This window comes from Podarcis cretensis (genome assembly GCF_951804945.1).
Source record: "Podarcis cretensis genome assembly, chromosome: 8".
In the NCBI taxonomy this organism is placed as follows: domain Eukaryota; kingdom Metazoa; phylum Chordata; class Lepidosauria; order Squamata; family Lacertidae; genus Podarcis; species Podarcis cretensis.
This window is the reverse complement of record NC_137177.1, coordinates 91,082,295-91,203,964: the sequence shown is the minus strand read 5'-3', so window position 1 is coordinate 91,203,964 and position 121,670 is coordinate 91,082,295. Positions and strand designations below refer to the sequence as shown.

Genomic DNA, 121,670 nt, shown 5'->3' with positions numbered 1-121,670 from the left:
ACAGTTGAAAGCATCCCCTTGGGAGACCAAAATATTCTGGGCTTTACAATGATGAACTTTTAAAATCACTAGCAGAACCAGCTTGCTTGAGAAAGAAGGGAGATCAATTTACGTTTTTGTGTAAGAATGCAGCCAGATCAATCAGATATATGTGCTGAGCTTAGTCTTTTATCCCCATGATGCCCTCCATATGTTTTGCTCTACAACTCCAACAGCGATGGCAGCTGGGGCTGATGGGAGCCATGGTCCATCTGGAGAGCACCAGGTTGGCAATGCTTGTGGCAGCTGGTTAGGGGGTATGGCTGGCAAGGAAAGATTTAGTGGCTGGCTAAGATCACCAGTTCCTGGTTGCCACTCCTTGCCATGACATAAACTCAGAGAGAACTTTCGCGTCTCTTTCAAAGCAAAATAAATTTTCAGCTGAGCCACTTCATAGATTTGTTGTACGGAGAGATTATTTGCACGTCGGGAAGTACACACAAACAACAATCACATGTTTTCTTCAGCCTCAAAAAGGCACATATTGTGAGGTTTTAGTAACATGGAAATATGTAAATCAATTTACAGATAGTGAATAGCAAGCAGCAGACAGCTGATCACCTGAACATTCTTTAACCAGTTGACAGCACCACTTGCTACCTTTCCACTGCCATACAGAAGGTTGGCAACAAGCATGGAGGGATAACAACAACAACAACAACAACAACAACAACAACAACAACAACAACAACAATTTATGCCATGCCCATCTGGGTGGGTTTCCCATCTGGCTGGGACAGTATGGTGTAGTGATTGGAATAAGAATTACTGGGCAACCTTGGGTCAGTCAGTCTCCCAGCCTAGCCTATTTCACAGGGTTGTGGTGAGGATAAAATGGGATGGGAAGAACCATGTGCACCACCTCGAACTCCTTGAAGGAAGGGTAGAATATACATATATTTAAACAAATTGCAGGCGGGGGGAGAAAGAGAAAGACCTTGGTGCTAAAACATCCACTTTGCATGCGAAAGGTCCAGGTTCAATCCCAGGCAGCTCCAAATAGAGCTGGAAAGACATAATTTCAAACACTGAAGAGCTGCTACCAATAATTGTGCAGGCAATTCTTACTGAGCTAAATAGTCCCATAATTTTGGCTTTGTCTTGTTCCCATTAAGGCCCGCCTTTTCCCTTGTATTACAAATGGAAGAAACACAAAATAACTGTCAACCTCTCTCAGTCTGGGGCTCCATGCAAGATCTCATCTTGTGGAATTGCACTGATCAGGAGAATGGTGATGAAGCAGCCCAGAACTACACAGGGGGAACTTGTCAATGATCTCAGGGCAGCTGGGACCATAGTCACCATGAAAACAGTTGGTAACACACTACGCCGTGAAGGACTGAGATCTTGCAGAGCCCGCAAGGTCCCCTTGCTGAAGACAGCACATGTACAGGCCCGTCTACAGTTTGCCAATGTGCATCTGAATGACCCAGAGGAGAACCGGGTGAAAGTGTTGTGGTCAGATGAGACCAAAATTGAGCTCTTTGGCATCAACTCAATTCGTGGTGTTTGGAGGAGGAGGAATGCTGCCTACGACCCCAAGAACACCATCTCCACCGTCAAACATGGAGGGGGACATATTATGCTTTGGGGGTGTCCCCTTGTAATTCAGTCACTGCTGCCATGCTGGTGTCTTCCCTTGACAGAACTGTAGTCCACTGTAACTTACAGACTCACTGTTAAGACCGAGCAGAGGGTGCACCAATGCAGCTAACAATAAACAACTAAATCCCATGCTGATCTTCTGGTGTTTTGTCATTGCAATGCCACAAATACACAATAACATTGGACTGAAAGGAACCTGATTTTTTATATATATGCAAGGGATAAAGTTGTGTCTTTTGCAGGACAGTTGCCCAGGACCATCTATGTGCAAATTGTGTGCCTCAGGCCTGAGCGACATCTATATTGGTTGACTTTCTTCCTTTCCAAGAACCACCTTTCTGAATGACCTTTTGACAAGAAAAGTGCCCAAGGGTTGTAAAGAAATAGGAAGTCCACTTCTTAGAAACACTCTGCTGCCTTATCAGCAGGGATGGCACTGTCCAGCCATACCAGTTTCTGCATCGCTTTTGACCACCAGCTTTTTCTGCCCTTTGGCTTTCCTGCCTCAGGAATCTCTGCCTTGAATGCAAACAGAACTACGTCTCCCAGAATGCAATGCCACATCACAGGGAGGGTTGAGGCTTTGAAAAACACATGAGCGTAAATTTCTCGGATTAAAAAAACAAAAAAGCAACAACCCAAAGAGGCGGGAGAGGAATCAAAGCCTCGAGCGTCATGTCTAGGAATAGAAACGGGAGTGCTGCCAAGTTATTACAGAAGATGAGTAATCCACTTAAGTCATTCCTCTAAACACCATTCCTTGTAAGAGAATTAAAATATCAGCTTACATCACCAAATGCAGCTCAGAGGCTGGACGAAATCTGTGCAGGCATTACACTTGGATTGCAAGCATGAGTAAGATCTGGAGGGCAAATGAACAGACTGTTCAGGACTCAGATTCCAGAGAAGGAGGAGGAGGAAAGTGAGGCGGGCAAGATTTTAGTCCTTTCCAAGCAAGAAGCGGTCATAAAAACGCTGTCAGGAGATCTCAGTCAGAAATTAGAAGTAGAATTATAAGGAGACCAGGAAGGAGAAAAGACCACTGTATATTTTCAGCACTGTCCCATCAACATCTCTAGAGCAGAGCATCTCAAACGTCTGACAGCAAGGCACCTTTAAAGAACCCCCACAAAAGCCTGGCTGCAAACAGGCGGCTCATTGAATTGATAAAGCCTGAAAATGTTTACTTTTAGAGGTGAAACTATAACGTCACTTGGGAGATTAGAGGATGTTATATCGCAACGTTTTTCTTAAAACTTTAAAGAAACGGTGTATATTCCCTGATCTAAATTGCCCTCCAGATATTGCTCTTATCACCCTCCAGGGTGTAGCGGAAGAGACAGCTACAGTATGGGAACCTGGCTTTTCTCCAGCAGGTTCAATAGAACGTAGGAGAGGGCAATACTGGTCAGGGAGATTGTGTGAGTAGGGGAAATAGCTCCTCCCCTTTCCCCAGTGCTCTAAAGTAAATAAAAAGCCAGGAGATTTGTGTGTCTTTTCACCGTTAGGGGCCACAATCTATTTATTTACGGTAGTTAGTTTATTTAACATAATTGATATGCCTCTTAATCATGGGGGTGGGGTGGGGTGGAACACGTTACACAATCTATGCAAAGTGATGCAATTTTTTATCATCATTGTCGTCGTCGTTGTTGCTGTTAAATTTATCTCTCTACTGCTCTTCCTCCCAAGCAGCAGCCCACAATCGAGTGCAGCACCATTAAAATTCAGTGAGGCTAGAAGATGAAACCAATAAAAACAAATTCCTGACAGCAGAGCCAAACTTAAACATGCTGGTGCACACGACATCTGCTAGGACCCCGAGGCATTTACCTTCCAAAAGACCAGTTGAACATGTATATCTTCAGGTTGATGCCTGAAGACCACAAGCAGATTTCCACAGAGAGAGAATTCTGTGATTGGGGGGCTGCTACCAGGAAGGCCCTGCCCCATGGAATCACACGCATGCACTGGGCCAACCCCACTGGTAAGAAGAGAAGCAGGTCTTCCTCATCAGGATGCTGCTGCTCGGCTCCTTCCTGGGGCTGCTGCTGCTCTGGTTGTTGCTCTTGCCCCGCGCTGAAGAGCCCAGCCCGGGGGACAGAATCTGGGTGAGTCGCTGCTTCCCAGCAGAGGGAAGGCAGTGGAGGAGTGGGGTCTCTGGGCTCGGATGGACAGTGGACCTCCTCCCCATCCCCGGCAGTGGCCTTTCTCCCTTTGCTGCCTGCCGCCCACCCGCTTTGGAGGCGCTGGGCCAAAGCCCTCTTTCTCTCTGCCTGGGCGCCTTCCTCTTCAGCCTGGGCCAGCGGGCCAGGAGGGGGCGTCTTCTGTGGCAGCTGCTGTCCCTGCCCAGGCTGAGGCCTGAGGAAGGGGGAGGAAGCAGCGAGGGGGCCAGCAGGGAGTTGTAGCTGACGAGGTGGCGGGGCTTAGGCCCTCCTACCGCAGCGGGGACTGTGGCTGCGGGGGCTCCCAACTCCACCTCTTTCTTCTAACTCTCCCCCCTCCCATTTTTTCCCCAAAATATAATCTGGCCCCCCACAAGATCTGAGAGACAGTGAATCGGCCCCCTGCTGAAAAAGTCTGAGGACCCCTGCATAACTCCTTGCCCTAGAAATGCCCAAAGATCCCTGAACAATTGGTCTGACCCTGAGACATGACCATTCTGCTTATGAATGGGAGGAAGTCATCTTGGAGCAAAAACGTATGTGAGAGACTCCCCTGCAGGTGGGCAGTTGTACTGAGTCCATGCAGCCCTGAGGAAATGATCCAATCAGGATAATTTGGAATTGTTGCATGGAAAGAGGCAGTGCCAATGAGGCAGACCTTGCTGAGATGCAGTGGACAACAATTTCTGTTATTTAGTTAATAATGAGTATACTGTAGTTCTGAACACAAACGAGCTGTTTTCTCATGGACACAGGGCTGGCACCAGACTTCAAGGGCCCACCACCAAATGATCATGACGGTCCACTATCTCTTCATCTGACACTGCACCACCACCACTTGCCACCCCCACCCCCGCCAGCCCCCAAGTGGCATCATTTTAGCAGTGAATGCTAAATTGGCTTCCATTTGTGATAGCTGCCCGCCATTTTAATTTACCCAAAATGCAACACTTCAGCATTGACCTATAGCATTGACCCATGCTACTGGTCTGTTGGGCTTTATGAATTTTACAGATCTACGGACCAGGACATTGCAATTTGGTGGGTAAATTAAGGTGATGGGTGACCAATGTGGTCCAATGTCAATTCAAAGGAAAGACCGCCACTAGAACAGCCATCTATAGACCCTTCTGAGCTGACCAATTACCAACTTGGTATCAAGCCAAAATGGCACCCTAAGGAGCTCTGATGCACACTTTTAGGATTCCTCTTCTACTCTGCTCATCTATAAACCAACATCCATCCATAAGTCATCAAAATGGTTGCCGTTTTGTTTTCTACTCCTGTGCCTTTGACACAGAGGTGTTAAGCTGCCCCATCCCTATTAACCCTGGGACAGGCAAAAGTTCACCTACAGGATTTCTGTAGGCTTCTGTTACCAGCTCAGGCACTGGCTTATGTTATTTTAAAAAGTTGGCAACTTTCGACTGCTGACTGTTACTCTGAAACTTCCCTTCCCTGGGGGCTCTAAGACCAAGCCTGAGCATCTTCTGTTGAGTATTCTGCACTTAGGGTGGGGGGGGGATCCAAATTCCTTTTCTGAATATCGGTTAGACTTCATCTCAGTTGTTCAGATGTTTCTGTCTGTTATAGTGAAATGGGACAGGTTGCTATTTCAGCCACAAAACCATCTGTTAGACACCCACCACGCTGGTCTCTGCATCTCTCCCCAATCCCCGCCCTCCAGGTGTGCTGCTGGCCAACTGTTCAAATTCTTTCCCCCCCTCCCTGCTAATTAACATGGGCACGTGCAAACCAATTGGCCAGATGTACTGGGGACAGCCCCAATTTTCTGTTCTCTCCTTTGGCCAACCACCAGTTCCTCTTTTGCCTTTGAGGGAAATTTGCAGGGACTATGCCTTTGTCTTACTGTGAGAGTGTGCACAAATTTCAGCTCCATCTCTGGGGCCTCTCACCAAGCAAGGAAACAGAGTCATCATCTTGACTCCTATGTGGGCCAATTTATCACCCCCACCTGCCCAGAAAGTAAGGGTTGTCACCAATGACCTTCTCAAAGTAGACCCATTGAAACTAATGGACCCAAATAAGTTGTGCCTATTGATTTCAATGGGTCTACTCCAAATAGAACTAGCGATGGCTGCAGTCCCATTGCACGCTTCATAATGTGCTTGCACATGGGGCTACCTTTGAAGGTGACTTAGAAACTATAACTATTCCAGAACGCAGCTGCCAGACCAGTGACTGGGAGTGGCCTCCAGGACCAAATAACAACGGTCCTAAAGGATCCATACCCTCCAACATTTCTCCAATGAAAATAGGGGTCCCTTTACCCTTTACCTTTATTCCATCTTACTGGGTTGCCCCAGTCACTCTGGGCAGCTTCCAACATATATGAAAACATAATAAAACTATACAGGGCTGCTTTCAGGTGTCTTCTAAAGACTGCATAGTTACTTATCTCCTTGGCTCAGGGGTCGCATGACTCCATACCTTCCAACATTTCTCCAATGAAAATAGGGGTGTCCTAAGGAAAAGTCGGACACTCCAGGATCAAATCGGAAACTGGGACAGCTTCTGTAAATCTGGGACTGTCCCTGGAAAATAGGGACACTTGGAGGGTCTGAAGGATCTTCACTGGCTCCCAGGACGTTTCCAAGCACAATTCAAAGCCCCACAGACATAGAAAATGCTTGTGTTATTTTTCTCCATAACCACTCAGGTTAAAAGGCAGGGTTACCAACTGACCAAGGAATTTTGCTCTGGGCTGCTCCTGTTCTTCGACAGCAGATGATCTAACAAAAAATTCAGCAGCTGAGGCTTCTCCAGGGATGGAGATAGGCTTCCTTGCACACTAATATCTGCATATCAGGCTCCTGTTGAAAGCACTGAAGGAGCAGGGGCCAGTTGGTGACCCTATGAAAATGGTGTTCCTTTAAAGAGGCTGTGATCAGTGCAAATTAAAGCTGCCCAAACTGTAATGAGATATCCTGAAGGGCTGGGCCAGTTTAACAGTTAAGGTCTAAAAATTTCAGTAGAAGCAACCTGTGGTTTGGTTGCATTCTTTCTAACCAGGGTCAAAGGAGTTGGGATATGACTCATTTTAAATTTTTTTACTTGTTCGTTTTCAGAACGGCTTGGGCTTTCCGGAGTTGTATTAATTGCGGTTTTGAGGTGTCTGACCAAATGAGTGAGTCTACAGGGACTTTCCAATATCAGAATGAAAGGCCCAGCTTTGCAAGCAGCAGCAGAGCTCACTCGCAAGAATATCAGGGCTGCTCCATGAGAGCAGGAGTCAAAGAGCCATTTGCACAAGGGCACCTGAACATGTAAGGTTGCCATGTTTTTCACCATTCTGGCTCCTGTGCCTTTAACAGCAACCTGGTGTGGCCAAAATTAAGCTCCCTCCTCCACCACCTTCATCACTTTAACGCCAAACTGGGAAAAGCTTTGGTTTGTTGAATTTCTGCATGGAAGGCACAGAAGCAGGGCTAGACCCATTTTGATCAAAATGGGGGGAAATAGTGGGGAGGCTGGGGTTTAACAGCCTCAAACATCTCACAGATGAAAATCAGGAAGTTATTGTGTGTTTCTAGCATGCACACGCTTGTGCGCGTGCACACACACACACACACAGTGCCCTTGTCAGCACCAGCACAACCACAATTCTTCCATATTGTTGCACTTCCTTTTTGTGTTGTTGGGTTCTGTTTTGCAACAGTCTGCCCTTCCTTGATTTAAAGCCAAGAGAGTGTTTGTTCTTTCGACTCAATATATCCTATCCTATTCTGTCCAAAAATATTACTCACACAGTAGGGCAAGACTCTGGAGAGTCTCTGCCAGTTAGTGCAGACAACAATGATCAAATTAGAGCGAGAGTTTGACTCGGTACAAGAGATTTTTGTAGTGTCACCTAATAGTGAGCAGTCTTTCAAGTTCGCCAGAACTCTTCATCATGCTGCATGTTAAGCCAAAGATAGCGGGGGGAGAAAAAGTTGCCTTGAAGACACAACATCTTCAGATTGAAACAGTTGTAAGAGCATCTAGTCCAGCATCCTGTTCTCCCACTGATGAATAAGATGCCTATGGGAAGCCTCAGAGCAGGATCTGAGCACCACTGCGCCCTCCCCTGGGGACAGTGGAGGCAGAACACAGCCATCACGGCTGGTAGCCACGGACAGCCTTCTCCTCCAAAGGATGGCTTCCAGGAGCCATAATGCAGAGCAGACTGATTTTTTCAGATAACAGCAAGGCTTGTTTCAGGTTGCACCTCTCTCATCTAAGTCCATGCTAAGACCTATGAAGCTTCGTGGACCAGCTTTCCCCATATATGAAGCTACACGGACTCTGAGATCAGCATCTTGTTGGTGGCAAGGAAGAGAGAGAGAGAGAGAGAATTCCTCGGATGACAAGATCAAGATTTGGGACAAGTACTATTTGGTAAAAGAACCCCAGCAGAGATTTAAAATTACAAAATATGCAGCAAAGCAAAGCGTGGAAATATAAGATGTTAGACCTTTAATATATGCCCTTCTAAGTTAATTTCAAAGATTTTTGTTTTCTTTTTTACAAAAACACAATGGTTGCATTTATTGGTTGGTCCATGTGCTTTCTCACAAAATGGAATGGAACACCCATTGCCCCCCAGCCCTCGAAACCACTTGGATGACCAGTGGCTGGTGGAATGAGTTGTGACAAGAATGGAGCCCCAGCATCCTGAAGAGTGTGGCTGGGGGAAGAGTGGGCAGAAAGGGAGCAGCAGTGGGGGCAGTCCATCTGCTGTGGGGGGGAAGGACGATGCAAGGCCTCTGTGTGTAGCCCCCTCGCAGCCCTTTGCTAGCCAGAGTCTGGCCCTCCAGCAGCCACCCAGTTCTTCTTTGGCAATGGCAAATGGCTTCGCCACTTTGCAGTCAGCAATGGTGACGTCCTTCAGGGGTTTGTCTCGACTGTCTTTGTATTCTCCACTTTTCTCACTACATCCATCCTTTCCAGGACTTTGCCGAAGACAACATGCTTGCCATCCAGCCATGACATCTTGACATTGGTGGTGAAGAACTGAGAGCCACTGGTGTCCTGACCGGCATTGGCCATGCTCACCCAGCCAGGCCCATAGTGCTTCAGCTCGAAGTTCTCATCAGGGAAATGGTCCCCGTCGATGCTTTTACCTCCTGTTCCATCTCCCCAGGTGAAGTCTTCCCCCTGGATCATGAAGTCCTGGATCACACGGTGAAACTTGCTGCCTTTGTAGCCAAAGCCTTTCTCTCCTGTGGACAAGGCAACAAAATTCTCAACCGTCCTCAGAACTGTCTTTCCAAAAAAGCCGATGACAACTCACCCCACATCTTCATCCCCAATCTGCAGATCAGAATACACCTTGGCCATGACCTTGGGCCCCTTCTTGCGCTCCTCCACATGAGCAGCTGGGAAAAGCAGCAGCAGCAGAGAGCCGCCCAGGCCCAGCAAGGCTGTGACTGCCAGCAGCTTCCTCTTCCTACCCCCGCAGCCCCAGCAGCGCCAACCCGGCCACAGTGCCCGCCAGGCAGCCAGCATCTGCCCCCTTGCCTTCTCTCTTTAAGTTCATTCCAAATTTCCCCTCTTCCACTAACACAGAAAAAGATCATGTATTTGGTTAAGCTAAAAATTGGTTTACTTACAAACCAAATGTCAGGTCCATGTGTTCATACATCAGTCAGAAAACACAGGCAGTAAAGCTTGGCTTAGTTACAGTGGTGAAAGTTCCTAAATTATTGGTATATGGGCACAAGAAAGGCTTGTTAAAGCCATGGAATCTGAGCTTGGAGCTCAGGCCTCTCTACACGCTGAGCTTCTCAGGGGAACAATAGGCTTGGTTACTTTCCTCTCAAGGAGCAGGTGATGTGGCAGGTCAGTTTATGGCATTAATCTGTCTATGCATTAATTAGACGTAAGCATTTTGGTTATATGAGGCTGGTTATGAGGCCCTTCTCTTTGTGTCGCATCTAGAGATATTCAGAGGTTGGCAACATTTTCTGCAGTTCTCTCCCATTTAAAGAAGATTCCTGTGGAATGCTTTCCCCACGAAGGCCTGCCGTTGACATCTTTCCAGCACCAGGCAAAGAAGTTTTAGTTCTCATGGACATTTGGACAGCATTGATTGTCAAGCATTTGGTGATTACTGGTGTTCATCCTGTGTGGAATTCTACTATTTTAAATTATTTTTCTTCGAATGAACACTTCTAGTAGTCTGCATTGATATTTTATTACAGTTTTACCTTGGTTTTCAAACGCCTTGGTTCCCAAATGCCGAAAACCTGGAAGTAAGTATTCCAGTTTTCAAACATTTTTCGGAAGCCGAACATCCGAAGTGGCTGTCAACTATTGTTTCCAGGGCACCTGCACCCATCAGAAGCTGCACCTTGGTTTTCGGAAGTCAAACAGACTTCCGGAACCGATTAAGTTTGGTGCTTTGGTTTTTGCTATTTATTTTCCTTTTTTTTTAAGGCTTCTTTGGTTAATTTGTTTTTGCGACTGTGTGGAACCCAGCTACTGATTGTGTGACTGCAGAAGTGATTAAAAGCTGCCCCATTGACTATCATCAGTGCAGGTAAGGAAAATTTTTATTTTTATTTTTATCATCTACAATACTGACATATTTATTTTATAGTACAGTACATTGATTATTGCTTTCATTTTATGGATCAGTGGTCTTGTTAAATAGTAACATTCATGTTAAATTGCTGTTTTAGGAGTTGCTTTTAAAAGTCTGGAACGGATTAATGCGTTTTGCATTTCTTTCTATGGGAAAGTGCGCCTTGGTTTTGGAATGCTTTGGTTTTGGAACAGACTTCCGGAGCGGATTAAGTCTGAGAACCAAGGCACCACTGTGCTGTAAATCACTTTAGGATACCTCTGGATGCATGACATTATATGTAAATATAATAAACTCTCTGTGGTGCAAGGGGTTAGTGCATCTGGCTGTTAACCAGAAAGCTGATGGTTTGAACCCACTCGGGGACGGCTGTGGGCAGGATTCCTGCATTCCTGGGGGTTGGATTGGGTGACCTTCGGGGTCCCTTCCAACTCTATGATTCTACAATTCTGATTCTAACTAAACCATTGGGGGAAAGAAACAAAAATTGCAGGAATTTTTTTTAAAATCCAGCCATAATTGGATTTCTCAGGTCCCTTGAGAGGCAGAGAGAAGAAGTGAAGAGAAACATGGCAGCCGTTAAGAGGAGCAAAGTTTTTTAAGAAGTATTTTAAGAAGCCAAGAGGGATGAATGAATCTGTCAGTTTCTGTTTCTCTTCTCATTTTTTCCAATCTCACCTAATTCATCAGCATTAAATGCAAATTTCTCCTAAAGTACCTATTTATGTATGCATTTCCCCATCTTGCAAGAAATTTCCTGTAATATTATGCATTAGTGTATGTTGTTTTTACTAACATATGCATTATGTACACACATTTTCCCAATGTAGACATTTTTGTACATTTGCAATTTTGCGCTACAAAATGTGAATAAGTGCGAATTTTAAAGGCCAACTGCTCTTCAGTTTGTACATGGTTTTGGGAAGTGTGAATTAGGTGAGGCTTGCCAGTGTTGAATTCCTCCTTCATTCCGTAGGCAACAGCAGTGAGTTCTCCTTCTCCTCCTCCCTCTCTTCCACCCAGAGGTCCTTCTTCAGAGCCAGGCATTTGGGCCACAAGAGTGTCTGTGCTGCTCCGCCACCTCCACTCTGCCCCAGCATTTTACCAGCTTCTTTACAAGAATATCATGGGCCACCTTGTCAAATGCCTTGCTGAAATCAAGGTAGGCTAAATCCACTGCGTTCCCTTCATCCAACAGGCTTGTAATTCTGTCAAAAAACGAGATCAGGTTAGTCTGACATGACTTATTTTTCAGAAATCCATGCTGACTATTGGTGATCACAGCATTCCTTTCTAGGTGCTCACAGACTGTTTGCTTAATGATCTGCTCCAGAATCTTCCCTGGTATTGATGTCAGACTGACTGGGCGGTAATTATTTGGGTCCTCTCTTTTCCCCTTTTTGAAAATAGGGACAACATTTGCCCTCCTCCAGTCTGCCGGGACTTCGCCTGTTCTCCAGGAATTCTCAAAGATGACTGCCAGTGGTTCTGAGATCACATCTGCCAGTTCTTTTAATACTCTTGGATTCGAACCGCTGACCTTCTGATCGGCAAGTCCTAGGCTCTGTCGTTTAACCCACAGCGCCACCCACATCCCTTTTGATGGCCGCTTATGCATTGCCAAAAGGGAGGGCAAAAAAGGACACTGATTTGCATACATTCAGTTAGAAATAAATTACTATTATTTAACTAGAAACCCAATTCACCTTGGGGTGGCTCTGGCCAGTTGACTGCCATGCCCGCCTGCTCAGTCGGGTGTCCGGGTGCTGCTAAGTGTGGAAGGACAATGCCAAGCCCTCCCTCACCTCCCTGTTCTTCCATCTGATGGAAGAGGACTTGGAACGGGCAGCCCTTCAACCAAAGGACAGGCCTCTGTTAAGCAGGGTGCACAGCCACCCTCACGAGGAGACTGGTGGGAATCCCAGGCAAGCCACTCAGCTTCCTAAGCAAAAAACAGGACAGAAGTGTGAGAGGCTGTTATATGTTGTATATATTATATGTTAACCAACCAAAGCATGAGGCCAGTTTTCATTTCTGTATTCTGAAACCCGTTCCATTTAGCTGATCTGGTGGGAACCATGCTATTATATCGAGAGAACACTATTCTCTTTATACTAAGAATCCCCTTTATAATCTAACCACGTTTAAAACGGTTTTTAAAAATCCCCACTTTGTGACTCAAACAAAGCCAGCAAAAACATCAAATGGACTTGTTAAAAAACAGTTTTATGAAAGGCAGCATAAACAGGTAAGAAATGACTGATCAAAGCTGCCAGATTCTGAGCTGCAGCAAAGGAAGCAAAATGGGGTGCGGAAGAACCTGGGTTAATGCTAGGTCACACGACTCCATCTGACATTCTTCCAAGTGCTACAGGCTGCTGATTCCCATCATGCAAAGACAGAGTTTAATGTCCATGGGAGAATTTCACATCTCACAAATCCCAGTCTTTATTCTGCCCAGGGCACATGCCAGATTTAAGGCTGCCAATACACCAGGAAAAAATACCCCACTGGTTCTGTTTCTGTGCTTTTAATAACAGATTAACCTCCAGAATCATCAGGTGATATGTTTAGCCTGGAAAAGAGGAGACTGAGAGGAGATATGCTAGCCTTCTTCAATTCTCTCTGTCACATGGAAGATGGAGCAAGCTTGTTTTCTCCTGCTCTGGAGGGTAGGACTCGAACCAATGGCTTCAAGTGACAAGAAAGGAGATTCTGGCTAAACATCAGGAAGAACTTTCTGATGGTAAGAGCTGTTTGACCGTGGTCTCCCTTGAGAGGTTGTGGACTCTCCTTCCTTGGAGGTTTTTAAGCAGAGACTGGATGGCCATCTGCCATGGATGCTTCAGCTGAGTTTCCTGCACTGCAGGGGGTTGGACTAGATGACCCTTGGGGTACCTTCCAACACTAAAGTTCTATGATTCCATGTTTCTAAGAGCCTGGTTGCTGGTTCAGGCCAATGGTCCTTGCAGCTCGGTGTTATGTACTAAAGTTCTCACCCTGGGCCAGCAGGGGGATACTGTAGATAGTTATGCAAATGAAGGATCGAAAGTGACGTTCAGTGATTGGATAGTTTTGTATGCAAATGAAGGATCGAAAAGTGACGTTCAGTGATTGGATAGTTTTAGAAAATGGCAACAGTTACATTGTTCTGGAGCTCTATATAAGCAGGCTGACTGAGCTCCTCAGTCAGTTCTGTTCCAGCTTACAAATAAAGAGCTGCTTTGGAAGAATCGCTGTGTCGTCTGCTATGTCTACCCACAACTTAACACTCAGCATCCTCTTCTCACAGTGACCACCCAGATGCCTTTGAGAAGCCTACAAGTCACACCTAAGTGTAACAGCAGCACTCTCCCCACTTGGGACCCCCACAACTGGGATTCAGAGGCACCCTGTGGGCAGCCGGGACGAGGAGGGGGCAGTCCATTCTTGCTGAATTTTGGGGGGAGACTGATCCTGAAGCTGGCGGGTACCATCCAGCGGGCAGATGTGTAAATATTAATCAATTGGATTACTTTTCCTGGTATGGAAATTAAGTTATTGGGCGAGAGCCCAGCTGCAGCTGCTTAATGTTGTCATTTCTGGTGGCAGTTAACGGCCAGGATGTGTCCCAAATAAGAAAAGGTGGCAAGGTCAGATTTATCTTCACAAGCGGAGGCACACATGGGGACGTTCTCCAGCACAAGCCTGACTGAAATGAACAAGAACTACACAGGAGCCTTCCCTGATTTTAATTTGCTTCCCTAAATTGCTATTAAAAATGAATACATCTACGAAAAGATTGCCAACTGGTCAGGAAAAAAGGTCTGAGTCGCTTCTGTGCCTTGAGCTGCAGAAATCAGTGAGTGAAGCTTTCTCCAGAATGAAGATAAGTATTACTGCCTGTTAAGTGAATGCAGCTTAAATTACTGTTAAAGTAACAGAAGCAGGGGGCTTGTAAAAAAAGAAGAGGAGAAAGTTGGTAACCCTGTCTGGATTTGCACCAAGAGTTGTGGCCTTTTTTATTGACTCCAGTCATCTTCTACTTCTGACACCCAGAAATTTAAGAGGTGAAACTTTCCGTTTTCTCATGATCTCCTAGCAAATTAAAGCTTACCAAACTACGGTATGAAAGGGATCATAGAATTGTCGTGTTGGAAGGGACCACGAGGGTCATCTAGCCCAGCCCCCAGAGTGCTGGGGCAATCCAGTCAGATGGGTGGCATATAAATACATTATTATTATTATTATTATTATTATTATTATTATTATTGGAATCTTTTGTCCAATGTGGGGCTCAAACCTACAACCTTGAGATTGAGAGTCTCATACTGTACTCTACCAGCTGAGCAGAAGCCGTAAAAAAGGCTGGCAACCCAATATGAGCGGGTTTTAAAGTAAGCAAGGGCAAATTTGCACCACCTCCACCCCCAGGCCCCTCCCAGTCTTGCCTTGGGCCTTTCGGGCCCATAACTGAAAGGAGAGCATCCATTTGACTCATCAGGAGTTTCAGAGGGGAACTTGCCCCCTTTGATACCAAAAACATGCCTTCTTCACACACTGTGGGGTTTGACTCAAATCAGAGTGCCTAGTCAGAGTGAAAGAGAAATTTCATTTGCAAATAACCACAGATTTCAACCCTGCTCAAAATTAGAGGAAGGAAGACCAAATATTTACGGAGGGTTTCTGTGTGGCTGTCAAGTGGCTGTCGAGGCTGCCAACTTTTGCAGGCAGGGCTTGTGTGTGTGTTTAACAGCTGCCCATTAGGATGAAAATAAGTATCTCCCTGCTCCCCCCTCTGCACTGCAGCGTAAAGATGTAACGATGGACAGGAATTTATTCCAAGCAGCTGTTAATGGCACAGGAGCACGGCCTGAAGAAAATGTTGGTAACAGTTGAAGGCCTGATTTCTCGGTGCAGACACACGCCCTGCACCTCTCCATGGATTTTTGAGTTGTCCAGTTTTCAAACAGCCCTTGTTTTTGCATCTTTAGCAGGGCCTTGATTTGTAGACAATAGCAATAGAGAGTATTTATCTCAGTGGGTCCCAAAATGGGCGATATTTCCCCCTGAGGAGTTATGGGATTACTTGGGGGGCACTGAGGCAAGGGGGCAGCAGAGGGGGGGTGCTGTAATTTGCCATGCTTTGAAAAGCTGGCATCAGTATATCAAGTTCATCAATTTTGTTGAGTTTGAATAAATGCAATTAATTGTTGCTGTTCTGAATTTTACAGTGGTACCTCAGGTTACAGACGCTTCAGGTTACAGACTCCGCTAACCCAGAAATATTACCTCAGGTTAAGAACAGAAATCGTGTGGCGGCAGCGGGAGGCCCCATTAGCTAAAGTGGTACGTCAGGTTAAGAACAGTTTCAGGTTAAGAACGGACCTCCAGAACAAATTAAGTTCTTAACCTGAGGTACCACTGTATTGTGTTATTATCTTCCTTAGTGGGTCATGCAAACTGCTATTCTGAATGCTTTTTATAGGGTAGGGGACATAGGGGATGAGTTTATAGAACCAAGGGGGCGATGGACCAAAAAGGTTTGGGAACCACTGATTTATCAGAATGCTGTGAGAAGCTTGCCTGGCTAGTTTTGACATATCAAGCTGCAGCTAAAGGCACAAGAGCAGAGTGGTGAAGGTTTCTGGTCAGCTGGCAACCTGGCCTACTCCTCCAACACCGATGCCTCACTGTTGCAATGCTGCTATTTGCTTTGGTTTGAAAAGTGCCTTAGTCGTCTACTTCAAAAACAACGAATAAAAAATCAATAAAAATTTTTTAAAGTACATTAACGGCTTGCTGTTTTATCTACATATCTCACTGATTCATGAATCACTTTTCTGTTAAATAACATTCTGAAAGCACACCATCACCCACACATTTTGCAGATGGAAAGACTGAGGCTGAGAGAAAGCAGTTTGCCTAAAGTTGTTCAGCAAATTCAGAGCAGAAGTGAAATTTGAACCCAGGACTCCCTGGTTCCCACAGCTGAGTCTGCCAGATTTTGAAGTCAGCCCTGAAGCTGCACCTTTAGCAGCCAGTGGGCCAGCCGTAACAAGCGGTGATCAAACATGGGGAAATTATTCACCAGCTATCTCTGTGAAATTTGGCTTTCATGACGTATTTTCTGCTTCCAACCCCTACATTATCGGCTCTCTTTTTATTTGGAAAATACAACCTCTGTACTGCTCCTATGTTTTGCAACTGTGATTATGTTTTTGTTTGTTTGTATTTTTGATTTTACATTAATTTTAAAAACAAACTTCAAATGAAATTAATAGGGAAATGTGTAAACATCTTGCAAGTGAATCAGGATGAATGCTCATGATTATATAACCACACCACAAAGAAATCACAACAATAAAGGCTGGATTACGGCATTTATAGGCTGTTACTATTTTGGGGTGGGATTTGAGCACATCCCAGCAAATTCAGGTTGTGTAATTATAGCTCTTGAGCAGCAAACCCACTTCCCCAAAAGACCAGAGTTTTTGCAATAAGGAAAAGGAGATGAAAATGCATTTTGCATTCATGCATTCGCAATGTGCGGCAGATTTCACACTCAAAGAAACAGCCACCAATGATCACTATAAGACAAGCAGGAGTGCTCATAAATTTGAATCCATCTCACGCTGGGGAGTTTCCTGCTAGATTGTGCTCCAGGTTAATTAGCATGTGGGGGGGGGTTGTGTGTCCCGTTTGGATTTTCAGACCCTGAAACATTCCAGAGCTGACTCTTCTCCTATAAGCGGTTATGTTTCATTTTGAGCTTAGACAACTATAGCTGTTTCCCTCAGAGGAAGTGGTCACACGAACTGTGTTTTAAACCTGAAACTATTAATGACAACCGAAAAGCACATTTTGGTCTCTCACTGTACTGGCCAAGACCACAAACATGAAACTTAAACTAATAATAATATCACAATAATATGCAATGCTAGAGAGAGAGAGAGAGAGAGAGAGAGCAGAACAGCCCTGCTATTGAGTTTTTCTTGTACTATTTTCAACCCTTGTTTCTATAAAGATAGCAAAGGGGAAGTTCCAGAGCCCAGAATAAGTAGGATATTAAGCATCAACACCACCAAGCTCCAAAATCTTGGGCCCGGCTACACTGCTCGCTTCCTCCAATGCAGATTACATTTCCCCATAACGTGCTCCTGGAAAGCTGGGCTGAATTCCTCTGACAACTGCTTTGCTTGTGGACTCTGCCTCCCTCTGGTGGCAAAGAGCTCAATAACTTGGCTGACAGAAATTGAACTGACACACACAGGTGGCTGCGGGCAAAAAATAGCAGCTGAAGGTGAAGAAGATCAACGTAGCATTTTTTACATATCGGTGTGTGTATTGGTGCTTCTGGTGAAAGTCTGGAAGCGTCTTTGCTGTTCTGGAATATTACACCGATATTTTAATATCCTGGAGTAAGCAACAAAATAAAGACACAGTTCTGCATGCCAGGGGAAAGTCCACTGTTATCAGTGGCTATTGCTTAGTGCCAGTGTCGTTAGAAATACCGTATTTTTCACCCTATAGGACGCACTTTTTCCCCTCCAAAAATGAAGGGGAAATCTGTGTGCGTCCTATGGGGTGAATACAGGCTTTCGCTGAAGCTTGGAGAGCAAGAGGGGTCTTCACAAAAAGAAATGCCCCCTCCATCATAGGCATAGCCAGTATTTGTGTTGGGGGGTTAGCTTTATGTTAAGGGGAGCAAAACTGAGCTATCTGCAATGCAGTTGGTCAGTTAGTTAAGTATTTGAATTATTTACTTGATTTAGGGAGGGCAGCTGCCTTTCCCTGCCCCTCCCCAGCTATGCCCATGCCCTCCACGTCAGCCTGGGTATCGGGAATAATCAAAGAACAATGTTTTGCCAACACCAGAAAAAACTATTTATGTATGCAACCATGGCTGCTTGAATGATATATGACCAAAACTGGAAAGAGGAATTGGCTCCAAAAAGAGACAACTGGCAACTAAAACTGATGGAATACGCAGAGCTGGCAAAACTCACTGGAAGATTAAGAGATCAAGACAGGAGACTTTTTTTTTAACAGAATGGGGGGAATTTATTGAATACAGTCGTACCTCAGGTTAAATATGCTTCAGGGTGAGCATTTTCAGGTTACACTCCGTGGCGACCTGGAAGTAACGGAACACATTACTTCCGGGTTTCACCACTCGCGCATGCACAGATGCTCAAAATGACATCACACACATGCGTGGAAGCGGCAAAACGCCACCCGCGCATGCGCAGTTGTGTGTTACGTTCTACTCAGGATGCGAACGGGGCTCCAGAACGGATCCCGTTCGCATCCAGAGGTACCACTGTATATGAAAACAAATTGTAAACCATTTAAAACGTCAGCAGGATTGTCATAAACATGAGCCTGGGCCTGGCACGCTCCGTATCATTTTCAACCACAGCTATTCCTAAGTTCAGGGAGCCCAGCCATTCTGCCATACATTTGAGGGGGGGGGGTCTCCCCTCTTCTTTTACTGGGAACCCATGTATATGAATGTTCCTTCAGCTCTATATATTGGATTTCTCCTCTGCTCTTTGCTCTAGATTTCCCACTTCCAATTTCAATAGATCTATTTCTTCCAGATTGGCTAGAACCAGCATCAGAGTTTCATTCAAGGTGTTGGCCACATTGTTAAGTTGTGAATCAACTTTCTCAAACTTGGCTTATGAAGTGTCCCCCTGCAGCCAGTCAGTTTTGTGCCTTTTGTAATGTGGCCCTTTACCTCACCCAATATCCATCTTAGGTTCTCCACCTGACAGCTCAGTCGCACTCCCATTGGTTGCTTTGTCTCCTGATAGTCTAGGGCAGGCATGGGTAGTCCCAAAACAGCTGGAGGGCCAAGTTTGGCCATGCCTGGTCTAGGGCTTTCAGCTGCACTTCCCTGTGTCTGGGCTGTATCCCCAACTCAAAAATATAATTTTACAGTAAATCCTTTTAAATCTTGCTCCCTATTTACACGCAGAGACTTAGGACTAACCTGCCAATAAGACTAGTAGCAGGCAAACCCCTGAATGTCTTAGAACTCTATGACTCTTGCTTGCCTTAATGTATTTTTAATCTCCTGCTGGAAGCCACTCAGAGTGGCTGGGGAAACCCAGCCAGGTGGGCGGGGTATAAGTAATAAATTATGATGATGATGATGATGATGATGATGATGATGATGGCAATGGATGAAGAATAAAGTAGGGCTGCCATACACCCAGATTTTCCACAACATGTCCTGGAATTCACCTTTGAAAATGACATCCTGAATTTTTGAAGCAGCAACCAAGGTTAAATTGTGCCGAAAATGCCTCTAAAAGCTCCAAAACTAAAAAATTATTGTAGCTTTTACTATAAAAAACTTAATAACTTTGGTTCCCTCCATAAAAGCTCAACAACTCTGTCCTGATTTTCACTTTTGGAGATAGAATCCCCAGAATAGAGAGGGATGATTGCATTGTCTAAGGCTGCATCTGGCTCTACTCACCACTGACGTGTGGCCCCCCAAAAGTTGCTCAGAAAGGAATGTGGCCCTTGGGCTGGAAAGGGCTCCTCACTGCTGTTCTAAATCAAGCTCTTTGGCATTTTGACATCCTGGATTTGTAGCATGAGGAAAAGGGCACATCAGCTGCTGTAGCTGCAATCAGTCAAAACCAGGGGGAGATGTAGCTGCTTTTATTTGTGCAAGACATGGAGAACCAGAATCCATCTTCCTGGATTCTCTCAAGAGAAAGGCAGTTTATTTTGGGATGCTGCTGGGGGAGAGAACAGTCACGTTCAGACCTAAATGATGTGCCACCAACTGCATTCCTGCAGTTTTGGGGTGAAATCCAAAAGGCATCAGTTGCCTTGTATGGGGGGGGGGTGAACCATAATCACACTAATCTAATAATGTGCTGCTCTTCAAAGGTATTTCTAATGTCTGGTGCATCAGGGAGGCCCCTCTGAATCCAATGTTGATGACCGCCCCCCCCCAAGGGCTCTGGGTTGACACCTGATGAAGAATCCCTGGAACTGTCAGAGGAGGAAGTGGACGCAACAGCAATTTTAGTTGCAATCTGTGAAAATGGGGGGGGGGGGGATCAGTGGGGCTGCCTTTCTCAAAAGCCATTTATTTCTGCTAAGTGCAGGTTCAGTTTCCAGTTTCCAATGAGAACTCTGGTCACTGAGAGCAAATGACTATTATCAGTTTCATTTTCTAACTAAAGAATGCTGACTGATTCACTCAGGAGAAACCAGCTGTATTCCTGGAAATGCAGTTAGAGGTGGAGGGATCCAATCCAACAGATATGGCATGAGCAGCACAAGTCAGGTCAGTTTCCAAAACAAAACTTCAAAATGGCATCACTGCCTGGGGGGTGAAATATATTACTAACCAGAATCACTGGCAATATATTGGCCAAATCTTGTGCTGTACCTGCTGCAATCATGCCTGTTTTCCAGGGAGGTTTTCAAGCTCTAAATCTAACAGCAGTTGGGAGAAAGAAAATCTATTTAGGCTGTAATCCTAATCCCACTAGCAAAGCCCATGGAAGAAGACTTATTTGAGAGCAGAGGCGTTCCGAGTGGTTGGTGAAACCAGCCCCTTTCCTTCTCGCACGTGGCATTTTTTTTCAGGGGAGGGGACACCAACAGAGTTCCTTGCCAAGGGCGCAAAGGGACCTATGTGTGTATGAGCTATAAAAAAGCACATGTGTGCACCTGCTTTTGTCAAGCTGGTTTTGGACAACAACTCCTGACAACCCCAGCTATATATCCAATGGTCAGGGATGATGCGAGTCATAGACCAAACCACCCAGAAGGCAACAGCTTGGGGGAAAGCTGATTTAGCCCTGGTAACAACAACAACAACAACAACAACAACAACAACAACAACAACAACAACAACAACTTTATTATTTATACCCTGCCCATCTGGCTGGGTTTTCCCAGCCACTCTGGGCAGCTCCCAGGAGAATAGTAAAAACACGATAAAATATCAAACATCAAAAACTTCCCTAAACAGGGCTGCCTTCAGATGTCTTCTAAAAGTCAGATAGTTGTTGGTATTCTAACTGTGATTGTTTATCATAGGAGATACAAGGTTTATTTACACAGATGTACAGGCTGAGAATAAGATGGAAGGCTCACAGTATCCAACAGATCCATCTCCCCATCAGATTTATTGCAGGGTCTCCAAAGACTCGGGTTAGGATTCTGCACAGAAAGCAGGTCAGGACTCTCTCTTTCAAAACCAGTTTCAGGTCTGCCAGTCTTTTTATTTTCTTCCATGCACAGACACATGGATGATATCAGCCACGAGAGGGAAGAAAGACTCCCTCCAAAAGACGCTCTGGCCCTTGGCTCCTCAGGCAACAAATCCCCTGTATTTGGCCAACTCTTTAGTTATGTAAAGGTTCTTCCTCCCAACAAATGAGCCAGGCTAATCTTGTTCAACCAATTTGACTTCATCAGCGGTTTTGTTTTACAACCATAATCACAGGGTTGAGGGAGCTCCCCTCCCCCCCAAGAAAACCCCCACACTTATGTAGTCCAACACCCGATCACATTACATTTCTATGTAATCCACTTTGTGAGGTTCACCTAAAAACCAGAATATAAATATTTTAATAAATAACCTACACTCAACAAGTCATAAAGAGACAGTGTTCAATTCCTAAAATGTGAACAGCTTGGATTACTGTAACACGCCCTACATGGAGCTGCCTTTTAAAAGAGCTCAGAAACTTCAACTGGCTCAAAGCTGCCGCCAGACTGCCGATTGGGGCTGGTTATAGAGAGCAGATGACTCCCTTGCTACAACCGTTCTGCTGGCTACCAGCTGGTTTCCAGGCACAATTCAAACTGTGCTGGTTATGACCTATAAAGCCCTGCACTGCTTATGTCTAGGCTACCTGACCAACCAGATCCCCTCATACAATCCTGCCTGGGTTTTGAGGTCCTTCTCTCAGTCTCACCCACCTCACAGGCATGCCTGGTGGGGATGCGGGAGAGGGCCTTCTCAGTGGCTGCTCCCAGACCCTGGAAATCCCTCCTGGGAAAGGCTAAATTGGCTCCCTCTTTGTTATCCATCCACCTGCAGGTCCTTCTCATTCCAACAGGCTATTGGGAACTGATTGCTTTTAATGAAAGGGCTGGTGCCAAGCTGTTTTCACTGTAATTATAGGTATGTTTTAAACTCTGTGTGTGTGTGTGTGTGTGTGTGTGTGTGTGTATTATAAAATTTACACATGCAAGCAAACACACATACTACTAGTAATAGCACCACCACTACTACAAACAATAGGTGTATGGGTGTTAGGGGAGGGGTAGTACCTTTGAATGGGGAGACATCATGCTCTTTCTCAGGCAGTTTGTCCATCTTTGGTCCCCACCCTCCACTCAGCTCTCGCCTGTGGCTCCTAGAAGCTGTCAGCATGCGAGAGCAGCCACACCCCGGGAACAAGTGAGGGGAGCTGATGGGTCTCAAATCCTCAGTGAGTTAGAGGCTTCCCCTGCGTGTGAAGAGAGGCTCTGGCAGATTGAGCAGACAAGACCAATACAAGGCCAAGAGTGGGTCCAACAGTCAAGAAGGCGGTTTCTACATGTGCTGTAGAGGTAACTGAGGGGCAGATGGGGCTCGTCCACCTGGGAAGGCAGCCCATCTAGGAGAAGGAAGAATCTGACCCCCCCAAACTCCACTGCCTTGCAGTATATCTTTGGGAGAATAAAAGTCTAAGGAATAAACTACACAAATCCAGAGTGGAGTCCCCAAGGCGGTTGGATGATGTCTTGTATGCCTCCTTCCAGCAACAACTGCACCAAACTGGTGCTAAATGTATTGCTCTGCTTTCCGTTGTACCAAGGCTGAGAGGGGGGCTTGGCATCTGGGCAGCCCAGGGCCACAACACACACTGCCCAGTATTGTGCATTGAGGAATGTCACTTCAGTGCTGCTATTGTAGCAGTTTGGCTTCACCCCCGGAGGAGCACTCCATTGTCCCTTAAGAGAGAGAGATGCGAAGAACAACAACAGACCACTTGCATTCCTGGAAATAGCATCACCTGCACTGGGCAGGTAGACTAGAGATAAGCATCTCATTGCCATATATTCTGCAATTTGCAGTGTGTAAGAGATGCTTTTAAATAAGTTGTTAGAGAGCCAGTGACTGTACTGCAGGTGGCCAGGTGAAGATGCAGTTTCACTTTACAGAGCATGCATCTACCGTGTGCATGACTATCTTTTTGAACTCTCCCGTAACTATAATTACAGACTGTGTTACTGCATGTCTCTGAGATGTTGCTATTTCACATAAAGAGCAGCAACCCGACTCATTGGGACATTGTACAACAGATGTAAAGAAACAGAAACTGTTATAGTTGACTAGTGAGCACACATGAATCTAATGTATAGCCAACAAGAGGCACCACTAGATTCTAAAAGGACTTGGGGCACAGTGTGCATTTGCTAACATATGTATCTTTAAATTACAAGTATTTATCTGTCGGCCAATTAATGTGATAGGTGGCTAGGGACTCAGCACTCTGTATGCACTTTGTAAGCAAAGTGTGTGAAGAAGCTTTGGCCCTTCAGTGGTTGTTGGACCATGTTTCCCAGCATCCTCAGCCATTAGTCATGGAACCCAATAACATCTGGAGGATCAAAGGTTAGCCACCTCTGGCCTAAAGCAACATGTAGGAATAGGGATGGGGGGGGCAGAGTCAACTCAATTCACATTTCAAGGTGAACCTACCAAATTCACAGTTTCCAAAACAGTCTTCCTTCACGCAGCACAGAGTTGAACTGTGGAACTCCCTCCCACAGGAGGCAGTAATGCCACCAACTCAAATGGCTTTAAAAGAGGATTAGGCAAATTTATGGAGAGAGGGCTATTAATGGCTACTAGCCACCAATGGCTGCACTCTGCCTCCATTGTGGGAAGCAGTAGGCCTCTGAATTCCAGTTGCTGGACACCACAGGGGCTCCTGTGCTCAGGTTCTGCTTGCAGGTTCCCATGGGCATCTGGTTGGCCACTGCAAGAATAGAATGCTGGACAAATATAATACAATGCAATGCAATGCAATGCAATGCAATGCAATGCAATGCAATGCAATGCAATGCAATGCAATGCAATACAATACAATACAATACAATACAATACAATACAATACAATACAATACAATACAATATAGTGGTACCTCAGTTTACGAACTTAATTTGTTCCGGAAGTCCATTCTTAAACCAAAGCATTCTTAAACCAAGGCGTGCTTTCCCATAGAAAGTAATGGAAAATGGATTAATCCGTTCCAGACGATGAAAAACAACCCCTAAAACGGTAATTTTATATGAATTTTACCATCTAATGAGACCATTGATCCAGAAAATGAAGGCAATAATCAATGTACTGTACTATAAAATAAAAAAGACAGCATTGTAGATGACACAAATTAAAATTATTTTTTTTTCTTACATGCACTGATGATAGTCATTGTTTGGATGGGGGGCTTTTATCCATTTCTGCAGTCACACAATCAGTCAACCAGTAGCTGAACTGGGTCCATGGGGTCACGAAGAGTCGAACACGACTAAATGACTAAACAACAACAACAAGTGTTGCGTGAGTGCTCAGGACTCAACAGCCGACAGACTCAACAGGAAGCCTCTGATTAGCAGCGAGGGACTCAATTTACAAATGGAACACACTTAACAGGAAGCTTCCAAGGCAAAGTTCACAAACCAAAACACCTACTTCCGGGTTTGCAGCGTTCTTATTCCCAGTTGTTCATAAACTAAGCTGTTCTTCAACCAAGGTACTAATGTATGATATAATAATTTATTTATACCCCATCCATCCGGCTGGGTTACTCCAGCCACTCTGGGTGGCTTCCAACACAGATAAAAACATAATAAAACATAAAACATTAATAGCAAGAATCTGATCCAATATAAAAAAGTCACAATAACTTTAAAATAAACAACTTAAAGGAATATTCAATAATCCATTAGAATCTAAGAGTAAAGAGTAAAATGAAACATCATAATAATGAAACAGTTTACACTTATCAATTACAATAACGAATTACTAATCCATAAACAATAAAAATAAAAGCAAATCACAATGCATAAAATACAAAAAAAATCTGCAAAACCATATAAAAGGATGAAATTGAGAAACTAGGACACGCAAATTATAAAATTATTTATTTTGTATATCCCTAGAGGGGTCGCTGTCCTGATCCAGAGGGTTCTTCTAATGTTCTTATGCCTCTAGTACATGAGCCCAGCCAGAGCTGTGCAGGGAGAGCAGCCAGAGACACTTGCCCCAGGAGGCCCCAGGGACTGGCCAGAATTGGCTGTCCTGCCCCAGGACTCCCAGCTGACCAGGGACTCCTGACCAGGCAAGCTCTGCCTGGGCCAACATGTATCAAAACAAAGCTATCTTTTCAAAATCACGTATCTTCAATTTTTTCAATGCAGTTCTGCAACCAAGTAATGTGTACACAAATGCAAATATAATGGTAAAGAGAACATAAAAACACCTGTATTAAGAAGAGATAACATGCATAAGTGCATTTTATATGGGGAAATTGCTTTCAAAAATGTGTGTATTTGTGAAAATTGCATAGAAACATGTTCTGCACAGAAGCATATTTAGAGAAATTTGCACTAAAATGCTGATGAATTGTCATAAAGACTTTTTTAAAAATATCTTTTGTAGAAATGTGGAGAACTGAATTTAATACTGGAAAAATGAGAAACTAAGAGAAACCTAAATTGTCATATTTGCCCACAGCTTTATACGAATGCTAAGTAATATTAAGATATGACAATGAAAGCTAGCAAGTACAGTACACTGAAACAGTGCAAAGTAAATGGACTGGGTCAACAGGAAAGAGGAAAGGGTGGAGTCTTGCTAGCTTGGGCTGGAAGCCAGGACTCTGAAGTCAGGGAAGTGGTCCTGGGGGTGTGGCCCTGGCTCAAGTTACGTCCGCACACACAATATACTGGAAATCCCCCTAGCACAAAGCAAAGTGCATCTTGTGATAATGTGAAGGGAAACCGCACACAAGCCCCACACTTCCATGATTAATGTTTAACTCCCGGGAGGCAACTCAGTAAGAACAGCTTGCGTCCCTGGCATGGCAACATAAACTCCAGCCTATCCCCCAGCGAGCAGCACCAAAGTCTTCAGCCTGAGGAACAGCAGCCTCCGGGCAGTGATGGGTGCCTGCCTTCGCCCCTTGGAGGGTAAGAACTGCCTGGGGGTTTTGAGGACGGGCCCTGGGTGAAAATGCAAAGGTGCTTCTGGTGGCCAAGGTCCCCTGCGCTGCAGAGTCAGGTGATGGAGGACCCATCAGGTCTGGGACTGGTTTCACAGGGAGCATAACTGAAGAACTCTCCCGCAGCCCTTGCTGCTCATTATGCTCAAAGGCTATGGCTGAGGTCAGGATCTGTGTCAGGGAAGAGCTCTGGAAAATGTTCTCCTTTCTAGGGTGCAGTTCCGAAGGAAAATGTTCAAAAGAACAAGTGTGCCTCTGAATATACGCATCACTGTGTGCATCTCCCTCAGCACTGAGAAACAACTGTCAGCCTCGGCACAAGGAATTAATGCATGGAATTCACTGCCACAAGATGTGGTGGCAGCCACTGAACTACAGTGCTTTTTAAAAAAATGATATTGGTTTATATATATTAGCAACTATGCCTTAATGTAACATTTTAATACAGTATATAACTGGGTTTTTGTAATATTTTGTTTAAATTGTCTGTCGTTGTTTCAGTTTTCTGTATACTGCGTAGAGATCATTTAAATATATTAAGTGGTAAAGGAATTAAATAATCAATCAATCATGTGTACTCCATTATATAAAGACATCTGAGCTGGCTGCTTCAAGCTCAGACTGCATGCCCTTTTTGCAAATTTTCACCACTTTGAAACTAACCTAAGTTTTGCTGCCTGTGATTTCTGGATGCTGTATGGAAAAGCACATGAAACTGACTTTTGAAGAGTTTGTAAATAAGCCATTTTAAACTTACCAAATGTCTGGTCTTTCTCTATGTTAAGTCGAAGAGGGAACTTGGGAAGGAATATTTTAAAGCTATTTTAAAGCTTATATTTCCACGCTTTACTTTGCTGCAGGTTTTGTGTCTACTGGGGTTCTCTCACCCTGAAACCTGAATCTTGGCATCCAGTGAAATCTTTTATACATCATTTTTCCTCTCTCAATCAACATATATTAAATGTTTATGGGGATGGTGTGTGGGTGGTTTTGGAGGTTGTTGTATGATAAAAATTCTCCAAAAGTCATCAGTGAACAAAGTATGCCATTCATTGCTCCTCTGCCAAAATTTCTGCTTTGAATGGTCTCCAAGACCACATTTATTTTTTCACTGAAACTTGCGATAAGAACTTAATCATGAATGTTCTTTGAGTCTAGTGTAGCAGAGTGTTCTTCTAATGGAGAGCAGGGGCTTTGAGCTGGCAATCCTCTTCTTTGGACCTTACTTTAGGCTCAAGTGGGTTCTTGGTGCCCCAGCAGGATGCTCCCCAGCAAGACCCCCAACTGGGCACCAGCACTGCAGCCTTTTCCCAGGCATTTTATGGCACGTGATTGGCTGTTTCTTATTCACCACCAATTTATGGTTCGTTTTGGTTAACTAATTATAGTGTTGACTTTGCTAATTTTTATGGGGCACAGTGATTTAAGGAAAAGATGAGTAAATTTGGGGCTTTAAAAACCTCCTGGTAGTGTGCTATATAGGAGATTTTATGCATGAGTTGGATACAGAATGAGCTGTTGTTTAAGATTGTTGGTAAAGGGATATTTTGTACATGAAGAGGATACTGATATCTACTTTGGCCTTTTATATGTGCTTGCTGTCAATTTCTGAAGTTGCAAGAGACACCATAGCTGACAGCAGCCTCTAAGAAGCTTTAACCTCTGGCCAAAGTCGCTAAGCGTCCACCTCAGCCAAATTCACTCACAACCCAGCCCAACTACTGGGTGTAATCTGCCTCTGCCTCCCAAAGCTCCTCGGGTTATACTTCTGGCTGCTTGGACAGTTTAGTTGATTTTAGAAACCTGCTTGCATAGGCTGTTCTGGTAAGCCCTCCTTAGATAGGGAGCCACTGGCTCCCTTCTGATCTTCACCAGCAAAACGTTAACCCACTAAGGATGAATTTGCTTAATACTCAGGTCTCATCTATCCATTTTCACCCCAGTTTTCTGTGGTCTCCCAACAGTTAACTCCCAACTGACATTTCCAACTGGCAGCCAAACAGAGTCCATTGTTTCACAGACCAATAAAGATGAATTTTCTTAAACCAGTCTCCTATAGATATTAAAAAAGCAAGAATTTCCTTTCCCCACCTGTGAAACAGGCCTGCAACCCAGCAAATAGCACAAGGTCTCAAACTTTTACATTTTCTTTCTTTTTCTTTTTTTAATAATATTTATTAGAAATTTTCCAGAATAAAAAGGAAAGATAGCAAGAAAGAAAGAAAAAACAAATATGATTTACACTTGGTTTCAGTGGCATCTTTCCCGGACTCCCCCCCCTCCCCCTCTTGTATTCCATTTCCCTTAAATTGATTCCACAGATTCTTACCCCAAATTTTAAAACCTTATTTGTAATTTTAAATAACCCATTTATTCCAAATTAATTTATCTTATTTATCTTAATGAACCATTTCTCCTTATATTTTATATAATTCCCTAAGATCGACCCCATTTCCCTTCCACGAATTCCCCTATTTTCAAACAACAAACATGAAAAAAGAAAAGAAAGAAATAATATATAATTTTACAGCCTTTGGATTCCAAATCTCCCCCCCCCCCCCATTCCCCGGTTCCAATCCCCAAAGTTCATCCATTGTCTACTGCCAGCCTGGTGTATCCACGTCTATATCTCAACTCCACTTTGCCGTCTTTTGATAGCTTTTAATTTCAGAAAGTCCAATCTCGAAAAAACTCTCAGAAAAAGTCATTGTTCTTCCATCCAGACCTCTATGTTTAAGAGTCTAACTTAAATTCTATTTCTTGGTCCTTTTAAAGTCTGGATGTTCCAAATACTCCGGCTTCAAATTTGGTCCAGCTCTTATTCCTCAGGTTGCTTTTTCCTGTTCTGCTGCAGAAACCTTCTAATTCAGAAACTTCTTGTTCTCCACAGAGGCTTTTGTTATTCAGGAACATAACTTGTGTCAAGTCCCTTCCTTTCTTCAATAGATAAATCCATTGTCTCCTTTAGTATAGAAACCTCTGTAGACAAAATAATGCTTCGTTTTTGCAGCTTTCCCAAGAGATAACAGATCCTGCTCAAATTCATAGTATTTTTCCACTTGCTGCTACTGTTGCAATGTCCCAGCCTCCCTCTAGAGGGAATATGGTAACTTAATTTCTTTCAGAATCAGACCCAAAAGTCAAATAACTTGTTGCCTTTATTTCCAATAATTTATGTCCAAATTGTAACAAATCTAACCAGCAAAGTCATTGTAACAAAGTTCTCTTTTATTTTCCTGCTTTGACAGCTACTTTGACAGCTGTCAAAGTTTCTGTGTCTCTTCACCAGTCTCTCATAGCGGATCGTTCCCGGTTCCCGGGGGGGTTGCATTTTAGTTCCCACAAATCAGTCTTCTCCTCCAGCACAATTATTGTAATTTCCCTTCGTGAAGTTAAAAATTTTTCTCAGGTAAACAAGTTCATCTCTCGATCTTAGTTGTCAAATCCTTGCGTTGAGCCATCTACAACAGGGGGGGGGCGGACTTCCTTTTTGCACTCCCCCCGCTCGCTCCAAATTCAAAGATCAAATTTCCCTTTTAAGTCCAATCAATTTACTCACGGGTTGTTCCTTTTAGTCCAAATCCGAAATTTTCAAAGAAGAAGTCGTTGCTCTCCGCCGAATGGCATGCGGCTTCGCTGGGCAGGGGAAGCATTGGACTCACAGCACCACACACACACACCCCCCCGTCACCCACTCCGCAGCCTTTAAAAAGGCTCCTTCGCGGGTCGGGGGGGCGCAAACGGTGCCCGCCGAGTCACCAAGTCCATGGGCATCTCCGCCCATGGTTTTTGAGGGTCCCCGCGTCGCCGGCACAGCAGGACCCGACCCCTACCCAGCCGACTCCCTCCGGAGCTCGGAGGGAGTCCGCCATTCGGCGATGGCGCCGACCCTCAAACTTTTACATTTTCACCCAGACAAAGTAACGCCCCAGAAATCTTTTCCAAATCACAAAGCATAGACATACACACCGCATTTCCTCAGAGAGCACAAGGTTGCTCACTCTCGCCCTCTCCATTTCCCCCTCCGAACGCTCCTATGAGGTGGGTTGGCCCGAGAGATAGTGCCTGAGCCAAATTCATCCAGTTTGCTTCATGATTAAGCGGGAATTTGAGCCCTGCTCAACTTTTAGTTTTCTTTTAAAGAAATATTTTTACCAGATCCACTCTGGCTCTCCAAGATGATAACAAGTGAATTTACCGCACATGTCAATAAAACATAACTGTGTTAATTTATTCACAGACCACTGGCCACATATAACAATCTACTGAATGTCAAACACCTAAGATCATTTGAAGAGAAAGAGTCAGAAAACAATTATAGATTGTCTAAGGAAAAGGCAATATGCAGAAATATTTTTCTTCAAGGTTCAGGATTTCTCCTTCTGTCCCTCTTCAGGGCACCCAGTGACCCTTCCCCTGTCAGAACAATAAAGGATTGTGGCCATGATGTTCTGATAACAGTAACCGCCAACTGCTCAAATGACATCCAGGATCAGGGAATGAAAGAGAAGCTGTTTTCTTCATAAACTATAGCCCATTTTCACATACAGTTTAGCTCTCACACACACAAACACACAGACACACAAAGGCAAACCACCCTCATGAAGGTGGTTAGGCAGAGCAATGGTGGCAGGATCAATTAAACTTCACTCTAAACTGGTTGAATGGAGGTTATGTGTGAGGAGGCAAGCACAGGCTCATCAGATGAGGCCAGGTGATCATGAAATGGACTTTATGCCTACATGATTTTAGGGGTATACAAAGTTCAGGGCCTTTTTTCAGCCGGAACGTGCCAGAGACTCAGTTTCAGCACCTCTCAGGTGGGCGCCATTGCCATTATAATGGAACAAGGAAGGTGTTCATAGTGAGTTCCAGCACCTCTTTTTCTTAAAAAAAATAGCACTGACAAAGTTGCTATCTAAGCTTGGAGCTTATTTATCTATACAAAATATTTCTGTACCACGATAGGCGGCAGGAGTTCAGCTGGGAGCCAGTTGTGGGGGTGCCTGGTTATGCCCCTCTCAGGATTTTGCACCCAGGGCCACCGCCCCCCAGCTACGTCACTGCACAATGCCTGTGAATTAAATGCATTAACATTAACCTGAGACATTTGGAGTCCAGTTGTCCTATAGTAACATATAATTGATCAACTTTTTGTACTTGATATATTTTGGCATAGCTGAATCCAGTTTAATAAACTGGAGTATTTATGTTCTATATATACCTGATGTAAAACTTCAGCGTCTATAGGGAAGTTATTTTTGCAAATGATATTTCTAGTTGCTTAAACAAAAAACCACAAACCTGCCTATGGTTCAGTCATTAGAAGAACTGTTGCCTCTTGTAGCCTGAGGGGTTTCAGTTTCCTATGCAGGAGATGTTACTACACCATGATAAATGGAAAGCAAACCCAACCAGGATCTGTTTGTGGCCTCAGCACATCTTGTGCTGCCGGTAGTGACACCTAGTGGTGGTCTCATATTTTGCGGGATCTTGAGCCACATGCTAAGCCTGCTTCTTTGCGGTAGAGAAAGTCAGAGCAGAACATGGATGTCATCATTAAAAGCACAGTGTGTATGTAGCATTGGGCACAGAATTCCGCTTCCTGAGAATCCTGCCATGATGACTGTGGAGATGAGCGGCGCTTCTCAGAATTCCTGTTAATGACACCATGAGACCTTTTGCAAGGAAAGTGCATGCTAAACTGTAGCATGCACCCTTATAATTTTATTAATCATGGTGTCTCTTATTGTTAAGTTGTGAGGGAACATATCAGACGACACAGAGATTCTTCAAACAGCTCTTGTTTATTCACAGGCCAGAACAGAACTGAACTGAAGGGTTCAGCCAACCTGCTTATATAGAGCTCCACTAGAACGCAACAGTAACCATTTTCTGTAACTATCCAATCACTGAACGTCACTTTCAATCCCTTATTTGCATATGTGGACCTGAACTATACAGTATCCCCCTGCTGGCCCAGGGTGAGAACTTCAGTACATAACACTTATGTCTCCCACAGGTCCAGATGTCGCAAGCCAGCCTCCCAGTGATCCCCTCTTTTTCCACCCTTACCTCAAAGGCTCCCAGGTCATCATGGACGAGTCCCACTGCATAGCGAGCAGAGCAGCCACATTCTGCAACGGCATTGTCTTCTCCAGCCGGCCAATTGAACTTTATGAGAAGGTGACTTTGAAAATCTTAAAGGAAGAGAGCAGGTGGTGTGGAGGCCTAAGGGTGGGCTTCACTTGGGAGGATCCGTCCCTCGTTGAGCCCAGTGTGCTGCCTCCGTATTCTTGCCCAGACCTGGTAAAGCAAGGGAAGTGTCGTGCTGCCGTCTTACCGGAAGAATATGGAGCAGAAGGCACCATTGTCAGCTTCTGGGTGGACAACCAAGGTTCTGTTTTCTGCAGCACCAATGAGAAGTCAGAAGGTTTCCTGGTGGTAGATGGCGTCTTGGTCAAAAGGCCTCTCTGGGCTGTTGTGGACATCTATGGAAGGACCAAGGCAGTCCAGCTTTTGGGTAAGCAGCTGAAGCATCTAAACTCAGGGGTGGGGGAATCTTGTTCAGCATGAGGGCCACATTCCCTCACAGGCAGCCTTCTGGGGACCACAGGCTGGTAATGAGTTGGACCAGCAGCAAAGAGTGGGTGGGGTAATAGTTGTGACTGTTTCCATGCAGCAGCCTACATCTCAGCCATACAAAAGGTCAAGATTTCTCTACCCACCCTTCTCTCCACCCAGGTACATTATCACTGTTCAAATATGTTTTCCAGCTGGGAAAAGCCCTTGAGCATGGTGTGTGGTGTGGCCTGGCAAGAAGGCATGGGCTGTTGATGGGTAACGGCTGCACTTGAGATGCAGCAGCCTAAAGTTTCTCTCGTTCCCTTTCAGGTCCCTCCAGCCTACCAACAAATGCTGATGGGCTCAGCCTTCTTCAACAGAGTGGTGAGTATCTGGAAAAGCTGTGAGTTGCCCTCAATTTCCTCTCATTATTTTCTTTTAGCCCAAGAAACCATCCCAGGGCACTTCACTGCCCAGTGCAAATTTCACTTTTATTGTTTTGTTTTTTGTTTTGAAAAAATTGGCTTCAGTGGAGCTGTAATTTTGTATTTTATACTTTGTATTTTGTCTTATTGGTCCATTGACCATAATAAATATCTAACTGACTAAATAGATACTACAAAAACACACTCTACATTTTTGTTTTTCTCTCACAAGAGCACAGACCCTGCCGAGGCCACCTTTGGAACTCCCTGTCACAGTGGTTTTCAACCTTTTTGAGTCCACAGCTCCCTTAACCAACCACATTCTTTCTGCGGCTCCGCTGTGGAAGCCACTTAGCCTGGGGTTCCATTACAGGGTGTGCATAAGTGGGAATGTGCCCATTCCGCCCTGCCCCTTGTCAGCGCTCTCTTTGTCGCCTTGTAAGTGGGAGCGCACTGCTCTGTAGGGCCGAGCTGACGCACTCCATGTGGCAGCCACAGCCTACCTTCCCCCAAATCAGTGTGCACATGGTGGGGGGGGGAGTGGAGAGGGAAAATGAGATTAAAATCCAAAGTAGAAATACTATGTTATTGCAGGGAAGGAATAGCACACATGCAGAAATGGTCCTTCCCTGACACATTCTCTCTGTCCCCATAAAGCTGGGCGACTGTTAAAGAGCAGGGGGGTTGGCTGGGGGGAGAGGTGGAGAAGAAGAGGGGGGCGGGATGTTGGGGGTAGCAGGACAGGGAAACACAGAAGGCACTCCTCACTTTCAGGGTTATTTTTGAATCCCTCCTTACAGAGCACACATGTGTCCAGGAACACAAACCATCAAGCTACTTTGCTATTTTCTTGCATTTTTCAAGCCCTCTGTGTAAAACCAAGGAACTGTTAGTTATTAAGCTTGCAAGGGTTTTTGTTTGTGGGGGTGGGGGGAGAGAGAGATATTAAAAAGATATACAGTCATGAAAAAGTGTTTCCCCACTTTCTTACTGCTGTTTTATTTTGGGAAGAAAATGGGCTGCAAGTTAAAGGTGTCTGCTCCTCTGAATGTTCCTCAGAGAAAGGCAGAGAGATATGGACTGCAAGCTAATGACTGGGTGGTCCCCCAGGCTCCCCTCAACATTCCTCAAGTCACCCTCGGGTATCACAGCACACAGGTTAAGAACCAGTGCTCAGTCATATAAAGACATTGGGATGCGCCAACTACGGGTGGAGGATAAATTCTGTTCAGTTCACATTTTATTGTAAATCTACCCAATTCACACTTCCTGAAACAACAGGGGAGTCAGTGCACAGCTACCCTTCAAAATTTGTGCAGTTCTCCAACCTCCAAAAAAGTGTTTTAAATGCACAGGCCACTCACCAAACCCCACCAGCTCCCCCTGGACTCACTCACTCTAGTCCAGTAGCTGAATCAGGAACAGATTAATTCTTATTAATAAATGCAGCTGAAAACAAGATAGCAGTGTGGACAGCAAGGCAAAGTACTGTCAAAACTTTGTCTCTCTAGCAGCATTCCCTCCATCATCAGAGAACACAAACAGCATGTGAGAAGTCCAAAGGCTACTGCTGCTTCCCCACTTGGCTAGGCTAGGCTCCTTGTGCACAAAAAGAGGCTCCCATGGACATGTGCAGAGTGCCATTCTCTCCCCCATTGGGTAAAGGGTAGTCAGTGGCGAGAGAGCCAGGCAGGCAGAGCAGAGGCTCAGGCAGAGCTTCTTCTTCTGCTCATTTCTGGCTGCTGTCATTCTGATCACCCCCTACTGGTGCTCATCTAGTACAGAGAGAAACGTTTGTGAGTTCTCAGGACTCATTATTATTTTTAAAAAATTGCAAACTGATGTGGAAACATGACAAACTGAAGCTAAGCTTGCGAAACCAAAATTGACCGACTTGTCCATATTAAAGCCTGCTCATCCCCCCCCCTTGTGGTTAAATAGCATAAGTAGGAAGAAGAGTGTGCTGAAGAAGTATTTCTATGTTTCTTATTCTGTGTCTTTTGTATGAAATACAGAGTCCAACTGTGGGGATTTCCATGCCTTTCCTGAGGAATGTGCTGTATGCTTCGGGCAAAAAGCCAACACAATGATGCTTCCTTGCTCTCATGCCAACTTCTGCTCCCACTGCTCCCTGAAAATTTTCCATACCACCAGTCGCTGCCCATTGTGCCGGCAGGAAGTGAAGAAAATTATTCCCATCTCTGTTTTGGCAGAAGGAGAGAGCCCAGAAGTCTGGCCGGAATAAGCAAAGAATAGGGAGCTCCTGTGGTGACAAAAGTATGTACTATTCAAAATTCCTGAAATATTTCAAATCTTGATGGGAACCTGCCAAGGTGGAGAAGACTGGTGGTGGCTGACTTTAAAAGAGAGATGCACAATGAAGAGATCACTGTGGCAGAAAAGATGGGCTGCTGAGATCTTTCTCACTCTCTCCATGGCCTGAGAGGGAGGTGTATAAAAAGGACTCTCCATAATAAGACACTTTTGCCTTTAAAAAGCAGAGAACCATGGTGCTAGATTTAGAACAGTGACATCTAAATTCAACAGTAGGACTGAAACATGTTAAGGAGAAAGTGAGGGATCAAGCAGATGTTGAAAATATCCAAGGGAGGAGTGAAGACTGCGCTGGGAGCAAAGTGAAGAATACTCTTTATTAACCACACATTTCAGCTGTAATTTTCTCTCCCAAGCAGTATCAGTGTTACAGTTTAACCAAAGTCATTGTAAACTGCTTTTCATGCACACCTTAATCTTATCTCACAGCCATGCAAAAAGTGTTTGTCTTTTAGGCTGTTAGATAGGAACAAGCAGATGGCAGCTAAGCCAAGGCAGGTGCAAAGTTTATGTCCATTGAGAGAGAGACTCTCCAAACAGGGCAAAATGAATGGAGTCTTCAAGGAGCAGGAGAAACACAACTCTTCTCATGAACTGAACAAATGATAGGAGTCAAAAGTGTTGGGAAGCTGGTTAGGAGATTCCAAAAGGGGCAGGGTCCCATGGGCAGTAGGAGGAGCATAAAGCAGCCTTCTGCCCTCCAGATGTTTTGTAGTGCCATGCCCATCAAGCCAAGGGGTGGCTGGGGCTGGTGAGGGCTGTAGAGTTGTCTAGAGGGCACCAGGTTGGAGAAGCCTTGCAGAATCCATTATATCAGCAGAGGAACAGGAAGCCTTGAATTCCCCAGGAGGCATGAGAAGCCTGCTGTCTTGTGGAATGGGAAATTCCCTTTCCAGAAAGAGGCCCAAGACCTCATCATTCAAGGAGGAAACACAGGGGTGGTTCTGTTGTGCTTTATTCATTTGAGATCAGTCTACCCATTTTGCCCCAGGAGAGACCATGAAAATAGCAATGATAATTCACCTTGTTGAGAGGAAGGGGGGGTGGGAGCAGGGATGAAAGAACCACATGGACAATGACTGTGGCTACAGGTTTCCAGGTTTTTTCTGGCCCTGCTCTTGTGCCTTTAACAATGCAGAAAACCAGCAGGTTAAGCTTTTTCTTATTGATAAAAGAAATGATGGGCCAAACGTCATTTGCTAAATTTTTGTCAGCCTACTTTTAAAGATCACGGGACGCGGGTGGCGCTGTGGGTAAAAGCCTCAGCGCCTAGGGCTTGCCGATCGAAAGGTCGGCGGTTCGAATCCCTGCGGCGGGGTGCGCTCCCGCTGCTCGGTCCCAGCGCCTGCCAACCTAGCAGTTCGAAAGCACCTCCGGGTGCAAGTAGATAAATAGGGACCGCTTACCAGCGGGAAGGTAAACGGCGTTTCCGTGTGCGGCTCTGGCTCGCCAGAGCAGCGATGTCACGCTGGCCACGTGACCCGGAAGTGTCTCCGGACAGCGCTGGCCCCTGGCCTCTTAAGTGAGATGGGCGCACAACCCCAGAGTCTGTCAAGACTGGCCCGTACGGGCAGGGGTACCTTTACCTTTACCTTTACTTTTAAAGATAGGTATAGAACAAAGTCACCTCTCCACCTTTTGTTTCTTGTTGTTTTAAGCCTTAGGTTCAGTGACAAGCCTAGGTGCCATCTTTTTAAACTATTAGTTTTGTCATCCAACTCTGTCCTTCAGACAATACATTAGGCCAACCAAAAAAGGTCACTAAATCCTGAAAACCCAGAAGCTTGCACATGAACTCTTCATCAGGCCAGATGGGAGTGGTGGAGGGGAGAGTCCCGAGAGGGTGAAGAGAGAAAACTTTGTTGGCCAACGGTGCGGCTGTGAAGCCTGCAAAGCAGGGAAAGGTAACATGTACCAGTGAGGCAGCTTGAGTGATCAGGCAGGTATTAGACAATAACTAACAATGCTTGATTACCTATCTGAAAATACAAAAACTGCTTCACATCCAGGGCTATCTGCATCCCTTAGCTGCTATTATTCCACAGGTACTACTGGTTTTCATCATTCCACTTTATGTATTTGTTTTTATATATTTTTCTATGCCGTCATAAACTATTTTCCTTTATATAATAAAAACATTTTCTATAAAATTATGTGCATTTCTTTTGTTGTAGGTTGGTCCAACTGTGTGGGGAATAGTCTCATACTTATAGGCACAGGGGTTTTGTGCCAATCCAATTCAAAAATACATTCTGTACTGGACTGATTTAAAGAGACTAACAGAAAGAAGAGTCTCATGCAACACAAGCAAAAGGTCCCTGTCATCCAGCATTCTTTTCCACTTATGCCCAGATGTTTTGGGGAAGCCCCTAAGCTGGGCATAGACACATTTGTAGTAATTAACTTACGCCTTGTGGAAAGAATGTGGTAACTGGCTTAACATCCTGCTCATCAATTTTAAGTGAACCAGAGAAGTGTGTGTGGGGGGGGGGGTGTTAATCCACACACCCTTTCTCTGTGTTTTAATTGTTGGAAGCCACCCAGAGTGGCTGAGGCAAACCTCTCAGATGGGCGGCATGTTGTTGTTGTTGTTACTACCACCACCCCCATTTTGGTTCCCCCCCCCCAATAAATCCATTAGTTTTCCCTAATAGGAAAATCTCCAACATTTGAGCTGCCCTTTTCAGCATCACCTACCGCAGGGGTCAGCAACTCCTGAGCCGCATGTGGCTCTTTTACCCCTTTGCCGTGGCTCCGGGGCGAATACTAACGAGGGGAGGAGGCGCATTGTGCGCCCCGACACTCCCCACTGTGGCGGGCGCTGTACTGGCTGTGACATCGCATGGGGGCAGTGCGTGCGTTAGTCAAGCACCGTCCCGACGTCACCTTCCCGCTCGCCCGCCCGTCTGCTACATTGTAAGGGGCATGTACGCTGGTCACTGCATTGAAAGGGGGCATGTACGCTGGTCACTGTTTTGAAGGGGAGTGAAGAACACACACACACAAAAATATAACTTGTTAATTTAACGTTTATTTCTATGAGGAGGAGTAATTCTGAGGGGTCAAACAAAGAAATAATTTAAAAAAGTGACAAAAAAGTTATTTTTATAATGACGAGTTTTGCGGCTCCCAGTTTTTTTTCCTTCGGAAACGGGTCCAAGTGGCTCTTTTTGTCTTAAAGGTTGCAGACCCCTGACCTACCCAAACCTTTTTGAGAAGGCAGAGAAAAGCTCCATGCAATGTATTCAAAATGCTGCCACCCACAGAGTTTATTGTTCTGTTCCTGTTAGGCTTTCAGCTCCCTCCTCTGGTTATTTCCACCACTGAATTTACAACACAGTGCTGCACAGGGCCAGTTCCACTTCACCTGTGATCTGTCTCAAGCACTCTAGGCATGCCAGGCGACACTGGCAGCTATATCAAATAAATAATAATAATAATAATTTATTATTTATACCCCGCCCATCTGGCTGGGCCTCCCCAGCCACTCTGGGCGGCTTCCAAAAGAATATTAAAATACTATGATACATCAAACATTAAAAGCATCCCTAAACAGGGCTGCCTTCAGATGTCTTCTAAAAGTCTGGTAGTTGTTGTTCTCTTTGACATCTGGTGGGAGGGCATTCCACAGGGAGGGTGCCACTACCGAGAAGGCCCTCTGCCTGGTTCCCTGTAACTTGGCTTCTCGCAGTGAGGGAACCGCCAGAAGGCCCTCGGTGCTGGACCTCAGTGTCCGGGTAGAACGATGGGGGTGGAGACGCTCCTTCAGGTATACTGGACCGAGGCCGTTTATTTTATTTTTTTTTTTTATATAAATATTTTTATTAATTTCCAATTTTTAACAGAAACAAAAAACAACAGAGAAAACAAACAAACAAAAAACTCATATTTTCATAACCTTATTTTCATAACCCTCTTTTCCCGGACTTCCCCATACCTTTCCCTTTTTGCATCCGAGGCCGTTTAGGGCTTTAAAGTGTTGGGGACTTCAGAATACAGACCAGAATGGAAAAATCCAGGCAGCAATATTTCTTTAAAAAAAGTCTTTTATTCAGTTTGAATTTTGTCAGACAAAATACAAAAAGGGGTGCATTCAGGAAGAAATGAGAGAATGCCCACGAACACCAGGGGCAGACAGTTTTTATACCCTTAGGCAAAGCAAAAGTTCAGCCCCTTGACTCACCCCTCAAACATTCCCCTTTATGCATATTCATTAAAAGCTCTACCAATAGGAAAATTGGTGGCGGCCTTTTGGTTCCAAGCTGCGTTATCCACTAGGTGGTGTTGTAAGCTCATAAACTCTCTGACCCACTTACAGTTCCTAGTAAAACCACATTGACCATCGGTTTTCTCACCGTTAGTCTTGTGGTGAGCTAAATCTTCCTGTTGTTCGCTCTTGACTCGGTGTTTTACTGGAATTGGGTCAACAGCTAGCTTGCAGGTGTGAAATGCTCTGACCACACTTGCTGCGTTTACAAAAATGCTTTGTGCAAGCAGAGGAGAGAAATAGGTTTTAGCTTTTAGCTTTTAGCTGGCTTCTTATAAAATGGCTTCAGTCTGGCTCTCCAAAGTGGACCCAGGTGGACCCCTGGTCCTCACTCCTTCATTCCCCCCTTTCCATCATGAAAATGCTGACCGGTTCCGGTTCATCATTTTCGATAGATGGATCAATAGGTACCACATTATACAGAGCCAGGATATGAGTGCGTGTTGCTGCATTAACTGAGCGGCTTACCATTTGGCATACAATCTGAATAAGGCAAGGCAAGAGGCATGATAAGAGTAATATAGCCATGAAGATAACTAGGACCACAAGCACAATCTCTTTTAACCATCACCAACCCGGGAGCCAAGAAGTAAGCCAACTCCATATGCTGGGGAGGTCATCAGCGGTGGAGGCGGCAAAAATTTCCAGTGCTGCTGAGACATTGACCAGGGCTCGTATGTGAATGGTGGAACGGTTAAGTGGCAGTGGGAGAAGTAGTAGTCTACTCGTGGCATCTGTTGGGGCCAAGGTGCATACCAGACATTTCGACTTATTGGCAGAATGGGCTACCATTTCAGCCATTTGTAACCACCTATTGTAGGGGTTGTGGACGCCCCATTCAGTCATTAGACGGGAAAAGTTGGCAGGGGAGACCAGGGGACTCTTTCTCGCTTTGGCCAATACACAGGTAGGTTCTCCAACCAGATACGATATCGTTCATGCCAGCAAAAATACAGGAGCATCCAAAGAAGTAGGGCAGTACATACCACTCCTACCCACCAACCCCAATATTTCCATAGTTCCTCCCACCAATACTCGGGGGCCATTCCTAATGTTCTTTTACCGCTGAAGGGCCCACTGATATTCGTATTCTATAAACGCTTGGGCCTCTGGGGTTATTTTCCACCTTATTTCGGAAGCTCCTACCACTTGGATCAACTTCCCAACTATTCCCGGTGGGTGGAGACCCCTGTGGTTTCCTGGGAAAATACTATACCCAAAAGGGGCCCCTTCTTCCATGTAAATGATGTTGCACCCACAAGAATATATCCACCCCTGCAACGGCCTGAAACACGGGGTGACTATATCAAGGGGTTCTGGTCCCAATACCAAAAGTCCTAGTGGTGCCTCTAAATTTGCTGGAGAGCAAGTTTCTACGTTGGGGACGCTGCCCGCTGGCGCCCCTCCCATCCAATTCTTCCGGAACTAGGTGCCCTGTCTGTCTACTGGGTGGCAACTCTTATGCAGCCACAAGAATACCCTGCCACATTCAAGGGTATTAGGTGTGGAGTTACCAGGCCCAGCAGTTTAGGTAGTATTCTGGGATTTTGGGAGGCTCGAGCCACCACGACAACCACAGGTGGGGCTGCAGAATTTACTGGCACTTGTTCAGCAATTTCAATGCACACCTGGTTCAGGCTCCCTCCCCTACAACACTTGCATTAAGATAGGTTCCGTCCCATGCAACACCTGGATTAAGATTAGGACCTGGTCTATTAAATGGGGTTGGTACAGTGCTCTACCTCCTGATTGACAGTTGGCTACCCCCCCACAACAGCAAGAGCGGTCCAGAACTCGATAGATTTCAACCGTCTCTGCAAGTTCCCGTAGGAGCAGTACCCATGTGCGCTGGACAGTGGTGTGGAAGAGGAGCCACAATGGGGTAGTGGGATGTTTCAATACGGCAACCTCATCAAACCCCTGTTTCCAATAGCCAATGAGCACGCCATCTCTTACCACCGGCAAGACGAACCAGTCGTAGCAGAGGCCAGCAGGCCAGTAAGTTTGGTATGGCTCGGTGGGGTCAGGGCAATAAGACACAGAACAAATCAATATAGAACATAATAGAGAAAAGAGAAAGTCCTTATGAAAGTCCTTGTGATGATCAGCTGCAGGATCTCGTTGCCCGTGGCCCAACGCGCATTCCCGGTAGCGTCAGACACAAGGTGATGATCAGCTTCAGAGGGTCAGCAGGATTTCTCTTGCAAGTCCAGACACCCTCCGACTTCTTCAGACGCGTGTGATGTACCCAGGGGATCACCTCGGCTACTTTCACCGCAGTTGGGGATGAGGGGGGTCGCCAGATGCTGTCACCCGGTTGGAACTAGTGAACCGGCTCAGCGAGACTGGAATACCTGGAAAGGAAGCAAACACACACGACACACCTTTTGGATATAGCAGCAGTTAGTTAGTTGAGATAGGTTGGGGATGTAGAGTATTCTCCCAAGGTGTGCTTTAGCAGCTGGGCCTCCCAAATGGGTGGATTCGTGGTAATTCTTCACAATGACACTGGCCAGATGCTGTGGGACACAAACACGATTGTCTGGTCCTTCCTGGAGCGTTGCTCCTTCTTGACGTGCTCACTGCTGTTCATCAAGGGTGTAACGCGGTTCTACGTTGTCTGGAGTGAGTTCTGGGATGAGGGCTGTGGTGACCACTGGTGGAGGTTTCAGAGCTGCTTCACGAGCTTCTGGTTGCCTTTAGTGACCATGTCCCAGCCTCTCCCATGGCCTTTGTAGTGCATCACAGCAATCTCTTCGGGGGCCCATACAGCTTCCAGTAATGTCTCAACTTCTGGACCGTATTTCAGGGCTTTCCCGTGGGCTCCAATCAAGTCCCGCTCTTTCCATAGGGCGCCATGCGCATGCAGGGTTAAGAAGGCATATTTGGAATCTGTATAGATGTTAGCCTTGCATCCAGCTGCCAATTGCAGGACCCTAGTCAGTCCAATTAATTCAGCCTTTTGGGCAGAAGCGCCGGGGGACAGGGGTTCTGCTTCCACAACCTCCTCATTGGTCACTACAGCATATCCTGCTTTACGAAGGCCGTCCACAATGAAACTGCTGCCATCTGGATAATATACAACGTCTGGATTCTTCAGCGGCTCATCCTTCAGATCCGGTCTGCTGGAATAGACCTCATCCATCACTTGGAGACAATCATGGTGTTCCATGCTGTCTGTGTCTGGCAAAGGCAGTAGAGTAGCTGGGTTGAGGGTGTTGGCAACCCGTAAATGTATTCTGGGATTATTCTTTTGGCAAAGCAGGCATTTCCTGGAAATCTGGGCTGCCAGTTGATAAAGCTTGGCTATATAGACATACTTCTCCAGCTGCTTGGTTGTGGCATCTGGCCCCATGTGGGTGGACTCATGGTATCTCTGAATTATCTGCTGGGAAAGGGACTCTGGGATCTATATCCTATCATCAGGGGTAAGGTACCATTCTTCTTTGGACAATGTCAACTCCTGAGCATCTGCAGTGTCCCTTTCCTGCTTTATATAGGCTGGTTTGTCAGCAGTGCTTAAGATCCCTTCTGGGACCACTGCTCCAATAACTGAGGCTGGGGCTGGTTCCCGGGCTGCTTCCTTGGCCACTCTGTCTGCCAATCGATTTCCTCTGGCCACTTCTCCTGGTCCAGTCTTGTGTCCGTAACCTCAATGCAATTGTGCGTCTGCTCCTCACCTTCTCCTACCGGCAACGGGGTAGCTGGGTTGAGGGCGGTGGTGACCTGAAACTTCAAACGTGGGTGCAACAATAACATCTGACACTTTCTCATCTTCGCTTGAGAGCATGTCAAACAAAGCTGGGACTGCATGCGGGATTACACAAACAGTGTCTTGGCCAAAGGTGAATTTGTCTGCTTTGTCCAGTAGGGTGGCGACTGCCACAACTGCCCTCATGCATGGCAGTAAACCTTCTTCTGCAGACGTCAGGCGCTCAGATAAATATGCCACGGGCTGCTGCCAGCTCCCCAATTTCTGGCACAGCACTCCCTTTACTGTTCCCTGGTCTTCATCCACAAACAGGGGAAAAGACTTTTCTGGATTTGGGATACTCAGCGCTGGTGCCTGCTGCAATGCCCCCCCCCTTTTTTTTTGGTACCCTTGTTTTAGAGGTTTTGCTAAAATACTGAAGCCTGGGATACAAATTCTGCAAAAGCCTGCTGCTCCTAGGAATCCTCGCAGCTGTTTCCTGTTGTGGGTTCCTTCATGCAGCAAATAGCTTCTTTTCTCTCTGGTCGCAGTGCCCTTTGCTGGTGTGACACATTAAAACCTAAGTATTTCATTTTATTTTGGCACAATTGACCTTTCTGTTGGGAAACTTTGTATCCCGCCTCCCACAGCAGGGGGAGCAATTCTTCGGTGCCCTCTCCTTCAGGGCTGCCCTGGTGCTAGAGAGGCTGGACTCAGCTGCACTCAGGTCCTTATGGCTCTAATCCCCTGCCAGCCTCACTTGAGCCTCCAGCTCGGCTACCTCGCTTCTCCTCAGCCAGTTCTCTGGTGACAACTTCCAGCGCCTGGGCTGCTTCGTACCCCTCCTTCTTCCCTTTGGCCAGGCTCTGGGCAGCCTCCCTCTGAGCCACAGCCACCTGCACCTGTAGAGAGGCAATCTCTGCCCGGAGCTGGTCCTCTATGCCCTCCTTCTCCTTAAGCCTGCAACGTGGCACGAGCCAAGTCCACCTGGAGCTCAGCCAGTGCTTCTTGGTGCTTGGTGTTCAGGTGCTTCACCTGAACCTCCAGTTCTGCCACCTTCTGCTGCTCGGCCTGTAGCCTCAGGTGGGCCTGCTCCTGCTCCTGCTCCTGCTCCTCGCTCGGACCTTCTCCTTAAGCCTCCCCAGCTCCCCTGGGTCTCTTTTGGCAGCCACAGAGGAAAGCTCTGCCATCTGGTGTTGCAGCTCCTCCACCTTGGTCCTGGAGGCTTCCATCAGCTGCTGCAAATATGGAGGACAGCAAGTCCACCATTGCCTGGGGTTTTTCAGTGAATGCAGGGGTGTGGGTCTTCCAATTCATCAAATCAGTGGTGGTGAAGGGGACGTATTGGAGGGTGAAGGGGGGAGCAGGGAGCGGCTTGTCCCAAACTACACGAAGGGGGGGGGTCAGGACTTCTGTTCTTGCCTCTGTGGTGGAGCTGGACCGCTTTAGGTGCTCCCCCAATGCTTTGGCTCGAGCATTGCGATAAGCTTCTGCAGCTTCTCAATACATAGGGGTAGTCGTCCTGTATTTGGCCATCTGTTCTCTCAATTCTTTAACTTTGGGGTATATTTCCTCCAGGGTCTGGTGGCTGGGCTCTGCCTTGTCTACTTCTGGGGTGTCTGGCAGCCCCCCCTTTCCTATTGCTTCGGCTCCTGGGGCCACATAGTGAGGCAGTGGTGGAGCTTTGGGGATATGGGGCTGTCCCTGTCCTCCCAAGGGGGCCACCACGGCACTGGGAACAGACATTTTCCTGCCTGTGTTCCTTTAATTTCAGTCCTAAGGGCCATAATTTTGCATTGATCAGTCTTATATTTCTTCAGCCAGGGGGGTGGGGGGGTTTCTCTATTATCACGTGAACCTCTGGAACTTCATCCATGGTCACAAACTCATCCAAGTTAAATGGACAAAGCTCTTCTTCCTCCTTCTGTTTTGTGCAGTTTTTTTTTGTTTTTTAAACTTCTAGTATTTCTCCCAACAGACACCTGCCACTGGCTGCTCACACCCTGTGTCAGCTTCAGGTGTCCGGCTTGTTTCTTCATCTCTTCCTTCATCCTTTTCTGTGGCAACTAACTTGTCAACTATGGTGGCCACAGAGATGCAGGTCTTCTCTTGAGGCTCCTCTGTCTGAGCCTCAAACTAGGGGTCTGTTACAGTGTTCTCTGAGACACACCTGAGCTCTGAGCCATCCAGCTGGTGCCTGGTTAAGGGCACCAATTAAATTGCCCTCCCTGTCTCAACTGTAACTGCTATAGGTCTGAAAGCATTTCGTATTTCCTAGCCATAGACCACCTCTAAATGGTCATCAGAGAAGCTAGGGGGCTGCTGGTGGTTTCCCTGATGTGTTCCAAACTGCCGCTGGTCACAGAGGTACCCAGCTCTTCCCTAACTAAGTTCTGGGATTTAGGTTGGCCTCCCTGGTCAAGCTGTAGTTACTATAGGGATCAAAACTGTTGGAGGTCTGCGAGGCTCATGTGCTTCCCAGTTCAGTGATGGGCTTTGGAGAAACTAGGAGGCTTGCCTTGCTACCAAAGCCACAACTCAGGAGAGAGTCCTCCAGCTTTGCCTAGCTGAACTCTTGCCTTCATTGAGGTCCAGAGATCTGAAAGTTTTGTATGCATTCTAGTTCAGTATACCAACTTGGATAACCTAAGGGATCTCTGGAGCGATCCCCTCCATCGCTCCCAAAGCTGAATCTGAGTCTGAAACTCTTCTCTAAGTAGGTCCTCAGCCTCAAAGAGATACTCCTTGCTGCCCTGCCCCAACTAGGGCCGCTATGCTTCTGAAAGATTTGATGCCTGCTGACTGAAGAGTAGGCATCAGAAAAGCTTGGGGGTGGTTATTCCTTTGAGGCCTCCTCTCTCTGATTGTAAGTAATTTGGGCCAAATCAAAAGCATTCAAAAGACTACATTGGCTTGCTTCAGACCCCATTTTTCAGATACTCCGCTCCTAACCGGGTTTCAAAATTCCTTCCACTCTCCACACACTTCAGGTTGTGACCTAGGTGAGGTCGCCCTACTAGGAAATGCACAACCCTGCACTCGCTTGGCCAAAGGGACGCTAAGCCCTGACCGCTCATTCACAAGCCCTGACCGCTCATTCACAATTCATGCATTGGAGTATCTGACATACAGCATACAAAACACACCAGTTTCCTCTGCCCCGTTTCCTTCTTCCAAATACCTTAACGTGGGTGGTTATCAGGGGACAATCCTTTTCCCCTTAATGCCACTGGCCACGTTGGAGATGTGATCAGGATCTCCCTTCTCCTTAATTAAAAAAGGAGGTCTTCCCTATGTCCACAGGACTTGTTTTCATGTACTCACCCCAGCCGGCTGGACTCTGTCCTGTCCTGTCCTGTCCTGTCAACCTCGGTCCTTCAATCCGTTGTCTCCTCTCACAGGATCCAGCAGGAGGGTCAAATTGGCTTCGCCCTCCTCCGAAGAAAAGCCTCGGTGCGCGCTAGGAGCAAGCGGCCGGTTGCCCCCTCCCCTGTGCCCTGCCTAGAAAAGGACAAGGGAGCTGCCTTCTGGTCTTTTTGAGGACTTAAGGTCCCTATCCGAGTCACGGCACCAGAAATGTTGGGGACTTCAGAATACAGACCAGAATGGAAAAATCCAGGCAGCAATATTTCTTTAAAAAAAGTCTTTTATTCAGTTTGAATTTTGTCAGACAAAATACAAAAAGGGGTGCATTCAGGAAGAAATGAGAGAATGCCCACGAACACCAGGGGCAGACAGTTTTTATACCCTTAGGCAAAGCAAAAGTTCAGCCCCTTGACTCACCCCTCAAACATTCCCCTTTATGCATATTCATTAAAAGCTCTACCAATAGGAAAATTGGTGGCGGCCTTTTGGTTCCAAGCTGCGTTATCCACTAGGTGGTGTTGTAAGCTCATAAACTCTCTGACCCACTTACAGTTCCTAGTAAAACCACATTGACCATCGGTTTTCTCACCGTTAGTCTTGTGGTGAGCTAAATCTTCCTGTTGTTCGCTCTTGACTCGGTGTTTTACTGGAATTGGGTCAACAGCTAGCTTGCAGGTGTGAAATGCTCTGACCACACTTGCTGCGTTTACAAAAATGCTTTGTGCAAGCAGAGGAGAGAAATAGGTTTTAGCTTTTAGCTTTTAGCTGGCTTCTTATAAAATGGCTTCAGTCTGGCTCTCCAAAGTGGACCCAGGTGGACACCTGGTCCTCACTCCTTCAAAAGGTCAGCACCAACACTTTGAATTGTGCTCGGAAACGTACTGGGAGCCAATGTAGGTCTTTCAAGACCGGTGTTATATGGTCTCGGCGGCCGCTCCCTGTCACCAGTCTGGCTGCTGCGTTCTGGATTAGTTGTAGTTTCCGGGTCACCTTCAAAGGTAGCCCCACGTAGAGTGCATTGCAGTAGTCCAAGCGGGAGATAACCAGAGCATGCACCACTCTGGCGAGGCAGTCCACAGGCAGATAGGGTCTCAGCCTGCGTATGTGATGGCCTGGGATTCCGATTCAGAGGCTGAACCAGAGGAATCCCAGCCTGCACAGGAGTCCCCGCCTCCAGGGCCGGCTGAACTGGGGCAAGGCCTAGATTCTGAGGAGCCTGCACCTGTGTCAGATCCTCAGGAGCAGGCACCAGGTGAAACCCTTCTGGCCCCAGAGGTGCTTGAGGACTCAGTGGCTACAGGTGAGCCTCCTCCGGGGCCCAGTAACCCTTCGGCCTCTCCTGAACTACAGAGGCTTAGGGCAGAGAGGCGAAAGGAACTGGTTGCTCCCAGGAGGAGTGCTCGCCTTAAGGCCAGAGGAGGCGGGGCTCCTGGGGGCCGGGACCGCCCCTGACCTTAGAAGAAGATAAAGGTCAGTCAGCCCAGTCCCAGGTTGCGGGAGCAACGTCGTTGTTGGCTTCAGACCTTCCAGTGTTCCTGTTCCCTGCCCAGCCTTCTGCTTCTGACCTCCCAGCGTTCCTGTTCCCCGCCCGGCTCCCTGTTTCGGACCTCGCCTCTCATCTCGTGAACTCTGACTACGATCACGGTACCTTTCCCCCGGGACCAGCACAGTGTACCAGATGGAGCTGGTACACAGCTGCCCTGGACACGGATTTAACCTGTGCCTCCATGGACAGCTGTGAGTCCAAAATGACTCTCAGGCTGCGCACCTGGTCCTTCAGGGGCACAGGTACCCCATTCAGGACCAGGGAGTCCTCCACACCTGCCCGCCTCCTGTCCCCCAGAAACAGTACTTCTGTCTTGTCAGGATTCAATCTCAATCTGTTAGCCACCATCCATCCTCCAACCGCCTCCAGACACTCACACAGGACCGTCACCGCCTTCACTGGTTCTGATTTAAAAGAGAGGTAGAGCTGGGTATCATCCGCATACTGATGAACACCCAGCCCAAACCCCCTGATGATCTCTCCCAGCGGCTGCATGTAAATGTTGAAAAGCATGGGGGAGAGGACAGAACCCTGAGGCACCCCACAAGTTGGAGCCCAGGGGTCTGAACACTCATCCCCCACCACCACTTTCTGGACACGGCCCAGGAGGAAGGAGCGGAACCACTGTATGACAGTGCCCCCAGCTCCCAGCCCCTCAAGACGGTCCAGAAGGATGTTATGGTCGATGGTATCAAACGCCGCTGAGAGATCCAGCAGAACTAGGAAACAGCTCTCACCTTTGTCCCTAGCCCGCCGGAGATCATCAACCAGTGCGACCAAGGCAGTTTCAGTCCCATGATGAGGCCTGAATCCCGACTGGAAGGGATCCAAATGGTCCGCTTCTTCCAGGCGTGCCTGGAGTTGTTCAGCAACCACTCGCTCAATCACCTTGCCCAAGAATGGAAGATTTGAGACTGGGCGATAGGTGGCCATTGTGGCCGCATCTAAAGATGGTTTTTTAAGAAGTGGTTTGATAACCGTCTCTTTCAGCGGGTCTGGGAAGGCTCCCTCACGGAGGGAAGCATTCACCACCCCACGAAGCCGATCGCCCAGTCCTTCCCGGCTAGCTTTTATAAGCCAGGATGGGCAAGGATCAAGGAGACAGGTGGTTGGTTTCACTTGTCCAAGCAGCCTGTCCACATCCTCGGAGGTAACAGATTGGAATTGATCCCATGCAATTTGACTAGACAGGACTCTAGCACTCTCCCGCCCCGGCCCTGCTCCCACGGTGGCGTTTACCTCTTCCCGAATCTGAGCGACTTTATCTGCAAAAAACTTTGCAAAATCATTGCAGGAGATCATGTGGCCCGTACTGGGCCCCGATGTAGCAGGTGGTTCCGCTAAATTGCGGACCACCTGAAAAAGTCTCCTGCTGCTGTTTTCTGCAGATGCAATAGAGACGGTGAAGAAAGTCTTCTTCGCCGTCGCTACCGCCACTTGGTAGGCTCGACATTGAGCTCTAACCTGTATCCGGTCAGCTTCAGAATGAGTTATCCGCCACCGGCGCTCTAGCCGTCTCAACGATTGTTTCATTGCCCTCAAATCCGTGGAAAACCAAAATAAGGGACTGTTTGGGTTATTACACTTACACCAAGTATCACCTCCTGTTGGGTTGTCCATTAAACCCATCCTGATTATAGTCTTGGGAGGGGGGTGGGAAGAGAAGTGGGAGGCTTTTCATCAAAGCAACTGTGTGAAAGGGTGTGGAAACATAAACTGGCATAATGCTTGGCAGGCAGCTGTAGTCACAAAACAGGAAGTGGACATTTCATAACACTTACATAAATTTGAACACAGAATAAACCTGAGCAAAGCAAGCCAGACTGTGAGGAATGAGATTAAATTGGAATAAACAAGGCCTCATTAGCCCATTCACAAGTCATGTTGGTTGGGTTGAGGATCTTCTGGCCAAATCCAGAAAGCTCTACTTTGAGGGTCAGCTAGGGGCTTTGAGAACACAGACTCATTTGGTGCCAAGGCTAAGTTTTTGTGAGCCAGCCCCACTGAAATTAACTGGAGATATGCTAATAAGCTCTTGCATATCTTCTATTCATTTTAGTGGGATTGGCTCACAATAAACCAGACTGGAGATTGGGCCCCATTTATTTCACTTCTGTCCCTCCCTCCCTTCATAAAATGGATCATCCCAGCACAGGTTACAGCACACTAAAATACAGTCAGAACAGTAAAGAAGGTAATTAGTGGGAAAGGGACATATTTGGTTTCACCATCTTGGGTACCCAAGGGCAAGGAGGAATCTGGAAAAACCCAACAGCATAACATTCTTCACAGGCAGCAATTTTACTTAAGAGCATAAAATGCAAAGGGTTGATGGTCCCATACTCTTCAAAGAATATGTGCACCTTTATTTAAAAGAAATCTCCCCTCAACTGATGTTGCCACTTCAATTTCCCTGCCTAATAAATTCAGTGATTGTGGTAATCACAGTAATGTGTTTTGGAAGTCAGTGGAATTTGCCATGCATGCTTCCAACTCTGAAGCAACATGAGTCATCCAAGATTGTAAAAAGTTTATAAGGTGCCGTGCCAAGTTAAATAGAGCAATAATGAGAAAGCCATTAAAATGAGATCATTGAGATCTATGGGGACAGTAGAACAATCACATGAACTATGATCACATGAACCTTCTCAGTATTGCATTAGAAATGTAACCAGGTGCCAAGATGAGTGGAAAATTTCCTTAAACTCACATGCTTTGGTCCATTTCCGCCCTTGTTTCTACATATATAGAGGCTGCCACAAACCATGTTGACATAACATGAAACATCCAGATAAAGCAGAAGCGTGCTTTGCCGATTGAGTAACGAAGCAAGAGTGTGTGAACAGGCATAATGTGATTAGATAGGCATTCCTGTGAAACAGAAGGGCATTAGCCAGAGCAAAAGTGAAACTGCACACTAGAAAAATAAGGTCCAAGTGAAACAGAGAAGTCCATTTATCTATTGAGTTATAAAAATAGTTATATACCACTCTATCAAAGAAATAGATCGCAATGGTTTACAATGATAGAAAAACAAAGCCAATCAATAACGCCATAAAAGGTTAAAAACAAAACATTCCAAAATGGCGGCGGAGGTAGCAGCCTAGTCAGAGCCTCCCGCCTTCCATTAAGCTTTTAAGTTGTTTTTAGTCACCTTTTGATCCCAAGTTCACATTTTAATTGTTTTATTAGCTGCCTTATAGTTGCCTTATCTTTTTGTCTTCCTTTGTTTTTAGTTTATGGGTACTGTTTTATTGGCTCTATTTGACTTAGCGTAACAACGAACACCCAGTGAAGGTTGATTGTAGTCCATGTGACTAACCTGCAGTTTCGTCCATTGCTTCGTCTACTGGCTAAAAAGACCTGGCTTTGGCTTGATAGAACTCTGCTAACTTATCAGAAAGCCTATCAGAAGGGGGAAAAAGAGGTAAGAAGAGCCAAAACAGCATAATTGGGACTCATAAATCCTCTAAAGCAGAGAAGTGGTGGAAAGCTAATACTACCATCACTCCTAGCTTGGAAAGAGAGCAAATTGTGAGTAATGATGTCAGGAAACCCCCCCCCCTTCACAAAAGGAAGGAGAAGACCTGACTCATCTCCTTTCAAGGAGTGAAGGAGATGATCTGACCCAGAGGACAGGAGGAGGAGGGGCTTCCCCTATTCCAAACGCTGACCCACCCATGTCTTTGGAACAAGACAGTAAAAGAGCTTATGGTCAGCAGATTCCAAGCATGCACCCTTACCAAGAAATTTGCATGATGTCTGCAGAAACTATGGTCTTAGTTCTCCAAAGACTGAATGAAATTCTTGCTAAAATACTTAACGTAGAAGAATACTTGGATATCTGCCCTCCCTCGACAAATTCTCAAAGGGTTAAAAGGATAAGGCATAGCTATGTTAGCAATTTGCCAAGACGAGTGACGGATGAAATAAGGTCTTGCCAAGTTCTTCAAAAGAACCAGATAATGCTTGAGATTCACCACAATGTGTATAGGTGGACCGCATCTCCTGGTATGCCCTGCGAAGGACCTTAAGGTCCACAAATAACACCACTTTGGAGGTCCCGAGCCACAAGATGGGATTGGTTTCAACTAGGGCCAGGGCCTTTTCAGTACTGGCCCCGACTTGGTGGAATGCTCTGTCACAAGAGACTAGGACCCTGCGGGACTTGACATCTTTCCGCAGGGCCTGCAAGACAGAGCTGTTCTGCCTGGCCTTTGGTTTGGACTCAGTCTGACCCTTTTGTTTCCCTCCCCTTCTGGTTTTGATTTATGGACTACTATTAAAATGAGGCTGCATTTTAAATTGTATTTTAACCCGTATTTTAATAAACTGGTTTTTTGTTTGTCCCCCCTCCCATTATGTTTTATTGTAAATTTATTGGTGTTAGCCGCCCTGGTATAAATAAAATTTTGTTGTTGTTGTTATGAAAAAGATTTTTAAAACAAGTTAGAAGAAAAAAGAAATTAACTACAAACATCAATAGACTGTTGTGGAGAATGTACTTTTACTTTCCTGCATAGGCCTGGTGCTATTGAGTCCACATACTCGTGTTAGCCTGTTCACCAGTTACACAGTTTTCTCACACACAAATAAAATTCCAAAATGATGTAGAGGGTCACATTGTTTATTACTTACAAAAAACACACATTTGTACAAATATATCAGTACATTCATATTCAATGATAAAGGAGGTTATAAGAAGAGAGCAAAAAGACATACAGGAGAGTTTTTATATGTACAGGAATTAAATACTCATGTTAAAATAAAGCAAACTGAATACATCTAGCAATTCTTAGCTGTGATCACAATCAGACAGTGGGAGAGGGAATTTGCAGAATTCAGAAGAGAATTAAAACACTAATGGCACTCTTTTCCTGACTTCCCATAGTTTCAAGTCTTGGAATCACAAATTGTTTAATCAAGAACATGTACTGATGCTGCTTTTGGCCTCCTCAGTCTATGAGGATTGTGTGTGTGTTAGATAAATTCCATCCTAGGTTGTTCAAGATTTTCTTATTCTGCCCCAGTGGCACACATTAATCTCCTTGCAGCACTAAGACTTCAGACAAGTCTTCCACACCTTCTAGCTTCAGGTTCTGGAGACAAAGAGGAAACAGGGATCAAAATATATATCAAGCTTTGAAATTTCCACATATGCAGCCAGCGCGGAAAAGAAGATATCATGGACTTGTTTGCCAAGGCCAAGATGTGTATCACTGCATTGCCTGTGTAGGCCAGAAAGAGCCCTTCTCTCCAACTTGTCCTTGATGTTTTTCAAGTTCCTGCCTTTATCACGTACCTTTTCATTCGCCAGATGCAGGAGGCAAGCAAATGCCAGTGGCGCAGACAAGTTCTTTGCCATCGTGGAAGGCAGTCTGTGAAAGACAAAACTCAAGCTGAGAAGTAGATCAAATACTTTGGGCATGAACAAGCATTACATGCTGCTAAATAACACACCCTGCTTTTCCCTCTTTGTCAGGCCAGCAGCAACAAACCATGAGCCTTGGGCTAAGCATGACATGTAAACTGATGCTCAGGCTGTGGCCTGAGGATCAAAATAGGAGCACATCCAAAACATTTACAGTAAACCATGGTTTGACTTATAGAGTGAATGTGAATGTTGAGTGAATGTGGCTTTTGTTAATAAGAGAGCTCACATCTTGCATTGCACAAACTCACTTTCCCCCTACTAAACCGATCTGGCAGCTATTTGTTCAGAAACCTACCAAACCTGTTTGACCAGTAGCAACAGTGGAGCAAAAGAAATGTGTGCACCCCTGGAAACAGAAGCTTGGCACCCAGACAAGCTTGCCACTTTTGTTCTCTTATGAACTATTATGCAACTCCAGCCTTGGGCTGCAATCTTAAACATACCTTCTAGGAATACAACTGGTAAACATGCATACTATTAAGAGTACTTTGCACTTCTAGTGTTCTGGTGGAAGGCTAGGTCAGTACTAGTTATGACTTGACTACCTTAGCAGGTTGTCAGCAAGACAGCTACTCACAGCTGGGTTATTTTGCAATGGGATAAAACAGGAAGACCTGCTACATCCCAGCCTTCTTTTGAATTAATCTTCTCAGCTACACAGCAAGAATGTACAGCATGGTTCTAAAAAGATTTTAAATTCTACAACCAACATTCCACTTGCAGAGCACAATCATGTCAGTGACTTAAGGTTGATTTTTTTTTAATTTTTTTTTTGCAAACAGGAAAATTTGATGACTAATTGAAGAAACATTCAGCAACTTGGGAGCCAATGCCAACATATGAAGCACACTTTAAATGGACCCCTGTGGTGGTTGGTTCCAATGCTTCAGCCAAAGGATTGGGGTGCAAATGTGTCTCTTTTCCTGGCATCCTAGACAAAGTCCTGGTGACCAAAGTACCTGTGACACAGATCCTTGATAACGTTGCTGAAGACCTTCTGACCAGATACGACTGAAGAGTTAGCATCTTTCTCCATGACTTCATTCTGTGTAAGTAAGTTTGAAATCTTAAAAGGTCACCTAGTAAACAAACTGAAAGCCTGTGAAGCAGATCCTGTCATGTTTTAAACTTCTGTACCACGTGTCCAGTGCTTTTAATATTACTACCTCAGAAGGTTGTTGGAAGGAATTTGAACACCTGCTGTATTATATAATTATTAAGTATTATATTACTGCTATGGCAGATTGTCTGCCTAAAATCAGGGTGTGTGCCAACTGCAGGAAAATGCAAAGGCAGAAAGCAGCATTAAATGAAATTCAGCCATAGGTGTGAAATCCTGTGTGTACTGCAGTTACATACAATTCAGAATTCAGCTTTATGAGAATTTTGGCTTTGTTAAACAGCAAGTCTCTAATCCTTATGTTTACAAAGACATGCTTGAGCCAGAACTAGGGGGTGGGAGGAGGGGTGAGTAAGATTTCTAGTACCCTGCATAGCACTGTGGGTCCTCTCTGTGATTAGCAAAGTCAATTAGATATTTTTTAAATAGATTACAGAATTCAGCCTTTAAGTCCAGAGTTCACAAAGCCCTGAATTCCAGTTTTCTGCTGGTGTTACTGAACCAAGGAAGCAAATGGCTCCAGGTGACATTAAGAGTGCCACCAAAGCTGGTTGAGATAAAAACAGAATGAGAGCCTGTCTGTCTGGGATGGTGAGTCGGCCAAGGCATCACTGGGTAAGAACAGCAGAGGCATTCTGGGTTTCCTGGGCTGCATACCTCTTGCTCAGTTTGATTTGTCTGGGCATCAGTCAGGAGCAGCCACATGCCCTGCTTTAGCCTCTTCATGTCCATCTTTTTGGCAGTCTTTGCATACTGAATATCAATCTTGTTCACCTAGAAGAGCAGGGAAAGGGAAACAGAGCTAGCCAAAGACCATCCAGTTAGAAGGCATCAGTAAACAGAAAGACAAATCTTCAACCCTGCCCCTTATGGCATCAAGGCACAAGCTACTCCCTATGCCCTTGGGCTTGCTATTTAAACTAAATAAACCCAAGAGTTCAATAAGAAAAAGCACAGAAGCAGAGGAAGCTAGTGACCGTCATTTTTATTTTGAATAAACACGTAGATCTTCTTGGCACCAAAAATACCAACTACCTCTTAGCCCAGCCAATAGGAGAAAGAACTAAATTTCCATCCTCCTAGCTTCACCAGGAATTGGCAAGCATATACCCCCCCCCCGCACCATAACACAAGGACTCTGAACCGTGCAGAAGACAGATCCATCTAGGCACCAGACTACCTTATATGCCAGGGGTGGGGAGGTGTTTCAATCCAGAGGGCCACACTCCCTTCCAGAGGCCACATGTGGTGGTAGGTGTAGGCAGAGTAAAAGATGGTGGAGCAATGAATGTAAGTTTTATCTTTGGGCAGTAGCCTAATTTCTAAACAACCACCCACCCACACCCACACCCCCTCTATCCTCCAACCAGGCAGACAAGAAGCATTATCAGAGGTCAAGGACACATTCCAGGCGGGCAAAGACAACCAAGGTGGGTGTAAAGCAAGCCCTGTGAGGGCTGAGGGAAGAGTCCTGAGGGCCAGCTAGATCCCTGGAGGGCTGCAGCCAGGTCCCAAGCATGAGGCTCCCCAGCCCTGCCTTATGCAATGGGTGGCAGGGAAAGAGAGCTGCCTTGGCCTACACAGCAAGTGTGACAAAAGCCTGGAGCAGAAGAATGGAACTGTAGCATAGCATGAGCCACAGACAGACATCCAGGTTCCAGTGCCACGTGTGACATGTGTGCCACACCTTCAGCTCAGCCCCCTGGTAGCGCACAACAGACATAAGCCTTAAAGAAAGGAGCTGCTTTGCAGGCCATGCATCCTACACCAGTACTTGCCTTCTGTGGCTCAGCCACCAGGTTCAATTCCCCATAGGTGGTGATGTTGTTCCCACTGATGCCTCCATTGAGCTCTCTCTCCTGGCCTGCCTCTCCTGCAGGATAGGCTGTCATTTCAAACATCCCATTCTGGCCCATGAAGTCCACAGGAACGTCATCGTCATCATCACTGTCACCATCCTGAGTAGAAATAAAGGACAGGGAGGGAAGCCAAACAGGGTCAGAGTTAAGCTGGAGAGCTAGGAAACACGCAACGCCCCTCACCCACACATTCAAGCAACAATCCCTCTCTCCAACTTTTTCTGCAGAGTTGCTCCAACTTTTTGAACTCAGATTCCCCACCGCTCTCTAAAACTAATCTATCTTCAAGGATTTCATCTTTATGCCAAGGCATAAAAGGAACTCTTGGATCAAGCCAAGTGGATATTGAGGATATGAAAGCTTTTGGAATGCAGGAAGATTTCCAAACACCTTCAGACACTGGAGAACCCAGAGTTAGATGTACTACAAGAAAAAGGTCCCATAAGATCTCCTGTATCCTCCTCCACCAGAGACAATGCATCAGCTACAAGGCAGCAATAACTGTGTAAACTAGAGATAAAACTACATAAAAGGGATGTTTTTGCTGCCTCAAGATTTTAACCACTTGAGACATATTGGTTTGCAACTCCATAAGGGCTTTCTAAGGTTTCCCGTGGATGAACACAAATGAGGTCATCCATTCCACTTGCTAAAGACTCCACAGCCAGCTAATGGAATAATCTTTAAGCAAGTTAACCACTGACATATTCTACTGAGCTCTTGCAAAGCCCTCCAGTGAGATCTGAATGAGGTCATCCAGGGGACTGCAGTGAGGAGTCATCAATATCTTGACAATGCTCAGCTTTCTCTCTTTTACATCTCATCCAGGTGAAGTGGAGGTGGTTCTGGACTGGTGCCTGGAGGCACTAATGGACTGATGACAGCTAATGAAGCTCAGTTCAAACAGGGCAGTGGTGCTGTTGGTGGATGGTTCATCTGTTCAGGAGGATAGTGTTCAGCCTGTTGTGGAAGGGGTTGTACTCTGCCACAATAGTCAGGCACACAGATTGGGGGAGGTTTATAGCCCCATCATTGTCACTGGAGACTCAAGTGGATTCAGGGGGCAGAGTGCCTTTAGACAATCCAGGCTCATAGGCTCTTCCAGACAGATAGCTTAGCCTCCATTACCCATGCTCTGATAATGTCAAGGTTGTTTTGCTGTTCTATGTGAGGCCAAGGATAGTTAAAAAGCTTCTGTTAACTGTCTAGCATCTGTATTCCGAGCTAACGGAGACCAGAAGGCAGGATCTCTCCCGTTTTAGTCCCAGCTTCATTGGCTTCCTGTTTGCTTCCAGGCTCAATTCAAATTGCTTTAATTCATGTTTTAAAGCCATGTATTTGGAGCCAAGTATCTATTGGAGCTCCCCCCTCTGCCGCTGCCCATGCTAAGATGTACATATAAGGCTTTTCTCAGTAGTAAGTGTACCTAGGAGACAGCCTTCGTGGCGCTGCACCTGTGCAATGCCCTCCCCAGGAAGGCACCCATTTTGCCTAGTACCCAAATTATAGCAAAGTGCCCATTACCATCCCAGGCTTTCAGATATCTGATGTTTTAAACTCTTAAGCTGGTGTTATGTTTTTGGTTGGCATTTTATCATGTGCTGTTCTTTTAGTCAGATTTGTGGTTTTTACTCTTTTGTAAGTTGCACAGGGAATACCGATTGGGGAATGAATTTCCCAAAATAAGTAGTCCACATAGCCAAATTTCATTAAGGCTGCAATCCTAACCCCACTTACCCAGGAGAAATCCCCAGTGAATCCCAAAGTACGTACTTCCAAGTAAAAATGGTTAGATTGCACTGTAAGCCAAACTACGTATGACCATAACAATAATAGCATCCAGATTTACTCATGTTTCTATTTCCCTCTTCTTCATCCATTGTTTCAGTAATGCTGTAAGTCTTCACATACAATATTATTAGTTATGCCATTCAGGTCACATACAGAATACAGTTACTAATTGTATTCTAGTAACATTTACCCAGTGAAATTAATAGACATAAGTCAGTTTAACACAACCCCAAACATTTAAAGCACAAGAGATGGTATTCAATTTCAATCCTAGTCCAACTCAGAGCAGACTCACTGAAGTTCATGACCACGACTAATTCCAGCCTGTTCATCTCCATGTGTCTACTCTGAGTTGGATTTTAAAAGGTAAAGGTACCTCTGACCATTAGGTCCAGTCGTGGACGACTCTGGGGTTGCAGCACTCATCTTGCTCTATAGGTCGAGGGAACCGACTTTGTCCGCCGACAGCTTCTGGGTCATGTGGCCAGCATGACTAAGCCGCTTCTGGCGAACCAGAGCAGCGCACGGAAACACCATTTACCTTCCCACCAGAGCCGTACCTATTTATCTACTTGCACTTGATGTGCTTTTGAACTGCTAGGTGGGCAGGGGCTGTGACCGGACAACAGAAGCTCACCCCGTCGCAGGGATTCGAACTGCCGACCTTCTGATCGGCAAGCCCTAGGCTCTGTGGTTTAGACCACAGCACCACCCGCGTCCCTTCGAGTTCGTTTTAGTTAAATAAAATCTTATATCACTTTAATAGTTATGGCTTCTCCCAAATAATACTGGGAACTGTAGTTTAAAGGTACCAGGAACTGATAGAATACCCATAGTCCCCTCAGAAAGCTACAATTCCCAAAGTTTCCTGGGAAAAGGGACTAATTGTTAAACCAATCTAGAAATTGTAGCTCTGTGAGGAGAACAGGGTCTGCTAATAACTCTCAGAACACTTAAGCTGAAGTCCCCAGGATTATTGGGGGAAGCCAAGACTGTTCAAAGTAAGGTAATGAACACGGTTTCCAGGAATTTCTTTTAAGACTTTTGTGAGTGAGCTGAGAGTTTGTTTGGATCCTGGGAGAGAACCCAGAGGCTGAGAGGGAGGGTGTGTCAGAAGACAAATGATATTGGGGGGGGGGTATGTAACTTTGTTTAATGTAACGTTTTTATGTAGCTGTGTATTTTTTTAATATTTAAGTTGTCTGTTGTTGCTTCTTTTTTGCACACCTCTTAGAGAAGCTGCCTGTGCCATGGTTGCAAAATATTATTCCCCTTCTGAGATCCAGACAATGTGGGATTATTCCTTATTCTAGTTAGGGTCCCTCAGTTGTTTGAGCGCCTTTTGAGGTCCTTCAGATAATGTTGCACTGAGGCAGAACTGACAAAAGCCACCGAGGTTGTTAACCAATAGGAAGGCTGCCAAACCTCTCTGCCCAGATTGGCAGCCAGCTTCTATAAGACTCACCAAAAACCTTCATATAAGAAAGGATGCAACCCACAGTAGTGTTTCTCTGATCTTTGCAGCTTACCTGCAATGCAGGACAGAAATTGGAGGTGTCATTGGGGTTGTTGTAATCATACTCTTCAACTTCACTGTCATGACTGGACGAGTCACCCTGCAGTGGCACCTTCGACAGCTGCAGAAACCAAAGACTTGGGTGAATTAGGACATCAGCCACTAATGGGAAAGAACATTAAACCAAAGCACACTCACTCCAGAAATTGCCTCAGCATGCCCTTCTGCCCAGAGCAGCCGACTGATAACTAAACCAAGCTGAAACTGCAGTACAGTGGTACCTTGGGTTACATACGCTTCAAGTTACAGACTCCGCTAACCCAGAAATAGTACCTCGGGTTAAGAACTTTGCTTCAGGATGAGAACAGAAATCATGCTCTGGTGGCGCGGCAGCAGCGGGAGGCCCCATTAGCTAAAGTGGTGCTTCAGGTTAAGAACAGTTTCAGGTTAAGAATGTACCTCCATAACGAATTAAGTACGTAACCAGAGGTACCACTGTAATGACACGGGGAGGCAAGGCAGGAGTGTTGCATGGAATTGAGAAAGCTTACCCTATTGGCTGGCTTAAGGAAGAGGCGGGTGAGGTTGTCTGGATCATAGCGGAAGTCTGCAGGAAGAGTTTTGCTTTTCTTGTTTTGACTTTCAAGGGTTGACTTGGACAGAGTAGTAGCTGCCTGTTTGAGAAAAGCAGAAGCACACAGAAAAATCAAGCACACCCATCCAAATATCACCTTTCTAAACCTGAAGTTTATACTTGGCACTGGAAGCAAATCTGATTTGCATATGTTTTCGTTTATCAATACACACTTCAGCACGTCCTGTAGTACCTTAGCACTGCAGTTTGGAAATCAATGGTGTAGGAAAACACACCAATAGCCTGTGAGCTAAGAAGGCAAGAGCAAATGTTGCAAAAGGTAGGGAAAGGTAATCTGGAGATATTTCCTCAAAACTGCAGTCCCTGCATTGATTCAACTGGCTTGAATTTTAGACCTACTCCGATTATATAAAAAAGAATGCATGATTATTATACACTTATCAAGTCAAGGCTGCTTATATGCTATGCTAAGAGTTCTTAATTTATAATGGAAATTTTCACACACTGTCACCCAGAGCCACACTTTCCAAAACACTGGTTTAGAACCAAGACAGCTTCTTTGGATTTAGGTGGAAAGGAGAAATAAGAGCTGGGTGTCATCAGCACCGAACCCCAAAACTCTGGAAAAACTTTCCCAGAGGTTTCACCTAAGTGTTAAATAGCACAGAGGACAGAACAGGATTCTCAGGGGCTCTCCAGGCCAATGGCCAAGGTGTCAAACAGCACCACCTTCTGGCTTCACCCCCTCCAGGAAGGAACAGTCACTGTAAAACAGTGCCTCCAAGTTCTATCCCAGCAAGGTGGTCCAGAAGGATATCATGGTTGATGGTACAAGAACCACCAAGAGGTCCAGAACTCCTCCAGTCCAGTTCCTGGCATAAAGCAGTCACCAAGGAGACCAAAGAAGTCTCTGTCCCATAACCAGGCCTGAAACCAAACTAAAATGGGTCTAGATAATCAGTCTTTTCCAGAAACCCCTAGAGCTGAGAAGCCATCAGACACTTCAGTACCTTGCCCCCAAATGGTACTAAATGGTATTTTGGAGACTGGCCAATAACTATTCAATACGGTGGGATTCAGGGAGGGCTTTTTCAACAGAGGTCTTATAACTGTCTCCTTTAGGTGTGCTGGAACACAGCCTTGTTGTAAGGAGGCATTGATCACTCCCTCCACCCTCCCAGCCAGTCCCCCACTGGCCCTTTTGATGAGTCAGGAAGGGCAAGAATCCAGAATACATGCAGTAGCTCTCACATTTTCAAGGATCCTTGTCTACATCCTCGGGCTGCATAAACTGAAAAGTATCCATTAACACTGGAGAAGCAGAGGCCAAAGTTACACCCACTGGACCTGCATCAACTATAGTGTCCAAGTCAGAACAGATTTGAGCAATTTAGTCAGCAAAGTGCTGAGCAACTTGTTCACAGAGAGCTGTCAAGTGGTCTAAATTATGACCTGGGCCTTTGTAAAAGATCCCTGACCACTTGAAACAGCTCTACTGAACAGTTCCTTGCTGATGCAATGGAGGCTGAGAGAGAAAAATACTTTTTCACTGCCTGCACTGCCACAGAATAGGTCCTCAAAGGGGTTCTAGCCCGTGTTCTGTCAGACTCATTTAGAGTTTTCCACCAACATTGCTCTAGTTGCCGTCTCCTACTGCTGACTGTCCTCTACATGTTGTATTCAAAGGCTTGTCTTCTTTTAACATGGGACTTCTCCAAAGTTGTAATGGGTAACAGCAGTTGACAAGACCTATCCTTTATGGTATAAAATATTTTTAAAACTGTTTTTAAGGTAGTAATATCTTGTGTAACAACCACCCACATACACACCCCTATCAAGAGTTAAAAACATACCCTTGTTTTGCAGAAGTAAGGCTCAAAATCAATCTCATCTTCAAAGTTTATCTCAAATACTTTTTTGGCAGCCTTTCTTTTGTTTGCTTTCTCAGGGTTGGCATCACCTGTGAAGAGTGAGTAGAAGCAACTGAGTGGAAGATGTTGCTGGATCTGCTACAGAAGGTTAACAAGAGTTTATTATTTGGTGCTGCTGCTTGTTTCAGAGTGCACTTCCTAAAATGTTGAAGATCGCCTCAGTTGTCTTTTGGCAATCTCTACTGCATACCACCTCACCTTGGAACTCTCAAACCTAATTTGAGGGTCAGGATAAGCTTTGACAATGCTTTGCTTTGACTGAGTCACATCTGAAGAGGCATGAACTGTGGATTTCATGTTCTGAGAAGACTTGCATTTCCAAATTCTACACAGTACCTATAAAACTGTAGGTCAATATGCAAGCAGAAAGCCAGGGAATGAACTCCCATGACTCCCTTCACAGCCTTACCTTTATGGTGAAGCTTGAACCGCCAGTGCTCTGGGCCTGCCCACATGGACATGGTTCGGGGGCTGAAGTAAGAATATTCGCTGGGCTTCAGGGACAAATGAAGCGACATGGACCTGACATCTCCTTCCCCCAGGGGAACCACTTCTTTTCTGGAAGTACATACACACGCCTGATTATAAAAGTCACCAGTTTTATTCATTCTCACCAGGATTTTATTCTATTTGTAAAGCTTCTTCAAAGGTTTTTTTTTTTTAATTCTCCCCACCATTTTAATTATTTTTATGAATTGTTGCCTGTGAAGCATCCTGAAGTGATTTCACAATGAAGAAAAACATTCAGAGTAAAACACATAATACATAGTTTCATAAACCTCTGAAATCCACTCTTAACTGAATGTAAACAAGAAAGCCATAGGCCAACACAATACAAACAAAACAGGCATTTCAATTCAGCAGACAGATATATACAACAGAACACACACCCAATCCCACATTATCCCTCTACAATAAAATATAAAAATGTTAAAATATAATAAGACAAAAGCAAATCCCACTCCCTGCCCCCCCCTCCCGTTTTTGGAACCTGGCTAATTTTCTTTGTTGCCAGAGTAAATCTGGCTATTTGGGTGGTAATGAATACATCTTTGCCTGCAAGCAATACAGAGATCAAAATGGGTCAGCCTGACAGAGATTGGAGGCTACAAGACTTGTGTGCCTATGGAGCTTGTATAAGGGCCCACTTAACAGGTAATGGGAGACATGCTCAACCTCGCTGAATGAGTTGAGATTTCTGAAACGTTCCATGCAGTAAAGCAGAGGACATATACTGGAGGCATAAGGCTGGGAATTATTTTCTTGAAGGAGCAGTGGTATGGATTATAAAACAATTCTCCAAAACTTCAAATCCAATTCAAATACTCAAGGGGATTTAGAAGGTTTGTTGAAAAAAAAAGATCTTCAACAGGTGCTAAAACACAATAGTGACCATGTCTATTTGATGGGAGTTCTAGAGGGTAGGCACCACCACACGAAAGGCCTGATTCCTACACAAACCATCCTCAACATACCGCAACATTCCTGGTGTTTGTCTACATAACTCCAACTTTTCGGAGAACTCGCCAAGGTCCTTCTCAACCGTCTCGGCCGGGATGTCAGCATCAAAATCGTTCTCTGCTGGGTCCTCAGAATAGTCCCCAGGGTCACTATCAATCTCTGCATTGACGTCAAATGCCTGGTCACTCTTCTTAAATTTATCCAACAAAGCAGCCACTGACTGAAAATAAAATAAAATAAAATGTAAAAGGAAAATCCTTTTGGAGGCAGAGAGAAGACTGACAACAGAATTAGTGTATAATTTGTGTGACTTCAGAGAAAGGGGGGAATATATGAATAGCTGCTAAAATGTATACAAGAACAAAATGCATTTTAATCCCACAAACAATAATAGGCAACAAAAATAAGATTACTAAAATACAATATACATCTCATCCACCCAAAATGATGCCAGGATGGCATGGGGATGAGGGACCAACTCCCTTCTGTTGCGGGGGCCCAATTAGTGCCATTGCCTTCCGTTAAGAGTTTGGGTGTAATCCTTGACGCCTCCCTTTCCATGGAGGCGCAAGTTACAGCAACAGCCAAGGCGACATTTTTCCACCTTCGCCGCATCAAGCAGTTGGTCCTTTACCTTTCCCGCCCTGACCTGGCCACAGTGATCCATGCGACGGTCATCTCCAGGCTTGACTACTGTAATTCGCTCTACGCAGGGCTGCCCTTGAAGCTGTCCCAGAAACTCCAGCGGGTGCAGAATGCTGCAGCGAGGCTCCTCACGGGGTCTCTGCCATGGGAGCATATTCACCTAGTGCTTTTCAAGCTACACTGGCTCCCGGTGGAGTACAGGGTCAGATTTAAGGTGCTGCTTTTGACCTTTAAAGCCCGTCACGGCCTAGGACCCTCGTACCTACAGGACTGCCTCTCCTGGTATGCCCCACGGAGAGCCTCAAGGTCCATAAATAGCAACACCCTAGTGGTCTCTGGCCCTAAGGAAGTTAGATTGGCTTCAACCTGAGCCAGGGCCTTTTCAACTCTGGCTCCGACCTGGTGGAACGCTCTGCCTCATGAGACCAGGGCCCTGCAGGATCTGATTTCTTTCCGCAGGGCCTGTAAGACAGAGTTGTTCCGCCTGGCCTTTGGCTTGGAGCCAATTTGATTCCCTCCCTCCCTCTCTTTCTTTTTTCTTTTCCTTCTCCTCCTGCGATGAGGCTACATTTTAATATTTTAATGTTCCATTATTTTAATGTTATATTTTATTTTTGTTTTTAAGTTGTAATCATTCATCTTGTTTTTATTATTGCTTGTAAGCCGCTCTGAGCCCGGCCTTGGCTGGGGAGGGCGGGGTATAACTATTATTATTATTATTATTATTATTATTATTATTATCTGATGTGACAATAAGTAGAAACAAAACTCGCTTCAGTCTCCAAAAGATCTTCCTCAGTGGCCAAGGAATTTGTCACAATTTGACACAAAAGTTAGTTGACCTATATAGATATGTAGGCCAGCTATAAGCTATAAGGCAAATGACTAATCACATTCATAAAGCCACCATGCCCACATGGTGAACATGAAGCTATGAAGAACATTTTAAAATACGGTGCTTTTATACTAAGCACGAAACATATATGCTTTCAGGGTACCCTCTAAATATCAGATTCCAGATGTCACCTGTGAGGCTATAGGTACCTCTGTCTGCAAGATCAAGTGGTTGGCAATGAAGCTTCAGAAACATTTTTTAAAAAACACAACCACCATGAAATGCAGGCAATTATGGGCTAGAAACTGAAATAGCTTTGAATCCCCCCATTGTGTGACCAGTTCACTTAATTCACTGTAACGGCCAGCTTGACATACCTCATTATGGCTTTCACTGTCCCACTGGGTGAATAAGAAGCCAGCCAATGAAGGGCAGATGAGGCGCTTTTCAGCACACTGCAGAAGGATGGCTAGAAAGGAAGACAAGAAGAGGAGTTGGAGATTCCAAGCCATAACTGCCCCCCTTATGCTACCATGCTCCCCCACAGATGAGAACTCTGGACAAAGAGAACTAACTCATGAGTGATCTTGATAGTCTCCTAATCCTTGCACTACTAATAGCAATTTATATCCTTGATCCCTGGTAACTTGGCTGAGGCCCTAGTGTCAGAGGGCTTGGTGCCATGTCTCCCCAACCCTCCACTCCTTCAGTTTCTACTCCCTGCAGACTTCAAGGACACAGGCACCTGCCATAGCCAAAGCTGCTCCTTCTTTGATACATGCAAAGGGATAGACAAAAGAGAGCCTTCTGTTGAGGGTAAACTCATTTTTGGAGCCTGTCACATAGTATCTCTTCTCCAGGGCATTAAGTGAAGCGAACATTCCCCACTCCCTACCAAATCCAAGTAGAACTAAGAGGTGGTATCAAGCGTCCTTTTGCCCTGCAGGCATCTCTTTCTTTATAAAGCTTAGCTCCTGTGAACACTCACTTGCTCTGCCTCCAGAGGCAAAGCAGCATGACCCCTCTATCACTGCAAAGTGGAAAGGTCTCAAGATATGTGTGATCCCACCTATCCTATCCTATCCTATCCTATCCTAGCTTGGTTCTCAGCCTACTCAAAATGAAACATTACTGCACCTAGAAGAAGATGGAGAGTTAGCAACTGTTAGCGCTTACACTTTAAGCCTGTCACTTTCACATGAGAAGATGTTGGCAGCTCGGCAGTCGTAGAAGAAGGCAGGGGGATGACCATGGAATCAAACAGAACTTCACTGAGAAAGTTGTGTACATGAAGCATAGTGAGGAAAACACCAGCCGTACTGCACTCATCAAAGGAGGCTGCTGTTCTCTGGAACATGGGATCAACCTGGTTGGGTGGGGGGGGGGGACAACAGGAGCTCAGGTTCAAATATCAAGTTCAATGAAACTTTGCAATGCTGCTTAACATTCACTGTTTGGACCAGTAGCAAAGGTTCCAGGCTCTGTCCCCAAACATGTTCCCAGGAGTATGTCATGTAAAACACATCAAGGGAAGGAAACAGAAGCCACCAAATATTCCCTCCTCACTTCTCATCCCTCTTCCACCCACCACAGCAAAAAGGCACATGGGTTTACTCATAAGATATTTTTTACATCAAGCCTCTTCAGTGATTAAGCAACACAACTGACTGCCTAAGTGATAAAATATATATATCTCAATATACAGCAACACATTTTAAAATATTATAGGAAGTGCAAGACCCTACCATTATAGACAAAAAGGTCCTATGCTTTACTAGGTCTTCAAATATTTTATCTTCCTAGTACAATAAAGGACAAACAAAAGCATCCTTTGCTGAGCCCTAAAAATTAAGATTTGCCTCCATTAATTAAAAATGGACTCAAGTGATTTCTCACCTTAACTATAGATTTCTCATCTATAGCTTCAGTTGGTAATTATTATTATTATTATTATTATTATTATTAATATTAATATAATTTGGTACCTGCCCTCCATCCTAAGGTCTTAGGGCAGTTTACAACAATTTACAAAGCATACAACCACATTCATAGGAGCCAACTCCTAGGAGCTGAACAGTTTTCACCCCCTCCAATAAAATATTTGAGGGGACCGGAACACCCCAAAGTTGATGGGCATTGTGATTCAAATGGTGTCCATGCAGCATGTAATGTGATCCATTATACAGGGCAGGGCTTCCTTACCCCCCCCCACCAAATATTTTATTCAAGTTGGCACCGCTGACCATGTTATGCTAGCCTTCACATCCCATGTAGAAAATGGTCTGAGGTCACTTTAGATCACAGGCTGCATGGGAACACATAAAACTCTATATGCTTTCCACACTAGCTGGAACCTAATGGTGCAGGATTCCAGCTCCTGTGGAAAGTCTATGCGCTTAGATATCCATAGACAGGCTTTCCCCTGCATACATCCAGACTTCATGCACGGACATTGGCCCCACAGCTCCTTTCTGTGTGCCAAGGGAGCTTAAGCTATTGGTCCTTGATACCAACCCAGTTCCACTCTCCAGACTGTGAACTTGCTCTGCCCATGGGCAAGAAACCACTAACTTCTCACTCTGTCAGATACTCTACACATTGTGTGCAGCTGTATGCCAGACTTAGAACAGTGGAACATTTCACTCCCTAAAGGGGCGAAAATTCCTGCACTGCAGGGGGTTGGACTAGATGACCCTCTAGGCCCCTTCCAACTCTACAGTTCTATGATTCTATGAAAAGGATGGATCCCAACAGGCACACAGGATAGTTGTAATGAACTGACCAACAAAGATGAACATGCTGTGCCTCCACCACCCAGATTTCTGCTCTAATGTCTCCAACTATTCTCCCAGCAGATGCTGTAGGCAGATAGTCAACCAACTACTTTAGGAAGGGAGTGTTTGAGAAATGTCCTTTGGAGCAGGTTCTCTCACCTCACACCTATGATCTTCATCGGAGATATTAATGTTATTTAGATTCCGTTCAATAGTTTTGTACTGGTGCTTCCTCTTGCTCAGACGTGTTTTGGAACTCTCAGAATCCACAACCCCTCCACCTACAAGAATGGTCACAACTCAAGGTAATCATCATCATCATCATCCAGGTGCAAGTACTTTCCAGTGCTACTCAGTTACAAAGTCCAACTGTTCTGCTATCTTGCATCATTTACAGGTGAGAAAGAAATAATCTCTCCTGTTCCTTTACACAAATGGATCTTCCCATCTCTTCAATTAGGCTTTGACTATCTCAAAAAAATATTGCAAGTCACTTTCATGACATGAGATTTATACTTGTACCTACTGGCAAATGCAGGGAAGAGAAAATAAGTATGAAAGGATTTTTTGACACAGGTAAGTTGAGCTGCTTGCAAATACAAAGTCTTTGGTGGGTTGGATGTTATTCAACCTCCCATTCAAAATAAAACAAAAAACCAGAGGCGATGTACTGGAGACACAAGGCTGTGAAGGCTTTCCCAGAAAGGAGGCACCATAAGGGATACAAATTAATTATCCAGGGTGAATGTCAGTTTATATGGTGGATACCAATAAAAAGTTGACATTTGTGTGGTTGAAGACAAATCCCACTCGTTTCAAAACAAAAACTAGAGATGCTGAGAACTGATCTGGGAATGTGTGTCTCACAAATAGTGATGTGGATCTGGGAAATTTTAAATTGAAATTTTCTCAGAGAATATTCTATTTTTAGCTTCCATTGTAAGAGTTTCTGATGCCCCAGTTAGTAATGTAATTTAGCATGTTTACTGTATTTTTCGTAAATTTAGCATGTTTACTGTATTTTTCGCACTTTTTCCCCTCCAAAAATGAAGGGGAAATGTGTGTGCGTCCTATGGGGCGAATGCAGGCTTTCGCTGAAGCCTGGAGAGCAAGAGGGGTCGGTGCGCACCGACCCCTCGCTCTCCAGGCTTCAGGAAGCTCTGCGCAACCCTCAGGAGACCGGCTCCGAAGGTTGCGCAGAGCTGCCTGCAGTCCCGGGCTCAGCGCGGCCATCGGGAGCGGGACGCAAAGTCCCGCCCGGCTCCCGGTGGCTGCGCAGAGTTGCCTGCAGTCCCGGGCTCGGCACAGCTCTGCGCGGCCATCGGGAGCGGGCACGAAGTCCTGCCCGGCTCCCAGTGGCTGCACAGAGCTGCCTGCAGTCCCGGGCTCAGCGCAACTCTGTGCGGCCATCGGGAGGGGGGCGCGAAGTCCCGCCCGGCTCCCGATGGCTGCGCAGAGCTGCCTGCAGTCCCGGGCTCAGCACACTTCTCCCCATCGCCAGCCCTGCACCTGGGGGGGAAATAAAAAATTTTTTCTTTATTTCCCCCCCAAAAAACTAGGTGCGTCCTATGGGGCGCAAAATACGGTAGTTTACTTCTTTTTAGTAAAGCAACAACAAAAAATGGTATGTTTTAGTCTCAACACAGCACGAATATTAGACCAGACATATTTGAGGGGAGAAATTAAAGCACACTTAATGTGGTTTAACATTTTATTATGTATAATCTTTTACTGAAATATTTGTAAAAATCCAAAGACAGGCAATAGTATGTACTGCCTTAATACTGTTTCAGGTAAACAGCATTAAGGCAGTGCATACTATTCTTTGTCTTTAAACACTAAAAACTAGTAACAGATTTCAGTTACCCAAATAACTTCGCATATGTTGACTCATAATCATATGAAATATATTAATTAGAACTTGCAACTTCCAAGCTTGCCTTATCTTGTTTGACATCCATTCATAGGTACTAATGAAACAGATTTTTTTCCCACCCCACATCACTGCCTACAGCTGTGCTATGGGCCTTCCCCACACATGCTATTCCAAATCCCATGCTCAGCTCATGCTCAGCAACACACCTGTATCCTGACCATCCACAGGCTCTGCAGTAGCAGACTGTTTTCCCAGCCCTCCAAGAACTCTGTAAACATCTGCATGGACAGCATCAACTTTTGCTGCATAGATCTTTGCACTGGCATCCAGGGTACCAGCTGCTACCTGTAAGGGGGAATGTTAAGAAAGAAGTTAAGAGAGTGGAACTAAGCTTTGAGTGGGCTACTATGAACCTACAGACTACTTGTCAACAAGGTAAGAAAAAGCTTCCTTTTCTTTGCCTTGCTTCCCAGACTTTCCACCTGCCCTCCTCCTACTCTGGGCTTCTGTCTCAGGCTGAAAAGGGTACGGAGACAAACTAAGGTTGGTTAGATTGGCCCAACTGTCAGGAATAGTAGCCATTATTTAAATATACGCAACTATTCCTTTCCAGCCTGGTTGTTCCTCAGTCAAAACAATCTTTCCTCACAATGGCTTTTGGCATCCTGGAACTAGCCTTTCAAAGTCTGGCAAACCCAACCTGAGTCCTCCATAAATGAATGTGTGGTACTGCTAGGTAGAATGTGGTGGCAGACAGTTTTCACTTTCTGCAGTAGATCAGTAAGCAAGCTCTTCCAGAGGGGGCATTTTTAAAATTTGCTGCATGGACCACACTAGGAAGAATAGCAGTATTTCAACGTATACATTCACACATGACCCTCAAAGAAGCAGAGTGTAGGAAGAAACCCAGGACTCTCCAAAAGTTACCAGAAGTGGATACGCAGATCAAGCCCAACCTTTTCTGTGCACATTCTCTGTCACAGGAAACACATGAGGAAGGCCTCTAACCTTAAAGTTGGTGGGTTCAGAGTCCTTTTGTCTGAGTATTTCTGTCATGTAGTCGATAAGGTGCAAACCAAATACATTCTTCGTGGTGATTTTCTGGAAGAGGGAACAGCAAGTTGACATTACTGACAGCTACATTCTTCAACCTGGAATCTACAGTAAACAACAATCTTAGAATCTGCAACAAGTTCATCTAAATCCTGTGCCAAGAAAGGTCTAATTCTACAATCCACTTGAATGATACGAAATTTATGAAAACTTGCTTTATTTGTATCATTAATTGTCCCTCTAGTTAACATGTATAAGTACAATAAGCTATGCAGGAGGAAAGATGGTCAGTATTCTGAAAGTATAAATCTAGATTCAGAGGCATTTTACATTTATATGAAATCATGGAATGCAAGCAGTTCTGCCTGTAGTAGCCAGAGCGGCTCTTGATAAGAGTGTGTCTTTGAAGTTAATGAACAGATGCTAGACTTACTTACATTTTCTGTTGAAAGTTTGATGCATGTGGAATAATGATCTGCAATTTGGGCATTTGACAGTTGTGGAATTGCTGGCAATGATGTTTCTGCTTGCCTAAAACAAAGCAATAAGCAAAGCAGTGTAGTATAGCAATAAATCTCTCTCTCTCTCTCTCTCTCACACACACACACACACACACACACACACACACAATATCAATGCTTGCGCAAACCACACTTACTTGTTGGACGGGGACTTTATAAACAGAGGCGACTCGGTGCTAAACTGCAAGTCAACCACCCTGGAGCGCCGACGCTGCTTCCTCTCTCGCTCATCATCATTCCCAGGGCAGTTTTCCAGCACAGGGGTGCCTGAGGCACTAAGAGGCTGCCGCCTAGTGCCAGGGGACACAAACACACTGTCGAAAGAGGCATTTCCTTTAGAGCCAGCAGACTGCGGCGTTGAGGCACTCATTGTTGCTAGGAGGGAAACAACAGCTAATGAGATCTACAATTCCTTGGTAACAACAGTTGCATTGGCTTCCAGTTCATTTCTTTTTTTTTTTATAAAATTTTTATTGAGTTTTCACATTTTATAGACACAGACACACACACACAGACCAAGACAACACATATAAAATTTCATATCCTTACTTTCCTAACCCCAGTTCTTGACCTCCCCCCACCCCCCCTTCATACATCCTAATTCAATTAAATTAGCTCAGCAAGTTCATCTCTCTCATCCTTTACATATTATTATTATATATATATATTTTTAAAGAAATACTTAATTCTTATTACTTGGCCCAATTTTAACTTATCCAGTTTTCTTATAGATATTAAATCCTTTTCTAAGGTCGGCTCGAGTTCCTTCCACGAATTTCCCTTTTATCTTAAAAATATGTCATAATAATCAAACACAAAAGTCATAAACCTTTTTTAAAAAAATTCTTTCCACCCCCCCGCCCCGGTTTCTGTCCCTTCCCAATGTCCCCATGTCCATAAAAACAGTTTTTAGCCTGGATTCCTCACATCTGAGGCCTTTAAATCTCTGTCAGTCTCTCTCTGCCGATTTTGTTGGTAGCCCTCTTTGTTGGTCCTCGGGTCTCGAAGGAGTTCTAGCTCAGTCTCATCAGATTTTCTTCCATCCAAAGTACTCAGTACCAGCTGCTGCGAAAGGTCAGCTAATCCATACTCAAAGAGGAAGCCCCAATCATATTTCTTATTTCTTATAAATTCAAATATTCCAAGTGTTCCAGGGGCTTCCTCCCTCCTCTTTCGCATCTTTCGCAGATTTGTAATCCAAAGGTCTTCTTCTTTGTGTTCTGGCAATGTAGGCTTCTGGTTGGAACTCTCCATCTGTCCTGGCCCTTGTTCCCTCTCCTTCTGTTCCAAAGTTGTCTCTTCTAATTCAGCTGCAGATTTTTTCCCGGTCAAGTCCATTGTGCATTCAGCAGAGTCACTTATTTTAGAGTTCAAGGTTATAAGTTGTTTACTCATAGCCGTAGTCTGCTCCTGCAACTTTCCCACGAGAAAGAACATTCTTTCTATCTCTGCCTGTAATTTTCCATCTGCAGCCATTGTAGTGTTTCAATGTTTCCCCTAGGGGGATTCTGGTTACTTAATAGTCTTTTCCCAACAGTTCGATACTTTATTATTTCACTACTTTGTTCCCAACCACTTTAATTTAAATGTAACAAATTTAGTCCAGAAAGGTGTTAAATAATAAGATTTTTAACTTTCACTGCCCGTTTGACAGCTCCTTTGACAGCTGTCAAACTCCTTGTTCCTTTTTCTCCAGCTCACATACAGGACACTCCCGGGTCTGGGGGGGTTTGAACAAAAGCTTCTAAAATTCCACTCTTACTCTCCAGCACAAATCTTCTTCTGTCAAATTCATGAAAATATTATCTTTTAAAAAACACCAAAAAGAAAAAACTCTCCACCTTAGATCTCCGATCCTTGCTTTAAATCTTCTGTAAGCAGGGGGGTGCGGACTTCCCTTTAGCACATCCCCCGGTTGTACCGAATTCAAGAGTAGAAATTTTAAAGTCCAAATTCCATTCTACTCACGGATTAATTAAAGTCCGAATTTCAGGGAAGAAAGTCAGCGGTCTCCGGCCATGGCTCACGGCTTCGCTCCACTGCAGTAGCGGTCCACTCACAGCACCACGCCACTCCCCGTACCCTCTCCGCAGCCTTTAAAAAGGCTCTTCTTGGGTCGGGGGGGGGCGCTTTAGGTGCCCGCCGAGTCACCAAGTCCGCAGGCTTCAGCGCCTGCGGTTTCTGAGGGTCCCCGTGTCGCCGTCGCGGTAGAACCCTTCTCCAGCGGAGGCAATTCCCTCCGGAGCTCGGAGGGAATCTGCCATTAACCAGATCGCGCTAACCCGGAAGTGGCTTCCAGTTCATTTCTTACCACAATTAAAAGTACTGGTTTAATGTCTTTCATGCCTCAGCACTCCTGCTCTATGCCCTCTTTGAGTGGTTTTGCCTGCCTAGAAATGTGTTTCTGCGCAAACCTCTGGATTTTATGTAGCTGGAGTGTAGCCTACTGCACAGGATATAGTCACATTGCTACACTCACTTTCCCCTCACTTCTGGACTCCTCCCACCTGTGCCCATCACTGGAAGGCTGCCCTTGAGAGAAAGGAGTCCTTGGGCTGAAATAGGTTCCCTAAAGTAACTCATTGGAGCCTATGATGTGGGCAAGAAAAGGGTTCTTTTTCACACTTGAGGGCCAGGATACCTGAAATACCATCTTCTCCAGTATGAAACTTGGATCACATACAGTTGTACCTTGGTTTTTGAACAGCTTAGTTCTCGAACGTTTTGGCTTCTGAATGCCACAAACCCAGTGACTATTCCGGTTGTCAAACTATTTTTGGAAGCTGAACGTGTGACGGGGCTTCAAACATCTTGGAAGTCGAACTGACTTCCAGAACAGATTCGTTCAACTTCCAAAGTACAACTGAATTAGATTCAGGGAAAAGGGTCTTTTCCATGTTCTGCACTTGAGGTATGGCTGGTAGGAATTCGGGGGGGGAGAGGGTGTCCCTCCCTGGCTGCACCTTGCCTGGCACAGCCAATTTAGCCCCCTCCCGCACGACTTTCCACCAGATGGCGTAAAAAAGAAGACACTCTTCTCTTTTTGCCTGCCAGGCAGTTGCAATGGTTTTAATGTATCTATGTGGGAATTATTGTATCTTTATTTGGTTACTTTAGGTTTCTGTAGGTAAGATAAAGTGACTGACAAATTTAATACGTAAATAATGGAATTTGCCTTTTCTACTGCTGCTGCACACTGGCCAGCGTCTTGGGGTCATGGTGGATAGCTCAATGGAAGCTCCTGGTCTATCACCTCCATTTCAGACTCTATGAGCATGTACATGAAATTAATTTTTTGCTTCAACATGCAGCAGCTTGTGTTTTTTTATAATGAACTGTATTTCCTATTTTTACTGCCCTCAGCTTAGAGGTCCTTTCAGTAAGTCTTTACAATCTCTTTGATTTAACCTCTCTAAACAATTTAGTGTCACCAGGAAACTTGGCCTCCTCACTGATCAGTCCAAACTCTACATCGTTTATGAAGTAAAGAAGCACAGGTCCCAGCACCAAGCCTTGGGGATCTCCGCTTTCTACATCCCTCTGTTTGGAGAACAGCCTATGTATTCCGACTATTTGCTTCCTGCACTTAACCAATTCCTGATCCACAACAGGACCTCTCTTATTCTGTGACTGCCAAGTTTTCTCAGCAGCCTTTGGTAAGGCACTTTGCCAAAAGCTTTTTCAAAAGCCCAAGTACACTCTTCCGACCGCTCACCTCTATCTATATGCTCCATCCATCAGCAGCAGGACTAACTGGCAGCTCCCAGTCGCGCCCCCAATTTTCCCGACAAAGGTGACCACAAGCGAGCCTCTCTCAAACTTGGGTCCCGCCGGGCTGTTGGTGGACTACAACTCCCGTCACTCCCAGGACCAGGGGTCGGGGGTGATGGGAGGTGCAGCCCGGCCAGTTTGAGAGAGGCTGCTTGGAAGCTGCCCAGGCCGGAGCATGAAATCACGAAGACGGGCAGCAGGCAGCCTCCCTCCCTTCCTTGCGCGCCCAGCAGCCACGATTCCGCCGGCGCGAGACCCGTGCGCGTCCCCGCCAAGCCAAGGCGCAGCTCCGCGCCTCCGGGAATCTCTTCTCCCGCCGCCTCCGGCTCCCGCTCCAGGGCGACCAATGAGCGGCCTTCCTGCGCCGCTTGCGCCGCCAATCAACGTCGCTCCTTTCAAAAGTCCTCCGTCGCGCACTTCTCCGCTCCCTATTGGCCAAGCCTTTCCAGTGTCGGCCAATCATCGACCAGCTTCATACAGAGTCTCTTTCCCGCCCGCCGCCCCCCCCCCCCCCGCGAAGGCGCCTCCGAAAGTGGGGCAAGGCTTGAGGCGGCCGCGGCCTGCTTTGCCTTACGCCGACCTTTAATTACCCGCCTAGCTGCCCTTAACTCACCTTCCCCCCGCCGCGCGGAGTCAGCCACCGACTCACACTTCCCAGCCGGCAACCATTTCCCCCTCACAAGCGCCGCTTCTGCGCTTTTAATTTACCCGCGCCGACACAGTGCGCAGGCGTGGCGCGGGCGTGACGTCAGCGCGCAGTGAACGGGCGACGCGAGGCTAAGCGCGTACCACGTGTGAGGAGCGAGAGAGAACAGAGTTATGAAAAGGATAGAGAGTCTATTCCTGGAATTTCCGAGTTTCATACGTACTTCTCTCAATTGTGATTTTAAAAATGGGACTGTTCTTAATACAGTAAATGCAGATTACAGTAGGTATTCCTTTTTTGATAAATGAAATACATTGTAGATAATTAAAAATAGCAAAAGTGTAACAAATAGGTAGGCTGCATACGCATCAAATATCTAAATATTTGACTTTCCCCAAAAAATCATGGGAATTGTAGTTTACCCCTCACAGAGACCAAAAGCTACAATTTCCAGGATTCTTAGGAGAAGTCACCAGCAAAAAATTCGTATTAAAATGCATAGCACCAGAAAGATGATAAAAGTTGGAGAATGTGTTGGGATGGGGGAGAGAGAGAGTGTACCAGCAGGTGTATCTTAACAAATATTTGTTAATGCATAGTTTTAAAGAGATAACTGAATAGGCAACCTATAGTTGTTGTTGTATATACCTGTTTTCATGATAATAATATATAAGAGCTGATTTTTATATATCGTTTATGAGTAAATGCTTTATACAATGTTATAAGAAAAAACTGCTCCCTTTCCCTATTAAGGTACCCAAGAGCCCGTGTAGAGTCCTTAGGTGGATTCCCTATCGATAGGAGAAAATAACAGAGGCCAACTAGAGAATATTGAGAAGCAAAGCAGCTAGTAAGCCTGATCTTTATTAAACGGTTGCAACAGGGTGCTCACGCAGGAGGGAGGAGAACCCTGAACAATGGTGCGCAAGCCCTTATATAGACTTTTGAAATTGCCCACCCCCAAGACCACCCACCTAAAACATCATACAGGCTTCGCAGAAGGAGGCGGCAGAACTCCCGCCTACCAGGATGCCTGACAATGGTCACATTGCATTACCTGGGCAGCCTGGACATTCTTTTGTGATGGTTAATACTTTAGTTCCTGAATCAAGGTCACAGGCTCACCCTGTTCATGCACAAATATGCCCAAAAGACAGGCAAGCAAGACAGTGGGGAGGCTTTCCCATTTCCTTCCTCCTTGCAGAGAAATATTAGAGGTCAATTTGGGAGAGTCAAAATGGTTTCAGGATTGCTCTCCTGTACTATTTCAGAGACATGGTTTATATACTTGTGTATGTGTTTGCCTTGTACATTTAAGAACATTAAATTTATATTTGAGACCTTAGAATTCTTATAACAACAATATATTCCATTTTGTAATTATAAATATTTTTAAATTGTAGATTTCCTTGATAAAGGTTGGGAGTAGTTGAAAAAACAATGGATCAAAAATTATTTCCTTTTTCTTACCCTATGCTTTTTGCTCCTTGCACTTCTAGGCTCATAGCCAATTAAGACATTAATGAATCAGTTAAGCCAGAGTCAGGGCCGTCTTTAGCAGATGCAGCGTCAGGGTGCAAAAATGCACCCAGCACCCCCAAATTACCACAGATAGGGGGGGGGGCCGAAGCTGTGCACTGCCAGCCGTCGGGGGAGGGGGCACAACTCTCCCCCATGCCACTACGGGAGAGCAATCCCCACAGAGGCTTGGGAGGGAAGCTGCACGTCCGGCAGCCATATGGTTGGCAGGGTGTAGCTGGCGGACTTGCAGGGAAAGGGGAGGCCGCCGGCAAATCCGCACAGCTCCCCCACTCGCTGGGGCACCCCTGAGAGGCCGGCGCCCTGGCGCAATGAACCACTAAGCCCAATGGGAAAGACGGCTTTGGCCAGAGTGCATAAATGATTAGAATTTGGGGCTAGGTCCTGGGGAACCCGGGTTCAAATCCCTGCTCTGCCATGAAACTCACTGGTAATTGTGAGCCAGTCACATCTCAGCCTTAATAACCTCCCTGACAGGTTTGTTGGGAGAACTTGGTGCAGCACCTTCAGCTCCTTGGAGGAAAGATGGGACATAAATGCATAAATACCTAATTTGGCATATCTGAGTGACGCAATAGTTCTGAAGCAGAAAGGTGATGGATGTGTAGCACAGCAGCAAGCACTATTTTAAAAAAGGCATTCCTTCTTGTGTGCATTCATAACAAGGAAAGAATTAACAGTAATTTGTTTTGGATTGTGTTGTTTTTAATCTGCCGCACTTTTAATCTGAAATGGAGTTGCTGCTTTTAACGTATTTTTATCTATTTCATAAAATGCATCCACTGCTTGGTTGTAAATAATAATAATAATAATAATAATAATAATAATAATAAATCTCAAAGCAGTTTACAAAAAGACAGGGCTCCACAGGGCTCCACAATTCTTGGCTGGCTTAGGTAGCCCACCCTCAAACTGCTTGCAAGGCCTCTGCACCTACTGAGATTGTTATAACTTGGGGGGACGGGAGTAGGATGTGTGCCGAAACCCTTCATAGAATCATAGAATCATAGAGTTGGAAGAGACCACAAGGGCCATCGAGTCCAACCCCCTGCCAAGCAGGAAACACCATCAGAGCACTCCTGACATATGGTTGTCAAGCCTCTGCTTAAAGACTTCCAAAGAAGGAGACTCCACCAAACTCCTTGGCAGCAAATTCCACTGTCGATCAGCTCTTACTGTTAGGAAGTTCTTCCTAATGTTTAGGTGGAATCTTTTTTCTTGTAGTTTGGAACCATTGCTCCATGTCCGCTTCTCTGGAGCAGCAGAAAACAACCTTTCTCCCTCCTCTATGTGACATCCTTTTATATATTTGAACATGGCTATCATATCACCCCTTAACCTCCTCTTCTCCAGGCTAAACATGCCCAGCTCCCTTAGCCGTTCTTCATAAGGCATCGCTTCTAACCCTTATAAAATATAAGTGAGGTTTCAAATAGCCAGACTAGCTTCCTGGTGAGATGACAGCCTAAGTCGGTGGTTCTCAAACGTCTTCTTCTGGGGCATAGTTTGAGAATAAAAATTTGCTAGCACCACACTGAATTTTTTATTGATAAGAAATACATTGCAAAACAAAAAGAAACCTTTCCTAGCTGTGTTTGGTTTCTAAAATAGAATACAACTACCGTATTTTTTGCACCATAACACTCACTTTTTTCCTCCTAGAAAGTAAGGGGAAATGTCTGTGCGTGTTATGGAGGGAATGCCTACGGGTGGCATGCCTACGGATTTTCCTCCTGTAAAAACTACTTGCGTGTTATGGTCGGGTGCGTGTTATAGAGCGAAAAATACGGTACTTTATAATATGATCAAGTGACATCCATAAAGTATAAATAATCAAAGCAGCTACATAAATACATGAGTCATTCGCACACACTTGATGCTTTTGGTCTCATTTAGAGAAGATATTTATCCATATTCTGCAAAAAAAAGCATATATTTTGATACTATACTATACTATTCCATACTGAAATGTGTAAATGTTTCTTTGGTTGTCCTTCAATCTTCCCACCGCACTTGACACCCTCTCCTGCCACACCCTTTGAAACTCTGTCCTAGGTAATGGGCCATCAAAGGAACAAAGGAAGTGGATCAGACAGAAAATGGGTTTGGCCTCCCTCAAACTCGCTGGTACTTAGAAAGGCAAAGGCAAGAGCAGAGAGTGAAGTGGAGTGATGTGAGGTAGAAGCTGGAAGTGGAAGGGACAGGCTGGGAAGCCAGAGAGACAGAGCGATGCTTGATTTCTGTTTGAAGATTGCAACTATGGGAGAAGCAAGGTCTCTTGGAGTGCTAATGCTGTGAACTCCTCCATTGCAGGCTTAAAAAAGGTAAAGGTACCCCTGCCCGTACGGGCCAGTCATGTCCGACTCTAGGGTTGTGCGCCCATCTCACTTAAGAGGCCGGGGGCCAGCGCTGTCCGGAGACACTTCCGGGTCACGTGGCCAGTGTGACGATGCTACAGCTGGTGAGCCAGCACCAGCGCAGCACACGGAAATGCCGTTTACCTTCCCACTATAAAGCGGTACCTATTTATCTACTTGCACTTAGGTGTGCTTTCGAACTGCTAGGTGGGCAGAAGCTGGGACCGAAAGACGGGAGCTCACCCCGCCGCGGGGATTCGAACCGCCGACCATATGATCGGCAAGTCCTAGGCACTGAGGTTTTACCCACAGCCCCACCTTGTAGGCTTAGGTGGTATATATTTGTAAATAAACCATAAATCCTAAAGACACCTCAGCCTTCACTGGGCCCAGTGCTTTTTTTCTATAATTTTTTTTGGGGTACTCTCATTTACCTACTCATATTGAAATACTGCCCCGCAATGAGGCCATACTTAGCTTCACAAAATGTTTGGGGGTATGCACATCCCTGCGTCCCCCCAGAAAAAAAGCCCTGGCTGTGCCTCATCCTGAAGGAAACACGAAGCCTGGACAAGTGTCTGGATGCTCCTGCACAGTTTATTTAGGAATCCCTGCTCTCCATGCATGCAGGCTTTTCACTGCCTCTACACATCCTCATCCAAATGCCACCTCGTATCCACCACACCCCCAATTTAATCCACATCTACCATTTCCACAGCTCTTTGTTTTTTAACTTGCTAGATTTTCCACAGAAACTAAAAGGGAAAATAATATAGGATGGCATTCTGAAGAGGGCATTGTGTGGCTGCTGTTCAAAAATTGCTTGCATAACCAGCCTTGAATCCATGGTAGACTGCTGTCCTTAGAAACCTTTGCAGGGATACATTGTGCAGTTCTTATTTTGAAGAGAACAAAAAATGCTCTGGTAGTTCCCATTCATTTGAATGAGGCATGTGCAGGACAGCTTTCTAACTCAGTGGTAGGAAGCCTGTGGTCCCCCAGGTGTTGCTGGACTACAACTCCCATCAGCCCTTGGCCATGCTGGTTGGGGCTGATGGGAGCCCAGCAGTATATGGATGGTCAGAAGCTCCCACCCCTGTTCAAACAGCGTGCTGTGCCCCATGTTAATCAATTTCTTAGGATTTTCTGCCACGGGCACCAGGTGTGTTGCATATGGCCCCTGCACACAGTGTGACAGTGCTGCCATAGTTAGGGATTGACACACTTCTTTTGTTTTCAGACCAAGACAGATTAGTGACCCCTCCTTCCATCTCATGTTCCATTGAAGAAACAGCTGGGGAAGTTGCAAATGCAGCCCTGTGGCCATCAGATGCCTGTGGCTAGTTTATGGGTTTTCTAAAGGTAGACCTAGAGAAGCAGTGAAACACAGTGGCTTCATTGGAGGCATGACAGGCATTTAAGAACACAGTTTGCTGGAACCTTTATTTCAAGTTTAATATAGCAAATTTGTTTGGAACTGGAGCATATAAAAATACAGAAGAGTAGTTGGCACTAAGAATGTAAACCAGCATGGTTTGATGGGCCCTTTTGCAGCCTCACCTGCCTTTTACCAGATCAATGTGGAGCATGGGAACATTGTGACGATACCCACATGGCACCATCCCAGGATCAGTGATGCTCCTACACATCTAAGCCAGCTTTGTTTCATTGCTGGCCACAGCCCTCTGCCTTTCAAACCCTGTTAGGGTATGTGGGTCTATGAAGAGCCAAAAAAGGCTGGTCTTTCTAACAGAGCTGACTTTTGCTACTGTCGGTACCCTGTCAGCAGAGCCCTCACTGGTTCTACAACCTCTGCAAACTCCTTCATTGCCTTGGCATGAAGGTTTGGGTCCTCTGCCAAGTGCCTGAAAAGATTTACGGGTGTCGCACTCCGGAGGGCCTTAGGCATAGGGATCTGGATAGGCAAGGAGATGTTACCAATAAGGAAATGCTGAAGATATATCTCCTGCAGGGCAGTGTGCATATACAAGAGAATGTCCTGAAGTCTTCGTGCAGAGCTCTCAGGGCCCCAGTCCAGCGGGGGCTGAAAGAGCAAGAGATGCATCAGGCAAGTCTTGTAGTGATAGTTGGTGAGCACCATGTTCTTCCCCTCTGATGGGCTGGACTCTTTGAAATAGATTATGATCTGGAGACATTTCAGGTGGCAGCTCTCCTCTGGGACTCGCTGGCTCACCCACTTAAAAAAGAGCAACTCCTGGACAGCAAAAGACTTCTGCCACACAGTGCCAGTCAAACAATCCATCTCGGCAGGTTGGGTGGCCAGGAAGACCAAGGAGTCTCCTTGCTGCACCCCGAGTATGATGTCAACAGAGATCGACCTGCCTGACCGGAATGCCAATTTCAGTCGACATGTTGAATTAGAAGGCTGAGGCACAAGGTCAAGGTTGTACTTGGGCTGGATACTGGGCCAGGCCTTGCCCACCAGGCCTTGGAACCAGCGGGTGGTTTTCTCCACATCCAAGTGGAAGCTGGTACACAAAACGTGGATAAGGAAGGTTCCTTGCTTGTCACTGCTCAGTTCTTGCTCTGGATGGTGAAGGAAACACACCACGTCCCCCAGGAGCCTCTCTCTCTTGCACACACATTCTGTCTCCACCAAGATGTGTCCATGTGTGCTTGGGGCACCCTCAGATTCACTAGTTTCAATGTGGAAAGAGTGCCCCTTGGGTGGCAGTATGGGCACGAGAACGCGGAAAGCTTTGGAAGGCTTCTCTGTGTGCCATCCTTCAAAGGCACTGTCCACCCCAATGCAATTCTCCAGCACTGGGAGGGTGTTCTGGTAGGGAAGGGCTCCGCGACAAGCCTCCAGCAAGTCATTCACAAAGGTCTCCACAAAAGCACACATGCTGGTCAGATCACTGGTTTCCAGGTCAACGTGCTGGTCATAGAAGGTCTCCAGCATTTTTTGCTTGGATTCGTCGTATTCGGGTTCCATGTCAGTGTCGTCATAGTCTTCTTCATTGGTGGTGGTGCTGGAGCTGTCTGTGCTGGAGTCATAACTGGGTTCCTTCTCTATGGTGTGTCTGCAGCACCCAAACAGGATGAGAATGACTAGCCCTACGTAGTGCCACCCATCCCAGGTTCCATCCTCTGCTGCCGGATCAGTTGTCACCCAATCCTCCCGGCTCTGCCTTGGGTCCCAGCTCCAGCCCTTCTGGTCAAATTCTGTCTGCAGGCGTCCCATTTCTGTTTTCATCAGCTTCTCATGCTCCTGGAGCCGGTCCAGTGTGGCCGAGTCTGTGTGGTCACTGACCATCAGGGGGTGATGAACTAGAGCTAGCACAGCCAGGAAGATGAGGGGGCCCAAGGCCATCTCTAAAGCAGATGTCCCTGGAGAAAAACATGAGAGAGAAAAGGATCCAAACTGTTGACAAGGAAGATTTCTCAGCAAGGCTGCATGAATTCTGCCCTGGAGAAAAGACTGAATCCTGCAATCAGTATAAATCATATCAATTAAATTGTAAACATAGCTTATTTGCTAAGTGATTACCATTTTGTACATTTCCCCCTCCTGGTATTGGTAACTGGGGAGTGGGAAGGAACTGGGGTTGGTGGGGTGGAGCTGGATAGGAAACATCTGGGATGTTTCTGCTCTTCCCACCCTTCAGGTACTTATTACCTGAGACCTGCTTGCACAGAGGTGTGAGCCAAAGGAGCTCAGCCAGCAGACCACCACTGAGCCAAGCAGCCCCCCCCCCAAACAATACCAGAACACATGTCAATCAGCTCAGAATGTGGCAATAGGTAGCATTCCCATTGTCCTTTTGCCCATGGCAGCCAGTGCTTTTTTTCTTTAAAAAAATGTTTAGGGGTACTCTCATTTTCCCACTCATATTGAAAAACTGCCGCTCAATGAGGCCAAACTTAGATTCACAAAATGTTTAGGGATATGCGTGCCCTGGCATCCCCCCAGAAAAAAAGCACTGGTGATAGCAATGGTGAAAGTCAGCAAAAGAAGTAAAAGAGCAAGTTAAGGACACAAGAAGAGCCTGGCTCAGTCCAGTATCCCGTTCTCATACTGGCCAGTCAGTTGCCTGTGAGAAACCTTCACAGCCAGACGTGAGCACAAGAGCACTTTCCCTTCGTGTTTCCAGCAACTGGTATTCAGATGCATTTCTGCTTCCAGCCATGGAGGCAGAGCAGAGGCGTCCTGGCTAGTGGCCCCTGTGACCTTCTCCTCCATGAATTTGTCCAGTCCTGTTTTAAAGCCATCCAACTCAGTGGTGCATCCAAGTTCTCACTGTAACTGCTAGCCAAATGGTATGCAGACTGTTCCTATCCCTGCTACGATTTGTCCTTTTCAGTTTATTGTTCTTCCGCCATTATTGTTTTGTGAGGGTCAAGACTCAAGGGCATTGGTGGCTGGGCCTGAAGCCCACCCCCCAGGGTGAGGGTCTCTTGGTGAGGAAGGGTTTAATCTCCCTTGATAACAGGTGGGGAAAAGGTGTTTGTGTTATCCCAAGTGAGAGATGTTGGTTTTTTGTCTTTTCACCTGGATTTGGACATGATGATGGGTTGTTGAATGTTTTGAGTGTTTTGCCAAAGTGAGAATTGAGTGGATGGTACTATGTGATGGAAGCAAGGGGAGTGTAATTGTCAGAGGAGTGAGGGTGGCACTTAATTCCTGATTTGTAATATTACATCTGGGGGCGCTTTTTTGTAATAGTCATGTGGTCCATATATATATCTGCTGCATTCTGGTATATTTTCATTTTGCAAATAATTCACTTTTGTTTTTATTTTAGTTTTTAGAGATTTGCTGCTTAATTGTGTTACTAAAAATGTAGGATTTTATCATTAACAGCTGTGTTGAATGTGGGATTTGTCTTTTTTATATAATGTATCTTGATTCTTGTTGAAGCAAGCTGCCTGTAGTCAACAGTGCAGGGGCTGCATGCCAGTTGGTAGGTTGGGCAGGAGAGACCGAAAGTGGAAGGAGCTATGGTTGTGGCTCTTACCCCATTTGCACAGCGGACTGCCTTGCAGCTACACAAACACCAGAGGTTTCTACGCATCCGCCCACCCTTGTAGCTTGCCTCCATCTGCCTGTCACATAGGCCAACCCCACCCCTCTCCATCACTTCCGTTCCTACCTCTGGAGGCGCACAGCTCTTAAAGGGGCAGAGCATCTTAAGCCAGGGCTGCTCCATGCTTCTCCTCCTCTCTGCAGGCACAGCACAACATACTCAAGTCACTCTTGTTCTTTAAAGCCTGGGCCTTCCCCAGCTCTCCCGCTGCCTTTGTGCAGCCCCGTTGGCTGCTACCTGCTGCACTGGTAGCTCACCCCCATTATTACTTGGCTGACTGTGAAGTCACATCTGCCCCAGCAGTCACAGCTGCCCTTAAAAGGAGAGGGAAGCAGGTCCAGCTTCCCTTGCTCTGCTCTGCATGGGTCCCTTGGCCACCAGGACCGCTCCTGCTCACCTCTGGCAAGAAGACAAGGCACCAGTGAGAGTTTAGGCCAGCCTAGCTGACTTCACTGTCTCATGGTTAAATGGGCACAGGACATAGGTCATGACATTATGTTTGCTGACTGGGAGCAGTTATGGACCACAGGTATTAAATTCACGGCATGTAATGCCCTACGAGAAAACATTATGAAAATGATTTACAGGTGGTACATGACCCCAGTCAAGCTTGCGAAGATTTATCATTTGCCCAATAACAAATGTTGGAAATGTAAAGAGACTGAAGGTACCTTCTTCCACCTTTGGTGGACCTGCCCAAAGATTAAGGCCTTCTGGGAAATGATTTATAATGAGATTAAGAAAGTGCTTAAGTGCACATTTCACAAGAAACCAGAGGCATTTCTCCTGGGTATGGTCGGCCAGTTGGTGCCGAAGAAGGATAAGAATTTCTTTTTGTATGCTACTACGGCAGCAAGGATTCTCCTAGCAAAGTATTGGAAGACACAAGAGCTACCCACGCTGGAGGAATGGCAGGCGAAAGTGATTGACTTCATGGGACTGGCAGAAATGACCGGCAGAATCCGCGACCAAGAGAAAGAGACTGTGGAAGAAGATTGGAAGAAGTTTAAGATATATCTTAAGAGTTATTATAAAATTGAGGAGTGCTAAAATGCTGAGGGAAAGGAAGACGTAGAATTGCAGCGGTAAATTGTGTTCAATTTAGGGTGAAATTGAAAAGGAGAATGAATTTATATTTAATTGGCTAAGAAGGGTTGCTGAATAATTGTTTAAAATAAAGGATGCAAAAAGGGGAAGGTATGGGGAAGTCCGGGAAAAGAGGTTTATGGAAATAAGGTAAAGAAAACATGATTTTTTGTGTTTGTTTTTATGTTGTTTTTTGTGTTTGTTAAAAATTTGGAAATTAATAAAAAAAATTATTAAAAAAAAAAAGAGAGTTTAGGCCAGCCTGGTGCCTTCACCTGTTTTGGACTACAACTCCTATCTGCCCCCACTGGTATGGCCATCTCTGTGCCATCTCCATAGCTGTCAACGTTCCCCTTTTTTAAGGGAAATTCCCTTATTCCGAATAGGATTCCTTGCGAGAAAAGGGAAAAGTTGACAGCTATGGCCATCTCTGCCTCTGGTGGATAGGCCCAAAGGCATGTACCAAGCTGCAGCAGAGGGACCACAGCTGAAGGGTTGAGAGCTCAGCAGCAGAGCCCAGGCAAGGGTTCCAGGGTCAGTCTCTGGCATCTCCTGCTTAAAAAAGGATCAGGTAAGAGGTGGCACAAAGGCCCTCAGCAGAACGCCCTGGACTGCTGCTGCCAGTTAGAAGAGGGCTGCCATAGGTTTGGATCTTCCTGGACGTTACTGGGATTTCAAGGGCGGAATTGACTTCCGGGGGGGGGGGGGATTCCGAAAGGCAGCGCTTTCTCCTGGATCTTAGGCAAGTCAATTGAAACAACATTGGGCTCAACGATTTAGGTGGTTTCCTTAAAAGAAGCTCAATAATTTTGGGGTGTCCTGGTTTTTACTTTATTAAATATGGCAACCCTGAGTTAGAATAATAGACAATACTGAGCTAGATGTGAAGCTGCCTTATTCCAGACCAGGCTACATTCTAGCTCAGTCATAGAGTTATGCTTCTCACCTTCAGTGGGAAAGACCTGTCTCCTCTGCCTAAGAGCCCAGAGAGCTATTGACAGTCAAGAGGAGCCCCCCTGGCTGGCTGGGCTGGTGTGAGTTGGGGATGCAATGAGGCAGCAACTTCCATTCTGACCTGTGTTTGGTTTCTGCTAAATAGTATGTCATTTCAGTATGAAGGAAACAGCAAAAGAAGGTTTTTTAAAATCCATTAATTATGCCTCATTTGCAAACTTGAAAAACAAGAACAATGATGGGAACAAATACAAAAAGGATTTGCTTGCTTGTTCGTGTCCCTGACCAGAGATGCCCTGACCAGAGATACAGTACTCTGGTTTCACCTCAGATCATATAAATCTTTCCCCTGACCAGAGATGAGCAAATGATTCAGCAGAGGAAACACAGCCCAGAATAACTAAGGAGATAGTACAAGAATACTTGGCTAGTTTAGATGTATTCAAGTCTCCAGGGCCAGATGAACTGCATCCAAGAGTATTAAAAGAACTGGCGGATGTGATCTCAGAACCACTGGCAGTCATCTTTGAGAATTCCTGGAGAACAGGCGAAGTCCCGGCAGACTGGAGGAGGGCAAATGTTGTCCCTATTTTCAAAAAGGGGAAAAGAGAGGACCCAAATAATTACCGCCCAGTCAGTCTGACATCAATACCAGGGAAGATTCTGGAGCAGATCATTAAGCAAACAGTCTGTGAGCACCTAGAAAGGAATACTGTGATCACCAATAGTCAGCATGGGTTTCTGAAAAATAAGTCATGTCAGACTAACCTGATCTCATTTTTTGACAAAATTACAAGCCTGGTAGATGAAGGGAACGCAGTGGATGTATCCTACCTTGATTTCAGTCAGCAAGGCATTTGACAAGGTGCCCCATGATATTCTTGTAAAGAAGCTGGTAAAATGCGGACTTGACTATGCTACCACTCAGTGGATTTGTAACTGGCTGTCTGACCGAACCCAAAGGGTGCTCATCAATGGTTCCTCTTCATCCTGGAGAAGAGTGACTAGTGGGGTGCCACAGGGTTCTGTCTTGGGCCCCGTCTTATTCAACATCTTTATCAACGACTTGGATGATGGACTCAAGGGCATCCTGATCAAATTTTCAGATGACACCAAACTGGGAGGGGTGGCTAACACCCCAGAGGACAGGATCACACGTCAAAACGACCTTGGCAGATTAGAGAACTGGGCCAAAACAAACAAGATGAATTTTAATAGGGAGAATTGGGCAAAAAAAATGAGAGGCACAAATACAAGATGGGTGACACCTGGCTTGAGAGCAGTACATGTGAAAAGGATCTAGGAGTCTTGGTTGACTACAAACTTGACATGAGCCAACAGTGTGACGCGGCAGCTAAAAAAGCCAATGCAATTCTGGGCTGCATCAATAGGAGTATTGCATCTAGATCAAGGGAAGTAATCGTGCCACTGTATTCTGCTCTGGTCAGACCTCACCTGGAGTACTGTGTCCAGTTCTGGGCACCAAGAAGGACATTGACAAACTGGAACGTGTCCAGAGGAGGGCAACCAAAATGGTCAAAGGCCTGGAAACGATGCCTTATGAAGAACGGCTAAGGGAGCTGGGCATGTTTAGCCTGGAGAAGAGGAGGTTAAGGGGTGATATGATAGCCATGTTCCAATATATAAAAGGATGTCACATAGAGGAGGGAGAAAGGTTGTTTTCTGCTGCTCCAGAGAAGCGGACACGGAGCAATGGTTCCAAACTACAAGAAAGAAGATTCCACCTAAACATTAGGAAGAACTTCCTGACAGTAAGAGCTGTTTGACAGTGGAATTTGCTGCCAAGGAGTGTGGTGGAGTCTCCTTCTTTGGAGGTCTTTAAGCAGAGGCTTGACAACCATATGTCAGGAGTGCTCTGGTGGTGTTTCCTGCTTGGCAGGGGGTTGGACTCGATGGCCCTTGTGGTCTCTTCCAACTCTATGATTCTATGATTCTATTCTATGATTCTATGTGAGCTGCAGCAATTTCTATTTGATTATTTGCTTTTGCCAGAATTATCCACCAGTGCTTTATCAGGTAGTATTATTCTAAGAGATATCCAGCAGACACTGTTCTGTTGCAACAAGTGCCATCTTCTAATTCAATTTTTAGTATGATGGATATGCAAAGGTAGCTACTGATGTAAATAGCCCTGGGACCAGGGGACCAGCATGGGACCAGAATACCAAAAATATAGTCTCTTCCCTTATACAGTGGTACCTTGGGTTAAGTACGTAATTTGTTCCGGAGGTCCGTTCCTAACCTGAAACTGTTCTTAACCTGAAGCACCACTTTAGCTAATGGGGCCTCCTGCTGCTACCACGCCACTAGAGCACAATTTCTGTTCTCTTTTTTAAAAAAATAATATTTATTAACATTTTAAAGACTACAAAGAAAGAAAAAAAATTAAACAAAACAATACAATACAATACAAATACAAAAACACCACACAACACCAACCCCAAAACATTAAATTAACAAAACCAAACAAACACAATTTAAAACACATCTAATAAGTTCAGTATCTTAACTTTCATTTACTTTTTTCAATGACCTCCTCACACCTCCCTTTTTGTATTCCACTTTAATTAACTGTTTCAGCAATTCCTTTCCATCTTCCTCTGTTTTCAGTCCTGTAATTTATCTTAACATATTCTAACCTTATTTTTCCCTTTAATATATAATTGTCTTAACATATTTTAACCTTACAGTGGTGCCTCGCAAGACGAAATTAATCCGTTCCGCGAGTCTCTTCGTCTAGCGGTTTTTTCGTCTTGCGAAGCAAGCCCATTGATGGCTTAGCGGATTAGCGCTATTAGCGGCTTAGCGGCTTTTAGCGGCTTAGCGGATCAGCTGATAAGCGGCTTAGCAGCTTAGAAAAAGGGGGGGAGGAAAAAAACCCCGCAGGAACTCGCAAGACATTTTCGTCTTGCGAAGCAAGCCCATAGGGAAATTCGTTTTGCGAAGCGCCTCCAAAACGGAAAACCCTTTCGTCTAGCGGGTTTTCCGTCTTGCGAGGCATTCGTCTTGCGGGGCACCACTGTATTTTCCCTTTAATACTCTAATAATCTATTTGTACTTAATTCCTTATAACATTTCTACTAAAGCCATATAACTCCTTTCCAACATTTTTCTAACACTCATTAATTTTACAATATTTTTATAAATAGTCTTTAAACTTTTTCCAATCTTCTTCCACCGACTCTTCTCCCTGGTCCCGGATTCTGCCAGTCATATCCGCCAATTCCCTATAGTCCATCAACCTGGTGATCTTCTGTCCGATGCTCTTAACTCTTTTCCAAGTCCCTTCTGCGAGTCTTCTTCATATTTATACATGAGCTTTATTTTGTCTTCCACTGATCTTATTTTCATTTTCCTTCCTTTGAGGCTAAAGAGTAGATCTCGGGGAAACTCCCACCTAAAGATGATTTTATTCCTTCTCGACAGGGCAACCAAATCTCCGTAGTTAAATCTAAGATCCAAAAGGTATTTCAGGACGTCTTTCAAAATTTCCACTCTTGACTGTTGTTCTTCTAAGTTCTTCTGGTAGTTCCAACAGTCTCTTATTTTGTTCTTCTCTTTTTTCCCTCCTCTTCCAAGTCCGAAGGCCCTCACAGTTTTAATCTCTTCTTGACCCAAGTCCCGGTCCCAAAAATCATCAAATTCCTGTGTGAGGAAATCTATCAAACTTTCCTTCTCCAGTTCAGGTAGGGCTCTGATCCTCGAAATCTGATTTTCTTTAAATTCAATCATAGCAGGCATCAACTGATGGTCATCAAATTGCATCTGTAAGGCTGGGACTCTCTCTCTCTCCAATTGTGTTACTTTAGGTTCAACGGCAATAACTTTCTCCCTAGCCTTCTCCGCAGTTTGCCATGTCAAAGTAGATTCCTGTGTCAGTTTCTGAATAGTTTCTGTATTGGTGTTCACTTTTTGTCCCAAATTGTCGATTTTGGTAATTACCACATCCACCTTTTTGTGAAGCTGTTCCAATGAGTCACTTATCTTACATAATACATCCACTAAGGCCTCTTCTGTCAACATTCTTAACCGATTCAAGGTCCCCAGAATCTCACAGGTTTTTATCTTGCAGCTGGAAATTCCCCCAGCTCAACTCTTGTGACAGTTTCAAAGGCTTCCTCTAGAGGGAAACAGTTCCTCTAGAGGGAAACAGTTTCTATTTGTATTAGTCCTTTTAAACTCAATTCAAACAATAAAGTTAGTTTCAATTTTCTGTTACTTTTACTCCTTTTTAAACGCAGACGGAGACAGTGGAAACAATGTATTCCTTATTTAACTAACTGTCAGTGAACGTTCTAATCATGATCAATAAGCATTCCAGAACACGTCAGTCCTGTTGGCAGCCCGTTTCCAGGATCAGAGCGGTGGTATTTTAACTCTGTTCGCTCTCTCCTGCAGGTATACTCAGTCCAAAACTTTCCCCCCTCTTCTCCTGCCACCAAGGGGGCTTTAGTATTTTTTACCGATGGAAATTTAGTCCTTTACAATAGGCTTTTCGAGGCGTCAGCTTGCATCCTCATTGCTTCAATCTATTTACAAAAGGGGAAGGTGGACTTCCTGTTTTAGACCTCCCCGTTTCGACACCAAATTAAGACGTTTAAAAATCCAATTATCCGCTCTACTCACGGGTAGTTGCTTTAAGATCAAATTGTCCACAGGAAAAAGTCAGCGCTCTCCGGCAACAGCTATGCGGCTTCGCTCCATAGAAGAAGCAGTCAATTCGAAGCACCACGCCGCTCACCCCACGTCGCTCCGGATCCCCGAAACCGGGTTTCCCCGCGAGTAGGGGAGGCACAAAAGGTGCCAGCCGAATCCCACGTTCACAGGCTTCACCCGCCTGTGATTTTTAGTGGGTCTCCGCCTTCGCCATGGCGGCCAGACCCAGATTTCCACGAGGCAAATTCCTCCCAATCAGAGGAATTCAGCCATTGCCGGAGGCGCCAACCCGGAAGTCTCACAATTTCTATTCTCATCCTGAAGCAAAGTTCTTAACCTGAAGCGCTATTTCTGGGTTAGCGGAGTCTGTAACCTGAAGTGTATGTAACCTGAAGTGTATGTAACATGAGGTACCACTGTACACCAAACTGATCGCTGCTCTCTGCAGGAGACGGCATCCTGCAGACACTGTTTTATCAGGAGGTCTGTTCTGCTCATTGTTGGAATAGTGCCTTTGGTATGGCAGCGACTACTTTTTGGAACCCCCTTCTGTTACATATCGAAGAGACACCATCTCTAGGGTCTTCTCAGCATCTGTTGGAGACTTTCCTCATTCAACAACACTGAATATATAGTATATATTCACATACACTGTTTTTATATAGGTAATGGTTTTTAATGATTTGTATACTGTATATGCAAATGCTTTAGACATGTCTTTATTATATTATGAAATCCCTTCTGCATAGGAAGCAATTCATAAATTAATTAAATGAATAAAGTTTGCCAAAGCACAAGATGTCAAATGCAGACTCTTTTTCTTTAGCTGGTTGGTTGTTGTGCAAGAGCTCCGGACCACCTTTAAGTGCACAACCTGTATTTGCCTGTATGTAACTGAATCACAGTTAGAACAGTAAACTTATGAACTGGAAACTAGATTGAATCATGCCCACAAATAGCTGCAGTCTGGAAGCACCCAGTGCATCAATACTGTTCAGAAGAGACAAACTCTGCTCCCAGTGCCCTTGAAGTGGGGGTCACCAACCTTGTGACTGTGATGCCATGCTACCTGTGAAGGCCTTCATTGGTGCCTCTGAGTTGTTTTTTTTTTTTTTAATAAATAAGTCTCTAGTCCTCCAAGAATCACTGTTAGAAAATGCCATTCTAAGCAATTTATTTGAAATGAGCCAACCAGTATCATCAAGTAAATGACCTATTTAAGAAGGATTTGATAAATGGTTTTGTGGAACGAAACTCTGACTTTGAAATGGGTCTGCCTGAGAGTAAAGAAATACTGATTTCTAAAATATATAAATGTTATTAGATTGGAAAACAAAGATGAATTAGATAAGTCAACAATGATACAATGGGCTAAAGATTTAGATCATAATATTGATATGATTTCATGGGACAAGTTATCGGAAAAGGACATGCAATTTACTGCCTGTTATACTTTAAAAAAACCCAAACTATTTGGAAATGATGTGCAGGTGGTACCTAATGTCAAACAAATGGCCAAAACGTATAAAAATGTGTCAAGTAAATGTTGGAAGTATAAACAGACTGAAGGGTCATTCTTCCATATGTGGTGGACATGCAAAAAGGCTAAAGGCTTTTGGGAAATGATATATAATGAAATGAAGGTGTTTAAGTGGGTTATTCCCAAAAGATTTGAAGCCTTTCTTATAGGGATAATAGGGACACGTATTCTGAAGACGATGACCAAATTATTTATGTATGTGACAACAGCAGCTGGAATACTATATGCACAGAAATGGAAAGACGTAATGGACTATGTGGAAATGGCAAAGCAGACAGCAAAATTAAGAGACCAAAATGATGAGCTTTTTACAGTAGACTGGAGGCCTTTTTTGGACTATTTGAAAAACATTATAGCCAAATGAAATCATGGGCAGGATTCAACACATGAGCAGTGGAAGAACAATGATAAAATAATTGTATTAAAGGGGTTTTTTTTTTGTAATAGATAAGAGTTTGCCATATAATGTGGACATTTGGGTAGGAAGTTAATCTATGAAACAAAGTTGTTATGTACGTAATTATCTAATTTGAGAAATTTTGGAAACTTAATAAAAATTTACATTTGCAATGAGCCAGCTGGGCTGCTCCCATCCTGTCGGTATTTCTGGACAATGTGTGAAGATTGAGCTGTGACTGCTAGGCACCCTGTTTGGGCAGCAGGCAACAGAAGTCCCTGGGGTCCGAAGGAGTTGCTGTTTCCCTCTCCCCTGCAGTGCTCTTTTCCTGCATTCCGCCTTATTTTCTTGTCATTTGATCCACCTGTTGTTCTATTTATTTTGTTTTGCTGCCTGCCAGCCATACAGAGGTAGCTAACTGAGGACTTACTGTTTGCCCCACACTTTCCAGGCACAGGTCTGCGCTTTCCCAGTCCCTGTCCAAGTGCTTCCCCCCCTTTTTTGCCCCACTGCTTTCTCCAGAAAAACTCAATCTTTACTACTAATGATAAATTGTGATTTCAACGGACTGCCATTTGCTCTGATTTAGCAGTAAAGAGCAGGTTTTCACGGGGAAAGCAACGGGGCAAAATAAAAATGCTTAGACATGACCTGGGAAGCCTGCAGCTGTGCCTGGAAATGTAGAGCAACGGGAATTGTGGATGAGCCTTGAGAGAAGTTTTGAAATGTACTTGATGGAGGAGAGCAAGAAGTGTGGGAATTGCCCGTTACTCGTTTTGCTGCCAGCTACCCACATGGCACAGCCAGCAGGCTATTGCTTGAGAAACGTTTTGAAAATGTGGGTGTGGAATCCTCCAATTAATGCTCTGTTTGCTTTGCTGCCTGTTGGCAGATGGAGCCAGCAGCTGCTTGAGAGGGGCCTCAGAGGAATATTGGGGTGGGTGGGATATGGCAAGCCTTTCTTGTTTCTGCAAGGTTTATTCCTAGTTGCAGGGCTGTCTTAAGCATCTCCGGCGCCGTGGTGCAAAGATCCCCCGGCAACTCCAAAACAAAGGAGGGGGCTGTAGACAAAGTCCTCTACCTCCCCCACCACCCCGATCCCCGGCGTGGTGGCAGCAATCAAGCAGGAAAACGTGCTGGCGGACGTGCTCTCCGGTGTTGAGGCACCCAAGAAGGCAAACCGGGAAGCCTGTGTGCTCCCTTTTGTCAGGAAGCAGGAGGAGGACAACAACCAGGAGTAGGGCTGTCTTTAGCAGATGCAGAGGCTTCCTAAGCCTCTGCAGGGATTACTCTCCTCCTGTGGAGGCTTGGGAAGGAAGCTGCACACCCACCAGCCATATAGTTGGCGGGGTGCAGCTGATGGGCGTGCAGGGAAAGGGGAGGTTGCTGGCAAAGCCGCGCAGCTCCCCCACTCGCTAGGGCGCCCCTGAGAAGCCGGCACCCTGGCGCGACGCACCACTAAGCCCTATGGGAAAGATGGCTCTGCCTAGTTGTTCGGGTTGGGGGAGTCCAGTGCAGAGGGATCAAAATGAGGATGGCAATCATAATGATTACTCTTTTCCTGGGTGTTCCAAAGTTGTTGTTGGGGACATTGCAGAGGCATTTTCATTGTCATTATGATCACCTTTTCCAATTGTTGCAAATGGGTTTGTGTGTGCTGATTTCAAGCTTTCCTCCCAGCTGCGGAGCGTGAGTTCTCTGCACCCAGGGTGGCCACAAGCACGCGGGGGGGGGGTGCACATGTCAGGGGAAGGTGGGCGCACCCAGGGGCAGGGTGCAGAGAGTGTGCAAGAGCCCACTGCAACACCCCTGCCCTTGCCGCCCACACCGCTGGAGTGACCCCCTGCACTTTGCATCATGCAGTGAAACGGCAAGGGGCCCCCTTGATAACAACCACGATGTGATAGTATCTGGAAAAGAAGAACACTTTTTAGAACATTTTTTGTTACAAAATAACAATAATCATTGAATAGCTTTTTCCTCATGGGAAGCATGTTGTGTTCCTTCTCTCTTTCCTATTTCTGCTCTATTGGGGATTGCAGCCATTTTGGGTCAGGCCACACTCCTGGTGGCAGCCATTTTGTGAGTGGTGCCCTTGTCACCTTCTCAAAATTTCAAAAGCACCCCTGGACCCAAAATGTACATAGCCACAGCCTTAAAGTGCCAGGTGTATATTTCCTGATATTACTAGAGTGAAACTTGTTGAAAAGCACTGAAGAAAAAGAGTTGCTTATCTAGAAAGAGAGATCTCCTTGATGGCATCACAATTGTTGCATAGAAAGATTGTGACATCAAGATTCTCTGAACCACTGAAAACTAAGCTTAGCAAGAACAGTGTGAGCTGACTTCAAATGTTGCAGCTTTTCTCCAGCAGGATGCTAAGAAAGATCTGCAGGGAGTTTGGTCAGGTGGCAGGATTTAAGTTGAACAAAGATAAAACAAAATTGTTGGTAAAGAATTTGAGAGACCAAGAAAAACAAGCATTACAAAAAAAAAAAATCTGGTCTGACAATAACTAAAAAAGCTAAAGACCTGGGAATTTGGATTACAGCAAAAAAAAATCAATTTATTTAATGATGATTATAGCAGGACCTAGAAAGAGATAAAAAAAGATTTGGAAATATGGAATAGGCTGAACCTCTTGTTTTGGAGGAGAATTTCGACAATCAAAATGAATGTCCTTCCAAAGATGATGTTTCTGTTCCAGATTATTCCAATTGTAGGTGGACTGGCAGAGGGACTTATCAAAATTCATTTGGTAAAGGAAGAAACCCCGAATTAAACACAAATTACTAATTGATATTAAAGATAGAGGGGGTTTTGCATTACCAGACCTGAGGCTCTGTTTTGAAGCATCCTGCCTCTTCTGGCTAAAAGAGTGGGTGATCTTGCAGAACAGTGATTTATTGGATCTGGAAGGATGGGACAACAGATTTGGGTGGCACACCTATTTGGGTGATGGACACAGGGGTTTTCTAAATCATATAATACAGAAATCATTATACACGGTGTGGGATAGGTACAAAAATTTACTGGAACCGAAAACACCCTGGAGGTTATCCCCCTAGAGGCCATCTCAGTAAAGAGGGAAAAAATGGGGGGAAATTAGACAACCTACAAATAAAATTATGGAAAAGAGATTTAAAATTTACGGCTTGCTACACACTTGCTCTACGGATGGTACATGACCCCCAGCAAATTGGACAAAATACATAAAACAAACTCAAAGCAAATGGAGGGAACAATGTACCACATGTGGTGGGGTTGTGAAAATAATAATTTGGGGGTGGGTATTGCCTATGATGAGTTAAAAAAAATGTTTAAACAAACACTTGTGAAAAAGCCGGAAGCTTTCTTCTAGCCATTCTGACATCTGATGTACCAAATAATAAGAGGAGGGTTTTCTTATATGCTGCAGCAGCAGTAAGAAAGGAGAGAAAGCCCCCACAAAGGAAGAATGGCAAATTAAATTATGTGAATACCTAGAACTAGCAAAAATGACAGAGACAATAAGGAACCAACCAAACCAAAAATTTAAAAATGAGTGGGATTGTTACAGAGTGTATTTGGAAAAACATTTTCCCCAAACAAAACCCTTGATATGCCTTGACTAATTTTCACAAAGTAAACAATAGATAGATATTGTATATTATGAAAGACCAACAAATTAAAAGGAAAAAAGGACACAGTAAAAAAGATAAGGAAGAAGTAAGGAGGTTGGAGGGAAGTCGTCACTAAACAATTTAAGACTTAGTGTAGCAGTATTATCTGATGCTGAATTATTTTGATTTCATGGTGTGTAGCTTATTATGTATTGAAAAATGTATGGACTAACTGTATAAATAATGAAACTCAATAAAGAATATATTATTAAAGAAAGACCTGTAAGCGGCCATCATGCTCTGTCCACATGAGCCTTTTTACGTTAACGTCTCGCTCATCTGTGGGCCCCAAGACATGACAGCCGACACATTGCATTTCTAGAATTTATCCCTTTTTGCTCCATTCCACCACCTTCACCCCGACTTGTTTATGATGGATTTTGTGTCACTAGAGCTATTTGCATTGTGAACAAGTGACACTCTTGTTACACTTGAACACGGGAGTGGTTTTTACCCCCCAGAACCTTTTCACCTTGACTTTGGTGAAGAGGAATGGATGTCTAAACAGGCAGTCGGCAACTATTGGCATTTCCCTAGCCAATGAGAGTTGTGGTTTGAGGGCTAAGAAAAGGCTCATTTCCGAAGATGGATGTGTTGAGAACCTAAGAAGAGCTCTGCTAGTGGTCCATCCAGCCCAGCATCTTTTTCTCACAGTGGCCAATCACTTGCCTATTAACTTATTAACTATTAACCCAATTTGACCCCTATGCCTGTTGTTGCAATGCTGTTCTTCAAGGGCTGACAGATGCCTGCTTTTCACATTCATAAGGATAGCACGTCTGTCAATTTGACACCAGACACATTCAGGAAAACACTATGCTGGTCACATCCATAAAGAAACAAGTTACATATTAAAATTATGCCTCACCTCACAACAGGGCTGCCTAACTGGGCGGGGATAAGTCATAGGTGCATCTTTCAAATAAATAAAAAAGACAAGTAATGCCACATTTCCTCCTCTGTTTTGTTCTGGCCTGGACTGAATTGGACCTTCAACGTCACCTCCTTCCCCCCCAAACCCCACTGCAAGCAACGCTTTGCTTTCCCAGGCTACCATTTCCACAAGACCCCCCCCCGGGAGGCCAAGCGGAGTCTGACCCAGGTACCCCTTTGTCCCAGCTGGCCGCCTTCTTTGGGAGGACATCCCAGTCGGGGGCGCGTGGGGGGACACGGTGCCCACGGTATGCAAGGAAGCTGTAACACGACAGCAGCTGATATATTTACTGCCTGCAGCGGGGCAATATCAAGGGCCGCTTGAATAACCTTTTACAGGTTTATTTATGCAGTGGCCAAGGCTCTGGCCCCCCGCTGAACCAAGCAGCGCAGAGGATTCAGCAATTCCAGCTCCCCTCATAAATCAAGCTGGCGGCTGGCTTGAGTTACGAGGGTCTCCCAGCAATGACAGCCAGCTAATCCCAGCCTCCTTAGCTAGGATTACTGTCCATCATAGTTCATTACCTTGGGGCCCAATCAGCGCCCCTCATCCTCTGGGGCGGGACGAAGAGCACATGTCCACTGGGCAAGAGACACTTGCTGCCCCAAAGACCTGTCATCGCAGCTATAAATAAAGTGACTTGTTTGCAGAAGAGCAAATTTAGCCTGTCCAGAAGGTCAGGGTGGCAGGGAGCCCAGTCTGGCTCCAAATAGCCCTCCATTAAAATGGTTGTCATGCTTGAGTTTCAGGACCAAAGGAGGAGAGAGGCGAGGGCCTTGAAAGGTGGGAAGAGGGCAGAGGGGCAGGAAGGCGCAAAAGCCCCGCAGGACTTTCTGCCTTCCCTCACCCTTTGAGCACACGGAGCGCAAGGTTCTCCCTGAGGGGACCCTAAAGGGACTTCTGGGCTGTTCCGTTTCAATTCACTACCGAGCCAAGTTTTAAAGTGCTGATTTTGACCTTAAGAAGCCCCAAACAGCTTGAGACAAGGTTATCTCCAAGATATAAGAATATAAGAAAAGTCCTGCTGGATCTAATCCAGTAACCTGTTCTGACAGTGGCCTGTGGGAAGTTCACAAGCGTGACCTGAGCACCAGAGCAATCGCCTCTCCGGTGGTTTCTAGCACCTAGCACTCAGAAGCATTATTGCCTCCAACCACAGCCATTGTGGCTCGTAACCCTTTCCCCTTTAGTCTGCTTTTCTGTGGTGGCTCCCATTTTGGAAAACGAGTTCCCTTTAGAGATCAGGTGAGCACCACCGATGGCCAGAATGGAGTGGGACTTTCACAGACAGAAACTGAGCATGTCAGTCCTCCCTGACATACTAACTTCTGACACAGGTGGATATTTTATTTTGTTTTGTTTATATTGAGGAGCATCCCCTCATGTGAGCTCTCTCCCCACAGTCTGAATCAGTGGAGCCCAGAAACAAGTTGGCCTAATAGGAGGGATGGCTCGGTCATCAACAAGCCTTTACCATTTCTTTTGCCAGGGAACATCGTCAGTTAAAGAGGTATTATATGAAGAAGAACTTTCTTTTTTATTATTAACCGTTTTGTATTGTTGACCCAAATCTCCTGACACTCAGAGGCGGCGGCTGCTGCTGCTGCTGCTGTCCCAGCAGATGGGAAAGGAAGGCAAACCTACCTCAACTGCACTTTGTAGAAGAATATGTGATCCAGAAAATTCACAATTCTCAGAATTTTGTCATGCCATTCTCCAGCCAAATAAGAATGTATATCTTAGGGGAATGTGGCTAAAATGCATATACAGGGAACTCATTTACATGTGTTCAATATGTGCACAACTGCACATACGCACATCAGCCCAAACCCGGAAGTGGAAAAAGGACAAATATGGCCCTAAAATTGCATAGAAAGACTCCTATGACCTTGGCCTTCTCCAGAATAATGTGCATACGTGGTGTATTGGATCGAGCACGTAGTGGACTTTGACCAGGGAGAGCCAAGTTCAAATTCCTGATCTGCCATGAAAGGAGTTGAGTGATCTTGGACCCTGTCACTTTCAGCCTAACCAACCTCATAGGGCTGTTGTGAGAATAAAATAAGGAGAAGCAGCTAAAAGTATCAGTCACTCCTGAATGCCTCTGAATACCACTTGCTGGAGAGAGCGGGCTCATTTCCTGCTTGTGAGTTTCTCATAGGCATCTAGACAGTGTTCGAAATTCCCCAGGTGCCAGGCGTGCTTTGCTACTGGTGGGGGTCCAGTTGCGACTATGTGGAGATTTCCAGGCGCCAGATTGGCAACTGACTTGGGCGCAGTCCTCCATCATCACATCAAGGAAAGTAAGCGCAGGGCTGAATACAGATCTGTTTGACTGTGCTGCAGCCTCTCCACAGGCCACCCAAATGGAACTCATAAACCACAGTTTAAAAACCTCTGCCTTAGTCCATAGTTAATACCATTTCCATTTCCACTGTGTGTGTTTCTCCTTCTTGCATACTGGGACAAGTGAATTGTTGTAACAACAGGCTATAGTCAATGTAGTCACAGAATCGTATAATCGTAGTGACGGAAGAGACCCTGAGGGTCATCTAGTCCAACCCCCTAGATTTAAGGTGCCATTTGGTTATATATCTGAGCTTCCAACATTGCATCTCGATGGCCACTGAGAGAAAAGGATGCTGGACTAGATGGGCCATTGGACTGATCCAGTTGGCTCTTCCTGTGTTCTTAGAACCATGTGTACCACCCCGAGATTCTTGAAGTCAGTATGGGGGCAGTGACAGATGGGTCACCAGTCTTGCATGCAGAGGATTCCCTTTGCATCTTGTCTTCATACAGAACATGGGTGGAGAGAACCCCTCCCTTAAACTTCAGAGCTGGAGCCATTTTTGCCAAGGGGTGAAACATTTCCTAGCAGGCTGGCCTTTCAGCTGTCACAGCTGCCGATGGATTCCAGTCTGTCAAATTCTGCCTTAGCACAGCTGTCGGGAGGAAAAAGAAGGAAGGATGTGTGATGAGAAGCTGCTGAGTCTGTTCAGAGCCAGTGGGGCAGCATGTTTTTAATGCACTGGGAATTTGGAGAAAATGGAAGGACACGGTGACAGATGCTGCAGTGTACAGTTCTGCAGTTTACCGCATGGGGCATCTGCACAGAGACCCCAAGATTCCCTGTCTGAGCTTTGTCTTTATAAAGAAACCAGGTTAAATTGCTGGCATCTCCAGCCAAAAGGATCTCAGGTGGCATCCATGGCTGGAGAAAGCCTGTGCCTGAACTCTTTGATCACTGCCAGTCAAGAATACTCAGCTGTAGACCAGTAGTCTACTACTGCATGAGAATAAGGCAGGATCATATGTAGTATGTTTAAAGCATCCTTTCCCATGCTGTTGTACCCATTTGTTCTTTCTCTCCCTATCATCTCTGGTCAAACAAGCTGTTGCTGAGTTTTAAAGCTCTACAAAACCCTACAAAGGCTGTTAACAGACAATGGTGGTAGGAGCATATGACCCCTCTCCTGTGCCACCTTCAACACTCTCCGAAAACTGCTTTCCCGATAAGATAGTGCCAATTATCTCCTACAGACCCCTGCTAGAGCCCCAGGAAGTCTGGAAAGGAGATGCTTAGAATGGACGAAGATACACCACAACTCTTTTATGGAAGAGTTGGTGTCAGTGCCATGGATTAAGAGGATTTCACAAAACCTGAACTGCCTAGAGGAAAGAGATTCCCAAGTGACTTGCAGAGGCCAGTCTGTCTTGGGAGGAGGAGGAGGAGAAGGAGAAGTGAAGAGCATGCCATTGCCTTCAATCTTTCAACTGAAAGGAAATGTGGAAACCTGACCTTATCCTTAGGATGGCAAAGAAGCAACTATCCCATCTTTCAAGGCCTAATTAGCCGCTGCTGTAGGGGCAGCGTCTTATACGTCTCCTGTGTCAGCCTTGCAGAGGATGCCCAGCCTGGACAAAAGAGACAGTCTTTCCAGGCTTCCTGCTTGCCCACCTCCATGTTAGCTGGTGGCACGGGGAGATCTGCCTGATGGTTTGGAAGAGAACTGGATCTGCATCCAATAACCACTTAGCTTCTACTCTCACCAGCATCTTTGGCCTACACGGTTCCCATTCTTGACTCCACTGCAGTGCACAATGCAACGTAAGGTGTTGTTGTATCACAGAACCCAGGCTTTAGGCCAGGGACAGAGAACCTGAAGCCCTCCCAATGTTGTTGGATTACAGCTCCCATCAGCCTCAGTCAACATAGCCAGTGGTTTGGGATGCTGAGTGTTGAAGTCCAGCAATTGAATGGAATCAATGGGAAGAGCTGGGGGATTGGGGTAGGAGACACATAGCTATATTTAAAAGTAGAAAAAACAGTATCATTGTCTGGCTAGGTAACTTCCCAGTTCACAGAAGCTATTTTAAAGGGCCTTCTGCAACAGAAGTGGGAGCTGCCTATAAGCATCAATGACGAAATCAAAGATTTTATGTAGCTTCAGTTGGGCACAAGTGGGCCCACTCACCCTCCAAATGCCCCCCCAAAAAAAGAATAAAAAGAAATGCAGGAGGGGCGATTCCAAAATAGGCCAATGAAGACTGAGCACACTCAGTGAGCACCGAATGCTAACTAACTATTCAGGAGGTGGGAAGGAGGGAAATAGGGATGGGGATGGGGAATGGAATGTAGTGAACAGAAACTGTCCATGTTGCACCATTTTTGTGTGACAATAGTTGAATGGAATTCCTGTGTCTATACTATATCTCTGTGTGTCAAAGTCTGAGGACAAATGAGAGGGAAACCATGGAACTTCATTTCAAAATATTATTTTTAGGTCCTCTTGAAAATTTGATAGCATGTTACTGCACATTTATCCAAATTCATACCTTTCTTGCAATGTTGCTTATTATACACATTTTTGCAATATATTTCTTGTAATATAAAGGTAAAAAACGTAAAGGACCCCTGGATGGTTAAGTCCAATCAAAGGTGACTATGGGGTGCAGTGCTCACCTTGCTTTTCAGGCCAAGGGAGCCAGCATTTGTCCACAGACAGCTTTCTGGGTCATGTGGCCAGCATGACTAAACCACTTCTGGGGGAAGCCGTGATGGAAGCCAGAGTGCCCGGAAACACTGTTTACCTATTTATCTACTTGTACTGGTCTGCTTTCAAACTGGTAGGTTGGCAGAAGCTGGGACAGAGCAACATGAGCTCACCCTGTTGCGTGGATTTGAACCACCAACCTTCTGGTCGGCAAGCCCAAGTGGCTCAGTGTCTTAGATCACAGCGCCACCCGCATCTCATAATATAATGCAGTTTTATGTTTTCACTGATACATGCATTCTTATGCACACTTTCCCCTAATTTTTGTACACATTTTTTCCCTTGGAGAATTTCTTCATTGGAGAAATTAGACAAGTGAGAATTTTGAAGGATAGCTGCATTTCAGTTTGCATAGCATTTTGAAAAAGTGCCTTTCAACACGAACTGAGCGGAATTTCTCTCCCATCCTTAAACTAGGTCAGTTTGCATTAAAAATGTGAACCAAACTGAATGTCTGTCCCCCATCCCTATATTCTGAGCCAGCTGACTGCTCACTGTTGGAAACACAATCCTGGGCTCGATGGACCTTTGATCTCCTCTCACAGGACAGTTCTTCTGTTCTCCCATTAAGTGGTGTCAGAGGCAAGCCACAAGGATGAATGAAACTCCAAATGGGAAATGTAAACAGAGAGACAACTGGTGCCGAAATGGTGCACATTCAGCGTCTCCTCCTCCAATGAGCACAAGCTGAACAAAACACTGGCCTCCCCAGCTGCCATCTTCTCATCCATCTCCACATCCAGCTTCCCCAGCCCGCTGTGGAGACCATGCCTGATTGGCACCTGGTTAGATTGCATTCAGCTGTCCCTGATATTTGACACACACACACACACACACACACACACACACACACACCCTTCCTGCCGCGCTAAAGAACACGCCAGCCCTGGGAAAGAGAAATAAACATGTGAGAAGAGGGGAGGTGGTTTGAAAAACAGCAGCGCCCGGGGAGCAAAATAGCCCCTAAGAAGTTGCAAACCTCTTTGGTGGAGGGAAGAGCCAGACCTTAAGGTGGTCCTGGTGGAGGAAGGCTAAGCCTTTAGAATATGGCTAACGGGGCTCCATGAAGGAGATCCCTGGACAGAGGTTCACAACCAGTAAGGATTTTGATTTCAAAGAGCCAGTGGGAAGGGATTCCTTAGCCTGGACGGCCTCTTCCATGCTCATCTCCCATCAGCACAGCAAAACAGACGCATCAGGCTCTGCCGGCCAGAGAGATTTTGTGGAGTAGGAGGCATTGTGGTTCTGCTTCCAAGCGGTGGGGCTTGAACACAGGGACCTGTCTTTGCACCTTTGGGAGTATGTCAACATTGCTGCAAGCTGCAGATGGGACCACCGATGGGATACCACCGAGAGCTCTGGCTGGGACACCCAGCACAGAGAGTGGAGGTAAGGCATGGAATCAAAGAGACCTGCATTCTTGGGGGCTCCCAAGCCATTGGTTCGGGGAGTGGTGGTGCCTCTGAAAGTAATCCTTTAGTTAGCACAGATGAGCAACATCATAAATTTGCAGCAGGCTGGAGGGAACTGAAAAAAGAATGAGAAAGAGGTATCCATACTGTGCACACCTACTTATTTCGTTCCACTGTCACTTCTGGTTGCACAACCTATCCAGCAGGCTTCTTATACCACCTGGAACCCTGCAAAGCCTGGGTGCCGGTGGTGAAACCTGGGTGAGTGTGTACATGCACATAGCAATGGTGATCCCTCTTTCAGTTCTCTTGAGAAAAGTAGCATTTCTTTCCAACCTCATCCAAACTCCTGCCCACATAATCAGAGCAGCAAAGGGAGGAATTAGTTTCCACTTTCTCAATGCATGGTTGGAGTCTAGAACAGAGATTCCAGACGGTGTTAGCAACTGCAATTAAAGAACCAGGGAGCCAGAACTTTTATGGATTAAGTAATCTAGGATTCAAGAATGGGAGGCCAAGAATAAATCCTGAAAATATATGGGATTGTGGCAAAGAAACAGAGTTAAGTGAGGGAAGAACAGCAAATCAGGACAATATTTTGAAATGGGCAGCGGGAACACCACAGATCCTTAAAATCTGATCTATATTTGGGCCCAGTTGCTGGTGTGACCATCTTCCTTCAGATCTGCATGCTTTCTGGAGTAGTATTAATAGATAACTGTTTTTCTGTTTATACTCTCTTGATCTGAGATATTTTCTAATCCTTCATTTGCTTCAACTTCAAGCCATGCAAGAGTAATTGGAAGCAGAAAGGGCAAGTACGCCCTGCAGAGATTTGACCTAATTCAGACAGTTTATACTCTTCTGTACTCCAGTACTGCATGTGGTGGGAGGCAAAGTAAATAGCAAGAATGTCAAGCCCTTGCCCCAAACAGCTTACAGTTTAAATGTTGACAGCATCCCAAACACAGGTGTTCTTGGCTCACAGAGGCCTTGCACATGTCACAACATGGCACATGTCCCCCCGTTTGTGCCAGTGGAAGAGGCTTTTAAAAATGATGCCTCCTGTGAAAAGGCAGACTGGAATTAAAGGTCTGTCCCTTTCTCCTTCCAGAGCATGGGGTCACCCACTGAAGTTGACAGGCAGGCAACAGATTCAGGATATACTTTTTCACAAGAAAGCTATTAAACATGATAGCTAAGTGGAACTTCCCTGTTCAGAAGGACTGTATCTCTGGGTCCCAAGTGTTGAGATATCCTTGCAAGCTTCTCAGAAATTACCCAGATTGACATATAAGATAGGGCTTTGTTCTACTCAGTCAGAGCAGGTGTTTTAGAGAGCTGTGTTAGTCAGGGATATAGAAAAATATATAGTATACTTTCAATTACAATAATTATTAAGGAATTTATAGAGGCTGACCAATAACAATTATTTGAGTGGCTCACAAAGATAAAACTATAAATTTCAATATGAAAGGAATTATAAGAACAATTGCAGCACTTTTAAAATATACAATCAGTGTGATAGAAATTCAGATTTTAAAATCTTGGGAGAACAAAGAGGCCTTCAGCTGGCACTGAAGGTGCCAGGTGAGCCTCTCCAGTGTACCTGGAGTGTCAATGATGAGAAAGGCCCTCTCCCTAATAAGGATTGGGAGCAATTCGATTCAGCGCCTAATTCTCACTTTCTGAAACAATCCCTGAAACACAACCATTCCTTTAAAAATTCACACTTCTCTTAATTTTGAAATGCAATTCTCCAGCCAAGTAATATGTGCAAAAATGTATATACTCAGGTGAACTGTGCATAAAAATGCATACATTAGTGAAAATTACTGAAAAGTGCAGTATAACTGGGAAAATTAATTTGCAAAAATGTGTCTACTAGGCAAGATTGTGTGCAAAAATCTGTGCAGTAGAAATTCAAAAATGCTGATTAATTTTCATGAGTGTTTTGTTTTTTTAAAGACAACCCTGCAAACCAATATGGTAATGTGAAGAACTCAATTTGAGAGAAACTGAAACTGTCAGATTTGCCGATCTCTTCTGCTGAGTAGCCACTCACCTCACAGAGGCAGGAAGTGGACAGGAGCCAGTGAAAATCTTAGTATATTAGCCTGTCCTTTAGACTGAAACTGGCCAGTTAACTCTAGCTTGAGAACATCAACGTCCCAGAGGTGACTGACAAACAAATTGTCTCAGGACAGCCTGTCCTGGGTTAATCGCGCCTGCTTTGCAGTGTAACACCTGAGCCTGCAATTCAGTCTATGCAAGTACCCAGGATTAGCTTAGGTTAAAGGAGAAAGTTATTAAACTCCTGTTTATCATTATTTCCTGTTATGCTCATAAACACTTCCAGCGTCTTGGAAAGAATAAGCAATTGTAGGTGCTTGTCAGCCAAGCTTGACACTGCCAGGGCAGCTGGCACACAGGGGCAGATTTGAAATGCCATGAAAGGGTCGGAAATGGTGTCAAGCTTTTTTTCTTGAAGTGCAATAATATTTCTACCAATGGGCAAGGTGGTGGAGGTGATGGGAAGGGAGACACTTGGCTTTTCTGCCTCAGGACCAACCTCCCCAGCCTCACCGAAGAGAGGGATCAAATTCGGACTGGAGCAGCACAGGCCTCTCCTGCTTCCATATAGTGAAGCTGATCAGACTAGCAACAGCTGAACCTTGTTTTAGGATCGTTTCCTTCACAAAACCTGAGGACATTTGGCGAGCTTAGGGGGCACAGGGGAGCCTGTGTGGCACACAAAAATTCTGCCATCAAGCACTTTGTTGCCACTCTTCCCACCCCTCACATCCACCACATGAAGCGGCTGCCTCACTCTGCCTAATGTGAGGGCCAGCCCAGAGTTTTAACCACATCATTTCCCCAAATAATCCCTTCCTAAAGCTCTTGGTAGCCTGCAGCATATGTCCAAATGGTCAGATACCTGCATATCTGTATCCTCCCCCCATCCACTCCACTTTACAAGGCTGAAAGCTATTGAGAATGATTATTTTAGATGTGGAAGCAGGACACCCTCTCTCCCCTGTGCTGCTGCTGCTTCACTTATAATAATAATAATAATTTTTTATTTATACCCCGCCCTCCCCAGCCAAGGCCGGGCTCAGAGCGGCTTACAAGCAATAATAAAAACAAGATGAATGATTACAACTTAAAAACAAAAATAAAATACAACATTAAAATAATGGAACATTAAAATATTAAAATGTAGCCTCCTTGCAGGAGGAGAAGGAAAGGAAAAAAGAAAGAGAGGGAGGGAATCAAATTGGCTCCAAGCCAAAGGCCAGGTGGAACAACTCTGTCTTACAGGCCCTGCGGAAAGAAATCAGATCCTGCAGGGCCCTGGTCTCATGAGGCAGAGCGTTCCACCAGACCGGAGCCAGAGTTGAAAAGGCCCTGGCTCTGGGTGAAGCCAATCTAACTTCCTTAGGGCCCAGGACCACTAGGGTGTTGTTATTTATGGACCTTGAGGCTCTCCGTGGGGCATACCAGGAGAGGCGGTCCCGTAGGTACGAGGGTCCTAGGCCGTGAAGGGCTTTAAAGGTCAAAAGCAGCACCTTAAATCTGACCCTGTACTCCACCGGGAGCCAGTGCAGCTGGAAAAGCACTAGGTGAATATGCTCCCATGGCAGAGACCCCGTGAGGAGCCTCGCTGCAGCATTCTGCACCCGCTGGAGTTTCTGGGACAGCTTCAAGGGCAGCCCCGCGTAGAGCTTACAGTTATAAAAAACCAAGCAGCTGTATACAGTGCTTTAATGTAAAAAGAAAGAATCTTTGCTACATCTTTGGGCTGTTCCTGACAATGTAATTTAGAGAGAGGTAAATATTGGATGCAGGTGGTGCTGTGGGTTAAACCACTGTGCCACTTGGGCTTGCTGATTGGAAGGTCGGCAGTTCAAATCCCCGCGACGGGGTGAGCTCCCGTTGCTCACCTAGCAGTTGGAAAGCACGTCAAGTGCAAGTAGATAAATAGGTACCGCTCTGCCAGGAAGGTAAACAGTGTTTCCATGTGCTGCTCTGGTTCGCCAGAAGCGGCTTATCATGCTGGCCACATGACCTGGAAAAACTGTCTGTGGACAAACGTCAGCTCCCTCGGTCTATAGAGCAAGATGAGCGCACAACCCCAGACTCGACCTAACGGTCAGGGTATCTTTACCTTTTAAATATTGTTTGAGGAGGAACTGGTGGCTGCTGCTCCCCATCACAGCCAGCCCCACACAAATGTGTAAGAGCCTGTGTAAGAGGGCACACCTAGCAGAGGCCCAGGGACAAGACCAGGGGTAGGCAACCCAAGGCCCGTGGGCCCCAATCGCCTTCTCAATCTAGCCCACAGACTGTCTGGGAATCAGCATGTTTTTACATAAGTAGAATGTGTGCTTTTATTTAAAAGGCATCTCTGGGTTATTTGTGGGGCATAGGAATTCGTTCATTCCCCCCCCCAAAAAAAAAATATATAGTCTGGCCCACAACATGGTCTGAGGGACAGTGGACCGGCCCATGGCTGAAAAGGGTTGCTGACCCCTGGATAAGACCCATGCCTTGTACAGAAAACACCTCCATTTCAGTCTGCACCATTTTCTCCAGGCAGGGTCTCCTCAAAATCCAGTGGACCTTCTATCAGCCATTATAGACGACGCACTGCTAGATGGACTCAGTGGTTTGCCTTTGGGTAAGGCAGCTGCCTCTGCGATCTCTGGGAAGGGCTGAAGCTCATAGGAACAGAACACCAGGACCACCAAGGAGGTGAAAGAGAACCCCGGAGAGTCACTCCACAGGCCAGGTGCAGACAGACTTCAGGCCTATAGGATCTCCCTTGTGTCCACCAAGAGGGCCAGCTCTTCTGTTAGGTCCCTGTTAGGATGTGGAGCAGGGCGTGGAGCGGAGGCGTTGGCAGACAGAGCGGCATGTGCCAGGCGGACTGGTCTGCTGTGGTGGGAAATGCTGTCCTGTCACCAGGGTTGAAGCAAGATTCAGCTGCTAGTCCACTTGACTTTGATACTTGGACTGGGAGGTTCAGGCTGACATCTCCATTGTACACCTTTAGGCGCCAGGTGATAACGTCCCTCTTCAACCTGGCCTTGGGCTGGGGGTTATGGTTTGTGCAAGGGTTCTGTTGGTTCTGTTCTGTTCTTGCTTTTATTAGGTATTTTGTGTTTCTTATCTTGTATTTTTATGTTATGAACTGCTCTGAGGTCTATGGGTGAAGAGCAGTATACAAATTTAATAAACAAATAAAAATAAAATGGGGCGATCTGAGTTTCTACAGATTTGAACACAAAACTGTCCAGCACAGCTGCACAAAGATTTGGTCTAAGCTAAGGCAACCCATTAATATTCTTCTTTTACAGGAAACAAAATGACAGAGAAACTTTTTTTAAAAAACTTGCTATTTTACTTGTCATTGTTAAATTTGGGGTATCAAATTACCCAGATCTACCTTCTGCTCACTTCAGTTATAGGAGCTGTATGAGCAGGCCAAAAGGTAAAAGATAGCTTCCCATATTCCTAACAGCAGGCAGGTAAATAAGAACTTGAAAAGAGCGTCTGCTGGATCAGGCCAATGGCTCACCTAGTACAGCATCCTGTGCGCTCTTGGCGTACCTGCCCCTCCCAGCAAGTGACATTCAGAGAACAATGGCTGGTGGCCATTGATAGCCTTCTCCTCCTCCACTGACTTGTCTATGCCTCTTTTAAAGCCATCCATGCTTGGTGGTCATCACTGCCTCCTGTGCTGCATGAAATGCGAAACCCTCCTGAAATAATGTTTTATTTTATTTAAGGGATTTTTTTTTTAGAATGGCTCAATAGGCCCCAGAAATTCTTTAATGAAAGGAACATCTCCCCCCCTCCCCCAAATATATGCCTACTTACCAAATGGATACTTGATTCAAAATTTGTATTTTCTTTTTCTTTTTTTTTTTTTGCAAGCCTTGACATTTTAAAACATGTGTTTCATGGAAGAGGTATAAGGGAAGGACAACCTACTTACACTGTTACACAAATGCACATTGATCAAATACTTTAATCAACTTTAAAGTCGTGGGAAAAGTTCATTTCATGTATTTTCCACAAACATCAATAGAAGATTTGAACAATGAGGCATTTTAATTAGTAATCCAAAAATAAATCAGACATAGTTATGGATTTCGGATTGTTGTAAGCACTGTGTTTGTATCCCCTTGTAAAAACCTGCACTTTCAGACAGTTTTGGACAAAACTGCAGTCTGTGGTCACCTATAGCCCATGTGTTACTGGTTATTCAGATCAGTGACACATTCTTGAAGCTGGTTATAAGAAGAAATGTGTTAATTGGCCCAAAGAGTGTGAATGAGATTATTAAGGTTGCTTCTGCTCTGGCCCTTTCTCTGGAATGATAAGTATGTTATGGCTACACCAGGCATGCTGTTGCTACAGTTTTAAGGGTCTGTTTGCAGGTTCAGCCCACTGCATAACTTCCCTTTCAGTGTGGCTGGTGGATTAGTGAAAACCGTATTTACTCGAGTCTAATGCGCCATCGAATCTAACTGATATCTGAATCTAACAGGTATCTGAAGAAGTGTGCATGCACATGAAAGCTCATACCCATAACAAACTTAGTTGGTCTCTAAGGAGCTACTGGAAGGATTTTTTTTTATTTTGTATTGAATCTAACGCGCACCTGTTTTCAGAAACTTGAAACCAAAAAAAGCATTTGCTGGCGAATGTAAATGTGCCATTGAATCAATTGCACACCTGAATTTTCACCATGTAATTTGGCCAAAAAAGATGGGCATTAGATTCAAGTAAATATGGTTAATTGTCCTTAATCACTCAGGGGAAAGTGAACACTCTCTCTTTCTCCTTTGTATGTGAAATAGCTTATTTTCCTACAAAATAAATAAAGGGGGAAATCCATCAAGGTAACCAGTAATGAGAACCAAAGGGGAATCCATGACTGATTTCCCCCGCCCTCAGCAAGGCGGGAACTGGAAGCAACGAAAGAGCGAGGGCGCGATTGCTAGAAGGGCCATTCCCTGGTCACGTGGCCGGCGGGCAGGCGTCAGCTGACGTGGCCGCTCTGGGCGCGCGCAGCTCCTCCGCTCCCCTTCTCCGTCATGGACGCCAAGGCCGCCCGGCCGGAGCCCCGCTTCGAGGCCAACGTGGCCTCGACCCTCAAGACGCTGCTCTTCTTCACGGCGCTGATGATCCTGCTGCCCCTGGGGCTCTACTTCTTCTCCAAGGCCTACCTCTTCGAGGGGCTCCTGGGCATGTCCACCCGGGACGGCTACTTCTACAGCGCCGTGCTGGCCGTGCTGGCCGTGCACACCGTGCTGGCGCTCTTCGTCTACGCGGCCTGGAACGAGGGCGCGCGGCAGGGGCGCGCGGCCAAGCGGGACTGAGCGGCGGCCCGCCAAGCCCCCAGGGCCACGGCTCGCCCTCGCCCGCGCTTCGCCTCCCTCCCCCCATGCCAGCAGCCTTTGTCGTCTTTAAATTGCCGCTCTGCCTTCTAGTCCCAGGTATGTAGCCGCCTTGGTCGGCCGTAGTCGAAACAAAACGGAGAAATTCCTTCGAGTAGCACCTTCGAGATCGGCTCAGTTCGTTGTTGGGATGAGCTTTCGTGCGCTTGCAGACTTCTTCGGATACCAGGGAGCTTCGTGAGCCTCAAGACCTGGCGGAGGTGGGAAGACTTAGGAGGAGCCTCGACAGCAGGACGGATCCCGGAATCAGTTTCCGCAATCTATCTGCGGGATGCTGCTCGGAAACGTTGGCTTGCTGAGTAACCTGCCTGGAACTGTTTTGAAATGAACAAGAGAATTCGTCAAGTTGAACATGAAGGATTTGAGAGCTTCGCCAGCAGAGTCTGGACCAAAAATGGTTGAAGTTCGTGTGAAAGAGACTTTATTCCTGTGTCTTTTAGATGGGGGGGGGGGGTCCAACTTCAGGAGCCTTGACTGACAGTATTCTGCCTACAATTCATGGTTAAACAGTCACATGATAATTACACTGATAATTACAAGTTTTCTGCCTTGCCACTAATGTCTGTTTAATATTATTTGTTGTGGAATTATGGGGGAAATCGCCACTTTTATGGTGGCACCACTACAGTACACCAAAAAAACTTCTTTATTTCACCGGAACCTGCTATACAGGATTCAGCACACAAGCCCAGCTGAAATGCACCAGTGTGCAGCTAACTTGGGAATTGTACCTGTTTCGGTAGCTAATGTGAAGTCCTGCGTAAGGACAAATTTTTCCTTAAGGTGCAATTAACTTTCACAACTTTCCTGAATCTTGAATATTTTATCATTACCCTTCTAAGGTTTTATATACTCTGTTTTTAAATCCTAACATAAGGCATAAATCCTGGGATTGAAAATGTTTACAAATGAGAACCTCCTACTTATGTTACTATAAAGCACTAGGAATAAAGGAATATTTTAAAATGTAAGGATGTAGAATAGTGACAGTGACTTAAGGGGATCTGTAAATAAGTTTTACGCTTTTTAAAGGAGGAGGAATCTAATGTTGGGCAACTTGCTGCTGCTTTATATGAATTGCAAATTTATTTTGTACTGTATTGTGTTGAAATTTCTCTTTCCTTCCCTTATCTATGGAATTGATGTATTGTGAACCTTTTTGATAAAACGTAAGCATATAGCATAAAAATAAAAAAATAAATAAAAGGGATTTCCTTCTCAATAAGCTTTATAGGAGGGTTTTGTTTAGTGCTATTTTTCTGGGGGTACTCAAGGATGCACAATATGTACTGTCACCTCTTTTCCCCCAAATGTTAAAAGTGTGGCATTGTAGCAACTTTATGGTGAGTACCAGCAACTTTTTTTTCCTTTTTTAAAAAAAACACTGGTTTTGCCTGTGGGTGTGTTCAGCGTACAATTCGGGGGGGGGGGGGGCAGTGCAGCATTGTAAAGTATTGTGTCAAACTATAATTTTTATAGTGCATAAAGTAAATGCCACAGCTGTGCTAAAAGGTTCCAGGGTGGAAAGTTACTCCAAGTTATTCAGTTGAGCAATAAAAAATTGTTATGTTTGAAGTAAGCAAAATTAGCCTCATTGTAGGTACCTCTACAGATCTTTCCCCTAGAGAACATAGCAATTATTTATTTAGAAAAATACTTTAGACTGCCTCTTAAACTAAATAGATGTATTCAACAGTGCTTTGTTTTTGGTTGTTGGGGGGGAGTTTCTGGTTTTATTGTTTTTGTTTTTTGAAGTTTTCACAAGAAAAGAAGCAAATTAATCTACAGGAAATAAAGAGAAGAAAGAAACTAAAGAAAGAAGAAACTGAAGAAAAAACTACAAGATCCTCCCTCATCACTATAACTTAGCTTTTATCCCCTACAGAGGAAAGTGTGCCTTCCCCACTCTCACCTGGGCTCATCCTTCTCTTCCCACAGCCTCCCACCCCGGGAGATCTCCCATGACCTGCCTCTCACACAGGGTCTAAACTGTCCTTCCCCTTCATCTGAGAGAAAAGTAAGGAGAGAAAAAAGAGAAAGAAATAGATAAAAGGACACCATCTGTCAGTTGTGTATACAATATTTCTTAAAAATAGTCAAATGCTCAATCTAGGTTATTCAGTTAGAAATCCCTTTACTGGTCATTGTTTTCCCAGCTGTCCAGTGCTCTTCAGTTCATTTACTTTTTTCAATGCAGAAAGTTGTGCTGTTTAGCTTATTTTTGTAATTGTTTTGTTAAGAGTGTTCTAGAGAAGATGGTTGTTTTACTGATGATTTGTCAATATGATTTGTGTTGTAATTATGTCGTTCTGTTATTGTCATGTGAGCTGTGTGAGTGAAAAGTGGCAAAGGAATATAATAAATGAAATCAGGGTGATGTACAATAAAATCTGTGAATGCAAAAAGCATGAAATACCATAAAATCAATACAGAAGGCAGGTAGTGAGTTTGATGCCCACTGTACATGCTGACATCTCCCATGTTCCTGGTTCTTTGCAGGAGAGAATGGTGAGGTTTCTCAGTGCAAATCTTCAGATTCCAGCGGTGAGGAGGAGGCCAACGTGGGGAAGAAGAAGCCACGTAGGCAGAGGACTCATTTCACCAGCCAGCAACTCCAGGAGCTGGAGGCCACGTTTCAACGGAATCGCTACCCAGACATGACCACCAGGGAGGAGATTGCAGGCTGGACCAATCTGACGGAGCCCAGGATCAGGGTGAGCGGAGAGCTGTGTTGAGACAGGCAGCAAGTGTAATTAGAGATGCAAAAGCTGGGGTGGGGGGTCAGAAAAAAGCAACACCCCATTCCCCCCCAAGCCTTGTCTCTCATTTTCCCAATTGAAAAACTGAAAATTTGGGGGAACATGAAGAGGGGGGGGGGGACATGAAATATTGTCCCTCTTACAATAAGTGAAATGCTAATGCACAATTATTGCATCAGCGACATGCTGCAGAATACGTCTGCAAAAAACAAACAAACACCAGACCGGAGGGGCAGGGCAGGAGTGAGGTGAGGGCAATGCAGTTGCACTAATGGGAGCACCAAGTTGGCAGCTGTGGTGCTTCTGCTGGTGTAGGCAGCCTTTAGTCACTCAGAATGTGTGGTGTGAATGTTGTCTCCCATAAAAAGCTACAGCATTAGAGAATAATAATTCATGCTATCCTGTAGGCATCATATTTAAATGGTGCTCCAACCTCAGGCATGCTTGGAGGAAACAGATTACTTGGATCCATTCCAGTGGCATCAGCACTTGCCAGGTCACTGAAACTGCCTTGGCTTCCCTGGTTGATGGCATTTGTCGAAAGAGAGACAAAGGCAGTGTGACCCTGCTCATTCTCCTTGGCCCACCAGCGGCTTTTGATACTGCTGACCATGGTATCCCCCTGGAGCACCTCTGGGAGGTGGCGATTGGAGGCACACTGCTTCAGTAGTTCCACTTCTACCTCCAGGGCCATTTCCAGAAAATAGCTGGCCTGCAGGGTTCCATATTTCCTTACCTGCTATTCAGCATCTATATGAAGCAGCTGGGAACTATCATCAGGAGATTTGGAGAGAGATGTCAGATAAATGGATGATATCCAGCTCTATCTCTCTGTCCCATCTGAATTGGGAGAGGCAGTGATGGAATGAATGTGGGCCCATAAACTGAAGCTGAATTCTGAAGAGAAAGGTGTTGTGTGTCCCAAGTTCTCACACCTGGGAGATGGGAGTTGCACACTCTTGAAATGAGCAGGTCTGTGCACTGTGCTCCTGGATTCAACTCTGTCCCTGGAGGTTCAGATGGCTTCAGTGGCTAGGAGTGCCTTATTCCAGCTCTGCCTGATCTACCGACTATGATGCCTATTGGATAGAAATGTCTCGGCCACAGTATTCCATGCTCTGGTAACTTCCAGACTGGATTGTTGAAGATGACTCAAACTTCAATCAGTCCAAAATGCTGAGGTTCCATTTAGAGCTCACAGATTCCTGTTTAAAAACAGCTGCATTAGTTGCCAGTTCATTTTCAGGACCAGTTTATGGTGTTCACATTAGTGTTTAAATCCCTAAATGACTAAGCCTTGAGTCCTATCAGGAAAAAAGGTAGGGTATAAATGAATAAATAAAAATATATATAAATACTTGTACAGTGGTACCTTGGTTCTCAAACTTGATCCGTTCTGGAAGTCGGTTCCAAAAAGTTCTAAAACCAAGGTTTGCTTTTCCCATAGAAAGTAATGCAAAATGGATTAATCTGTTCCAGACTTTTAAAAACAACCCCTAAAACAGCAATTTAACATGAATCTTACTATCTAACGAGGCCATTGATCCATAAAATGAAAGCAATAAACAATGTACTGCAGTCACACTATCAGTCAATCGATCAGTAGCCGAACTGGGTTCCACAGAGTTACAAACACAAAACAAAAAAGCTGCGAAAACACAAACACAAAATAAATAGCAAAAACAGACAGACCTCAGCGTAACATTCAATGTAAACTTGTAAATGTATTTTATCCTAAAATGCACATTCATAAGGCATTTTTGTATGTTTTTGAGCCACAAAATCTAGAGAAGTACTAAATCTGAACAGTAATTCTGTATCAGCCAGTTTATTTGTCTGTGAGGAACAAATTAAGTCAGTTTGATTAAAGATGTGGACAAAAGGAAATTCTTAATCCATTCACTCAGCCACTGCATTAGAGAGTAGAATTTTCCTTTCTGCTTTTTTCTTTCTTTTTCTCCCTCAAGGTTTGGTTTAAGAATCGCAGAGCCAAGTGGCGGAAAAAGGAGCGTCACCAGCAAACAGAGCTCTGTAAAGGGCCATTCAGCTCCCAGCTCAACGTCTTGACAAGGAACCCGTATGAGGACCTTTACCCGACCTACGCCTACAGTACCTGGGCTCCCAAGGGGCTGCATGCCAACCCCATCCATAGCAAAGGGTTCCAGCTCTTCAACTCCGTGAACATCAATTCCTTTCCACCCCAAGGTGTGTTCCCAGCAGCTTCAGCAGCCTCCACATCTGGCGTTCCATCTCTGGAAACCTTCAACAGCCTGGCAAGCCCTCCTGGGCCTCCCAGTTCACCGTATGGACCGAGTGCCTCACAATTCTTGTACAGAGACCCCTGCAACTCAAGCCTGGCTGGTTTGAGACTCAGAGCAAAGCCACCACAGGCCCCCCTCAACTATGGTTCTCAAAATCCAGCCTTGGGGCCCAGCTCCAGCCACTACAATTTGGACAGGCCAGTGTGATGTTGGGGCCCAAAAGAAGGATAGCCAGACGTGTTTCCTTAGAGCTCTTACTGGCAGTGGTTTCCGGGAAGGGTTTGCCTCCATAATTTATCTGCAAGGGGTGAACAGGATTCACCAGCCCTGGAAAGATGAGCACGTCTAGCCTCTTTCAATCTGGATATTGCCAAATAACCTTCTTTCATAAGACTTTTCACACAGTCACCTTTCATGGAGACAGTGCCTTCTCTGAAACTCCAGATCCTGAAAGCTACATCTGAACCAAGTTGTGTCAGATGCCCAATGTGTTTTTATTTCTTTAGTAGGAGGCCAGAGAAGGTGAATGGCAGGACTTTGCTCAGGCATATAGTACTGTTAAAGGGGGGAGCTCATCTGTTATGACCAAAAGTAGAACCCCAAATGAGGAGTGATGAGGGAGCAGAGGAAAAGCAATTCTGAGAAAGCCAGTAGGATACTTGGGGTTGTGTTGGTTTCCTGGTCTGATCCAGCCAGGTCAAATTCACCCAATCCATTAACTCATTGAAGCCTCAGATAGTCATTCCCAAACTGGACTGCCTCTCAGTCATTGGAGCAGGAAACATTTGATCTCTGGGTTGTGGGTTCAAGGCCAAGGATGGGTGAAAGATTCCCGAGTTGCAGGGGGTTGGGCTAGGTGGCCCTGGCGGTCCTTTCCACTTCTAGGATTCGAAGGTTGAGGGGACTCTGGGCAAAACGATGGCGCTCCCTTTCACCACATATGCCTACATTGGGGGCCCTTTTACAATTAGAAATGTGTACTGGGGGCTGGTTTCCTGAAAAATCTTGGTTCACCTCCTCCCAATGCCCTTGAAGTTGAGTTGTTCCAGGGCACTATAGAGGAATAAAATGACCACAAAATATGGTAACACTGGGGTTGCTGTGTTTCTGTGGCAGTGGTCTTTTTTGGGAAGGAGATGCTTTCCTCACACTCAGCCTCTTCCATTGATCAGTTTGGAGGGTCCCTCAGCAGCTTCAGGACCTCAGCACTTGCTGAAACCCGTGCTACCTCTCCCCCCTGAGATTATTTATATCCAACATGTTTTGAAGATTTGGCCAAATTTAACATTTCTTGTTTTCATTATCAAAAGGGGGAAAACCATCTCTTCAAAGCTAGGAGGGTAGGCCATTGCAGCTTTCTTCCACCAAACAGCCACAACATCTCCACCCTCATGTATGTCCTATAAGCTAATCACTGCCTGGTTGCCTTGAACTACTCAGGATTGCTCTGAGGGAATTTTCTAGAGGTGGTATGTAAGGATAGGGGGGAAATTTGATTCAATTTGAAGTTAAAGGCAAAGCTGTCTAATTCACACTGTTTAATAAATATATGAACCAAAACACAGTTGTCCTTTGAAATTCATGCTTCTCCAGATTTTACAATGCAGATCTTCAGCCAAATACAAAAACGCACATAGAAAAAACACACATGCAGAAAAATGTGTGCATTGGTGAAAATAACACAAAAAGCATTATGTTAGGGGATATTACTTTTCAAACTAGTGTATAATAACATAAAATTGCATGTGAATATTAGGATAAATTTGCACTAAAATGCTGGTGAATTTTCATGTGGGCTTATTTTTTAAGAATCTCAAACTGATGTGGAAATGTGGAGAAGTGAATTTAAGACTGGAAAAACGAGAAAATAAGGGAACCTGAAGCTGACAGTTTTGCCCTCTCCTGATAGTGTCCCCCTGCGCTCACTATATTAGTTTGCATGGGAGATGGAAAACCCATTCAGCATAAACCTTCCCAGGCTACTTTTGCCCAAGCCTTTCCAGCCCCTCCCCTGTCCATTGTCATCAGGGGGATGAACCCCTTCAGACTGCTCATGCTTTCCTTATAGTCGCTGACCCGTTTTGACAGTGGCACTGCTATAATGGATAAATAGATTTCCTTCTTAATCCTCCTCCTGTTCTTTTCCTTTTTGAAGTTTTTTTATTAAGTTTTCCAAAATTTCACACATACATTTCAATACATAATAACCCCCCCGACTTCCCACCCCCATTTCCATGGTGTTTCTGTTTCTCTCCCTGTGCTGTACCCTGTCATCTCCTCCTGTTGTTGTTTTTTCCCTTAGAACGTGTGTTGATAGGGTCTAATCGTGACCAGGTGGCCTTCCCCACACGCTGGATGAAACTTGAGAAATGGCCTGAATAAAGAGTCTTGGAAAAACTTTGTATCCATACAAATATGCATGAGGTTTGCCCATTTTATCATACTGTGATAAAGACTGTCTGAATGCCATGTGATGCCCTGTCAATAAACCTTTTTTTTTTTTATTTCACAAATCTATCTAATTCTTACTTTTTGAACCACTGCCCAATTATCTGGATTTAGCTCTTGCAGAGTCGCTGCCAGTGAGTATAGGCCAACCTCTCCATATCTGCTGTTCCCCAGATGTAGTGATCTTATCCCACCATCCTTGACTTTTGGTCATGTTAGCTGGGTCTGATAATAGATGTAGTCTGAAACATCAGAGACAGGTACCAGGTTGGTAAAGGCTGATGTAGACAATGCAGGGAGAGATAATGTGCCTTGGCCTAAGACAGCTTCCTTGGGTACCTAAAGGTCTCTGGCATATGACAAGTCATGAGAGAACTCCCTAAAATCAAATTAAGCTTTTCCCTATTCAGATGCTTGCCAAAAAAGCTTGTAAATACCAAGCCAGTTCTGAAGTCGCCCATGGCTAGTTTCAGCAAAAGGGACTTTCAAGTTCCCATAATCTTCAGGAGAACTTTAAAAAATACTCCGAAGATCCTTTCTATTTTGAAGGTTGCTCTTGAAGACTGCCTGGAGGTCCATGTTTCATGTGTTTTGCAGAGCTATCCCTGAAGCAAGGAGAGCAAGCGGAATCAGTGCACATCGATCCCTCTTGCCCTTCTGGCTTCAGCAAAAGCAAGCCTCCTGGCTTTCCCCCCACCTCCTGCAAGAGCCGTGCGCTCTTTAAAGGGAGCGTGGCTCTTGGGGGCTTTTCTGGGAGGTGGGGGAAGGGACAGAGCTGTGTGCTCTGTGCCTTCCCCCACCTCCCGCAAAAGCCAGGGATAGCCACGTGAAGCCTCCACAGGGCAGCGGCATGAAGGCTCCCTGCTGCCCTGCAGAGGCTTCACGCCACTAAGGCAGAAGCTAGAACAGCGAGAGGGAGCGCAGCGCAGCACTCCCTCTCACTGTTCTGGCTTCTGGGATAACCTTGCAGCCTGTATTCGCTCCATAGGACGCAGTTCCCCTTACTTTTTCGGAGGGGGAAAGTGCGTCTTATAGAGCGAAAAATACGGTATTTGTGGGGGTGGCATTTTCTTCCACCCTTATAGTGCAAGAAATTGAAATACAGTCAAATTCGGAAAGAAGCAGGCAGATTGAGCTGGTAAAGAGAAAATGAGAAAACTCTTCTTTTCATTTGCATAATGCTGAGCACCAGATTTGGGTTTTCTGAGTGCTGAATTTTGATTATTTTGCATGTGGAAAACTTCTAGGCTGGAAGACTTCTAGGCCAACTCTTCTTAGCACAGTGTGGGCTTTGGTAAAGAAAGAGGCGTACGGATTTGACATCTCAGCCACCGTGGCCACTTTCAAATCCTTCCAACGCTTTGGATGACGCCTCTAAAAATATCCCGTCCACATACAAGCCCTCTGCTTTC

General features: G+C 45.3%; 4 protein-coding genes and 1 pseudogene across 7 annotated transcripts; 2 read left to right on the top strand and 3 right to left on the bottom strand.

Annotated features, from left to right (window-relative positions):
* Positions 1-8,277: 8,277 nt before the first annotated feature.
* Positions 8,278-9,317, bottom strand: LOC307223434 (peptidyl-prolyl cis-trans isomerase B pseudogene; annotated as a pseudogene). The gene has a single exon. The product of its transcript is annotated as a peptidyl-prolyl cis-trans isomerase B pseudogene (transcript).
* A 17,082-nt stretch (positions 9,318-26,399) lies between these two features.
* Positions 26,400-37,189, top strand: NEURL3 (neuralized E3 ubiquitin protein ligase 3). The gene is made up of 4 exons (XM_079987597.1): positions 26,400-26,605; positions 32,660-33,160; positions 33,532-33,585; positions 35,642-37,189. Exons 1-4 carry the CDS (start codon positions 26,578-26,580, stop codon positions 35,869-35,871), a joined length of 813 nt encoding a protein of 270 aa, XP_079843723.1. The 5' UTR covers positions 26,400-26,577; the 3' UTR covers positions 35,872-37,189.
* A 16,124-nt stretch (positions 37,190-53,313) lies between these two features.
* NCAPH (non-SMC condensin I complex subunit H) lies at positions 53,314-76,743 on the bottom strand. 2 transcript variants are annotated; one of them, XM_079987474.1, is made up of 18 exons: positions 76,626-76,743; positions 72,379-72,616; positions 72,158-72,251; positions 71,676-71,768; positions 70,874-71,012; positions 68,951-69,072; positions 67,194-67,383; positions 66,395-66,486; positions 64,552-64,757; positions 63,486-63,634; positions 62,999-63,105; positions 61,102-61,224; positions 60,564-60,671; positions 57,163-57,342; positions 56,042-56,158; positions 55,224-55,309; positions 54,133-54,208; positions 53,314-53,929 (listed from the first exon to the last, which is right to left on the bottom strand). In XM_079987474.1, the coding sequence occupies exons 2-18, from the start codon at positions 72,609-72,611 to the stop codon at positions 53,870-53,872; spliced, it is 2,175 nt and encodes a 724-aa protein (XP_079843600.1). In that variant the 5' UTR covers positions 72,612-72,616; positions 76,626-76,743; the 3' UTR covers positions 53,314-53,869. The 2 variants fall into 2 exon arrangements, with proteins under 2 accessions (XP_079843600.1, XP_079843599.1); XM_079987473.1 differs by lacking the exon at positions 76,626-76,743 and adding an exon at positions 75,957-76,081.
* Positions 76,744-81,970: 5,227 nt separating this feature from the next.
* On the bottom strand, positions 81,971-85,863 carry ITPRIPL1 (ITPRIP like 1). Its single transcript, XM_079987520.1, has 2 exons — positions 85,669-85,863; positions 81,971-83,905 (listed from the first exon to the last, which is right to left on the bottom strand). Exon 2 carries the CDS (start codon positions 83,886-83,888, stop codon positions 82,320-82,322), a length of 1,569 nt encoding a protein of 522 aa, XP_079843646.1. The 5' UTR covers positions 83,889-83,905; positions 85,669-85,863; the 3' UTR covers positions 81,971-82,319.
* An 18,973-nt stretch (positions 85,864-104,836) lies between these two features.
* LOC307222670 (pituitary homeobox 3-like) lies at positions 104,837-119,370 on the top strand. Of its 2 annotated transcripts, XM_079988104.1 has the most exons (3): positions 104,837-105,298; positions 115,290-115,504; positions 117,517-119,370. In XM_079988104.1, exons 1-3 carry the CDS (start codon positions 105,211-105,213, stop codon positions 118,015-118,017), a joined length of 804 nt encoding a protein of 267 aa, XP_079844230.1. In that variant the 5' UTR covers positions 104,837-105,210; the 3' UTR covers positions 118,018-119,370. The 2 variants fall into 2 exon arrangements, 1 of the variants encoding a protein (XP_079844230.1); XR_013841833.1 differs by lacking the exons at positions 104,837-105,298; positions 117,517-119,370 and adding an exon at positions 112,381-112,829 and having other exon boundaries at positions 115,290-115,427.
* The last annotated feature ends 2,300 nt before the right edge of the window (positions 119,371-121,670 follow it).

Excerpts from the sequence above, each read along its gene's own strand:
- NEURL3 (XM_079987597.1), top strand. The coding sequence starts at position 26,578 with ATGGGTGCCTGCCTTCGCCCCTTGGAGG. Across the intron at positions 33,161-33,531 it reads CAAGGCAGTCCAGCTTTTGG|GTCCCTCCAGCCTACCAACA; the intron begins GTAAGCAGCTGA and ends GTTCCCTTTCAG. Across the intron at positions 33,586-35,641 it reads CAGCCTTCTTCAACAGAGTG|AGTCCAACTGTGGGGATTTC; the intron begins GTGAGTATCTGG and ends TATGAAATACAG.
- NCAPH (XM_079987473.1), bottom strand. Across the intron at positions 72,252-72,378 it reads ATAAAGTCCCCGTCCAACAA|GCAAGCAGAAACATCATTGC; the intron begins GTAAGTGTGGTT and ends GCTTTGTTTTAG. Across the intron at positions 56,159-57,162 it reads TGGTGGCTGAGCCACAGAAG|GTGAACAAGATTGATATTCA; the intron begins GCAAGTACTGGT and ends CTGCTCTTCTAG.
- ITPRIPL1 (XM_079987520.1), bottom strand. The coding sequence starts at position 83,888 with ATGGCCTTGGGCCCCCTCATCTTCCTGGCTGTGCTAGCTCTAGTTCAT.
- LOC307222670 (XM_079988104.1), top strand. The coding sequence starts at position 105,211 with ATGTCAACATTGCTGCAAGCTGCAGATGGGACCACCGATGGGATACCA. Across the intron at positions 105,299-115,289 it reads ACCCAGCACAGAGAGTGGAG|GAGAGAATGGTGAGGTTTCT; the intron begins GTAAGGCATGGA and ends GGTTCTTTGCAG. Across the intron at positions 115,505-117,516 it reads TGACGGAGCCCAGGATCAGG|GTTTGGTTTAAGAATCGCAG; the intron begins GTGAGCGGAGAG and ends TTCTCCCTCAAG.